At 41.1% G+C, this 144,179-nt stretch overlaps 5 protein-coding genes and 2 long non-coding RNA genes across 9 annotated transcripts; 5 read left to right on the forward strand and 2 right to left on the reverse strand.

Annotated features, from left to right (window-relative positions):
- Positions 1 to 5,724: 5,724 nt before the first annotated feature.
- fn1a (fibronectin 1a) lies at positions 5,725 to 43,502 on the forward strand. Its single transcript, XM_061791781.1, has 49 exons — positions 5,725 to 6,055; positions 6,826 to 6,951; positions 7,070 to 7,207; positions 8,672 to 8,803; positions 9,021 to 9,158; positions 11,134 to 11,292; positions 11,642 to 11,839; positions 12,733 to 12,915; positions 12,988 to 13,164; positions 16,404 to 16,559; positions 16,851 to 16,979; positions 18,466 to 18,609; positions 20,874 to 20,995; positions 21,087 to 21,255; positions 22,879 to 23,064; positions 23,720 to 23,848; positions 23,994 to 24,083; positions 24,152 to 24,346; positions 25,970 to 26,248; positions 26,705 to 26,968; positions 27,076 to 27,170; positions 29,228 to 29,396; positions 29,471 to 29,557; positions 29,666 to 29,857; positions 30,971 to 31,243; positions 31,334 to 31,448; positions 32,134 to 32,210; positions 32,304 to 32,393; positions 32,544 to 32,810; positions 32,902 to 33,018; positions 33,680 to 33,844; positions 33,973 to 34,128; positions 34,232 to 34,345; positions 34,443 to 34,712; positions 34,979 to 35,190; positions 35,451 to 35,538; positions 35,753 to 35,935; positions 36,083 to 36,172; positions 36,329 to 36,520; positions 36,616 to 36,705; positions 37,293 to 37,401; positions 37,529 to 37,748; positions 37,836 to 38,006; positions 38,516 to 38,654; positions 38,757 to 38,924; positions 39,739 to 39,864; positions 40,734 to 40,840; positions 40,936 to 41,055; positions 42,581 to 43,502. Exons 1-49 carry the CDS (start codon positions 5,923 to 5,925, stop codon positions 42,647 to 42,649), a joined length of 7,518 nt encoding a protein of 2,505 aa, XP_061647765.1. The 5' UTR covers positions 5,725 to 5,922; the 3' UTR covers positions 42,650 to 43,502.
- A 1,116-nt stretch (positions 43,503 to 44,618) lies between these two features.
- On the forward strand, positions 44,619 to 56,332 carry umps (uridine monophosphate synthetase). Its single transcript, XM_061792844.1, has 10 exons — positions 44,619 to 44,883; positions 48,097 to 48,250; positions 48,327 to 48,451; positions 51,662 to 51,849; positions 51,938 to 52,035; positions 52,824 to 52,984; positions 53,084 to 53,201; positions 53,982 to 54,157; positions 55,017 to 55,131; positions 55,615 to 56,332. Exons 1-10 carry the CDS (start codon positions 44,734 to 44,736, stop codon positions 55,791 to 55,793), a joined length of 1,464 nt encoding a protein of 487 aa, XP_061648828.1. The 5' UTR covers positions 44,619 to 44,733; the 3' UTR covers positions 55,794 to 56,332.
- On the reverse strand, positions 53,736 to 57,736 carry LOC133486962 (uncharacterized). The gene is made up of 4 exons (XR_009791171.1): positions 57,529 to 57,736; positions 55,575 to 55,700; positions 54,290 to 54,435; positions 53,736 to 54,212 (listed from the first exon to the last, which is right to left on the reverse strand). It is a non-coding gene; the product is annotated as an uncharacterized LOC133486962 (long non-coding RNA).
- Positions 57,507 to 58,208, forward strand: LOC133486961 (uncharacterized). Its single transcript, XR_009791170.1, has 2 exons — positions 57,507 to 57,641; positions 57,732 to 58,208. It is a non-coding gene; the product is annotated as an uncharacterized LOC133486961 (long non-coding RNA).
- A 10,629-nt stretch (positions 58,209 to 68,837) lies between these two features.
- Positions 68,838 to 75,310, forward strand: cryba2b (crystallin, beta A2b). Its single transcript, XM_061792824.1, has 5 exons — positions 68,838 to 68,993; positions 70,079 to 70,272; positions 72,551 to 72,692; positions 73,719 to 73,861; positions 74,970 to 75,310. The coding sequence occupies exons 2-5, from the start codon at positions 70,115 to 70,117 to the stop codon at positions 75,115 to 75,117; spliced, it is 591 nt and encodes a 196-aa protein (XP_061648808.1). The 5' UTR covers positions 68,838 to 68,993; positions 70,079 to 70,114; the 3' UTR covers positions 75,118 to 75,310.
- A 2,922-nt stretch (positions 75,311 to 78,232) lies between these two features.
- On the forward strand, positions 78,233 to 85,599 carry fev (FEV transcription factor, ETS family member). Of its 3 annotated transcripts, XM_061792822.1 has the most exons (4): positions 78,233 to 78,341; positions 80,286 to 80,400; positions 81,398 to 81,469; positions 82,703 to 85,599. In XM_061792822.1, the coding sequence occupies exons 2-4, from the start codon at positions 80,313 to 80,315 to the stop codon at positions 83,251 to 83,253; spliced, it is 711 nt and encodes a 236-aa protein (XP_061648806.1). In that variant the 5' UTR covers positions 78,233 to 78,341; positions 80,286 to 80,312; the 3' UTR covers positions 83,254 to 85,599. The 3 variants fall into 3 exon arrangements, with proteins under 3 accessions (XP_061648806.1, XP_061648805.1, XP_061648807.1); XM_061792821.1 differs by lacking the exon at positions 78,233 to 78,341 and having other exon boundaries at positions 79,416 to 80,400; XM_061792823.1 differs by lacking the exons at positions 78,233 to 78,341; positions 80,286 to 80,400 and adding an exon at positions 80,898 to 80,961.
- An 8,442-nt stretch (positions 85,600 to 94,041) lies between these two features.
- Positions 94,042 to 97,707, reverse strand: cdk5r2b (cyclin dependent kinase 5, regulatory subunit 2b (p39)). The gene has a single exon (XM_061793170.1). It carries the CDS (start codon positions 97,450 to 97,452, stop codon positions 96,619 to 96,621), a length of 834 nt encoding a protein of 277 aa, XP_061649154.1. The 5' UTR covers positions 97,453 to 97,707; the 3' UTR covers positions 94,042 to 96,618.
- Positions 97,708 to 144,179: the final 46,472 nt, after the last annotated feature.

Genomic DNA, 144,179 nt, shown 5'->3' on the forward strand with positions numbered 1-144,179 from the left:
TTGACACACTGAAATTCAACCCGTGTGGGTTTCGGAGAACAAAAGACATTAAAATAGGGCAGAGCTTGTGGCAATGTTGATATACTCAGAAGAGTCCAAGAGCCCTTTTCCATGGCTAAGATTTTCACTATTGTTCCAGACAACACCATCCTGTTTGATTCATTTCATTGGAAAATTACCTAGCTGGTTAAAAAAAATGGCGAACTTAAAACACAAAAATGTGTCTATTTCTCCATGTCAAGTCACACAATGTTCAGAAAATGGCATTAAACTGGGATTTCCAGCTTGATCGTTACTCAGAATTGCGAAAGTGCAGTGGTTTAATGGTTGTTACCACACACAAATGTTTGGGGCCCTCATGACATGAGCTAATGATGACAGAGTGACAAAGTGTTTTTGATTGACTAAGATGCAGCGGTGCTAGCTTAATGTTAATTCTTGTTACTATTTCTATAGTTCAAATTCTAAAACGGGACCAGGGTATATTAAAGTTGGGATTGACTGATATAGCGTATATAAAGTGTTTTCTTCTATTTCAACCTTTTCAACTCTCTGGCAAACATATCCTTGTATGGATGATTAAGTTCCAGATTTAAACAGCACGTAAATGACAGACGGTCAATCATTCTAATAGAGTATAACTCTATGCCAACGACATTGAGCATTTAATCGTTTCCCATACATAACGGACGGCTCAGCTCACTGAGGTATATGAAAATAAATGCATCGTAACACATCGTGGTCTACTGGTGAAGAACAAAGCACTGCTCGACCAACTGATCCCACACTCGTCTCAAAAATCCATCTGAAAGCTAACAGCGAAGAAAAGGCCCTCATGCCTACTTTTTCATGGCGAATCGTCAAACTTGCTTGCAATTTACATCAATACTCTGCCCACGTTAGATGTCGTAGGCAACGAAGATTTGCAATTTAGCGCAGCCAAGCTGTCTAGGATAACTACTTTCAATTAGAGCTCATTTGGGCGAATTCCCTGGTAGGAGTTCCTCAACGTCTGGTCCCTGAAATTTGCCCAAAATGGCTCCATCAACACAAAATGGCAATCTTTGTATTCAAATTTGGCCATGGGTCTTAGAGACATTTTCGTGAAACTGGTTATGATAGACATAGCCATCGTATTTTATGTTAGTCAGTGAAACTGGTGTTGGGGGCAAATTTGTTCTAACTTTCCAGGCGGCGCTACCATGAGTTTTGGGGCACTGTGTTGGGGACCCTTAACGTTCATACATTTTTTCCAGGATACACGGACGTGCAAAAATTTGCGAGTTTTCAGAATTGCTCAGGCCCCCAAAAAGGCAATTCATTGTTCGCAAGAATAATAATTAAAGAGCTTCCAAGAGGGTCTTTACACCGCCTGGTACTTATGTCCTAATAACTGGATAGTAGCTACTCTGTCTGTTGCATGGTTGTATCAGCTGAGTTTGACTTTGAGCCCTTCCTGAAAAAAAATGATATGCTCTGCATCTACTCCATCTGATTAAATCTTACGTCCTATTTTGTCTGGTGTTGGATGACGTGACAGCCCCTTACATAGCTGGCTCGTTTTTACAATTTTTGGACTATGTGACAACAAATGATAAGTTCAAAATCTCAATTTTTTTCTCAATTTCATCACAAAACCGGTCCCACATAACTATAAAATTACACTGAAATGGTAAGTATGATGCTTTCTTGTTCTTCTTTTCCTTTCAGCTTGTCCCGTTCGAGGTCGCCACAGTGCGTCATCTTTTTCCATGTAGCCTGTCCTCCCCTCTAACGCCAACTGCCCTCATGTCTTTTCTCACTGCATGCCTCACTCTATCTGTAAACCTTTTCTTTGGTGTTCCTCTCTCTTTGCTCTCTTGCCTGGCAGTTCCATACTCATCATCCTTCTACCAATATACTCACTATCTCTTCTCTGAACATGTCCACACCATTGAAGTCTGCTCTCTCTAACTTTGTCGCCTAGACATCTAACCTTGGCTCTTCAACTGATGAGCTCATTTCTAATCCTATCCAACATGGTCACTCCTATAGAGAGAACCTCAACATCTTCGTTTCCACCATCTCCAGCTCTGCTTCCTGTTGTCTCTTTAGTCCGATAACTACAGTCTCTTAAACTAACACTTAAATGAACCCTTAATCCTAACCCTTCAAAGGGAGAGACAAGTCTCATTGATTGCACACAGTTATTTTCTTTGTTGCTGCTATCCTCAAAATCCCCTCGAACCAATTGACTGCGACCAACATCGGCGAAGGTTTCCTCGTCGAATCTGTGGACCTGATCACTAACACCAATCTCAGCAACGAGTTTCACGACATAATCTCTTTTGGACTGTTTCACGCAATTAACTAGAGCAATACAGTTGAAAGTTAGCATATTTTACACTCACTTTCAAGCATGCTCAAAGCTATATTAGCAGCGAGTTAACAACAAATCATGGGCAATGACATGTTTGGGGACGTACGTGACAAGTGACGACTACGCGATGACTTAAATACTGTACGTAAGGGCTCGTTATAGGCTTTAAAGGTGATGACTCTAGCTGCAGTAAAATGTGTATGGCATTTGTCTGTTTCTGAAATAAAAACGTTATTTTCTATTAGTTTTACATATGATTTGTCTGGTTTTAGCAGGGTTAAGAAATGCAACATTGATGTGATAGGCAGTAGGCGTGGCTCTATTTTTTTTGTCTAAATGTCACTTGTCAGCTTTGGCCCTTGTCAAACAACTATTCAGAAGATGCCAGTCACTTCTTGTCACCTCGTGTACACTGCACCCCCAACAAGAGCCGACAAGACTTGAAATTGGCCCAAACTCAGTGCGTTTCTGATAGCTTGGAACTGGGCATGAAACTCGCTTACTTCGCACCGTGAAGGCCAAATTGCCCAGCTAAAGCCAGTTGGTACAGTGTCTGCCTTCCTTTTTACTTGCATCAGGATAAGCAAACGCTTTCCAGATATTCAAACTTTGCGCTACTACTGGAGTCTTTCCAGACACTGACGCCATGTGACCCAATTCCTGCAGACGACATAACCTAATTGCAAAACCTAAAAGCCAATGATCTGCACAACATAAGTGTCCTTCAGTGAGGTATGTATATCACATAGCTGGGTGTTGTGTCAATCATAAAATTCAAAATACAAACAGCATAGCAGTTGCTCCATTAAGTGCGGTACACACATACCGATTTTTAACATCTTAACTAGGCTTTACACGATCAGGATTTTTGGGGCCGATCACCGATCAGCGAGCTTAAAAATACAATAACCGATCACAAGATTGAGGAATGTGTCTATTTAAATGACCTGTTCATTTAGTGTGTATAGTTGTGTACTTAATTGCTCAAAAAATTATATTTACAATAAATAATGTATCTTTGTTCCTCTATTTATGGCAGTGAGGCATAGTGACAGAACAAATGAATGGTCTTCTATTAGATGGCAGGAAGTAAATACAGTAATTAATGTATCCACTTTTTGTGTCATTTTTGTTTGTTGGTGTGCCGTGATATTTTTCAATTGTAAAATATGTTCCTCGGCTCCATAAAGGTTGGAAATCACTGGTCTCGTCAGATCGTGTATGCTACCACTAGCTTGCTAGGCTACATAACGTTTTGTTGCCTGCTTGCGAGCCGTATCGTATTAAAAGTACGGGAACATACATCAAGCAAGCCTTAAACGAACGCCCTCTCCTCTACCGAGCACCGGTGACCACCGACACACCTTTTCCCCCCTTTGTTCTTATAATACAGTCGGCGCGATCCACACTTGTTGTCGTCGCCACGGTAACGAGTGTATCCGGTCGCATTTGAGTTGACAAGATTTTGGATTCAAATATACTCATACTGTGCACGATGGCGACGCGGAGTAAATGTCTTTTGCGGAGCTGATCAATGACGTCCTGGATCGGATCGGCGAATTATGACATTAAAGCCAATCAGCCGATCAGCATTAAATGCTAAATATCGGCCGATACCAATCAGGCCGATAAAATCGGTGTAAAGTGTAATCTTAACCAATTTGTAAAGTGTGAGAAACCCCAGAAAGAAAGAAAGAAATCAGCAAGTTTGCGCTAATTGCTCTTGGAGTGTGTGGTGTACTCGAAATTACCAACACAGCACACCATCTCTACGGACAATCCCTCACACCAAAAATGTGTCGTAGCACCAAAACTGACCTTTGAGGGACAGCGTGGTTTCACAGGGCAACCAGATTGACGCAATAGTAGTAGTAGAAGAAATAGAAGAAGCGAGACTAACTGTTAGCTTATCTAGGATCAACATTGCTCAACAAAACCTGTTGTCCCTCTATTTGTGTTTGGGTGAGCTTCAGGTTGCTCTCTAATTGGGTATTGTTCCATTTCACGCAGGGGCACAGCTAGGAATTTTTCAGTGGGGTGGCCCAAAATTCAGTGGGGTGGCCACGAAAACCAATTGTCAAAAAATGTTTACCCAATTATTGCTCATGCAAGAGGGGGGTGGCCATTGGGGTGGCCTGACTCCTTAGTAGCTGGCTCAGCCAAACTTTGTGTTGACCCCACACATATGCAATTGTAAATATTGAAGAGGTGCAACTTTTACTATTGTCAGGCCCGAACGTTCCCCAAGTAGATTGGGGAGGACAAAACAGGCTTCACACACTACACTACAGGATAAAATCTCAGGATCATCTTCAGAGATATCCAATAGTCAGGCCTTGGCTGAATTTGATCAGAAGAGAGGAAAAATGCTCAAATTAGGCCCGATTATTGAAGAACACAGGTTTTACACTTGCCAGATGATACGAACCCAAAAATGACACCGCTGTTCATGAAGTGCAGTGAATGTAACTGCGGGTATTTGAATATGAATATGCATCCATCCATTTTCCGTACCGCTTATCCTCACTAGGGTCGCGGCGCGTGCTGGAGCCTATCCCAGCTGACTCTGGGCGAGAGGCGGGGTACACCCTGAACTGGTCGCCAGCCAATCGCAGGACACACAGAGACAAACAACCATTTGCAATCATATTCGCACCTATGGGCAATCTAGATATTAAGTTACCCTACCATGCATGTTTTTGGGATGTGGGAGGAAACCGGAGTACCCGGAAAAAACCCACGCAGGGACGGGGAGAACATGCAAACTCCACACAGGCGAGACCGGATTTGAAACTGTGTCCTCAGAACTGTGAGGCAGATGTGATAACCAGTCGCCCAATGAGCCATTCTTATTTAAATATTTGCTTCATAAGTCATATGGCGTGTGCGTACCACCTCTACATCATCGCCTAGTTTGCCGCTCAAACAGTCTAACGCCCTTTTTTTTTTTTTTTTTTTAAACTTTTTGGGGAGCAATGAGTTTGCTCTACAATTTCTGCCTAACAACAAGGGGTCAACTTGTAGGGTCACGTGACCAGAAATAAACCCATTGGCCTACGTCCGCTGGCTAAGCGAGCTGACATTTCAGTGGTTACATTTTTATAATAAATATTTTTGTGTAGACTAAATTGTTGGGAGAGGAACTGGAGTTAAAAAAAAACTTTTCAGGCGTGTAACTATCCATGTGTTTTATTCAAACAAGAACGTGTCAGTTCTCTGTTCAATTATAAAGGACAGTAACATGTTTTTCGCCTGTGTCTTGACATTTTTTTTTTTTTTAAGGAGTATTTATTACGCATCATTTTGCGTCACCCACTATGGAAATGCTCGACCGAACACTGTGTGGGTTGTCGGTCACTTGGTCGAACCTCCTCCTTCCTCCTTCCTCCTTCCTTGGGTTGCGCCTCAGCCATGGCGAGTTAGATAAATCACACCCACTCTCTGCTAACCTGCACACTGGGGCCGCGCACAGGAGAGGGGCAGACCGACCGTTGAACGCCCAAAATTCTCTCGGCACCAGACCGGAGTCCACTTTCTTCATTTAAGAGTAACATTCGCAAAGTATGTCCGGTAGAAGCATAGCCGCCAGGGTGCTGGTCGCTCTGTGCATCGGGAGCGCAGTGCACTGCATGCCCAAGGGGAACCACAAGCACCGAAGACAGGCACAGCAGCATCGCGTCCCCTCGGTGTCTCAGGGTAAGTTGTGACTTCTTCCGATCTGCCCACATATGAATTTCAGGATTTTACTCCATGTGACATTTTACCAGAACAAACAACCTTATCCTAAAGTCATGTTAGCGCATTCCATCTTTTCACGAAGATCAAAAGTTGCAAATAAGAAATACATTTATTATGTGGAATTGTGGAGAGAGATGAGCGACTGTGGTGTTCATGGGAGATGGAGATGTGAACAAATATCCAACTGCTGGTGGCTGGTGAGGGGAACAAAAGTGGCAAAGTAGCAATTGTCCCTGCTCCAAATGATTTATGTCTGTCCTTTTGAAGTCAAGTTAACACATCAGGGGTCAACTTTGCAGACAAGGGGGAGTTTTATCTGACAAGAAAAATGTTTTTCATCTAAATTAATCAATATTATTGTCCCAGCTACAAATGAATTACTACTGTGGCTGGGGGTCCTTTTGAAGTCCCGTTAACACATCTTGAGTCAACCTCACAGACGTGAGTCTTATCTGGGTGGGGGGGGGGGAAAAGTATTTTTTAATCTAAATTAGTTTTCGCTCAAGTTTTTGTCCCAGAACTCAACACAGGAGTTTGTTTCCACTCCAAACATGAGCATCAGGTATAGTGTTAGTATGTACGGGTTGAGTATATAATCCCTCTCACATTGTCGACAGATGGAATTTTCCCTTTTTTTTTTTTTTTTTTTAAGATGACCTGCTTATTGCTTCCAGCTTTTAGCGGCCTCCGAGCATTGTTTTACCTGCTTTCTTCTCATGTCCTGCCAGATGGCTGCATAGAAAACGGCCATTACTACAACATTAACGACCAGTGGGAGCGGCAGTATTTGGGCAGCACTCTGGTGTGCACTTGCAACGGCGTCGCCGGCATTAAGTGTATAAGCAAACCTGAAGGTGAGTTTGCATGTGTGTGCCTGCTGTGTTATTTTATCAACAAGTCTGTCTTTATTTATCTCTGTCTGAGACAAAACAAACACACCTTCTCCTCTTGTGTCCCCCCCTACCCCTGCAGCTGAAGAAAGGTGCTATGATAAGATCAACCAGCAGTACTACACTGTGGGAGAAACATATGAGAGACCTAAGGATGCCATGATTTGGGATTGTACCTGTATCGGATCTGGCAGGGGAAAGATCAGCTGCACTATTGCCAGTAAGTTGAACCTTCCATGGGAAATGCTGTCATTAATTGTTCACACCCCTAGACCACACATAACAGCTCGCACAAGCAGTTGTTGACATCTTATCTGATGTTTAAAATGTGAGTAACCCCAGAGGATGAAGAAAAAAAATGGTGTTTATATCGTGTGGTATACCTGAAATTACACACACAATCACAGAATCCGTGGCTCAGTGTTGACCACACATAAGGATTTTTGATCGTAAATACTGAACAGGTTTAATGTTTACGATTTGTTGGCTCTGAACGTTTTGCGAGCAGATTGGGGGAGGGGAAAAAAAATCACTCTTTACTAGGAGTTGAATTAATCGACTAGTCAAGGAGTCGAGTTTACTGCTCCGCATCGACGTTTAAAGCTTGATGTTGACTAACACAGTCATACATCTAAACCAGTGGTTCTCTAACTTTTTAAACCTTGTACCACCTAAAAAGATACTTGGCTCTCTAAGTACCACTATCGTGACCAACATTAAAATACGGTGGCAGGCCTAAGTGTTAATACAAAAGTGTTTATTCTTAAAATGTATATTTAATATTTTTTTGAGCAACTTTAACATCATGCATGTTTGAACATTGACACTGCGCCCAAATATAGGGGAAAAAAACAAAATAAAAACCTACCTACATAAAGATTCAATAACAATGTCAACGTCACAACACATGCCAACCAACTGCATGTCACTGTGTAACACTGTGTAACACTTGTCGCAATACGTCATATGGTCGTACCATGCTACAAGCATGTGGAAATAGTTGACAAAAACTAATAACACGATCACTTGCGTAATATGCAAGTCCATCCTCAAATACAATAAAAGCACAAGTGAGATAGAGATGGCGAAACAGAGAAATGCAAAATTTTTCCGAGCCAGTCTATGTTTTCCGGTGGAGCACAAGCCTCGTTGAAGAAAAAAAAACATGAGCATGTGTTACAACAACTACAGTATATTCTGAATCATGGTGAGTTGTATTTTTAATCATTTGTTTTGTTTCTGTGCCAGTACGTTGTTTATGTCTTTATGTGAAACCGGACGTCATCGATTAATCGACTTGGACTTGACTTTCATCACATTGTAGTCGACTGCGACATATCTTTAGTCATTCAACCACTACTCCTACCACACTCAACACCACAGGATATTCGCTCGGGATAATCTTTCAGAGACATCCTATAATTGAGCCTTTGCTAACTTTCATTGCAAGGGAGGGAAAATGCTCAAAGTTGACATGATTTTCAGTATGCGCGCAGCCTGCTTTAGTATCTTCTGGTGTGCCAGTAAACTGCCAATCTCCATTTTCTCCCCGCAGTTGTCTCACAAATGTGCTGTTGTGCAGCTGCTTACACTTAACTGTGTGGTTAAATAATGAGAGAAATGTCGAGTCATTCTTTTTTGTGGAAGTGACACACATTCAGGCATCCGCCCTCTGTCCAACTAGATCGTTGTCATGAGGACGGGGCTTCGTATAAGATCGGAGACACCTGGAGGAGACCTCACGAGACAGGAGGCTACATGCTGGAGTGTGTCTGTCTGGGTAACGGCAAAGGAGAATGGACCTGCAAGCCTGTTGGTGAGTCATAAACACACACACACGCACGCATGCACCCACAAACACACTCGCACGCGTACACGTTGACTGGCAATGACTAACGATGGCAACTTGGAGGATGATGCACTATTGTCTGCCCACTCTGTACAGGTCAGAGTGTCTCCACATGAGCGTAAACACAGCATTTTGAATGTATATTTTACAATGTCCACTAACTGTGTACGTGCGTGTTCTGCAGCTGAGCGTTGCTATGACAACTCGGCGGGGACATCCTATGTTGTTGGGGAGACGTGGGAGAAGCCCTACCAGGGATGGATGGTTGTGGACTGCACCTGTCTGGGAGAAGGAAGTGGCCGCATAACCTGCACTTCCAGAAGTAAGAGGCCAATCTCTTTTGTCTTCAAATTGACTTTAACTCATTCACTGCCAGCTGAAACAAAAAACAACAGAAACAATGTTTGTTTCTAGCTTTTTCCATAGAACATGTGTTGGTATCACCCAAAAAAAAAAAAAAAAAAAGGTTTCTGATCAAAAAGTGGAGAAAATGTCAAGCAGAACAGTGGCTTTGAAGCTAACATTGTTGCTTTCGTAAAACCTCAAACTATAAGACCAGAATAACAAGAATGAGAAAGGGCTTTTGATGGGAAAATAAACATTTATTTACAGATATACAACTAAGAAACACGTGAGTGAACTTGAATTACTGCATGGCCTGAGTTGGCTTTTTTACATGGTGTTCTCCATTCACTCCATGAACTGCAGCATCTTTTCTCGCAATTGCGGCACACACTTTCTACTTCCTACTGCGACACATACTCTATTTATCTCTGTTTATACCATACAAATATACATTATGATTGAGTTTCAGGTGTCTAAACTTGACTCCCAACGTGTTAGCTTTTCTCTCCCAGAAGGGGGAGAAGGGAGGGATTATTATGAGAGATAGTGTGATTCATCCCCTAATCTTTATCTTCTACACAGAAGCTGTGCTGATCTCCAATCCAAACCAAGGCAACACCGCCATCTACAGGGATCTGTTAGTCATTAGAGTGGTTTACAAACCTAAATTTCACAGACAAAATGGGCAAGACCCTCTTCCACGCTAACCTGTTGAAAAAACGTACTGGACTTACAATATATACGACGGTTGCAGTAAACGGTTGGAATCCAGTTGACAAATATACACTGCATTCCAAATTGTTATGCAAATTATATTTTTCTCAGATTTTTCTAGATAGTTGATTCAAATGACAGTCATCATAATTTTCAGGCCATCAACTGTCAGAATAATATTATGAAAGCGTTTTTAAACAAACCAATGATAACAGTAATTGTTTTTTTAAATAAAAAACAAAATGCACAGTTATAATATTTTTTAAATCAGCTATTCAGGAAAAGCAGAGAACAATATTATTTGCATAATAATTTGAAATGTAGTGTAAATTTACACAGGAGTGAATGAGCTAATATAAATAATTAAATCCCATATTTTTTCAGTATTTATTTTTACTTTTATTCTTTCCTTTGCGACATTCTGAGAACTCCTTTCCTGTGAATTCATGAATGTTCCCAGTTTGACGGTGTGCTGTCAAACATGTATTTTGTCTTTTTTGTAAGTGTATTACGCACGCAAAATAATTTAATTACTTGTGGTTATTTTTGGGCGGCACGGTAGACGACTGGTTAGCACATCTGCCTCACAGTTCAAATCCGGCCTCGCCTCTGTGGAGTTTGCATGTTCTCCCCATGCCTGCTTGGGATTTCTCCGGGTACTCTGGTTTCCTCCCACATCCCAAAAGCATGCATGGTAGGTTGATTGAAGACTCTAAATTGTCCGTAGATATGAATGTGAGTGCGAATACATGTTTGTTTCTATGCGCCCTGCAATTGTCTGGCAACCAGTTCAGGGTGTACCCCGCAGTTAGCTGGGATAGGCTGGGATAGGCTCCAGCATACCTGCGAACCTAGTGAGGATAAGTGGTGTTGAAAATGGGTGGCTGGAGGGTTATTTTTGTTCCAGTCACATGTGCAGTATTTAAGCACTGCTGCCTTTCGCATATCAAACATCTCTATTTCTTCTGTGCGTACATACAGTACTGTATAATCACTGGATTGAAGATTTTGTTGAAAATTGCATACATTTACCTTCATAATACATTTCTGGAATATTTCCAGTATGAATAGTTACACTGCTCACGTGCATGGGTTCGATCCACAGCCTGTAGAAACACGTAAAACAATGAAAACAATATTTTGCCATAGTTTTAAAGTGAATTGACTGTTATGTTGAGTAATTAAAGGCATGTCTATGTCCTGTAGGATTATGATGAATTACTCACATCTTTTTTTAGATCGTTGTAACGACCAGGACACTCTGAGTTCCTACCGTATTGGAGACACATGGACTAAGACCGACGCCAGAGGCAACCTGCTTCAGTGCCTGTGCACGGGTAACGGCCGAGGGGAGTGGAAGTGTGAGAGACATGCCTCACTTCACACTACCGGCCTGGGTGAGAACTGATGATATCCTTGTGCTTTTTTTTTTGTTTTTGGGACCCCTCTCCTGGTCCTCATGCTGAGAGAATAATGTATAACAGAGACAGATGTGTTGGGGGGGGGGAGCCAAGTGTTGACGTGAGAAAGAAATGTAACTCGTGATCATGACCTCATGAGCAACACAGACATGGAACAGAAGGTGAAAAAAACTAAAGACAGGAGAGCATTAAGCGAGAAAAAAATGTGCTTCAAGCTGTTGAAAGAAATGCTCTGTGTTATCTCAACAAATCATTTAAGTCAATAGTAAGGACGTTTTTAACATTGTTTCTTGCCCCCTGACCGAATTCCCACGTTCTCTTTCAGGGACCGGCTCTCGCGTGATCACTAATATCCAGCCTGCTATCTACCAGCCTCCCTCTGTACCTGAACTCCCGCAAGAAGGACCCTGTCGCACGGACTCTGGACTGTCCTATTTTGTTGGCCAGCGCTGGCTTAAGAGCCAGGGAACCAATCAGATGATGTGTACTTGTTTGGGGAATGGCGTCAGCTGTGAACAATGGGGTATGTTTTTCTCTTTAGTCATTTTAATCAATCTAATCCTTACTAAATTGGAGCTTAAAGTCTGAAATTTCACACGTCACATTGAAGAGTGTTGTTAAAAACCCTGCCAAGTCTGAATGATAAAAAAATAAAATAAAAAAATGCCACACACAAAAGTAGGCTTCAAAATTGTGAAAAATTAAGCCCGTCTCTTCGTTCTCAATCGCTGTGGGCGTGTCTGCAGAATGTGCTGAAACAACATCCAGCTCAACTGTCAAACGAAAAACATTGCTACGACCTGGAAAAAGGTTTGACCCACTAAAATATATCATCTTAAAACCTCCTGTGGCTGGAATATAGTCCACCGGGTCGCCGTGGGGCTTTTCCATGCCGCGATAACGAGACATTCCAAAGCGGCCATGCCAGCGCAAAGCGCTGATCCAGATAATGGCTGTCACATCGTAATTTGTTTTTTCCACCTTTCTCGCCGGTGTGCGCACACTCACGGCTCATAACGGGGCGCTCTAAAGCGGCCACGCCAGAAGACTATCCAAAGGTAAGCTGCATTTTCGGGGTGTAGGGATAGCTAGCTAGCTAACTAGACATCACAATTGCGCCAGATAATCACTGATGCGGAAAAAAAAGCGCTGAAGTTTATATATAGTGGTGGACAGGCGACTCAACATCCGGACCCCAAAGTGCGTCATGCTGCGTTTTTTTTTAGCCATGCCCCAAAAATCAGGAAAATTAAAATTGTACAAAACAGTTTAATGCTCTATCTCCACAAGTACTACAGTGTTCTCAGTCTTTTCATGTTTGTAGCAATTATCTTCAAACATGTACAGTGTATTTAGAAACAAATGTCTCAATTTTCAAGGTTTTTAACATTGGCATATGGTTGTGCTTTCATCCAGATGGCCCAGCTCCAGTGTATGGGGGCAACTCAGGAGGTCAGCCTTGTGTGTTCCCCTTTGTCTACAAGGCCAAGACTTATCACGCTTGTACGTCTGATGGGCGCGCTGATGGACAGCTGTGGTGTTCCATTTCATCTGACTTTGAGACAGACCAAAAGTATTCCTTCTGTACAGAAAAAAATGGTGAGCCAGCGTGTGCAACTGCCAGAAAGCAACTGGGTAGCTGGATAATCATTTTGTTGTCTCCTCCCCTAGTAATTGTGGCAACAAGGGGCGGTAATTCCAACGGTGCACTGTGCCAGTTCCCCTACCTGTACAACGGCCGAAACTATACCGACTGCACTGCAGATGGACGGAGAGATGGCATGAAGTGGTGCGGTACAACAACGGACTACGACGGCGAACAGCGCTTTGGATTCTGCCCGATGGCTGGTAAGTGGGAGTGTAAACTGGAAGAGAAGCTAATCCAGCTGTTTGGCCTGGAATCGTTTCATCGTTGTGAAATAAAGGCAATGAAAGACATATTTGAATGTGTCTTGCAGACAACAGACAACCGTAAATCACCACCATTTTCCAAATGTCAGCAACCCACATATATTTCTTAAAACATACAGTATGCATTTAATGTAGTGGTTATTCTTCTTCAAGGGGAAATTTAATATCACAAACCAACAAAATGTCACAGCCAAGCTGGCCAAGTGTAGATCTTTTCAACACAATAGTTTGTTTACCAAAGAACCAGCGAATATAACTAGCGGTTCCAATTCCAATCACGCTCCCAGACGTTAAATATTTATCCTCCCTGTCTGAAAAGGGCGACTGGTAACTCAATTAGCATCTAAACTCGTAACAGGTTGGAGTTAAAAGGACTTGGGTGATCTTGTTTTGAGTTCTGACACCTTGCCCTAGGCAAATTGAAGTCATTTGGCTTGTGAGGGAAGTGTTGTTTTGTTGAATTGGTGTCAGTTAGACCTCTGCAGGCAACAAAAGGGGCTGAAGGCAGTGAAACACCAGGGGGTTATTGACACTAACGTCTGTGAAATACTAATGAAATGGTAACGATGATGCAAGCGAAGCATAAAATGAAAGTTCCCAACCAGGTGGGTTAGCTAGCTAAGCTATCAACAAGAGTCCCATGACTAAAACTGTGGACGCAGCACCTCAATGAAACTATATCCTCTGACAGCAAGGGGAGTTAAGTCCCAAACAAATCTTTTGAGCGCTATCATCAAACAAATCTTTGGAGAACGAGCCTACATCAAAAGCTCCTTGGACTTCAAAGTTGGCAGATGGGAGATAAAATAGTCTGGCAGCAGACTAGAAAATGTGGATGAGATACACTGGAAACATCTGCAACAGTGAGGTAACGTACTTTGTTTAACATAATTACTTTTTTCAGTTTTGTAATCATCTTATTTTGTCGTGACGCAGCCAATGAACGGAGCCTCATGTCATTTGCCTAATATGATAATTCCATTTAGTGTTTTATTTTTCCATGACTTTTTTTTTCCTGTAAATCTAGGGGGCCCACGTTTAGCCAACACCCCGTTGTTAAGAAAACAGCCTGTCAAGGTTTTAAGTGGGGGGAGTTGGTTGCCTTTGCGCACCAGGGGGCCTTTGATTCAGACTTTAATGACTTAACAAAGACTGTCAAAATAAACATTGTAGTTGAGATGTAAATGGCGATGCTAAAAAGAGTGGCAGCACTCCCACTTTTTTGCTGTGGCATTTGTTGAAAAGGTTAATGTTGTGTCAGGCCATGTGGTCTTTTGGAAACAGTTTGTAGCCATCAGGAACAATTTGCATCAAATTCTTATTCGCATTACAACTCAATACACTGAAAAAACGCACTATGACGAACAATCTGCATATTAGAATCCCCTCTCAAAATCTGGACATTGGCTAGGAGAGCATTGAACCCAATATATGAGTCCATCTGAAGCCTTACATATACAGTACTTAAACATAGCCTTCGAGTTACAGTCACAGCCGTTTCCACCTCATCGAAAGGTGTTTCTCGACATGCCTTGAGCAATGGATTTAAACTAAAGATGCTTTTTCATGTGGTGGTACAGTTAATGTACACTTTGCTGTAGAAGCATTTTAAACAAAAACAAACCCCCACCCCGCAAACATTTTAAGTTATAAACTGCCATGTCACCGCACCTTTAGAGGCTAGGTGGTCTGTACTTGGTGCAGTTCTATTTCATGACTGCATTCCTACAATGCAGATCTCCTCCCGCTGTCATTATACTACAGTGTTGGTTGTTTAGACTGAATCAAACAATTCTGGCGCAGTGCCTTCCACGGTATGATTTTTCAGATAGCACGCCACCATCCTGCACTTCAGGTCTGCCGCATAACTAGAGCGTGCCCGGCCCGAATGTGACGGAACTGTTGTGCGGCGTAACGTCACATATGTAACAGCAAATAAAAAAGTGCCATGTCGTATCATAAGCTTTTACAACAAAAAATACATTTCCAGGTATGAAGCAAGATCGAGCGGGTCGCCGCCAAGCTGTACAAATACAATATGTAATACTTGACCATATTTAGAATTTCATATTGTTGGTGTAGAGCGGAATCTTCGGATTTCTAAAACCGTCACATTTCAGAAAAAAAAAAATACGGCATGGCAGTTGAGCCATTAACATTGGAACAATTTTCAACACTGTACATTGGTCGATAATCTGTAAAAATAACAGACCAACGTGGGGACTGAGCAATAGATTTGTGAAAAGAATATGAACTCGACTAAATTTGGAGACGACTGGTTCGCGCATCTGCCTCATAGTTCTGGCGACCCGGGTTCAAATCTGGCCTTGCCTGTGTGGAGTTTGCATGTTCTCCTCTTGCCTACGTCGGTTTTCTCCGGGCACTACGGTTTCCTCCCACGTCCCAAAAACATGCATGGTAGGGTAATTGGAGACTCTAAATTGTCTGTAGGTGTGAATGTGAGTGTGAATGGTTGTTTGTCTATATGTGCCCTGCGATTGGCTGGCGACCAGTTCTTGGGTTACCCCGCTTCTCGCCCAGAGTCAGCTGGGATAGGCTCCAGCACGCCCGCGACCCTAGTGAGGATAAGCCGTACGCCAAATGGACTAAAGTCTGTAAGCGATTCATTGAAAATAAAATAAAAATTGTTATTAATCAATTTGATCAATTAGATGTTGATTAAGCGATGAATTATGACACATCTACATTGTAAAATGTGAGACACCCCACACATGACAACGAAAAAAAATCGTCAAGTGTGTTCTTTGACCAGATTGTCGGTGTGTGTATCCTGCTTAACCGTAAAACTACCTGTAACAACAGCACTTTGAAACTAAAGCAAACTGTTTTCATGATGCTGACTTTTCTGAAAAATAGTCCAATCCTGAACATAAATATAGTGACTTTTAAGACAGCTTGATCACATTCACACACTGGCATAAAAATGCTTGTCGTCAACGCAAATGTAGTCTTTAACTACAGTATCTCTCTTTAATGTAGAACACATGTTGAACACACACAGTGTTCGCAAACAGGCACACAGGACAGATGTTTCTGGCTTGTGATCTCTTTTTTTTTTCTGGTCATTAGAACACAGATGTCCATTAGTGGGGGAATCCGGGCGATGCGTACCTACTCGGCTCATCAGCATCTTGGTTTTCCTTTGTGTCTTCCAGCCCACGAAGAAGTGTGTACGACCAGTGAAGGGGTGATGTACCGTGTGGGGGACCAGTGGGACAAACGGCATGAAGTTTTGGGTCACATGATGCGGTGTACCTGTGTGGGCAATGGCCGAGGAGAATGGAGCTGTGTTGCCTACTCCCAGCTTAAAGGTATGCAGTGGGTGTGTAGGTGTGAATTTGGCCTCTCTGTGTGGTGTAATACTAGAGTGCAATATTGATATCACCTGAGTGACAACTTGAAAGGTCGTGGGTGATGTCTAATAAGCTACATGTCAAAAGGTTAAAGCTGAGTATGCACACCTGTGCATTACAGGTTTCCAGTTGCACCTGCACTACACACGCGTACACACAAGATGTTCACCAGCTGTAAAAGATGTTTCATTTGGCTTTTGCTCATGTCCTTCCATGTCTTTTTTGACCGCATTCATTTGTGTCTTTTAGACCAGTGTATTGTGGATACTCTGACCTACGAGGTGAACCAGACTTTCACCAAACAACATGAAGAAGGCTATACGATGAACTGCACCTGCTTTGGACAGGGGCGTGGTCGCTGGAAGTGCGACGCCATTGGTAGGTTGAAGTTCTCTTGCAAAAGTTCAAGAAATGCCAAATGGACAAGGGGAAAAAAATTATTTATCCATCCTATGGAAATTGTCCCAGCTGACTGGACGAGAAGCAGGTAAACCCTGTAAACGCTATCGCCATCCAGTCGCAGGGCACATATAGACACACAACAAAATTTAAAAACCACCTACGGTGGACCCCTACTTTCCTTTGGCGATAAGGATCGGGCCCGACCACAAATAGTGAAAATCCGTGAATAATTGATGCCCAATACAGTTGCATCGAAAAAAATCAATCAATCAATAAGCATTTTCTACAAAAAAAGGCGGGTTGTTCCCCCCACTAAAATAAAATATATATAAAAAAATGAAAAAACAAATTCCACTAAAAAGTTAATCCGCAGGTGCCGAACCTGCGTGCTGAATATGCGGGGGTCCACTGTACTGAAAGAATGATTTCATGAAAATGTTTTGCACATAAAAGCTATATAAACATTTTACCTAAATAAATGGTTAATAACTAACAGTTCTTAAAAATTACATGCGAATGTATGTAACCAAAAGTCAAATAATGAACGACACTTGGCGCATGTAACCAAAAATCAAATAATGAACGACACTTGGCGCAGTGATGCTTTTACGTACCGCTAGAGGGAGCCAGTGTACCACTATTGCCACTCATACCACACTTTCAGTACCAACATGACAAGATTTCCCAAAAAGGACAGTCTGTTAAAATTGCTTAGTCTGGGTGGAATGCCCATTTCAACACACAACTCACCGAGAATCTTGAAAATCGGATGGCGGTCGAGGAGAAATTGAGTTTTGTGTGTGTTGGGGGTGGGGTTGAGGAACGATTGCCTTTTTGAGAAACATTTTTATGTGATCAATCAAAAAGATCTGGTCAGAAAACACTTTGAAATTAGAGTAAAACTTGATTATTTTTCAACATACTGCATCTCCTCGACCTTTTGGTTTCATCTGCTACATAGGGAAACCCTTCTCTGATTGGCTGACAAGTTTCAGTTAAAAATATCCACCAATAAACTGGTATCGGGCCAAAATTCCAAGAGGTCGTCAAAGTCGATGTGTAACAAATTACCGTGATGTTTCAAACGGCATCACTTTTCCTAAAAACTTGACTTAAATAGTGCAAAGGGGAAATTAGTCGTAAGAAGAGCTGTGTGGGCTGTAGAATAGGTCATAAATGTTAGTAATCAATTGTTTTTTTCATCAATTTATTCATTATGGAGGATTTTAGAGACGTTTGAAGTACTTATTCAAACTTATTTAGAAAATTCCGCAAAGATGGTGACCACTTATCATGTTGCTACTTTGAGAATCACTGCACTAGACTCTCATGCCGCCTTAAATAACATTTAAAAATTAAATGAATAATAATAGTATTTCCCTTAAACTAATTACACAAATGTAATGCATATTCAAGTTTCCAGGCCACTGCTGGAACCCTCTTTTGCTTTGACTGCCCACAGACCAGTGCCAGGAGCCAGAGACACGAGCCTTCTACCAGATTGGAGAGTCTTGGGACAAAGTCATCCATGGACTCATGTACAAGTGCTATTGCTATGGTAACGGCATCGGAGAGCTCACCTGCGAGCCCCAGCAGTCCTATCCTGGTAAGACACATCATGAGCGGCGGATGTCGGCACGACAAAGTTGATCGTCAGTGCATAGTCTTGTTGTGGTCGTAGTCTGCCGTCGTATAGAACTGCACAAGGTGTTACTCTAGCTACATTCGGAGCTAAATGATGCTAGCCCCATTCTTCACCATGGCAAATCTCTAGGCAAGTCACTGTTTCTATTAAAATGCCTCTCTGACTGTCAATCAAAACTGAGCCTTATTATCTTTGTAAAGGATTTATTTATGTTACAGAATACCAACATTGCAATTGCAAAGTGTCATAAATCACTTCTTAAAAGGAGGCCCTTGACATTAATGTGTGACAGAATGAGATTGGTGGGGTGTGAGTTCCTCCCTTGCAAATAACCTCTCCCACATTTGAAGCCTTTTGTTCCAGCTAGCATGTGGCACTTCCCCTTGCTGTTACCACAGCTGTACAAAACACTGGAGTGCACACATACAACCAAATTTCCATGTGTAAAAGAACAACTTTCACATTTATAGATTTTTTTTTTTTTTACATTTTTTTTTTTTTATTATTACTTAAAATTTAACCAAACATGAAAGACTTAGATCTTGTTCAGCAGTGCTTCAGCACTCACTGTTTGCCACTAAGGTAAATTGCGACCCTATTTATAAATGTTAGAGTTAGCCAAAATCAGGCAAGAAAATTGTTGTACTTTAAGGAGATTTACTCTTTCCAGTTGGGTTAAGCACTTGACGAGCGATAAAAAAAAATGTAGGGCACATTTCATCTGTAACTAGCCATAATGGCAACCAGCTGTAGCGTGCGTGTGTGTGTGTATGCATGCATGCGTGTGTGTGTGTATGCATGCATGCGTATGCGAGTGTATAATACAACATGCTCAGATTTTAAAAGTGAGAGTGAAGTCCGGGCTCCAAGTCGGGGTACAACCATAAAAGGTAAAAAAGGAAAGCCCAAGGGCAATGCGCAGTATGCTCTGTTATGATAAGATCCTTTAAAAGGGTTATTTGCTTTAATTGCTCTTTAACTGTAATGGAACTCACTCTTTTGCAGCCTTTCATTTTTATTAGTGAAATAAACCCATTATAATGTATTACAAGTAAATGAAGCATACTTACTGTATTTGAAAAATGTAAAAACATACCTTAAGAGTTACATTGCACTTTACAGTGAGAAAGTACGTGTATGCGGGTGTGTACATAGATGACATTCAATGCAAATAGCATTGATTATGTGATGTGTGTAGCACATGGGATTCAGCAGAATCCGCCCTCCACTCGTCAGTGGCCTGTGGCTCTGCTACGGTCTTTAATTGGTCCCAGATTGTTTTTGAGGTCTGTGTATCAGCTAGGACGTCTGGTTAACCGAGCCACTTGCGCAGAAACCTTGATTATAGGTCTGCAGTTTGGAAAGGTGGTTAGCAGCTTCAGTTCTTTATAGAAGCTACCAGTTTCTATCAACAGCGCTTATGTCGGCTCTGCTCTCCATATGGCTGATGGTTTAAGACGACTAGATACCTTCTTTTCCTTTAGTTTCCCATACAGGAAGCATGTTAAACGTCCTCTATTTATACGCTTTTGTACTTACTACTTCTACTTCTCTAATGTAAATCACAGATGTGATTTGAATGATTTCCTCTGTGATGACATAATACTCTTTTAGATTGGAACTCCTGTCAGCTACCAAGAACTTCAAGGTATTCCAGGCAATCAGGGAACTTGTTTGCACATATGTGGGGCAGATGTTCAGTGGTTTTAGGCAGCATGTGGCAAACAGGGAGTTTGCCACATGCTGGGGAGTTGAGGGTGTTTCAGGGAGTTGAAAGTGTTTCGTATCAGTGCATTTTGACATTCTTATAATGGGTGTGCCCTTTCAACACCCAATAGATCAAATAATCACTTGCTAAATGGGATTTTTACTGGGCCACTATTATGTAGAGCCTTAGCAAATGCATACCGGCTCCATTTCCAACTGCTATTTTGATCATCTTCACAAATTCAGAGGAAAAGTCTATTCCCATATGGCTGCCGAGGTCCAAGCTGGAATTTGACAGTTGCATGCTATTTTTTTTTTTTCCTGGAAGAAATTCTTACTGCATACCTTTTTGCAGAGGAGATTAGTGCGCTCTTCTTGAGACAAGCTGTCGAGTATTTTTGCAGGGTAATATTGAAAATGGATGAACCTGCCCATTAAATTTGTGTCATGTTATCAAATTTTGACGGACTGAAAGTTCTGGCCTGTTTTATGTACTCTGTTCCTGCCATCTCTTGTAGGTGGTCAGCGTCCTGTCCAGGTGATCATAACAGAATCTGGCAACCAACCCAACTCCCACCCTATTCAATGGAACGCCCCACCATCTGCTCACATTACCCAGTACATCCTCAAATGGAGAGTGGTGAGTTGGAACATTGGCATAGATATGATCTCGCTCCTCACTGTGGTTGTTTCAAATATTAATAGCCCTTTATTTTCTGTCCTTTTGAAAGAAAAATAGTGACAATGCATGGAGGGAGGTGATGATCCCTGGTCATCTTAACTCCTACACCATCTCCGGACTGAAACCGGGCATCACCTACGAAGGTCAGCTGGTCAGTGTTTTGCGGTTTGGACGGCAGGAGATCACACGCTTTGACTTCACCACACATTATGGATCATGTGAGTTGCGAGAGTCCAGGTCTGCTGTGTGTGAATTCGGTGAACACGTTTCGTCACTGTCGAGCACAATCACATTTCCAAAATCACTACTTTTGATAGAATTACCAAACACCGTAGTATCGTTCAGGTTGGTGTTATACCTTTTAGTGATATCATATACTGTTGCGTACCTACCAACATCAACACAATACCACCTCAAAATCATGTTCCATCACAAAAAAAAAAAAAAAAAAAAAAAAAAAGCTAATTTATTCTGCTCTACATCGTCAGCGCCAGCCGTCCACCTCAAAGTCTGCGGTCATGCCAGCCCCCCAACCAGACAAACAGACATAAAGCCTTTAATACTTGACAAAAGCAAACGACTGTGGTTACATCATTTGTGGTTACGTCAACTCTTTCTCAAATGTCTTAGAGCATGCGTGAGGCAATAAATTAAACGATGAGTTGACAGTTTTATAGGCAGAAATGAATCCAGACGCACTTACCTTTGTGGCTGAACCCTTCCTTCTGCACCGAAGCATGACAGCGATCCATTTTTGACAAAACAGGTTTACTCAGCTGTATGCAACCTAACTATTTTCACTCATTATTGGCAAAAAAAACAAGCGGACATTCAATCTTGAGGCAACATATTGCCGCACGGCTTCCGCAGAGTGAGAGAAGAGGCGGAGTTTACAATACTTCTCAGACAGTTGAGCGTGAGAGTAGTTCTCAAGCAATTTTCAATACTTTAAATTGGTTAATAATGTGGAACATTAATAGACGATGTGGCTACAGATCAATAGTATGATTTGGGAAAAAATATTAAATTGAGCATATTTGGACATACGAGGTTTCTGCCTGACAGTGATATGTTATTCTGAAACATTTTTCAAAAATTATTATGATGTCACTTTTGATGTTCTACTCCTTCCAAATTTCTCCACCTATTAAAACAGTTTCAACTTCATCATCATTCAGGACATCTTGGGAACTATAGCCACATCCCCCCCCAATACCTATTTTTCCCACAATTCCATATTTTTCATGAAAAAAAATCCTATTTAAATGCCTGGAGACATTCCATATTTAACTCAATCCTTCCATATTTTAGCTTATTCAACCCATTCAAACCATTCCAACTTCAAACTGTTTCGCTCATTCAGGACATCTTGGAAGCTATTTTTGACATTTTCCTAATGCCACCTTTTTTTTATTATTCCACATTTTCCATGAGAACATTTCCAACTTAATTCAGACATTTTAAATATTTACCTCTATCTTCCACATTAATCAACTGATCCAAACCACTCCATCTTCAAACTGTTCAGCTCATTCAGGATGTACACGGAGCTATTTATAACATTCCCCAAATTGCCGTACTGTACTCTCATAATGAATTTCCCACATTAAGAGCTATTTTCCATATTTACATCCTCCTTCCACATTTCTTGACCAATTCAAACCATGCCACCTTCAGGTGTAACATTCTACATTTCAATATTTCAATTATCGGTAATTCCAGAGCATCTCACTGCACTTCTTCGGCATTCACATTTTCTAGTTTTCTATTGTTTTGTGTTCTGTCAGCATTCTCGGCTCTCATCTGACGACTCTGTACTTTTTCTCCTGTCCCTCTCCTAGTGGCTACATCACAAGGCGAGACCACCCAACCTCCACCTATGGTCGACACCTCCGAGTCGGTGACAGAAATTACCTCCAGCAGCTTCGTTATCTCTTGGGTCTCTGCCTCCGACACGGTCTCTGGTTTTAGAGTAGAGTATGAACTCAATGAGCAGGGACAGAACACTGGGGACCCTGTGGTTCTAGGTAAGTACAGCAACACTCATATCAATGGATATTCATATGTGCCACAAAATAATGAAACTCTTTAATGAAGGATTGACCGTGATAACATTTTAAGTTAATGGAATGAAAACGCTAGCAAACAGTTGTCAAATGGGGGCGGAGCTAGGGGCAGGGTTACAAAAAGTGTAGAATCCAGTATTTGCGGAATGTCACGTGACCAAACCCAGAAAACGGTTAGTGGATTTCTTGTGTATGCTGCGCTAACGACCATGACTGCGGGTTGATGACATGAGAGTTTGAAACCGAACTTACTACATTTTTTTTCTTTATGGCTGGTTTCTTCAGACAAAAGTTAAATACATGTACAGTATATCCTTTATTTATACAAATATGATGTGCATAAGCACGGATTAAGCTTAAACACTTTAAAGTTCCTGCACCCGCACGCTTTGTTTAGGTCCCCTTCACCATTCACTCAAGCAGCTAGGAAGTGCTTCGACCTATTTTTCCCAATGCGGAAGTTTTGTTTTAGTTATTTATACAGATCTTTTTTTTTCTGTCCTTAGAAAAATGTGCAACTCTTACCTGCATATACGAGAACCTTGAATATTGAATTATTTTGGTTTACCAAGTGTATAACTTGGGGGTAACATGTTTGTGCATATATCCTGGTCAGACCTGCCCCGTACAGTTACATCAGTGAACATTAATGACCTTCTACCTGGGAGGAAGTACATAGTTAGTGTCTACGAGGTGACGGATGCTGGAGAGGACAACCTCATTCTTTCTACTTCACAAACCACCGGTGAGTGCATACTTTTGTCTTTGTTAGGCACAATGCATCTTTTTTTTAAGTACCTGCAGTATTGGCTTGAATACAGTTCCACCTAAAAGCAAAGAAAATATCTTGAATATGTTTGTCTTCAACTTACATTCGTGCCATGTTTCAGCTCCCGATGCCCCTGCTGAACATGAAGTGGAGGATATCGGAGAAACCTCTATTGTGATTAGCTGGGATAAACCCCTGGCTCCCATCACTGGTATGTCCATGCCCATGAGCAACACCTCCACACTACACCCACACCTTATACTTTATTCTTTTGCACAGGTTATCGCGTCGTCTACACCCCATCCGTAGAAGGTGAGAGCACTGAGCTGACTCTCCCCGATACAGCAACGTCTGTGACTCTGAGTGACCTACGGCCCGGAAAATTGTACAATATTAGCATCTACGCAGTGGAGGACAGCTTGGAGAGCGAGCCCATATTCGTACAGGTCAACACTGCTGGAGATCCAGTGCCAGGTAACTGCGTGTGTACAATTACTAAGAATCAGCATTGGCCTTGTAATTTTAGTAAGAATACGGCTTCAACTAGGACTCTCGGCTGGTGCAACAGTATTACAGAGCACTTAAGTAGGTGTTCCGCATTGGCCATGATAATATGACAGTGATCATTTTCCTCAGTGTATTATGAAAATGATTTTGAAGCTGTTATTTTATAAACTCTGCAATTCAGGGATGTGTTTCTAAATACATTATTACTGAAAACGTGCAAAGACTGAGAACTACCTGTGTGGAGATATCGCGTTAAACTGTTTTTCGCCAGTAGAGTTTTGCTGATTTCTTTGGCCGTGGCTAAAACGGCACCCGTGGCGCCTCTCCCCACTATATAAGAATATGACCGGCTTCATTGGTATCAGCAGTTATCCACCACAACTCCGATGTGGAGTTAGCTATGCCTACACCCCGAAAGTACATCATCCCTTCTGATAGTCTGCTGGCATGGCTGCTTCAGAGTGCCCCGTTGTCAGCCAGGAGTGCGCACACGTCACGCAGAGAAGGTGGAAGAAAAAGTCAGATTTTGACGGCCAGCGTGTGGACTGGGGCTTCGCGCTGGCATGGCTTTTTTTAGACCTCCTTGTTGACACGGTGTGGAAAGTCCCTGGAACGACCCAGTGGGATAGTCTGTATTCCAGCCACCAAAGGGTCAAACATGAAGTTCAGAGTAGTCATAAGAAAGATGTTAGAAGATGTGTCATCCATTTTTCCAGGACTATTAATGATATTTGATTGATTGTCAGTTGATATATTGAGCGGCCGTGGTTTCAGTGCGTTCAACAGACAGGCCCAGTGTCGGAGAGCAGACAGAACGGCTTATTTATTTCACGACTTGGAATCCTACTTTTTTTGACATGATTTATTTTTTTTAAATCATTAAAATTTGGCAGGGTTGTTAACAACACTCTTCTCTGTGGTGTGTCAAATTTCGAAAACATTTATTTTCACTTTACAGGCACCTTAAAGTAACATGACTTCAACTCATCTATCACACCATTGAACCTTATGGCCTATGTATGTCTCAGTTAGGGCACCTTCCAGCCACCTTCATTATTTATGTTTCCTTTACTTAGTACTGTAAATTCAAATCGCTTTCCAAAGGAAAGTGATGTCACAGAGTTCATAGTTCTGATTGATTAGAACTATGTAAAACTTTCCACTCTGCCAGGCCCAACATGTGGTTGGCCCAGTCGAGCAGATGCTAAAAATGCGTATGTGTGAATGTGTTTGCATAACCTGTGTGATGGAAAAAAGATGTGGGACCTGATTGAGAGTGCACCACCTTGTTTGGAACGAGGTGCTGATCTCAATCTGTTATGACAGATGCACAAATGGCAACTGGACAAATTGTGACAAAACTGTCCTGTTTTTTGTTTAATGTGCTAATTGTTTAGAGCCAGTCTTAAAACCATTACCTTATTTGATTTAAACTGTTAAGTTTGTATTTGCTTCACAAGGTCTTAGTAAGGTTTTTATTAAGGATTGGAAGGGTATTGGTTTCATTTTACAAGCCCAAAAAGTTTCCTTTTTATTCTGTGTTGTTAAACAATGAAAACCTAATACCAGGTGTCTTTTCCCTGTCACCAGAGGAAGTAGCCTCCCCAACAGACCTGCAGTTTTACGAGGTGTCAGATAAGAAAATAGTTCTGACCTGGTCCGGGCCAGCCGGCGATGTCTCAGGTTACCGGGTCACTGTGGTCCCAGTGGACGAGTCTGGCTCCCCTCAGAGAGAGATGACTCTACCTGTCAGCCAAAACTCGTACATTGAAGTGACCCACCTCCAACCTGGAACGCTGTATCGCTTCAATGTCTACACGATTCACAGTGGAGAGGAGAGCATACCACTTATTGGGGAGCACACCACTAGTGAGTATGACAAATTTAGGAGCGCACATTTGAAACACTACATGGACAAAAGTATTGGGACTAGTGTGCATTCCACCGAAAGGAACTGAAAATGGGGGAAAATGTGACATTCAAGTATTTTCACATCACTCAAATCCCATCTACAGGGATCTGTTAGTCATTACAAGCGTGTTCAAGGAATTTCACAGACAAGCCGGCGAAGATCCTTTCTCACGCCGACAAATTGAAAACCGTACTTTGCGAATATACTGTATACGTTGGTCGCAGCAAACCGTACATTGTACATGTGTATAGTGACAATAAAAAACATTCTAGATTCCAGTTGATGAATATGAATGTTCACGACAGTGAATGAGTTAAGTGACTTGTCCCTATAGTGTCTGTGTTGTCGCTCCAATTTGTGGTTGATCATACTTTCACTAGTAAGTCTCCAAACCTTAACATTTCTCTTTCCAGAGCCTGATGCTCCAACAGATATCCATTTCACTAACGTGACAGAGGACAGTGCTGTGATTTTGTGGTTCGCCCCACGAGCCAAAATTAGCGGATACCGGCTCTTCCTCACCGTTGAGGGCTCAAACCCGAAGCAGCTACGCCTGCCAGCCCGGCTCTCCCAGTACACCCTCCTCAACCTGAAGCCAGATACAATGTATACTGCTACACTACACTCAGAGCAAGACAACACACTGAGTGAAGGAGAAACAGCTGTCTTTACCACTAGTAAGTACTGTGGTCACTATTGGCAGGTGCATTTCTAGGTCAAAATGGTAGTTTTAGTAAAAGGAGCAATGATATGAAAATGACCCAAACTTCCTTTGTGTTTGTAGACCCACCAATGGGTAATGCTCCCCATTTCAGCACTGATGTTACTGACACCTCTATTATAATCTCTTGGACTCCAGTGCCACGTGTCGGATACAAGGTATGCTTACTAGCCTCATCTCTAGAACAAAAATCCACATATATTATAGCAGATCCCACAGAAATATGCCACCTCGTGGCTGTGACTGCAGTATAGGGAATGATCGCACACAATTCAGATTTCTTTTCTGCTCAAAAAGCACAATTGGGAAATGCATCATGGCAGCACAAAGACAAAATGACACGTTAAACCAGATACTTTATTTTCTGATTGGAATTGGGCCCTATTCTAAAGGAGGATACAAATCTAATAACCCATCAACACAAGCTTGACGTCATCAAAATATACAGATTGGTGCTGTATACATGCCCACGTCTGCTCAAAAACTTCAGCGAAAACATTAACTACTACATATGATATAAATATATATGCTACATTAGAGTTGTGTGCATCATTAAATAAGCAAACACATTTTCAACAGTGGTAAGGAGAGTAATGTGGAGGTTAGCCTCATTTAAAATTAATGGGGGAAAATTTAGCCCAGGCCACCTAAATGCCATGTAATATTTGTATTATTTCTAGGTTATTGTTCACTTTTGTGTTGTCACTGCCCAGTGTTGACGCTTGTGGAGTTATTTACGTACAATTTGGGCATTCAGGCTGTTTCATGTGTTCTGTGAATGTAAACAGCAGTATTGAATATGTGTCACATGAAATGCACATAGTAATACAGTGGTACTTTAACTTAGGAGTGAGACAACTTTTGAGTTTTTCAAGATACGAGCCATCCCTTGGCTTCTTCTTCTTTTCCTTTTGGCTTGTCGCCACAGCGCGTCATCCTTTTCCATGTAAGCCCATCTCCTGCATCCTCCTCTCGAACACCAACTGCCCTCATGTCTTCCCTCACGACATCCATCAACCTTCTCTTTGGTCATCCTCTAGCTCTCTTGCCTGGCAGCTCCATCCCTTGGCTATTTTTTTTTTGTTTTGACAGGTGAGCAAAAAGAATGTTGGCCGTAAACTCGACTCACATTTCAAATGGAAAAAAAAAGAAAAAAAAATCATCCTACAATATCACTAAGCGGAGGAAAAGAGACTAAGGATTCTTATGCCTTTAAGAGAGCTCCTGCGTTCATGACTTGACTTGAATTTTTGGACTCAAGCAAAGACATCACTGTTAGGAGGCAGTATCCAATTTATAGTAGTATAAATAAGAAAATATGACAATACAGTAAATACTCTTAAATTATTGAACTGACAATTTCTCAATGGACAGTTTTGTTATTGTGAGCATTTAATATTGCTGCAGCAATAATACTGTTTTGGAGGTATCGTGTATGAATGAAAACATTAGATGGATGGGCATAGAAGTCCAGAGAAATATGTGATCTGATGCTGTCTTTTTCACAAAAACCTGTGGGAAAACGGACAAACTACTCAAACCTATTGAGAAGGTCTTGGCAAGAGTTAAGAGCAGCAAGAAAAAGAGAGGTTTTTCGCTTCTCCTGCTTTCGCCTCTTGCCCCACCTATCCTGTACCGTGAACCTTCTTGCAATACTGTGGGCTTTCCCACGATATTGCGATAATTGTCGTACCGTGAGATTAATACCGTGATAAAACCGAACCGTGAGATATAGATATCCTTACATCCCTTGTAGTCACACATGGAAACAGACAATATAATACTCACAGGCATACAGTATATGTTGTATTATACTTCCCACTGCCAAGGTATGCACACCGGAATGAGCACAATATGGGGCTGGGCCAAATTAATGTCATGTTCAATTTATTACAATGGGAAAAGATGTTTTGAAATACGAGTGTTTTGAGTTACAAGCGGTCACAGAACAAATTCAACTTGTAAGTTAAGGCACCATAGTTAAAATGCTTCTATTACGGATGGTTAAATAGAACAGCAGTCCCTTAGTAACACGGGAACTCCAGACCTCTGGGAATGATCGGATTGGTCCAAATATGTCACACGAGTGATGAGAATGCTCTGTACTTTGTCCTTATTCTTGGGAAAACATTGGCCTCTGACCTTTGCCTGCTGTATACGAATGCATGTCGGTTGCTCTTCTGTGCCGTGCTGACCGTGCCTTCATCTATCTCAGTTGACAGTGCGCCCCAGTCAGGGCGGAGAAGCCCCTCGAGACGTGACCTCAGACTCAGGAAGCATTTACATATCCGGTCTGACTCCCGGAGTGGAATATACCTACAGTGTGCAACCAGTCATTAACGGCCAAGAACAAGGAGCCCAAATTACGCGGCGTGTCGTCACACGTAAGTAGAAACGACCAAATATTCTATTCTATCTTCTTTCTTTACTGTATAATTTATTTTACTTTTCTTGCCAGCTCTGTCACCTCCCACTGAACTCCACCTGGACTCCAACTCAGGCACTGGAGATATTACTGTCCAGTGGAATGGAGCGAGTACACCAGGTACACAGAAGACCCATATGTGCATGAAGAGAAATTATAGTTACAGCGATAAACCTACAAAAAAATGTTAATCCACCGCCTCTTTCTTCCAAATATCTCCAAACCAAGACATCACTGGCTATAGAGTAACATGTGCTCCCACAAATGGGCAGCAAGGAAACAGTGTAGAGGAGTTTGTGAAAGCTGGAGAGAACTCTTGTACCCTTGAGAATCTCAGTCCAGGAGTGGAGTACAACATCAGCGTTTTTACGGTTAAGGATGACATGGAAAGCGTTCCAGTCTCAACAACCATCACTCCAGGTGAGTTGTAGTCACGATGGGGGCTAGCACTTAAAAATGGGAATTAGGTGACCCACAATTTACATATTTGCATTGTGAGTTCGGAGTCGTTTCTGTGATTTTACCCCTTCTGCTGATCAACTTCTACAGTATCAAGTTGAAAGTTAGTATGTTTGGCATTGACTTTCAATAATTAAGAGATACTAGCTATACTGCTACTATAAACTAACTACAGTTCCCATAATAACAATACCAAACAGTACCAAAACTGTTTTGTTACACTAATGCTTATTATAGACCTTCACTGATAAAGGTTTATTTGTAGATGTATTATACGGTGCTTTACAATTTTATTAGACCACCACCTAATGCAAGGTCAAAATATTTGTTTTATGTTTTTCCTCAGTGAAATTGAAAGCGTCTGCATTAAAGCACTTGTGTGAATATCACTGTAAGGTGCCTTTCCCCATTTCACCCCCCAAAAGATTTTCCATTGAACGTCATATTTCTTATATTAAGTAGATCCACTTTTTTGTATGTACTATCCACTGTTTCAGCCTCCGTTGAAGAAAGACAAAATGCTTGCGGTAATGTCACACAAAACATCAGAGGGTTTTCTTAAAGGGACAGTTACCCCATAATGACGGGGTGGGCAGCAATTTCAGGGACACATGCAAAATGTTCAGTATGATTATGGAAATAAAATATACATGATAAAGATGACAAATGTTATCAAATAACTTGTGGACAGCAAAACCATGTTAAAAAAATAATTTAGTATCCACTTACCAAAGTCAGTCTTGTGATATTGACCCACTTGACTTCATGATGCTGGATTGTCTTTATATAAGGTGGTCTAATAAATGAAAGCACTATATATATATATATATATATATATATATATATATATCTTCCATTGGTGCGATATGTTGAATACATATCTCACTATACTGGAAGTGGACTAGTTTTGGCTCCTATCTTGACCATTGCCTCTTTTTGCCTTTTTGTCTTTGGACTCATCCACTTCCTTTCCCTCATGATCAACCACTTCTCTTTTCCCCGACTCCATCTTCTGTTTGTCTGCGGTTCTTTTCGTGGTGTCTTGTTTCCCCCCCCCCTCCCCTCAAACCACAGACGTGCCTCAGTTGACCGACCTCAGCTTCGATGATGTTAGTGACACCACGATAAGTCTTCGCTGGTCTCCACTCAACACCACAGCCGTCACTGGTTACAGGATCACAGTGATGGCGGCGGGTGAGAGTGTGCCCATCTTCCAAGACATGGTTATGCCAACGACCGGACACTATACAGTCTACGGGTTGGAACCTGGTATCGACTACGACATTACCGTGATCACCGTGACAGAGAATGGAGAGAGTGAACCCACCATGGTCACACAACAGACTTGTAAGTAAAAGCACGCAGAGTACTTTTGTTCGCTTGAACTTAATATCATGAGAGCCAACACAAGATCTGTTTCTCCTCTGTTTTCCATAGCTGTGCCGGCCCCCACTGATCTTGGCTTTGGCCAGGTAGGGCCAGACCATATAGAAGTCACATGGGTCTCACCACGTGTCCCCAACATGGCTAACATCAACAACTTCCTCATTAGGTTTGAACACTAAATGCTCTTAACGCTCAGTGTGGCTTATTTTTTACTTACGGTATCGGCCCTGTAAAGTGAATTCAGAGGTTTGTTTCTGAATGCATTATACATTTTTTAAATATTTGCTGAAAATGTGCAAAGACTGAAAACTCTGTAGTACTAATTTGTGGAGATATAGCATTGAACTGCTTTTTAATTTTAAATATATATATTTTTTTTTTTTACCCTTTTCAGCTTTCCTGTTTTTTTTTGTTTTTTTTTTGCCGTGGCTAAAACGGAGCCCAGCAATGCACTTCGGCATGGGCATGTGTCCTCCATCCCTCTCTATATGAGAACTTGAGCGCCTTTGTTGCCTCGTTGTCATGGGGTGGAAAGGCCCCGTGACGACACAGTGGCTTTAAGCAGATATATTTTCAAAGCTCAAACATGCAGTTTAGGCATAAGAAAGATGCTATATGAAGCATCCATTTTTCTAGGTCGTAGCTATTTGACTTGCAGTTGACAGTTAAGTAGGGCATGGATTCAGCACATTTAGCTGACACGCCCACGGCGTTCGGGACCAGAGAGAATGGTTTGATTTTTCACAGTTTTTGGAATACATTTTTTTTTTCATTTTACAGGGACTTTAAGTGTTGTACTGTACAGTATGTCCTTCCTGAACATGTCAGTGTCGGTCATGTTTTTTCTTTAGGTACCATCCCATTGACGACGATGATGACCTTACAGAAACCAGTGTAGATGGCACAATGAACAATGTTGTGCTGAGGAGTAAGTTGGAACAAAAGCGATCAATATGCTGGAATGTACAACCACACAATGGAAAGTATTTTTTTTTCAACATTGGTTTTCCCATCTGGGCAGATTTGCTGCCAAACACAGAGTATCTGGTGAGCGTGGTGTGCGTTTATGAACAGCAAGAGAGCTCACCCCTTGTCGGGACCCACAAAACAAGTGAGTCTTACTTGGCCTGATTGACTTTTATTTGATCCTTTAGCATTTCACTCACTCACGGCATTTCTCAGTATTGACACAATGTATTTTAATTGAATTAACGATACAATTCTAATTTGACCCTTTTGTGTCCATCCCAACCTTCCTCAGCTCTCGATTCCCCAGTAGCTCTGCGTTTCTCTGAGATCTTCACCACCTCATTCACCATTCACTGGCTGGCTCCCCAGAGCAAAATCACAGGCTATCGCATCCGTTACCAGATGGCCAGCGGTGGAAGAACCAAGGACGAGAGACTCCCCCCTTCCAGGAACCACTTCACCCTGACAGGACTGGCTCCAGATACTGCTTACCTGGTTAACATCTATGCAGTTAGCGGGACACAGGAGAGCCTGCCACTCAGTGGGAATCAGAAGACAAGTATGAAATCAAGTTGTTCTCATCATATTAATGTATGACACTAATACTGCATTGGCTAATGATTTGATCTGTTTGGGGGATTTCTCTCTAGTTTCTGATGCTCCTACAGACCTGGAGGTTCTCGACTCCACCCCCACCAGCATCACTATCCGATGGGATTCCCCTCCTGTCACTGTGCGCTACTACAGAATCACTCATGGCGAGACAGGTAACTCAATACCGGCTTTAAAAGAATTTTCATGAAATTTCATAGAAAACACCATAAAATAGGGTCTTTCTTTCTTTCTTTCTTTCTTTCTTTCTTTCTTTCTTTCATCTACATACATACTGTATCTTCGCTGCTGGGCAGAAAATCCATGTCCAAATGTGGTCAATTTAATATTTTTCACAAATCAATATTATTGTTCTGTCCCCACATCATCTGTTATTTTTACACATTTATTAACCCATTTTAAAGTGTTGAACATAGCTTGAGAACGAATCTATTAATTCTCTTGAAAATGAAGTTTCTGAAGTATTGGAGGAGCCGTGTAGCATTATGTCGCCTCAAGATTAAAAGTGTGGATGTTTTTTAAACAATAACGAGTGAAAATCGTTAGGTTAGATACACTCAAGTAATCTTGTTTTGTTAAAATGGATCACTGTAATGCTTCGCTGCAGAAGGGAGCTTGTCAGTCATGAAGGTACGTTGCGTGCTTAAAGATGATCTTTGACTTACTGTATGTACTGTATGTTCACCATACTACCAGTCCTAGTCTCTAAATGAGAACACCTAACTGAACTGCAATTTAAGTCTGCAAATGCTGTCAAAACATCAATATGTGTGTGACTTCCCAGTTAACCTTCTCATCGATTTTCTCTTAATTCAGGAGGCCACAGTAATCCTAAGGAGTTCACCGTTCCTGGTTCTCAGTCAACTGCCACAATCTCTAACCTGCAGCCTGGTACCGACTACACGATCACTGTCTATGCTGTAACTGGCAGAGGGGACAGCCCTGCATCCAGCACTCCCATCTATGTCACACACAAGACAGGTACACCAGCACAGAGACGCTCGTAGAGTACATGTGTTGTTGGAACCAAAAACAGTCACGTACTTCTTCCATTCCTCTGACATTGTTCCCTTCCTCATCTTTCTTTCCTCCTTCATTTGTCGTTTCAGGAGTCGACTCTCCTTCTGACATGGAGGTGATGGATGTTAATGACAACAGTGTCACCGTGAGGTGGAGCCCGGCTCAGGGCCCAGTCAAGGGATACAGGGTGACCGGGGTCCCCAGAAATGGACAGGGCTCATCTTTCACTGAAGTGGTGGCTCCAGGTAACATCGCGTTGTTGTTGTTGTGTTTTTATTTGTGAGTTTGACTAGTTAATTTGTCTAATTTCCTGATTGTCATTTTCTTCACCTGCTTTTGCTCATCCAGACCAAACAGAGATGACTTTCTCCGGCCTGATGCCCACAGTCGAGTACACCTTTAGTGTTTATGCTCTGGGACAAGACGGCGAGAGTTCTCCACTGGTGGTGAATGCTATAACAAGTAAGGGATTTCCTTATCTACCAAAAAAAACAATTTCTACTACAATTTTATTGCTACCTTTCATCATGTCTGTTTGAACATTTTCACAAATTTGTAGATGTCGACCGTCCCAAGGACCTGACCTTCTCGGACATTGACTCCACCTCTCTACGGATCAACTGGGACAGTCCCGATGGAATTGTTACAGCTTACCGGGTCTTTTATTCCAGCTCTGAGGAGGGTGAAAGAGAACTGCGACCTTCTCCTCGAGGAGATGCCGAGTCCGCCCTTATCTATGGCCTGCAGCCAGGCACTGAATACACTGTGAAGGTCATCGCCTTGCATGACGACACAGCCAGCACAGCACTGGTTGGAACTCAAGCTACAGGTTTGTGATTTTAATGATTTGCATTTGGAAGCCACAGCATGTGTTTTGAGATTAAATATACTGATATGCTTCTTCTTCTTCTTTTAATTCTGTGCAAAGCCTTTGTTCTACCCTGACCATTTATTGTGTTATCAAACAGCTGTTGGTTTCCAATTTTTGATTGGCCCATATAAAATTTCACACTCTCATCTCATCTCTCGTAATTCATGTAGAAACTTTATTCTGTTGCACCGACCTGACACTGTTTTCCCACTCTTTCAACACAGGGATCTCACCCCCAACCAACCTGCAGTTCTTCCAGGTTGGGCCCACATCCTTCATCATGCATTGGGCAATGCCGGGTCAAGAAAACAGAGTAACTGGCCAGGCGGGTCTCACAGGCTACCGTGTTGTCGTGAACCCTAAAAGCAAAAGCGGACCCACCAAGGAGATGAATCTGGCCCCAGACACAACAAAGGCGCACATCACTGGACTCATGGTGATTGTCTAATATATGAAAGTAGAAAACATGGAGAATCATTAAAGCATAAAAAATAGCTTCAGACTGCTAATACCTCCAATGATTTGTTATTGTCCCAATGTTGTCTGCTATTTCAAATATGTAAAAGTAGCGTTTGTGTTAGAACTAAATTAATGGTAAAGTAATTTTGCATGCATGTACACTACATTCAAAGCAAAGTTATATCCATTACAGTGTCAAATTTGACCTTATCGTTCCTACCTTCTCTCTTCTTCCAGGTTGCAACTACTTATGATGTACATGTATATGCCTTGAAAAACTCCCTGACGAGTCGGCCAGTCCAAGGAGAGGTTACCACACTGGAGAGTGAGTTTTGTTCAAACATTGTTTCAAGCAGACAAATAAACACATTTATGAAGCTTGAAAAACAACATCCATTTGTAGGAGAAACTTTGCCTTATGCAGTTCCTACGTTACGTTAAAAAAAACATTGTTGTGTTTATCCAAAGGCGAAAAAACATCCTCTTTCCCTCTCTGTCGCTCATCATTTCTCTGACCTTATTTTTCCATCGTATTCAAGATATCAGCCCCCCTCGTCGCGTGCGCATCTCTGACGTCAACGACTCGTCCATTACTCTGACCTGGCGCTCCAAGACGGATCTCATCTCGGGCTTCCTGGTTGAAGCCACTCCCACTTCCTCTACTAGCTTCACACCCATTCAGAGGACCATTGGTGCCGACTCACGCTCGTATACTATCACAGGTACGCTGATATTAGAAGTTAGATATGCAAAGACAGTGCTCCCTTACGTCCAATAAGTGGAGAGTAATCCTCACCTCTGAGCCACAGCAGCACCATTAAAAATACACAAATTGGTTCTTCATGTCTTTGCCTATCTGTACACTACAGGGCTGGAGCCAGGTACTACTTATAAGATCAACATCTATACACTGAAAGGAAATGGCCGTAGTGCACCTCTTACTCTCACCGCCTCCACAGGTAAGCATCACTCGTGATTCTGTAGCTACACTTATGAATGGTGTTTTAACTTGAGACCAAATAATTTTAGTACTGACTGGAGCACATATTAGTCATTCCAGCGGTGGGTGATGAGCTTCTATTTATTACATGTACTTACATGTCTGTCTTCTTCAGCCAAACCGGTGGTCAGCCCTCCCACCAATATCCAGTTTACTACCCTGAACCCCACCAGCATCTCCTTTTCATGGGAGCGTTCCCGCAGTCCGGGAGTTACTGGCTATTATGTAACCTTCGAACAAGCCGGGGGTTTGCCTCAAGAAGTCATCCCCAGACCCCACTCAAGCCAGACCTACGCCATGATCAACGGTCAGTGTGGGAAGTGATTGTGATTGAACTCACACCACAGAGAAACAAAACCATAAAAATGGGACACTAATATTATATTTGACATCTGCTCACAGGTCTGAAACCAGGAAAAGAATATGTCATCAAAATTGTTGCCCTGCAAAATACTTTAAGAAGCATTCCTCTCATGGGCAAAGCCAGAACCCGTAAGTGTCACCACTCATCCACCCGCAGTTGTTTATGCCCCGATGCATGCAAGCTTCCCAAGTAGTGCTGAAACGATTAATCAAATAACCCAAAATGTCGCTTAGGAAGAAAGTCAAAGTAAAATCTCTGCCTCGAAGCTTCGCAGTGATCATTTTTTTCACATAGGTAAATGCACCACTTTGTATAGAAATAAGTTGGCACGATGGCGGCCAGCCAGGAGCAAAGACTGTAAAAGACAGAGAATGTCCTAATTTTGGGATCATTTCACACTTACAAACGATCACCAACACGTTAGCTCATTTAAAATATCCTCCTACTGCTAGTTACAACGTATTGTTATGCCCCCACAAGTGGACAAGGATAGACATGGCCGCCGGTGCACTTTCAATCGCTTTATTGAACCAAACGGTAACAAAATAAATATAAAATAATAAACATTCATAACTGCCGTCCAGACTGGTCTACGTTTAGCCAGTTAACAGCCCGCCACTAGCCTGAGCTCACAACAGTCAACTCTACAGTCTTATTTGATGACTCCCATGTTGTATTTTCTTTTTTGACTTTACTTTATACTGTGTTCAACCAGAGCCAGCTCCTACTGTTTCTCTACTGGTCCCCGAGCTGCCTCAGCTTCCTGTTTCTCACCGACCCACCACTGACATCTTGGACGTTCCAGAGTCCTTCAATGACAAGATGTATGAATTTGTAGAATCACCTAAAAACATCCCGAATGTCCATGAAGTCAGAAGGATAAAGGAAGACATTTGTGGACATGTTCTCCTGCCTGGGTCTCTCACCCCTATTTTTTTGTTTTGCATTTAGCTTCGACTCCAACCATGTCCACTTGGCTGGTACGAGTGGCCAGAGCCGGCCAGGACAGCAGGGGCAGCACATCTACACGGAGTATCAGAACCTGCGTCCTAATAACGGACTTCACGGCCCCCATGGTGGACCCGAAGAAGGCCAGAGGCCAATTCTGAGAGAACATCTTGTCTACATTCCCGTGGCAGGCCCTGATGGAAACAGAGTACCCTTAGTCAAGGTGTGTTGACTTATACTGTACATTTCAGTCTTCTACCCATTAGCTGCGACCTCAATCAGTGTGTTCAACGTGTCTTTCATTGGGCAGGTCAGCGAAACACCTCTGGCAGGGCTTGCGTTTGGTTTCCCTGACAACGGGACAGAGCTGCCCCAAGAAGCGCAGACCATCACAACCATCTCTTGGCAACCAATCCCGCACACCTCAGAGTACGAGGTGTCATGTAATCCCATTACACACATGGAAGAACAAGGCTTTCAGGTAACAGAATATACTAATAGAACTTTTCACCATGACGTCACACATACTTCATGGTGGCAGGAGACTTGAAAACAAACACTTCTATGTCATTTGAGTAAGACCGAGCGCTAAAGAAATAGGGTAAATGGCATAAATGATGAGTTTAGCCTTCTTATCTACCACCTTCGTTTGAATGTGTGAAGTGTCAGTGGAAAAGAACATGAGGTAAATTGCTTTGAAGCGAGACAAGCGCCGGCTGTAATTTACATTTCAACAGGTGAAAAATAGACGTGGTGGACTGGAAATTCAGACATACTTAACATAATGGTTGCAGGACTGCCTGATTGATTGACTTGTTTATTGCTCAAATTAATGGCACAGACAGGCTCATTTGATGCTGAAAGTGATAGGTGGTTCCAGTTCATCTTTTCTGGTCCTCAGAAGTACCCTGGCACCTATTGTTTACCAACATAATTAAAAGGTCTATAGGGCAGCAACGCCAATGGTGAATGAGCTCTTCTTCCCCACAGATGCGTCTTCCTGGCACCTCTAACAGTGCCACTCTGATTGGACTGACATCTGGAGCCTCCTATAATGTGGTTGTGGAGGCCATGAGGGGTGGTGCTAAAGAGAAGGTGCTCGAGGAAGTTGTAACCGTTGGCAATGCAGGTACTAAAATCCAAAACGTTTCCTTCCGAATGATTGTGCAGAAGTATGTGATGGGATCAACTTATGTAAATCACATCCTTTGCTTATTTTGTTTCCTCTTAGTTCCAGGCGACATTCCCATTACCACCAACCGCGACGTGTGCTATGACACATTCACGCACACGTACCACGAGGTGGGCTCAGAATGGGAGCGCATGTCCGAGACCGGCTTCAAGCTGTGGTGCCGCTGCCTGGGTCTGGGCAGCGGCCATTTTAGGTGTGATTCATCTAGTGAGTGGCTTATTAACATCCATCCCAGCATGCTTTGCTAACAGGCGGCAACACTCCATGGAATTAAAAATTCCATGTGATTTAACCAATAAGGAATTTATAAAAAGGACTTCAGTTGTTGAAAACATGATAGAAAAGCATTTTTATTTATTTATTGATTTGCATTCTGATACATCCATTTCACTGAAGCGCCATGTTAAAGTTTAGTCTTGTCAGACTCCTTGAAAATCTTCAAGGAGACGTTTTTCCTCACACATATAAATTCCTAAAAAGCTACGACGAAATGAAGCCATAAAATGTTACAATTCTATGTGCTGCAGTTATGAGCTCCGAGCATAACATAACAAGCATAATAATAACAATTCGTACATTGGACACGTTTGGGAACAATCTGTACAGCAGGTTGCTCATACAGTTCAAGCAGAGGCGCATTCTGGCAAGTGCGACATGTAGACGCCGTTCAAGCTAGGATCGCCACTGATTTCAAGTATTCTCACAGTTGTGTCTGTCTGTCCATGTTGTCGTGTTTCTGCTCTGTGTGTAAAAATGACATTTTCATATGCGAGAGCAGAAGGCAATGGGTTCACTTCAGTTGTTTGTATTGTCCAAACAGCTAACATGACAATATCAAAAACTGAGCTTGTCATCCATCTCTAGTTTAGCTGGAACCCGATCAACACGTCACTGTATTCCCAAAAATGCAAATTCATGCCCCGTGTTTTTAAACATGTGACTCCTTCTCAGTCCCTCACGTTGTATTTGTTTGTTTTTTTAATCCTCTCGCTCCATCTTTCCCATAACTTTTCTCCTTCAGAGTGGTGCCATGATAACGGCAACAACTATCGCATTGGGGAGAAGTGGGATCGCCATGCCGAGAACGGTCACATGATGAGCTGCACCTGCCTGGGCAACGGCAAAGGAGAATTTAAATGTGAACCCCGTAAGTGTGGACACAGCAGACGCACACGGCCGTATATTCACACAGGCGTTAGTTTGTAATATTAGATCTATGTTTGATTTTTTCAAAATGAGTAAAAATACTGTATATCAACCTACATTTTCTCAAAGAGTTTTCTCCTGCTCTATCGCGGTTAATTATTTGTGCCACCGCTACATAGCATTTTTTTTAAGCGTTCCTTTATTTATGGGGTTCAGCATTATATAGTTGTGTCTTGACTTACGAGTTTATTTCATTCCATGACCATGTTTGCCAATTGTGTGTGAAATCAACAGTCCCCACTTAAATGAATAGAAGTGCTTTTAATCCTTTCTAGCTACTCCCAAAAAACAGCAACAATAATTATTGTAACATCCATCCATTCATTTTCAACACCGCTTATCCTGGATAGGGCCGCGGGGCACTGGAGCCTCTCCCAGCTGACTTCGGGCGAAAGGCAGACTACACCCTGAAGTGGTCGCCAGTCAGTCCCAGAGCACATACAGACACGGACAACCATTCGTTTGGTTAAATACACTATGTGTAATTCTATTGTTTTTTTTTAGTTTTCCAGTAAATGGAAATTGGGAGTAGCATTAAACAGTTTGAAGTCTCTTTTTTCTCTTTTGAAAAATTGTTCACCGTTTGTAAAACTGCTGCTGGCTTTGAAGTTTCTGCCATCATCTAACGCTTATAACTCTATGAATTTTGCCCGCAACTCAAGACACAAAAAAGAAATCACTCTACAATGGCTCGTATCCCCCTGTAATACTCCCCACCCCAATGTGAGAAAAGGAAAGCCCAAGTACTTTAATGACTCATTAATGTTCCTCATGATGGCAAATGAAATGTAAACAACTCTTTACAAACAGACGACTCCACGTGCTACGACAACGGCAAAATGTACCATGTTGGAAACCAGTGGCAGAAAGAATACCTGGGAGCCATTTGCACCTGCACCTGCTACGGCGGACAACAGGTGGGCTTCCGAGTGCCTCGCTCTAATTAAATTGTGCATATGGAGACTAAAGCTCTAGCTTGTGATTGTCGGCTGATTAATTTGAACAATCCCAGGGCTGGCGTTGTGAGAACTGCAGAAGGCCGGGAGGGCAGACCCACATGGAGGCTGATCTGCTTCAGCCTGTCCACTCCGATGTCTTTGACCGCTACAGAGATAATGCCCTACGCAAACTGGTCAGTATCAAAACACAATTGTCAATACAAACAGTTCTTGTGATATATTTTTTTCACAAGATTTATTTCGATGATCCTTGTAGCTATCATTATATTGCAGGCATCCAATCAGAAAAGTTTCAAGTTTCAGTAGGTCCCAGACTTCTGCCAAAGGTTGATCGGTTTAAAAAAAAAAAAAGTGGAGTGTCGTAATAGCCAAGTATGTCAAAAACATACAAGGAATGTGTCTCCGGTAGTTGGAGCAGCTCTAGTACAACAACAGGCGGTCAATTGACAGAGAATACTTTTGAGACATAAAGACATTAAAAAAATATACATAAATAAATAAAAGGTTGCCAGTAATGTGGTAATGCAATTGTATTTTATTTTTTTGACAATTGTGCAAAAAGATGTAGAGTCCTCTCGCAATTAGAGCAGTTAGAAATTACTAATAGAACAGTAGTCCGGTGCAATGACCTTTGTGCAAAGGGCGCTGAGACTTCAAGAAATGTATGCAGTTTAAAGTGACTAATAATGCGATAATCTGGGACAGTGTCAATTGTGCAAATGTTGCAGATGCTACTCAGGCACATGAGTGGCCAGTATTGGTCAACAACAGATATGCAAAAAGTGCAGCATGGCGAGACTGCCACAGTGAGTGCACGAGTAATGTATCACTGGCCCCACAGAAATGTGACAACAAACTCAGGACAAAAAATTGGCAGCATGTCGCAATGGAATTGTAAGTTAACTATTTAAGAAGTTAATGGGAAGAGGGAAGAAGGTGTTACAATGTTTGCTAGTTTTAGTTTGCAATTGATCGGTAGCGCCTACCTGAGGGAAGGAGCTGGTAGAGCTGGTGACCGGGATGTGGAGGGTCCGAGAGGATTTTGCACGCTCTTGTCTTAGTTCTGGCAACGTGCAAGTCCTCAAGGGTGGGTAGGGGGGTACCGACAATCGTCTGGCTGGGGGTTGGCGTTGTGTTTCATCTGAACTACATAATTGTTCTTTGTCTTATACCTCCTCTTCCTCCTCGACCAGCTCTTACTCTGCCTCTTTGATTGTCTGTAGTAAAAATTCAACAATAAAGGCTCCCTGAACTGCCTGATATTGGCTTCTTCTTCAGTTTTCAGTTGCTGTTTTTATGTTGACACCTGTGCTTTATTTGAGTTTCACTTTTGCTACCTGTGCTTACCATTTACACAACAGAAGTGCCCCAGAGTTCAAAATGAGTTTTAGTGGGTGAAAATGTGTTTGCAAGTTGTGTCTCACTAGGTGAAAAGTGCTTAGCGTTCTACCAAAAGAGTGACCAATTGATTCTGAGGATTTGGTTCAGACAATACGGTTTTGTGTTTTAGCAATTGAGAAATACTGTAATAGATTTGTTTTGAACTAAAAAGGCCCAGATTTCACACTAAGTCCATTTGTAACTAAATTGAGATCATCATTTTTTCACTAATGTTACTTTTTGTGACATGTTTATAACGCATCACGGTATCTTTGTAAAATAAACATATTTTTTCCCCCTTTTCTTCTCATGTTCCAGAACATTCAGTGTCCGATTGAATGTTTGAGTCCCGAACTGCTTGCGGATGCTCAAAGCCCCTCAAAGTAGAGACGAAAAGAAGAAGATGAAGCCAGCCGCCTTACAGCATCACTCCCACTTCAAGGACGACACCTCTTGACATTTCTACCACATCGGTGCCTTAAAGGTGTTCCCCTCAACATGTTAGTGCCTTAAGACTATTTCCCAGCAAACCTCTGTGCGTTTTTCCAGAGATCAAGATCCAGACTGCATTTTTGTGCCGGTTCTTCAGTCAAAGGAGATATTGTTGCGTTGGAATCCTTTTTGACACAAAGCTTTGATGCATACAAACATAATGTACAAAGACACAAACATAACATACAGTATTGTACTGTTGCACCAGGTCTTTTTCTTCTATATTTTTTAAAATATCTTAACGTCACAAAAATGTTCCAATAAGTCGCAAAGGGTATGTCACGATTTTTCTTAGTGTCTTGAGTGTATTCCAAAATTTGACATTCGTTCTGCAATGAAAGGGATAGTGTCATATACTGCCCTGCAGTTCCATTATTGGTGCCGGGAGGGCATTTCACATGACAGATGGAAAGGTCTTACTGTGGTAAATATTCAAGAATGCCAAGAACAAACTTTGTTTCAAAATAGATAAGCACTGCTAATTGTGAGACGCTATTAAAAGCCAAAGTTGACTGACCAAAAAGGAAAATGTTTAACCTGTCATTTGAAAATGCAGGTGATATGTATTTTCATTTCTGAATTGTTTGTGTTTCTTTTTTGTTTGTTTCTTTGTTTCTTTTATTTATCCCTTTTTATTCAGGCATTTTGTTCAATGCTATTTCAGGGTTGTACACTTTTTTTTTTTTTTTTAAATGGTTGGTGCCGAACTGAACTACTGTGGATCTTTTTAATAAACTGACAAATTCAACTTTGCTTGTTTTTTTTCTTATTTTTCTGGGAGATGAAAAAAGTCCAGTGGATATTTTGGGATAGAAGTTTGATGCAAAGTCCAAAACGTACAGCAATATAAGAACAATATATCAACATAACATTCACTTATACGATAGATAATATCTTTGAAATGTAATAATCTGGCCTCGCTATGAACTGCAATGTTTTTTTTTTGTTGTTGTTTTTTTTTGTGTGCTATAAAGGACCCTAAAATGTTTCAAACCTAAATGGCAGATTTTCTGGGCTCTATAGACATTTTTTGTGTGTGTGGATCTAGTGGGGTACACACATATAGATTATCAGGTTATTACTCTAGACATAATTATTTGTATAACATGTAGTAAAATGTCATTCAGAACTCCGTAAGCAGGGTAAACCACACATACAGACACACACTTGGCCTAATTTGAGCATTCTTCACCTCCTGATCAAAGTCAGCGAAGACCCGACAGTCAGATGTCTCTTAAAAGGTTATTCCACTGTTACTACAACTACAAACTACTACTACAACAACTGCAAACTACCAGTTCTACTTCAAACTACTACTACTACAGGTGCATCTCAATAAATTGGAATATTGTAGGGGAGTTCATTGGATTTCAGCATTGCAGTTCCAAAAGTGAAAATTGGAAAGAAATGAAAAAATAATAATACAAATTGTACAGTTTCATTCAGCCCAAGAAAAAAACTTTTCAGGCCAGTTCCATCCATCCATCCATTTTGTGAATGGCTTATCCTCAGTAGGGTCGCGGGCCAGAGGCGGGGGACACCTATATATGAGTTTTGAATTGAACTACAGCATTGCATGACGTTTTCTAATGATAATTTATTGAGACGCACCTATACAAACGACTATTAATTACCACAACTACAAACTCCGACGACACTGTGGCACCACGCTGCCACCCATAGGTCAGTCTTGGTACTGCAACTGATTTGTGTGCCGGTGTGTTGTTCAGAATCATCTCTGAGTACTACTCAGACTACACGCTATAGGAGCAGTAAGAACAAACTATAACTTTTCATCCAACGTTTTAAAAAAAAATCTGTTAGGTTGTTAAAACGTCTCATTTATGTGAGCACGAGACTTTTACGTTGAGGTTCCTGGAAGCGGAAGCAGCCGTCTCCTGGTCTGCGCTAGCTTGGCGGAAGTAGAGTTGACCTGCGCTAGCTTGGCTGCAGCGGCACAACTCAGCCAGGACGACGACATGGCCAATATTTGCATGCACACGCTCATCTTGAAGCTGCAAGACGTGAACGCGGTGAAGTTCGGGGAGTATAAGCTCAAGAGCGGCTTGATGACACCCATTTACATCGACCTGAGGGTGCTCGTGTCCCACCCTGCGCTCTTGAACCAGGTAAACACGTGCGTGCCACCCCACGCGGGTTCCAAAGTTTTACTCTTCATTCAACGCCTGTTTTATATTAAATCCCAGTTTATATGGAAGTCTAATTTGCATTTATTTGTATTTTAATCACGATGTTCTGGGTTCACTTTCAGTTTTCACTAACGAAGTTGTCTCCGAGCAACGAACGTGATCCAAATTCATTTCGATATGAACTGATTTTTACACTTTTTTTTTTTTTTTTTTTTTTTTTTTAACAGAGATCATATTAAATGTGTCAAAATTAATCGATTCATCAACAACTATTTTGATAATCTAGTAATCGCTTTGTGGCGTTTTACTTAAAATTGTCCCAGTCCCTCATTCAACCTCTCAACATTAATTACAGTGGAACCTCGGGTTACGAACTTAATTTGTTCCGTCACCTTCTTTCTAACCCAAAAAGTTCTTAAACCAAGGTAATCGTCTCAATTGACTTGAATGAAATGTAATTAATCCATTGTAGCCTCCACATTAAGACTTACTTTTTAAAACTAATATTAATGCATTACACTTATATAGCCCTTTTCTAGGCACTCAAAGATGCTTTCCAATTTCATGCATTATTCATTCAATCCACAGTGGTGGTAAGCTACTTGTGTAGCCACAGCTGTCCTGGGGCAATCTGACGGAAGCGTGGCTGCCATTCTGTGCCTACAGCCCCTCGGACTACCAAACATCCAGCGACTTTCATTTAGGCTTTACACGATCAGGATTTTTGGGGCCGATCACAGAGTTTAAAAAAACGATAACCGATCACCGATCCGATTACAAGATGGACAACTGTGTCTATTTAAATGACCTGTTCATTTACTGTATATACTTGCCTACTTAATTGCTCAAAATATAATATTTACAATAAACAAAGTTCCTCTATTTATGCCAGTGAGGCATAGTGACAGAACAAATGAATGGTCTTCTATGAGATGGCAGGAAGTAAATACAGTAATTAATGTATCCACTTTTTGTGACATTTTTGTTTGTTGGTGTGCCGTGATATTTTTCAATTGTAAAATATGTTCCTTGGCTCCATAAAGGTTGGAAATCACTGCTCTCGTCAGATCGTGTATTGTAATCAGTCAGGTCAAACCAACATTACAACATGACAGAAATAATGGGTGCTAACTTACTGTAATTAAATTAGTTTATTTTTAATTAAATTACTTAACCCACACCGAAACTTTAGAGCATGATTCGACAGAACGGCGGCATGTTTACGTCCAACCGCCAGTGTTAGCAGTAGCTTGCTAGGCTACATAACGTTTTGTTGCCTGCTTGCGAGCCGTATCGTATTAAAAGTAAGTGAACATACCTCAAGCAAACCTGAAATCAACGTCCTCTGCTGAGCAACGGTGATCACCAACACGTTTTTCCCCATTTTGTCCTTATAATAATACATCGTGCTGGCCTATCTAGTGTTGATGCGGACAGCTGTTTTGACGTGATTTCGCAGACGAACACTCATCGTTTTCATTAAAGAGACACTGCAATTCATTTAATAACATACATACGATAAGTAGTATTTTTTGATGAAAATAAAATTATTTCCGGTCTTCTTTTACCACATCTGCTTTGCCTTTGGAAACAACGATTAACATTTGGCCCTATTTTCTGACCGGTAACAAACACACCAGTGACTGAATCATCACTTTATGGGGAAAAAATCATCAGTTTAATCTATTACCAAAAAAAAGATATTTGCAGCAGTAGTATGAATAACCCTTAATCGACATGGAGTTGATACTGAAGCAGCCTCACAAGTGTATATCAAAGTAGTAGCCCTTCGCATTAATTAGTACCCAACGAGTAGCTCTCAGTTTCAAAACGGTTGGCGAGTACAACATCACTCCCTCTCTCGTGTGATATCGTTTAATTGTTGTCTTGGAGTTTTGTTTAATCATTAAAAACTGCCAACGAAAGAATAATAATTGTTTAATAAACTAATCATAAAAAAATTGCAATCACTTTAATCCAAAATTATTTTTTTTTAACCTTACTCGGTTTCGATTAATCAATAGACTAATCAAGTCTAAAAATATACGATAGTGACAGTCCTACATACTATTAGTCAAAACACAAGGTCACTAATATTCTTGGGTCGAAATACACGAATAATAAAGAATTACAGATCACTAAATATTTGAAATCAGCCAGTTTTGAAGGGCGTTCTGTTTAGTTCGTCTGTCATTACCATGACAACCAGGGAAGTGCTGAACGATCCCATATTTGGCTAATTAGACCTCCATAGAATGACTCTCTGACATGGACTTAGGATAAAAGCGTTAATTTCATTTTAAAAAACAAAAGATTGGCTGGCGACCAGTTCAGGGTGTACCCCGCCCCTCGGCCGAAGATAGCTGGGATAGGCTCCAGCATGGCCGTGACGCTAGTGAGGATAAGTGGTAGAGAAGATGGATGGATGGAAAACCTTGGTTTTGTCATACGAGTGTTCAGAAAAGGCCCCTCTGACAGCTACTTCTGTTTGACCCAGTTTTGCATCCTCTTTGTCCATATTTGGCTAACACTGCCCCCTTTTCTCTGATTGGTTGCCTCTGTGTAGAAGACCCACTTGTGAGAGCACACGTGTTTATGTTGACAGTGCTGGCTCGGAAGCGGAAAGGGAAGTCAGCGATCATTGCTAGTGATGTACATAAGCTCAAGAAATTTTAATGACCTGATTTCAGGCCTCTTGACAGAAAAACGTCTGGTACTTAGGAATGTGTGGACAATTCATATTTCACGTTTACTGAGGCACCATAGAGCCAATACTACTCGGTGGTGCCCACTTTTAAAAATTGTTGCTATATTTAATGATTTTTAAATTATTTTTTTTTGTAGCAATACGTCTGGTAACATTTTATGGTGTTATGGAGACTTCTGGAACCCCACCTTTCCCAGACTGAAAATGGATGGCGACCACTGGCTAATTGATGTCACAGCTTGGCAAAATTTTTAAGTCGCCCACAGGCACATTTTCAGAGATTTATATGGTTGTTTAATTTCACACTTGATGGGTGGAGTGGCACTCCAGAGACTTGCCCAACATTTTTCCATTATATGTTCCCTTTAAATGTTTGTTTCCGAAAGCCACCATACTTACATTATTGCCACTGTTGTTGCGCCAACTGCTCTTATTTGTTTAAGCCAAGTAAATTTTATTCATATAACAGCCATTCACATTTACAGGTGTCAAAGCTCATTTACCAGAGAGCTCAGGATGAGGGTCTTCAGTTTGACTTGGTGTGTGGTGTTCCGTACACGGCCTTGCCCATAGCCACCATTATCTGCTCCACACACGAGCTGCCCATGCTCATCAGGCGGAAGGAGGCCAAAGACTATGGTAGGAGTCATGTTTTTCATACTTGGTCTCATTAGAATGTGCAAAATAAAAAGGCCAAATGTTCTCTCTTGGTTAGGAACCAAGCGTCTGGTGGAGGGCTCTTTTAAAGAGGGAGATACGTGCCTCATCATTGAAGACACTGTGACCAGCGGGTCTAGCATTTTGGAAACTGCTGAAGTGATGTACAAAGAAGGACTGAAGGTGCAGTAGGACTTAGTCTTCGACAAACCGGTCTTGTTTGACAGCATACCGTAATTTATTGTGTATAATGCACACCCATGTACAATCCCAATTCCAATGAAGTTGGGACGTTGTGTTAAACATAAATGAAAACAGAATACAATGATTTGCAAATCATGTTCGACATATATTTAATTGAATACACTACAAAGAGAAGATTTAATGTTCAAACTGATCAACTTTATTGTTTTCAGCAAATAATCATTAAACTAGAATTTTATGGCTGCAACACGTTCCAAAAAAGCTGGGACAGGTGGCAAAAGAGACTGAGAAAGTTGAGGAATGCTCATCAAACACCTGTTTGGAACATCCCACAGGTGAACAGGCTAATTGGGAACAGGTGGGTGCCATGATTGGGTATAAAAGGAGCTTCCCTGAAATACTCAGTCATTCACAAACAAAGATGGGGCGAGGTTCACCTCTTTGTGTACAAGTGCGTGAGAAAATAGTCGAACAGTTTAAGGAGAAAGTTTCTCAACGTACAATTGCATGGAATTTAGGGATTTCATCATCTACGGGCCATAATATCATCAAAAGGTTCAGAGAATCTGGAGCAATCACTGCATGTAAGCGGCAAGGCCGAAAAGCAACATTGAATCCCTCAGGCGGCACTTCATCAAAAACCGACATCAATGTGTAAAGGATATCACCACATGGGCTCAGGAACATCCGTAAGTGCAATTTGAAACTCTACTATGCAAAGCAAAAGCCATTTATCAACAACACCCAGAAACGCCGCCGGCTTCTCTGGGCCGAGCTCATCTAAGATGGACTGATGCAAAGTGGAAAAGTGTTCTGTGGTCCGACGAGTCCACATTTCAAATTGTTTTTGGAAATTGTGGAATTCGTGTCCTCCGGGCCAAAGGGGAAAAGAACCACCCGGACTGTTATGGACGCAAAGTTCAAAAGCCAGCATCTGTGATGGTATGGAGCTGTGTTAATGCCAATGGCATGGGTAACTTACACATCTGTCTCTTATTTTGAAATTCACAGCCCTACTTTTATATACATTACCTGTGCACTCACTGTAGTAGTCAAGCGAAGCTGCACTATTTGCATATATGTTGATGACCAATACTGGCCACTCGTGCCGGAGTAGTATCTGCACCACTTGCACACTGATTGAGGAGTATCTGCAACATTTGCACAATCGACATTGTCCCAGATTATCGCACAACTAGTTACTTTAAACTGCATACATTCCTTGAAGTCCCGGTGCCCTTTGCACAATGGTTATTGCACCGGACTATTGCTATATTAATCATTCAAACTGCTCTAATTCCTAGAGGACTCTTTTTGCACAAAAAAATATATATATATTTACCGGGCATTACCAGATTACGAGCAACCTTTTTTTGCTCAGTGACTGTTTTTCTCAATGTCTTTATGTCTCCAAAGTATTCTCTGTCAGTTGACTGTTGTCGTACTGGAGTGGCTCCAACTACCGAAGACAAATTCCTTGTTTTTTGGACATACTTGGCAAAATAAAGATGATTCTGATTACCCAGGTAGAATTTGTAAGATGTGTACAGTTCTTTAAAGAAAACATGAAGGAGCAGGCGAAACACATTTTAATGGGAGTCAAGCATTTCAGAAAAGCATTGTCATTTAACATAATTAATGATGGTTGTTGTTCAGTCATCAGTCATATTTAAAAATACAATACTTAATAAATTCTGCCTGGGTATGTAAACTCATATTGGAATGAAAGTGTAGCCACACTTTTTTCATAACCTATAGGTGGCGTGGCATACTAGAATAAAAGTGTACAACTTTTTTTATAACCTCTTGGTGGCAGTGGCATATTAGAATGAAAGTGTACGCCTTTCTCATAACCTCTAGGTGACGGTGGCATATTGGAATGAAAGTGTGCATGTTTTTCATTTTACTCTATACCTATGTATAATGCGCAGTATTGACTTGACAATTTGGGGGGGTGGGGGGTAATTACAGTCGTTTTGAAGTATGAGTGAATTTGTAAAAATAAACTGGTGTTCTCCTCTGTTGTTGTCTGTGTTGAAATCCAGTGATGGGCAAAGAGAGAGAAAAAGGAATTATTAAAAGACAACAGGAACAAATCATTTGGCAAAAGTATAGCAATTTAAAACCAATAACAATGCATTACTATGTACAGTGAACCCCGCTATTCTTTGGGGATAGGGACTGACTCTTGCCGCAAATAGCAAAACTAAAGGACAATGCCCCGTAAAAGGGGTTTGTAATTTGTTTAGATGCCACACGATAGCAGGAAAGCTTTTGAAACCGAGTCATAAAGCATCAACACCGTGCATCTAGCATGTACACAATAATTTACCCATTTTAAATAAATGATTCTATTTAGTAGTTGTTGGAAATAAATAAATCTTCACATAAGGCTCATCATTTTTGTTAAATTGTTGACTCGCATACTGTCACCAAGATCCCGGTCCGACGGCACAGGTCTTTGGGATTCCGAGACAAGAAGAAAGAGGCCAGGCAACAGGGAAACAGTTTGTCGGCATGCAGGACCGTGGGACACGGGTGTGGAAACCACAGCGTTAGCCTGAGATTGGCCCACAGAAGCAACGAGCGCATGGCGTACGCTCCCGACATCCACACTCTGTGGAAAAGAGAGAGCGTGCGCGGGTCAGGGAGTCACGGGCGTTTGGACGCTCCGTCACATTACTGTATTGGTCAATGTTTAGGAACAATCGCAGGACCACAAAGGACATGTCACACTATGCACACTAAACAAGAAAAAGTCTGACATGTCAGGCTTTCTGTGTCGTGGTCGTGAGGTGTCCCAGACACCAGATCGGCAGTGGTAGATTGTCACGGTCGTTGGGGTAACGGCGCTTGATCGGGGGCTCTTCGCTCAAATGACGTGCCACGACAGTGAATGTCTATGGTTGTTCAAACAAAAACAAAAAGTGCAGGGAGTTCCCAGGCTCAGCACCAACTCTCAAAGTTAACGGACCATTTAAATGAACGAATGAATGAATAAAAAAAAATAGTTCCCTGAAGTTTACCCAGTTTGAAATTGATCTCTCATTGACCGGCAGATTTTATAAAAAAAAAAAAAAAAAAAAAAAGACTGATGCCAAGGTGCATCAAAATGCCGAATCTCGGACAGTCTGTTCCTAATACAAATGAATGGGTATAATTCCGTAATCAGATGTTTGTGTGTGAAAGGTGACAGATGCCATTGTGCTGATGGATAGAGAGCAAGGCGCAGTGGACATGCTGGCTTCCAAGGGCATCAGGCTGCATCCGATCATCTCCATGTTCAAGCTGCTTGATGTGCTCAAGGCTTCCGAACGCATCGACGCGTGCACGGCCCAGAGAGTACACAAGTTCATTGTGGATAATAACACGTTCAGGTACAGTAAGATTGCAATTGCTTCACTTTTCTCCATCCATTGGCGAACAGTATTTGTAGCAATTCACTGTAAATGTGCTGTTTGCCAGACCCAAGGAGAAGAATGGCGATGACGTCCCGGCATGTAAGAAGCAATGTGTGGAACGCAACCTGGAGCTGAGCTATGAAGCAAGAGCCAAACTACCAGGTATGACACACAGTGCAGTGCAAAATGCTAGCTTTCTTGTTTTAATGGCCTTCTTCACCGCAGTCACTTTGTCCTAGTAAAACAGGAAAGGATAGGAGAAATAGAGATTACACTAACAAGGGGTTCCATTCCAGTTAGATTTTGGGGGGCATGTTCCTATAACTTCACATTGGGGAAGAATGTTTCTGCTCCTCTTGCAATGCAGCTCCTTATTGCCCGTGTAGTCTACTTTGCTGTTACAATTTGCATGTACAGTGGATAGACACAGGGACAGGCACGGGGGATAGAATAAATATCCATTTTAGCTCACTACACACCGGTGGGGGAAATTGAGGTGAAAGTAAGCCCGATAATTGGTATGTGTGTTCTCACTTAAGCCACACGGTAGCCGTGTATTGTTTAGGGATTGACCGATTATTGGCTGGGCCAATTATTGCCGCCAATAATGGGCTTTAAAAAAAAAAAAAAATTATTCCAATGATCAATTTAAACATTAGGGTAAACTTTAGGGAAGCACCCTGCACTTTTTGTCAATTTTAAAACAAAGATGTCTATTGTCAAAGATTTAAAAAAAATAGTAATTGTGAATCGGGAAAAAAAAATCCGAAAATGTGTTTAAATATGCTTGAAGGCATTTCAACAACGTTAAGTGTTGGAGTTTGTATCATCATATTATCTTGACAACAAAACATCTGCATTGGTATTGGCGCTGGAAAAAAATATCAGTCTATCCCAAATATTGTTTGTTTCATTTTGGTATTTTACTTTGATGATTGTCTTTTCCGCAGATGTTCATCCTCTGGTGTCAAAGCTGCTGACAGTCATGGCGGAAAAGCAGTGCAACCTTTGTGTGTCTGCGGACGTCACGAGCAGTGAGGAGCTGCTCCAGCTGGCAGACACTCTCGGTCCCAAGATTTGCTTACTAAAGACCCACGTGGATATATTAAAGGTCGTCACCAAAATCTCTCCAGGAAGAATTTGCCCCCCCCCCTTACCCAAAAAAAAAACCCAAAGAAAATAATGAGCTATTTGTGGTGTGTCGGGACAGGACTACACTAAGGCCTTCAGCAAGAAGCTGCAGGATGTCGCTGAGAAGCACAACTTCCTCATCTTTGAGGATCGCAAGTTTGCTGACATTGGGAATACGGTCAAGCATCAATATGAAGGTGAGAAGTTCAAATTCCAGGGTTTTATGGCATAAAAAATGAGACCAAGATCATTCATTTAAGACCTTGCTACACCTTTTATGTGACCTACAGTATAACCTTCCATCCATTATCTGAGCCGCTTATCCCCACAAGGGTCGCGGGAGCGCTGGAACCTATCCCAGCTGTCATCGGGCAGGAGGCGGGGCATACCCTGAACTGGTTGCCAGCCAATCGCAGGGCACATATTAACAAAAGACCATTCGCACTCACATTCACACCTACGGGCAATTTAGAGTCTTCAATCAACCTACCATGCATGTTTTTGGGATGTGGGAGGAAACCGGAGTGCCCAGAGAAAACCCATGCAGGTATGGGGAGAACATGCAAACTCCACACAGGCCTGTTAAACTTAATTTGAATATATTTTTTTCAGTTTTTTTGACAGGGAAAAATGGATGGGCAAATAACTGAGATAATATCGTACAAACACGTTAAGTGAGTCACCATTTAAAGTGCCTCTGATTAACCCCAAATAAACTTCAGATGTTCTAGTAGACTTCATTGTTTCTTTATTTGCTTTCCAGCAGACGTCTGAAGGTTCAGGTTTCATTGTAGCATTTGTCCCAAACTGTGTTTGTTTCAAACGTTGAAATAATTTAGTCATGCTCCTCCCTTTGGTTGCAAACAGCCTTTGGACCTAATTCGCAGTGGGCCCCAACCACTCACTCGTCTGTAGACTTTTTAAAGTGTTTTATTTTTTACAGTATATCCTCTTTATTATTATTTTATGTCCCGCAGGTGGTTTGTACCAGATCTCGTCGTGGGCTCACATAGTGAACGCTCATGCGGTGCCGGGACCCGGCGTCGTGAGCGGCCTGGCTTCTGTCGGAAGACCTCTGGGCCGAGGCTGTCTGCTCATTGCGCAGATGAGCTCGCAGGGCTCACTGGCGACTGGGGAGTACACCAAGGCTGTGGTAAGCATCGTTCGCTCAGGAGTTGTCCAAACACTGACGGCAAAGTGTGTGGCATCTGTGGAGAAGCAAGAATGGACACATAGTTACGAAAAAATTTCAATACTTCTTATTTTTAAATGTTCAACTGATTACCCTCGAGTACAGTGGTGCCTTGAGATGAGAGGGACCTGAGAGCTGTATGGTGGCAGTGAACGCAACTCAAACAAACGACAAACATTTGGTCAAAAAAGAGGCTTCACGCTGTTTATTGCCGCTCCCAGTTAAAGTTTCCTGTCAAACTGAACATAAAAAAAGAGAATTACACATTGTGTATTTAAAACAACCACATAGCTGTGCCTTGATCGTCTATTTAGCTTAATGCTAACAAACAATGCAAAATGCCATAGAAGAGCTGATGAATCGCATTTGTATTGTGGTATTATAAGTTATAACCCTTTAATCAACTGATATTTGGTGGTGCAACACTTGTAGTCAAATAATATAACAATACACAGGCATGTGTTCTTTATCCTCTACGAAGAACAACTAATATTACTGAAGATGTATAACAGTCCCCCATAGCGTCATGACTGTACTATACTGCCCCCCAGGTGGCCAAGGCGGACACACCAGAAGGAGCAGCCCAATGGCCATTGAATTGAAGCAAAAAAAAAAAAAGTATGACAAAACCTGTTTAATTAAGTCATTACTCTTGATGGGTGGACAGGCAACACACAGACCCAACTATTTGTGTAAAAAAATATCTAAAAAATAATTAAAAAGTCACATTTCCATAGTATGTCCCATTTTAAAGTGTTCCATGTTTTTGTAGGAGCGCGCCATTGTCACGTGAGTGCAGCTCTCACGTGTGTCTTTACAGGTGAAAATGGCTGAGGAGCATTCCCCCTTTGTCATTGGCTTTATCTGCGGTTCGAAGATCACTAAGCGGCCCGAGTTCATCCACATGACCCCTGGGGTACAAATGCAGGCTGGAGGTTCGTTTTCACTTAAGGGTGTACTCACTTCTGTTTTCAGTGGTTTAGAAATGTTTGTGGTAAATAATTTTACATTGTTCAATTTCGGGCATGAATCCTTGAGACTTTTTCATGCATTTTCACTTAAGGGTGTACTCACTTTTGTTGTCAGTGGTTTATTGAACAATTTGTGTGTTGTTATTTTCAATCACACAGTTGAACTTCGAGCGTTCGTCCTTCCGACGTTTTTGTGTTTTCACTTTGGGATGTACTGCCAGTGGTTTACATACTAATATGTGTGTTGAGTTACTTTGAGCGGAATTTACACAGTTGTACGAGTGAGCCGCACACTGCCGACTTTACATTGTCGCTCTTGCCTTATCTGAGCTGATGTAGTGATTGCTGTTAAACATAAGGTGGTGCTGTGGTCCAAAAAATGAATTGTGATTCTGTGCCCAGCTCACCCATCTCTTCTTGATCTCTCTCTCCCCCCACCTCCCACAGGTGACGTGTTGGGCCAGCAGTACACCACTCCGGAGGAAGTCATCTACAACAAGGGCTCTGATGTCATCATTGTTGGACGCGGGATCCTGGAAGCGACAGATAGGTTGGACGCTGCCGAGGCTTACAGGAAGTCGGGCTGGGAGGCGTACACGCGGCGGATGGGGCAGAGTGGCCAATAGGAGCTCAACAGAAACATTTGGACCTGGATTTAATATTATTTTTTGGAAGTTTGTTTGTATCAGCAAATCACAGATTCAAATACACATCAACTTCCTACAATCAACATTGGTGGTAATTGCACAGAACTAGTTATTTGCTAAAAGCTGCAATTCTAAATCTCCTCGTTTTTGCTACATTTAAGTTTCACTACTTTTTCAGTATTTCTTTGAACTGATATTTTTTCTTTTTCCTTACATATAGCATTAGTTTTATTAATTGTGCTGTTTATTTTTATTTTTTTTTGACATACTGTATGTACTGAGGGAACACTTTACATGCACAATTGTCTTTGCTTAATCAAAAATAATGAGGTTTGCATATTTGTTGTAACATATATATTTGAGCCAGCTCCAATCATTTACCAGTCAAAGAGATCCAAATATAGTCACCGATTACTCTGAATTAGATGAGGGAAATGTACTCCTATAAATGTTATCGTTTTGTCTGATCTGTCAGCTTTTCACATTGTCAGTATTAAATTAAAAACAGTTGATTAAAACGCGCAGGTATCCTCCCTGACGATAGCATTTAAGTTTTTATAGACTTATCTTGAGGGTCACTGAAAGCGTAGCAGCACACGGCTGACTTTGTGCGCAACGAGCGCGGAATACAGTAGATCCCGATGTGACGTCACAACGGGAAGCACATCATCCATCCATTTTCTGTAGCGCTTGTTCTTATTCGGGTGGTGGGTGAGCTGGAGTCTATCGCAGCTGACTGGGCGCAAAGCGAGGTACGCCCTGAACTGGTCACCACACAGACAATTTTCGATGACGCTAACGTACGTTTTTGGAACGTGGAAGCGAGAGAAAACCTACGGAGCATGACGAGGTCTGAGCTGAGATTCAAACTCTCAACCTTGGAAATGTGAAGCAGCTGTGTTAACCACTAGGGCGCCACACAAAGCACAATGAATTAAACATTTTCCGGAAAGCATTAAATGTATATATTTTTTTCACAATCTAAGGTCAAACTAGGTAGGTAGTAAGAAGTCAGTAGATTAGCAAGAGAATGAAGGTGTGTTGGTGTATCTATGTGCTTAAAATAACTTTTATTTTGCATCAAATTTTCATTAAAATATATTATGCTTTAATTCGTGTTTTATTTTAAACTTTAGACTTCTGACACTTCAAGTTTCTCATCGTAATTTGTCTTATGCAGCTGGCTTTTAAAAATATTTGATGTAACCTTTATTTAAAGAGGTGGTACTCCTTGAGATTGGAGATACGCAAGAGAGGCGCGGCCAAGATAGTAGCATGAAATTTCAGACCCCCAAAAATAATAATAATAACACTACGTCACATAGCAAGGGACTCAATCAGGCATAGGGGAAACAATTTATTCAACTTATACACAAATCATACAAAATAATCACAATATAAATTTAAATCAAGTGGGGGGGAAGGTATTTCTCCATTAGTGTTTTACTCCAATGAAACGTTTGGATGGGGACAAAGGTCACACACACACACACACGTTGCCTGGCACAGTGGAGAGCGATGACTCTATTAGTGTGTGTGTTACTTCAAAAAACCCTCCCTTCCCACCCCCTCCCCCTTCGTGTCAATATTGGATCAGAGCAACGCACCGTGCGACAGGTGTCTGCCCGAGGAGCTTGTCTGCTTTTCATCCCTCGTGAGGGGAGGAGAGAAAGAGAGAGAGAGGGAGAGAGAGTAGAAGTATAAAAGCTCGTACCTGTTCCTGGCATGTGTTCAGTGCGCGGAAAAAGGTGAAACCAAACTAGGCCGAGTGCAACAGCGTCATCATCCTCCTGGTCACGGCCTTGCGTCCTCTTCATCTACCAAAAGGTAAGTCGTATTGCTGATGTTGCCTTATTCCTCGCACTTTTTTTCCCCCTCTCCTTGCTTCTTACTTGGCCAAATGTGTCCCGGCTCCAGAGGGTCCAGCGCGGTGCGCAGAGAGACGCCAGCCAGCTGTCGGGAGGGCGTCCCTGCAGCGCACTTGCAGTGACGCCACGTCCCACTGGGGACTGCCCCCACCCCCACAAGCGTCCGTATTTGCTTCACGCTGAGCCCCACGTACAATACCTGAAGGTGAAGTTTTGTTCGTTCGGCTCGCGTTATGCAGGTACGGCTTGACGACTGGAGACGCAACGTTTGCCTTTTTTTTTTTTTTTTTTTTGTCAAGAAAGGACTTTGTTGCGTCACTGAATAAACACTGTTAATCCACGAGCTGCAAAACGAGTTGCTGCTGGCATCCCCGGGGACAATTGTTTTGCATGATGTCACGAGAACAGCAGCGAAATGTCTTTCAAATGCCTTGGAGAATGTCACCTAATTTGCATGCTCTAACGTGTACCCATCCAAATGTGTACGATGACAAGGTGCTAATAAACAAAAGAAAATAGAAATGCATTTTTCTGACTGGCAAAATGAAATGTTTTGTGTGTGTGTGTGTTTCAAACAGTGCACTCATCATGCTGGCAAGAAACAGGTGTTTACTGGGTCTTTATTTGTTAGGAAGGAAGTTCATAAAGGCAGCACGATTCTACCCAGGCATGTGTGGGCGTACTATGACTTTGTCCCGCTATCAAAAAAAATAATAATAATTTAAAAAGACTAAACTGTCCATAGACAAATGTAAATGTGAGTATGACCACAACCAGTCCAGGGTGTACACCGCCTCTCGCCAGATGTCAGCAATGTAGGATCCAGCTCACCTGTGACCCCAAAAGGGATGGATGGAAGAAAGTTCATCAAGATTTTTACAGTTAAAAAATCCACCAAATCGTTAGCCTCATAGCATACTCGCCTATTGCGCAGTTTTGAACTTACTGTCAAAATATTAATAATAATAAAAAATACAACTCTGCTTGAAATTTTGTTTGTTGTTTCTTGATGTCTGTGTAGATTCTCAGTCATCCAGGTCATGTTAAACCGATTGAGGTGACTAGTTTGTTGGAGTTGTTGTGTCCACCCCCGCCCCCCCACCCAAAAATAAAGATAAAAACATAGACTTAGGCATTCATACTATTAGGCCAAGACAGGACAGTAAATATTTACATTAATCAATATGTTCATCGAACATCCATTTAATCAGAAATTGCTACCTTTGAGTGCACTTGCTCCCGATATAATATTTGCTCTATCGTCTATCTTGGCAAATGATATGCAAAAGTTGACATTTCCAACCTCTGTAACCCCCCTCAGCCTTCACGCCTTTTGGATAATCATTTTCCAAGCGCTGCAGTGTTTTTTCCACCCACCGGTGGCCTTTTCATTGCCGTCCACTTCCTACGTCATCACCTGAGGCTGCAGGCGAGCGCCGTGGAACCGAGAGATGGACTTAATGGCCGCATATGTTAATGGTTAACTAAACATTACGCACGCGCATGCACACACCTGCTAAGGCCATCTATCGTTTGGACTGATGCAGTATGCAGCCATCACTAGTGTCAATTTTTACTCTGTACTGATTTTGAGGTGTTATCCCTCACTCCCGCTCGTCTTTATTACTTCATGTAGTTGTAATTGGACAAAGTAAAGACATAACGGGAATGTAAAGTGACAGCATCCCATTTAGTTATCATTTTTGGGGGGGGAAACAGTGAGCCTATTCCAGCTGAGTTCAGGTGAAAGGCGGGTTGAAGGAAGTTGGAATACCCGTAATCATGCTAACATGCAGCTCAGGTTAAAAGTCATGGCTTTGAAATAACAAAAAAAAAAAGTTTAATACTAACGATAGTTTTAAAAATTGGCGGCAAGGCAATTATATATCAGACAAAATGAACATTTGTTCACACTTGCTGCTTTATTGCTTGCATTTTGACTAAAATTACAACGACAGGAGTGCAGGAATGGAGCCACTCAGAGAGGCACCAAAGCATTTCGAGATGTGAAAACAAAAAAGCAGACTCTGAAAATGAACTTTAAAGTGCACACAAGCAGCCCGTGGAGGCAGGCCAGAATTGGAGTTACGTACATGCTCACTCTTACGTGTTCCGGTTAAGATGCGAGCGGCAGCATTTTGAACCGACTGGGGATGTTTGAGGGAGGACTGGCTGACTCCAAAGTAAAGCGCATTCCAGTCATCAAGCCGAGATGTGAGGAAGGCACGGATTACTGTTTCAAAGTGCTTCTGTGTAAGAACAGGCTTCACCTTTGCCAGCGGCCTGGGCTGAAAAAAGATGGACTCCACTACCGCTGGTCAGTACAGAATAGGAACGAACGTTTAAGCTTCGTTCGCTCAGCCACGGACTACTGCTCAGTTCACTTGTGACTTGTGTAAACCAGTTGAACAGTCATGCTTGCACTGGCCTTGCTCCAGTCAGCTGTGAAGAGCAGCAGCAATGACTTCCATTGGCTGGACAACCCCCAACCTGCAAGTCCCAACCCGTTTGTTAAGATAATTTCTTCATGAAAGTTAATCACCATAAGCGGGGCGTCATTAGAAAGCCCATCTTCCCTGTCATTCTTTACCTGAAAGCTTATTTGCCTCGGCAAGTCAATATTTGTTTAAACAGAACACATAAACGGAAGGGAAAGAGCACACTCGTCAGTATCCTGGTTACCTTTCATGGTTACCTTGCCGACTAGCAACCGACCGACAGTCCTAACTGGTCCTGCTGCTGCTGCGACACCCTCTCCAACAGCTTCGGGAGCCGGAGTAGCTTGCAGCTATTTTGTTTCCACGTGGATGCTTGGCCACTCCCAATGCTGAACAGAACACTGTAATCATATTCTGGAACACTGCGGCCTTATAAGGTTGTAACAAAATCATCATAATCATCCAGCAACCCATTTTGTACAGCTTTGTCCTCATTAGGGCCGCAGGTGAGCTGGAGCCTATCCCAGGTGATTTTGGTACACCCAATCGCAGGGCACATAGAGACAAACAATCATTTACACGCATATTTACACCTACGGACAACTTGGAGCAGGGATGTCAAACTGGTTTTGTTGACGGGACACATTCACCCATAGTGGACTAATATCCGTGGATGACTAATAAGCTATAAATAACAACTATTGCGAATATGTCTCATTGTTTTGGTTCAAATAATCACAAGTACATTCAGAAAACATTCCAATTTATCACACACAACCCACAGTCAGGGTTTCATGAAAACAAAGTGCAACATAAACAAATATTTGACCGTATGGTATGTTGTAAATAACTGTAAAATTCACAGGAATGTCTAACAGTGTACTGTATAATTCTTCATTGAAACACAAACAACATGCAAGATTGTCAGGAAGAGGGAGCGTGTGGATATTTGAGAGGCTCTTGGCAACGATCAACCAATTCATTGACTGCGCTTTTACATTTGGGTGACGGAGACAATGCACACTTCGCTTTTCAGCCACAGTTACTGTACGTATGAACTTTTTTTTCTATTAGGCAAGCCTTTGGCCTGACTAAATGATGCTCCTCCCCTCATATCAACATACATTAGACAATATGATGACATTCACTGAATTATATATGCTCCCATTCAGCCAAATGCTACAAAATAGCCATTTCCATCCAATTCTATTATTATTACTATTATTCGAACGCCCTGATCGATTCATTTCTCATTGTGTCTTTTCTAGTCACTCCAGACATCCATCTAAACATCCTTAATTTCCTAACATCAAGTAGACTGAGTATCCTAACTATACTGAAACAAAAAACAACTCAAGCCATTTTGAAGGAAAGGAAATGGAATGTTCTTCAAAGGCTGAGTCAATGCCCTGATCTCAACCCGATAGAACATGTTTTTTTTCAGACTGCTTACTTGACACAAAAGTGTAAAAAAAAGTAACTGTAAAACAAAAAACAATCTGGTCAAAGGTCCATATGGTCTTAAGGCAGTGGTCTGAAAGAAAGAGATTTTATTCATAAAAAGTATTTTTAATATTATATTATCGGCAGCCACTGCAGTATTATGCACAGTTTGAGCATCCGAGCGCACTTAAATAAAGGGACATTTACCAAAAAAAAAGTCCTGCACTGCACATAATTGTTAAATAAAAATTGTAACTTAATAAAAGTTTAAAAACAAACAGTTGCTAAAGATTACATACAAATGTATTGTGACAAATAAAAGTGAAATATAACCGTACTATGGTGAGGCAGTTGATTCTTTTCCATATCAAGTGCTACTAGTCCCACATTTTGAGGATCACTGGTCTAAGGAGTCTTACAATTTTGAATGTGCTAAAACACTGACGGAAAATGACTCCTTTCCTTAACTAGAATCTCAAGCGGTTTGAACGCTTTCATTTAGAGGTGTATTATTTTCCCTTTAGGATTTTGCCCCCAATCCCAAAGTAGTATGAGCTATTCTACTTTCGAGTTTCAACTGTATTCATTTCTGTGGGTGTGATGTGTACGTGATGGCCCTGGGTCTATTTTCTATGAGAATATTTTGAGACTCATTTTGGGTGGAGATATTACCCGTTTGGCTAAAATACATGTGTAATCCTTCAATTTTCACCAAAAGCCTGTTCAAACCTTTTGCCCTCATCTTTGGTCCATTCAAACGGAGTGCAATCATTCACATGATGAATACACTGAATTGCCTCGACCTCCATAAAGGCCCCCAGTAGACCGACAGCAGTCACCTTGTGAACTCTGCTCGATGTTGAGCTCCCTTTTGTCTCAGCAGCATTAAGTCTCGACTTTCTGTATCTGGACACCAGTGACATGATTGCATTTGTGGAGCCTGCCAAACTGCCGCGTTCTACTATCTCCAAATGGTTTGCTGAGTAGTTCCCACAGGCTATGCGTGTGTGTGTGTGTGTGTGTGTGCGTGTACGTGCGTGTGTGTGTGTGTGTGTTATTTCCTCTGACAGTTACTGATAATAAAGAGTCATGCAAATGCCCGAGGCTTGTTCCCTCTCCGAGTGGGCCAGTTCGTCGCTTTTTTGCAGCTGCTGAAATGAACGCAACGCTGCTTTAATTCAGCTAATGATGACTGGTGGAGTACTCGAGTAGGGCGCCGCGCTGGCCGTGTATTTTGGATTGGTCATTTTCAATTTATTTAGCATTTATGAATACATCCAGTATCGTCGGACCTCAAATATCAGTTTGCAATGTTATTTGGGCAAACATTGATGGAATAGAAAATACACATTGCACTATTTATGATCGTTTATATCGTCAGATATATTGTTTTACTGTCATTGCAGTACATTTGGTAATACAATATGTCCTTGTAAACTAAAAAAAAGTACATAGAATGTATTTAATTCGAACATATAATAACATATAGTATTTGAATATTTTCAATGAAAAAAGAGGAACATTATGTCAGTTTACCACATTTTAATCATGTGCAACCAAAAATGACGTTTTTTTTTTTTAGCTCCAGTGTACGTATGTCTTTTTCATTCAAAACGTCAACCACAATTGAAATACATTAGTGGTAGTAATAGTCTTAGTATTACTAGTAGTATTCGTATTAGTAGTAGTACTGTACTGTATTAGCATTATTAGTGCTGTTTTGTTATTTTGAGTAGTATTGTATTGGTAATATCAGCAGTAGTCGTATAGTAAAATTAGTGTTGAATTAGCATTAGTTTTATAAAATTAGCAGTTTTTGCACAACTAATCTTAGTTGTATTATTAGAATTACTATTAGTAATATTCTTATTCTTTGTATTATTACTTACTAGTAATATTAACATTTGTAGTAGTGGTAGCATTTGTATTGTGAATATTATAATTAGCAGTATTATGATCTACACTACTAGTAGTACAATATTACAGTACAACAGTATTATTGGACGTATTATATGTATTAGTATTTTCTTTATGTTTATTAATAATAGTAATATATAACAGTAATAATAGTAATAGCTTTGAATGAATTATTGGAATCACTATTAGTAGCATTAGTATCATAGTATAATTAGTAGTATTGTTAGCATTATTTTTCGTTTTAGTATTATTTGTGTTCTTAGTTGTGCTGCATCAGTATTATGAGTACTGCATTATTAGTAGCCGTAGCAGTAGTATGAGAAGAATTAGTATTGAATTAGCATTAGCGTAGTAATAGCATTAGTGGCATTAGTTGAATTAGTATTAATAGTACAGTATTGGTTTTAGTATCAGTAGTATTAGAATTATTAGTATTAGGGATGATGAGTGTATCATTGTATTTTATTATCAAGGGCTTATATTATTGGGTTTCAGCATATTTAATGAAAAAACAGTGTTTTTGTCTTTGCGGGGCGACTGTAAAAAAAACCCACATTTGCACTACTTGATGTCACTAAAGTCACCAACGACGATTCGTGACTCGATAAATACTAAAAAGACAAACGCAACACACTGTTTGAATGGTTACTATTGTGAATGTTTGCAAATACAGTATTAATGCCACTGGGTCACTGGGTGTGCTCCTTTCTCATGTGTGTGTGTTTGCACACTGCACTGACATTTTACATTTTGTGTGTGTGTGTGTGTGTGTGTGTGTGTACGAATGCGCCTGTCAACACAATTCAATACTACATTATATTCTGTTTATAATAATAAATGATGCACCCTCGCACAAAAAAAGGGTCGTTTTCCAGCTGCTTTGGGGGACGTCCACGCTCGGATGTCAGTGCGGGTCGTAGGGAGCAGATGTCCTGCTCACATCATCCTTACCTGGATTAGTTGCCATGGCAACCTTCCACCTGAAGAAGGGCATTCAGTGCTGGGACACAAAGTCACGTGTGTGTGTGTGTGTGTGTGTGTATGCAAACACTCTCGAATGTGTGTGCAGGTGCATTCACTGACTATTCAAATAGTTGCGTTCATGTTGATTTGGAAACAAGAGCTCACTCACACAATACAGCTTCAAGCACAAGTCACATAATAGTTGTCGAAGTTGAGTTCTTGAATGACATCATAACAGACGAATGTTAGCGTGTTGTAGGGAAAGATAATGTTTCAAAACACAGTAGAACAGCAACAGCAGAGACGGACGGGAAGTAGAGTGCTCACTGCATGCAAATCCACTGCGGCGGATTTAACAGGAAAATGAGTGTGTTGACGTGAGCGGTAGGCTCGGTCGCCATTGTTGGAAATAGCACTTTGTTGGTTACAATTACAAGTTACCCTGGTGAAAATGCAATAGCAGTGGAACTATTTCAATTAATTTCCCAATGTAAATTAACTAATTCAATTTGATTACATTTGGATTACTTTTCTTAATTTTGAATGAATGCAAAAGCAAGACCCCTCGGATGTTTCCTCAAAAGAGTGAATTCAAACCATCAATCATTGTTTTGTTATTAACCACATATTTGTTCTTTACACAAATAATAAAGTGACAATAAAACATGATGAAATGTAAATACATAATAAAAAATGTGTTCGTTACATTAAATGTGTACAACGTGGAAAACCACCATATCATATCATGTTGACCTAATGACAAATGTGCACAATTTAGACAATATCGCTTCGTATGACCACCAAGATGAATCCCAAATTATAAACTGTTTAAAAGTCAATGTTCTTTGATGTGTTCAAATGTGTAGCTATGAGTCAACCGTTTCAAAAGCTCAGGCAAAATAATAGATTGCACCACAAGGTGGCGCTTCAACGTCATATTCAGAAATATGTCTCATCTGACATGACCACAGAGAGCTAATCACAAGCATCGGCTTTGGAAGGATATGGGGGAGCTTTTGCAGCTATTTTTCAAATGTGACAAAAAATGTAATCATGGACATTTCCCAAAAGCAAGTGTAATTTCATTACACATGTTCTCCCAGTAATGAAAGTGAAATAGCACCTTGGGAAATATATTTAGTGGGAAAGATGGTGACGTGTTAAATACTTATTTAATACTGCCGCTGTGTACAGACACACACACACGCACACACGCATATAGTAACTCCCTATTTTAAAATTCCATGATTAAAGGGGAAAGTCTAGTCTACCAAACCAACGACTTTGGAAGAACTTGAAGGGCGAATACGAGAAGTTCTGTGTTCCTTCCCAAGAGAGTTCCTTGTGAAATCAGTCAATGCGTTTCCCAGGCGGCTTGAGAAACTGGTAACTCGTGCTGGCGCCCATATCGAATAATAAAAAAAAACTCCATGCAATATGCTTTCTTCTCATGTTCAATGACAATACAATGAATGCCTGTCTGCCAGTAGCACAATTGTGGATGAAAAGCAGAACTGTGCGAATGTGAATACTGAATCCTATGACAGTGTGGAAGTGGTCATTGTGTAGCAATTAGTGATTAATCATGTCGCATGAGGTGTTGTGAGACCCTTCAGTGCTTCAGGCTTTGGAAGCCAACAAGCGTGTGACATCTGCGTCCTCATAAGCTTCACCTGCCTCACCCTCACCTGCTCCACACACACAAACACGCCCAACAACAATGGATGGCTTACAAAGGTGCTGCTCTCTGACACACACACACACACACACACACACACACACACACGCGCGCGCGCACACGCAAACACACACGCACACGCACACACACACACATTCCCAAGCCCTCGTGTCCACTTTGACTGCAATATAAATCTGACCACTAGGTGTCACACTAGTAAAAGAAAAAGCGTTTCGGAGAGCCAACCATTCACTCCGATTAACTCCCAAATTCACACCTCTGGACAATTTAGTCTTCATTGAACCTAACATGAATGTTTTTTTGTTTGTTTGGAATGTGGAAGGAAAGCCCAGTATGGAGATGTTTGGCGATTCAAACCCAGATCTCTTGTCTGTGAGGCAGATGTGCTAACCAAATGCATCACTGTGCTGCAGCCAGTGTCATAGTTTCATTGCATGTCTTTCTCTTAGGATTTTCATCTTTGTTGATATAAATCAATATTTTTCTGACTGGTATTAACTCAACTTTTTTTTTTTTTTTTTTTTGGTGATGATATGACTGCGATTGGCTGGCGACCAGTTCAGAGTGTACCTCGCCACTCGCCCGAAGATAGCTGGGATAGGCTCCAGCACGGCCGCGACCCTGGTGAGGATAAACAGTACATTATATCCAGTTTGAACATTGAATTCAGTGATTCTGTCACATACCACTGGAGGGAGCCGCAAACCACTGCTGGTACTCGTACTATCCAGCCATCCATTTTTCGTAACGCTTATCCTCACTAGGGTCGCGGCCGTGCTGGAACCTATCCCAGCTGACTCTGGACGAGACACGGGGTACACCCTAAATTGGTCGACAGCCAATCGCAGGGCTGCTCTAGGACAGTGATTCTCAAAGTCTCTGTGGTGCTCTTGAGCAAGACACTGAAACCCTGAACTGCTCCCCAGGCAGCTTCAGCGGCCCCCTGCTCCAAAGTGTTCCCCTAACAAGTGTGTGTATTCACTGTGATGGGTAAAATGCAGAGAACAAATTTCATGTGCATGCATGTTCATGACGACAAAGTTGTTTCTTCGTTTGCTAGCTTAATGCTAATGCTAACATAGGCAATGATGAGCAGCTATGTGCATTTTTTATAACACTTTAATCCAGAGACGGCAGAAGAATGCGTGGAGTCTGTGTGTGCGTGTGTGCGTGCGTGCGTGTGTGTGTGTGTTTAGGGTGGGCACAGTGCGAAAGGGGCACTTCCAACATAGAGTATGCTCAAATGCATACTGTTCCACGTTAGTCTTTGATGGGTTGCTACATGTAATTATGCTACTGATAAGCAACATTTTCTCAGACAGGGACCACCCAGTGCAATAAATAAGGGCCGGGAAAACATGTGATAAAAGGAGAAAAAGGGGCACATCAAAGGTAAGCCAAAGAGTGGTACCCCTTGTTCCGCCGCAATGGGTATTTGTCTACAAACGGTGTACCAACACATGTACACAGACAATATAACTGTATTCTTTGTCATCGTCGAAGAACGACCATAATTGACTCATTGGGATCTAGGCGGGAAACGCCCAGCAAGAATTTGATTGGCTGGTGCATGCAGGCAGGAACATAAGTGTAAAGTAAGTATGACTTGGCCCTTATACTGTTCCCAGGTGGCAAAGGAAGAATGAGCAGCACAATTTGGACTGAATTGAAACTAAAAGTGTGATAAAAACGAGTTTGTTCTTTCTAATTATGCCATTACTGTGTTTTTAGAAAGTACATTATAAAGGGCTATTTTTCTCAATAAAAACAACACATTGCAAAATGTTTTCTTTTTTGGGGGAGATTGGAGTAGATTTGTGACATTTCTCTCATTTCAATGGGGAACGACGATTTGAGATACGGGTGTTTTGAGTTACGAATATGGTCAAAGAACAAATTCAACTCGTATCTCAAGGCACCACTCTATGGGAACAAGAGGAACAATAAACATTTTCCCCCCCACTAGATAGCAGAAGGTACATAATTAACATGTGCACCCCTTTATGTGACATTTTTGTTTGGTGGTGTCCTGTGAGTTTTTTTTTTTTTTTTGTGTGTAAAATATGTCTTTGCTCTACAAAGTTTGAGAACTAGTGCTCTTCTTAGTACCTTCAGACTTTGGAAATATAGTTGTTACAATTACAAGTTACCCTGTTGGAAACGATTTCAATTACATTCTCAGAGTAATAGCACTAATTACATAAGATTACATTTGAAATCCAAAATTAGATGAAACTGTTCAAAAGCCAATGTTAATTTAATGTCTAACCTTTTTAAAATCTCAGCCAAACTAATAGATTTTACCACAAGGTGGCGCTTCAAGGTCATATTTGGAAAAGTATGTCATGTTTGAGACTACAGCTGAATGGCTTACAATTTTGTACGCTTTGTAATTAAATTACCTAATCTCATTACAAGTAATTACCGACTCTCCAACACTGTTACCGCCAGAGTCCTCCGTATTCGTGTGTGTGTGCGTGTGTGCGTGTGTGTGTGTGTGTGACAGAGAAAAATCCAGAGAGGATCATCTCCCAGAATGTATCTATTATCCTTGCCCAGCAATCAAAGTGTCACGTCAGTGCGTTACTGTTGTCAGGCTGATACCGGCCACGGCTGCCATAGTGATGACTAAGTCCGTTGTGGCCTCTGAGGACAATGGCGCCGTGAAGCCTCCACAAAGCTCGGGGCTAATGCTGCCCTTTCACTCGCAAGGCCCGCTCGGGCTGCTGAGTGTGCAAGGATGCCCGGCTCACAGTCCGGGGGGTGGGGGGGCCCAACCCCATAAAAGCTCAAGCGAGGGTCCCTACGTCGTCACTGATTGTACTGGATCTGTCCCACGTCAGTTCTGTCTGTAAGTATGTCAATATATTAGGCGAAGCTAGAGAAGTGAGGTCAGGGGTCAAGCTATGTGAACGCTTTTGGGAATAATGCTGGAGTTCATAGTCAAAAATGCGAATGTAATTTTGCAATATTGTTTATTGTAGCATTTGCATGTCATACAGATATACAGCTAGACAGTGCAATTATGTGGAAGAGAAAAAATATTTGGGGCTATAGTCACCTGATTTTTGGGCAAAAATATGATTTCTTTTTCTAATGATAGTTATGATTTTCTAATATAACAAAAATATTCCATCTGACGAATCATGTCATCCACACACAGCTAAATTTCCTAATCCTGAGCATCTTTCCCTATGAGCAAGTTCCATCCATTCAGGACAAGGAGTTCATCCCTTTTCGCAGGTCAAATTGACCTGTTTAAAAGTGTAAAAAAAAAAAAGGGGGAAAAAATCTTAGGATAAAACGTCTTTGTTGTTATACATATTTTAAAATATATTTTTAAAATTACATTTGAATGATTAAGCAGGCGGCACGGTTAAGGCGACTGGTTAGAGCGTCAGCCTCACAGTTCTGAGGTGCGGGGTTCAATCCCCGTCCCCGCCTGTGTGGAGTTTGCATGTTCTCCCCGTGCCTGCGTGGGTTTTCTCCGGGCACTCCGGTTTCCTCCCACATAATTGGAGACTCTAAATTGCCCGTAGGCATGACTGTGAGTGCGAATGGTTGTTTGTTCCTATGTGCCCTGCGATTGGCTGGCAACCAGTCCAGGGTGTACCCCGCCTCCTGCCCGATGACAGCTGGGATAGGCTCCAGCACGCCCGCGACCCTAGTGAGGAGAAGCGGCTCAGAAAATGGATGGATGGATGGATGATTAAGCATGCAGAGGATCAAATAGATCCTTTTAAAAGTGTAAAAAAAAAGTGAGGCAAAAAATGATACAAATCTAGATAAATAGATTTCATTATTTATATTTCAAACATATATTTTTTGAATTTCCTTAATTTTTAATGCAAAAGACATTTTTAGTGTACCAAATGTAACAGGGGGTTAATCAATTCAATGCATCCATTTAATTCTCATCCGTGGTCGTTTGCTCAGAGAGTCAACGCGAAGGCAGCAGCAGCAGCAGCAGCCATGAACACTCAACAGTTGGAGCAGATGGGCCAGTTCAAGATCACCATGTGGGAGGAGGAGAACTTCCAGGGAAAGCGCTGCGAGTTCCTGCTCGAGTGCCAGAACATCATGGAGAGAGGCTTCAACAAAATCCGCTCCATCAAGGTCGAGAACGGACCGTAAGTACAGTAGTGGACCTCCTTGGGAGTTATCTGTAAGATCGTAACATTATACAGTGGATATGAAACATCCACACATCCCTGTTCAAATGTCAGGTTTTTGAGGACAGTTCAAACTTATTTTCTTTGAATCGCAATACATTTTACGTGTGTTTGTGAAATTTTGTTGTGGTCTGATGAAACCAGGTTTGAACATTTTGGCCAGAACTACAAATGTTTGACTGCTTATCACCAAAAGAACACCATACCATACCATCTACAGCAAAGCAGGGTGGCGGTAGCGTCACGGTTCGGCTCTGTTTTTCTTCAGATGGAATTTGGTCCTTAGTCAAGAAGGAAGGAATTACGAACAGTTCCAAATAGCAGTCAGTGTTCGCCCAAAAACTTCCGGCTTCTGCCAGAAAGCAAAAATAATGTCAGCAAAAGCCGACTAGAACATCTAAACTTCATTGGGGGCTGTTTTTCTTTAGTTGGAACTGGCCCCTCAGACAAAAGGGAATTATGAACAGTCCAAAATAGCCATCAGTGTTAGCACACAACCTACAGCTAGAAACAAAAAAAGGAAGAAAGAAAACTGTCATGAAAAGCTTACTAGAACAGCTGAAATTTATGTGGGGTTAATCAGAGGCACTTGTGTGCTGCAGATGTGTGATGATTCCCATTGAACATGCGTTTGAATGTGATTGATTAATTCTGAACATCTCCACATCTCAGTAATAAGACTTTGATTTCGATTGATTTTTAAAACAAGTTAAAAGTCACATAAATGGTGGGAAATGTCTAATTTTTTTACATAAAAAGCCTGGCATTTGAACAGGGGTGTGTTGACTTTTTATATTCACTGTTTGTAAAAATGCTTGCAAGATTGCAATATTTTTAAAAGTGAAGACAATTTGCCATTTGGGAGAAGATTTGAGTAAGAAATGTCAAGTAGATGCACATGATTTTGCTTTAGTGGGCCACCTTAAATGAAGTGGTGGGCCGGAAATGGCCCACATGTCAGAGAGACGATACTATTTACCTCACTCACCATTACATGGGTCATTTTCATTTAATTTGATCAATAATGATAAGACAATGGTAAAAAAATAAATACATCAAAATTTAGCTTTTTTTTTTTTTTTTTTTAATGCCCCCTTGTTTGTATTTGGGTAAATGTCTCCCATGCTGAAACAGCCACGCTTAAAGTTTAACATTTTAAAAAGTTATTGATAATTTTAGGCATTCATAGTAAAGGCACTCCTTATTGACAGATCTTAATGGTGGTGGCCCATTGAAATACACTTCTTTTTATAATGGTAAAGACAAAAGTGCATGACGGTAAAGACATAAACAGCTTCATAAAAATCGCATGGGTTGCACAATTTACGTGTTGCCCGTTAAACTCTGCAGATACAAGTGCCTGAATGATTCTAATGACTCATTACACCCATTACACTGTTGTCTTTTTACACTCGTAACAACGGTAAAGACATGCAATAGTTCCGACACGTTCACAAATTCATACACATTCATTCATTTCTCAGAAATAACACCCTTTATTTTGCTGTCTACTATTCTGTGAATTCAAAATGGCTGCCTCATTCTGGCACTTCGGCTCACAGATCCTGTAGCGTTAACGCTAAAGACAGCTGGAGTGACAAAGATGGATGGTTTGTATAAAAGAACCAAAGAAAAGAACTCTGAAGACACTAAAAAGCATTTGTTTTAGTTTCTTCAGATAACATGTTGCAAATCATGAAACTACACTTCGGATGCCTAATGGCATTAAAACATTTGACAATGTTTAATTACTCTCGAATAATGTTAGAAACAATTTTGACCTTTGATGGATAGCAACTACCAATAATTGAGTAAAACGCATTTATTTTCAAAAGAAAAATCAGTGGGCCGTTATTGGCCAAATTATATGAAAATGACCTATGTATTCAATTCTCGCAGCAATACGTCTTATTAAAAAAAAGCACATCAGTGACGGTGTGTTATTGCACTGCCGGTTAGCATGCATCAAGCGTGACCCGATTGCGATATGAGTCGGCCGGCCGTGTGCATCTGCCGGCTCCGAGCCATCGTGGCAGACTGACTGCTGATCAGATAACACGGCTTCAGCTGCAGCCGTATTAACTGTTTGCTTTGTGCTTTCTTTCACAAGAAGCAGCTGCATTGCCATGTTCATTAGAGGCTATTGTGTGCGCTGCCGGGCACGCGGCCGTATTGTTGAACGAAATGTAAAGTTGCATTCTAACAGCCATCCGTCATTTCTCGCTCCTCTCCGAAGCTGGGTGGGTTACGAGTACCCCGAGTTCCAGGGGCAGCAGTTTATCCTGGAGAAGGGCGACTACCCTCGCTACGAGGCCTGGAGCGGAAACAGCAGCTACAGAACCGAGCACATTCTTTCCTTCAGACCCATCAAGTGTGCTGTAAGTTCCGGTATTCTTCTGACACGTTTCTTGACCAGTTTGAGGTCCAATACGCTGGCTGAATTTGTACATTTGACTGACCCATACAAACAGCTACCTTGAAGTTTCATTTGATTGTAAGACCACTGTAAGATGATGCTCAGTTTGAACATTAACACTGCACTTAAATATGGGCACATTAAAACAAACAAACAAACAAACAAACACAAAAAACGTCTTGAGTAATAACAATCAATAAGTTAAATAAATTTGAATTTTTTTTTTTTTTTTTGCTTGAACTCAATGGACATTGTGGTGCTTCTTCTGGTGTGCGCGCCTTGGCCACATGGGGGGAGTATAATACTTACGTAGCGACACATATGAAAAAGAGTTTCACAACTGACTCAGTAAGTTGCAGTAATATTAGTCGTTTTATGCAGAGGATAAATAATATATGCCTGTGAGTGCTGTTATATCATGTGTCTACATGTTTTGCTCCACGGTTTGTGTTCAAATTTCCATTGCTTTAGTTAAGGGTTACATTCGATTAGTCCGTCTACAGTGTTTTGCACGTTTATTAGCATTAAGCTAAATGGATGTTATTAAGCCTATCTTGTGGTTTTTAAATACGCAAAGTGTAATTCCATTTGTTTTAGGTTTCGTTGGACAGTAGACTTCAACTGGAAGTGGCAATAAACAGCTTGAAGTCTCTTTATTTGGCAAGAATTGTTTACCATCTGCCAAAATGCTGCTTGATGTTCATTTAGTGCTTGTATCTCAAAATTTTGCTTCGAAGTCAAAGCAAAAATAACAAAACAGAACCAAAAATAAAAAAACACCCTAACGAAGGTTCGTATCTTGAAAAAACTCATAAGTTGGGTCACTTATATCTCACAGCACCACTGTACAAGTGAACTGTAGTTAGAAGGCGACTCTTTGGCATAACAGCTGAAGGAGCCCACGTACCAGTAGTGCTACTGCTGTAGATGAATTCATGTTACGTCGGTGATCATGACTGGCCTGTGCTCCAAATGTCGTCTCTCGCAGAACCACAGTGACAGCAAGGTGACTCTGTACGAGAGCGAGGACTTCCAGGGCCGTAAGTTTGAGATGTGCGACGACTACCCGTCTCTACAGGCCATGGGCTGGTTAACCAAAGAGGTGCCTTCTATCAAAGTGAACTCCGGAGCGTAAGTTATCTTCAACTCTTTTGCAGCCTTAAACCTTGTTAGTATTTTGCTTTTCCTTTCCCTATTTCGTGACATTTTGTTCAAATATCCAGAGCTGTACTGAGGTACTAATCTCTTGATCTCTGTTGGGCTCCCTATTTTGTCTCAAACCTCTTTAGGCAGGTCACACTTGGAATTAGTCTTGTACAAGAAAAAAAAAATCAGTCACTAGTATCAGTAGAGTAATCCCTCGTTTATCGCGGGGGTTACGTTCGAGACCACCCCGGTTTGGCCAAAGACCCCCGAAAATGTCACCTACGAAGAGACACGCTTACGAAGCACAGTTTAAACTGCAAGCTATCAGTTACGCGGAGGAACATGGGAATCGAGCAGCCGCGAGAGAATTCAAGATCAACGAATCCATGGTTCGCAAGTGGAGGAAGCAGGAAAACGAGCTTCGCCAAGTCAAGAAGACCAAGCTGAGTTTCCTCGGAAACAAGGCGAGGGAGGCCCGAGTTGGAAGACCAACTCGAGCAATGGATTAATGAGGAAAGAACAGTCGCCATTCGACGGAGGGCAATAACGCTTGCAGAAGAAATGAAAATCGAACATTTTCAAGGAGGCCCGTCTTGGTGCTTTCGTTTTATGAAACGGCGCCATCTATCCATCAATGACTACCGTGGCGCAGTAACAAGGAAAGGTTGGCCATCTTCCGCTCTTACTGCAGTAAAAAGATTGCCGACAAACACATCCAGCCCAACCACATCACCAACATGGACGAGGTGCACCACACTGTAGAGAAGAAGGGGACCACCACGGTAGCGATACGCTCAACGGGGCCTATGCTTTAGCGTGCATGCATGCTACCGCACGTTTTAAGCTAGCGTATGTTTTACCATGCCTGCGCCCAATAATACGGTGCGCCTTATGGTCGCGAAAATACGGTCATTGAATTAGTACTCTAACAGGTTTTTTATCTGTTGGATCTAGAAGGGCACAGCCCAAACCCTAATCCAAGTGCCAGGGATTAATTTATTTTAGCTTTACATTTTCTTGTACATCAACTATTCTAGCATTCATAGTACATAATGAAAACTTGTGACTTGTGTGTGGCTCTCTCCCCACACAGCTGGGTGGCGTACCAGTTCCCCGGTTACCGAGGCTACCAGTACATCCTGGAGCGAGACAGACACCAAGGTGAATACAGAAACTACAACGAGTACAGCACCCAGGCTCACACCAACCAGGTGCAGTCCATCCGGAGGATCCAGCACTAGGCTTGACCCAGCCCCGAAAAACTGACTACTTTCTTCATCTCCGACCTGGACTGACCACCGACACGGAACAGTAGACGGACTCAGTCTTTCTATCTCACTGTGGCTCGACACGTATGGATATCTGAGTGCCTAACTCCTTTTGCTATGCTCCAGCATGTTTATGGAAATAGGAAATAAAGGCTTTTCTTCACAATTAGGGTGGTCTAAAATGTTCCTTTGACATTTAAAGTGATCACATACACAGTATGTATAACACCTATGGTACATGCATGCCTAGCTAGCTAGCTTTGTTATAGTTGTATATTGTACATCACAGTATGCACAGTTAAACATTAACACTGCGCTCAAGTCTGGACATGTTTTGAACTTAATGATTGAATGGCATATGAAAGTTAATTAAAAACTGACCAAAATAAATGTTTAAAAACAATTCTTAGAAATTAAAAAAAGTTAAATACAACCGAAGGAGCCCACACACATCACAACACAGATGGATTGTTCAATATTTATTTAGAGACGTCCACCAGCTGACACTGATGCGATAAATTATAATTATGCAACAGCAACGATGTATTTAGTGGAATTACACGTTGTGTCGCCAAAACAATCACATAGCTTTGCCTTAGGAAAGTCCGTTTAGCTTAATGCTAAACAAAAAAAAAAGTAAAATGCCATAGAAGGACTAACGAAACGTGTTATCATCCATTAAGCAATTGATATTTTAACACAAACCTTGGAGCAACACATGTATACAGACAATATAACAATCGTCACAGGCCTATATTCTTTATTCTCTGCATAAAATGACTGCTATTACTGCAGTTTACTGAGGAGTAGTGACCATCTCCTCGATTTAACGGACTAATAGGGGGTAGCGGTCGTCCGTTGTATCAGTGATTCTCAGTGTGGTAGTAGTACCACCAGTGATAAGCTTGTTTCCTCTAGTGGTAAGTGAACGAATCACTAAATTAAATGTTCAAACTGTGCATAATGTTAGTGGCTTGATTTTTATTTATTTTTTTAATCCAGTATTGTAAATTTGCTTAGCACAGTTCAGTTGTATTTAACTTTGAAGTTCAATACATTTGCATTTAATCTTTAAGAACAGCATGTTTTTAAACATTTACTCAGGTAAAAAAATTATTCAATTTATCTGCAATGCATTTTAATTGAATCATTATTTAAATACAGTTTTTTCCCCCTATATTAAAGCAGAATGTTAATGTTCAAACTGTGCATCATGTTACAGTGGCTTGCAGCAATATTAAATATATATTTTTAGTGCTAAAACAGCTGTCTCTTTTTTTTTATGAAGACTTGTTCCTACTGGCACTGATGATAATTTGCCCCATGATTAATAATAACGAGTTCACCAACTTCTTCATGTGTATTATCCACTTCTTTGGTCACTAAACAAACCATTGTGGTTAGATTGTATATTTGACTTGCTTTGCGTTACAGTAGTTGTGTTTGGGTATGTAGTGTAAGAGGAGGATCAACTATGGGTTATGATACGATTAGGTAAAATGAAATAACAAAAGAGGAATAAATATTCAATCATTCATATTTATGACGTTAACTCTCGTGGTAGCTCTTGTGAAAGAGTTGCTATTGAAGCGAGAAGCCAAATGGATTCTTTTGTCTCCTTTGTTTTGCAGCCTGTTGTTTGTGCTGCGGTCATTTTAATTTACATGCTAATGACTCCTCATTAGTTGACGTGGATTGGCTTCTGAAGGATGCATCCATAATCTTTGCCCACAGTGTAATACTGGAGTGTGAAGTTAGCAGGTTGTCCGTATCAGAATATTAGATACTCTTGGATAATCTTAAACTTACACGGGGGCATGTTTCGTCATTTTGGGGCCCGAAGCGACCCCACTCAAGGGGCCCTCCACATCCGTGTACTGCAAAGATTTGGAATATTAATGCTTGTCATCAACTAGAAAGTGTGCATTTGAGAAAATTCTCCTATTTCCTGAGCTTGATGAAGACTTTAAAATCCGTTTTGAGCCTTAATATCTAACAAGTGAATCATCTCAACACTTAATTGGTAAGAACATTCATCAACATTTAATATTGTTGTACCATTTGAACCCCTCCCATCTTGGTGATGAAACTCATGTCACCCACGCGCCAACAGGTCGGTTTTGCGACCCTCTTCCTGAATCAAGTCTGCACTTGCGCAGTAAGAAGATGGACTGGTCCATTGCATGAGAAGAGAAGGGGATGCACTAGAAACAATCATGATAGATTACGCATATTAAAGTCTTTTTAAGCATTTGAATTAACACTTAAAACAATAAAAATTGTTTTCAATTGCAGAAGAAGAGCTTTATTAATCCATTTGATGAGATGTTCGGGGGCCCCTGGAAATCTCAGGCCCAATGCATTTGCCTGTGTTTGCCTGATGGTAAGTCAGCCACTATATATATATATATAATTGGTCATATAATTTGGGCATATATTTAATTGGGCCAAATTTTGAGCATTTTTCCTCCTTCCTGATCAGGTCTGTGATGTGCAATGGCAAATTAGTTTCAGGGACATGTGCAAAATGTTCAATATGACTACGACAATAGAATATGCATGATCAAAATGACATGACTTGTGAACAGTAAAACTATGTCAAACCTTTTTTGATGTAGTTTGATCATTTAACCACTTATTACACACACGTGCCACGAGCCATGTGTGGGACATGCCAAAATCACATCAATCCTATGCATAAAAACACACATTTCACAACTTATCATTATATTGGTATAAGACCTCAGAGTTTCATTATCCTGCTACAGTTGCATGACGACTGAATGATTCCAACGAGGACACCAAAGGAACTTTTTGTAGTTATATGAACCAATCGTTCAACATTAGTTGAGAATGGAAACTGGAATGGAAAATTTAGGCTTTATTTGACTATTCTAATGTACAATTACAGTCATACGCTTGGATCCTGGAGTGTGTTTGTCTCCCACATACACACCCCTCCCGCTGTCCAGGACACGCAAGTCCTTACACACCCACAAGCCTGCATCAACTCACAGTCCCACACCCAAAAAAAACAGGATATTTTAATAAATGTGTAACTGTGTGCACAGTGCACACCTTTCTCAAATATACATTCCTCTGCAGTCGGATTAAAGCAGCTCCAGCGTAGCACGGCGAGGACTGACGCTGCTCACTCGTTGTCGTACAGTTGCCACTTGGACCACAAAGCGCTGAAGGTAAGTTCACTTGGACGGACACGGCACTAACGGGAGCTGCAGTGTTTGTCCAAGGACTCAGGAGCTACTCTCATGTTAACTCTGGCTTCTCTCTCGTGGAGCAGAATTGTGTGAGTGGATTTCTTGGTGGAGTGGAACGTCATCACATCACAAGTGGATGCGGTCCAGCCTCCGAGGCTTGTTTTAAGTTGCCTGCGACGTGTACTTGGACACAGGCAGCTAAAGCAAGTCTGGGATGCCAGAGACACCCTTCAGCCCCACCGAGAACACACCATCCCGGACTGGGGGTCGGGGGTCAAATCCATCCTCCCCTCTGGGCAGGCTTGCGTGGCCTTTATAGTACGAGGAGAAAAACACAATGGCTGTTTGTACAATAACATTAATGTTGAATGAATGTTTGCTCTGTCATTACTTGATAAATGAGTTGCAGAACACTTTTTAAATGACATTTGCGTGTGTGTGTGTGTTCTTCTAGAGTTGTGGTGTCAAACTCAAGGCCTGGGGGCCAGATCCGGCCCGCCGCATCAATTTATGTGGCCCGCGAAAGCAAATCATGTGTGTCAACCTCCATGATTCTTGCTAAAATCTGTTCAAAATGTTTGTATAATATTCATATGGAATAAATAGTAATGAACTATTGTAAGCATGTTTTGCCTCCAAACCCCTTTTACAGTTACTTGAACAAACCATTATCCTTGACTTCTGATTTCAAAACGAGTTATCCATCTATCTTAAGTATTTTCAAGTCAGATGTTTTCTTTTTCCATGAGAACTATAAAGTGTGTTAGATATGTAACGTTTTACCTTTTGTATTTTTAAATTGTTATTGCAAATATAATGTATCCATCCATTTTCTGTACTGCTTCTCCTCAGTAGGGCCGCGGGCGTGCTGGAGCCTATCCCAGCTATCTTTGGGCGGGAGGCGGGGTACACCCTGAAATGGTCGCCAGCCTATCGCAGGGCACATACTGTATAAACCAACCAAAAACTAAAAAAAAATAGCTTTTCACTGCCTCAATACAATTCATCTGTATTTAACTTTTCTTTTTTTTTTTTTTAACCTTCAGCTTGTTTATATACATCATATACTGCATGTCATTCTACTGAACTGCATTTGATTTTTTGTTTTGTTTTGAAATCACATCTGATGTTGGAATGTCTAATGTAAATTACATCTCATACAGTGATTCTGTGGTTAAGTTAAATACAGCTGAATGGTATTGAGGCAGTGATTCTTCGTAAATGGGCTCCCACTAGTGGTATGTGAAAGAAATCACTCATTTAAACGTTCAAACTGTCCTTATTGCAGTGTTAATGTTCAAACTGTGCATAATGTTATGTAATGTAGCTTACTACAATAGTAAACACACTTTATAGGGATGTTTAATACAACTTTTCTTTTTTTTTTTTTTTTTACCCAGACCAATGCTTGAGTACTCACCGATTCTTAGTACCAATACCACTAGTAGTTTTGATACATACAATTTTAATTAACACAATGACAGATAATTGTAAACAACGACTTGTTTTTCTTTCTGGCGCGTGATGATTCGCCGATGTATCAAATCGCCGCAGTGTAGCGCCAACTAGTGGCGAGGATGACTTACTCAACATCAGATTTGTTTTGCCTTTAATATCGGTGGCTGGTATCGGCAGCCTTCACGAGTACCCAGTACATTGAAGTAAGGCCCGCACTGATGCTTGGAATGGGTACTTGCTCCTACCTACTTTTTAAGACTAAAACCTGTCGGCCTACTACCTACTGTATTTCAATGTTGGTCATGATGGTGGCACTCGGAGAGCTCAGTGTGTTTTTTTTTTGTAAGGTGGAACCACTGATCTCATAAATAATATCAAGTTAGTTAGGAGTATCCTGTCCCCCTTTTTGACTGTCTTTGTCAATCCAAGCGGAGCATGTGTAAACCTTCCTACTGTGACATTTAGGGTCTACGTATATTGTCGAAGGCAAAAATGAGGCAGCGTGCAGGAGCAGGAGTTTTGCATGTGGCCTATAACGTCCATGTTGTCTCACGTCCAGCAGAGCGTGCCCTTTTTCAAGGTAAATATACTCTCCGCCACTGACGCCAGCTATAAAGTCGTCGCTCTTCGGTGTTTGCAGAGAGCTAAAGAGGCGTAAAATCAAGCAAGACATAAACTGGTTTCCATGTCAAACACTTCAATTCACCATAGAAACTCAGATCTTAACGCGGCGACTTTATTAAACTGCGATGGCGGATTGATAAGGGCCCCAATTTCTATCGCCCTGTTTTTTGTATTTTTTTATTGTGCAGGGCGCCTTGCAAGGCGGGCTGACAGAGGTAAATTGCTCTTTTAATTAAAGCAATGCAGCAGAGGAAATTGCTGTCTGAATATTGTCTCCGAGATGGGGGGCCAGTGACAGTTGCCTGGAAACTTCAATCTGGCCACTCGCGTTTATTCCAGATCACAGTTATGAGATAAAGTTTAATAAAAAAAAAAAAAAAAAAAAAAAAAAAAATATATATCCCCTTTTTCCTCCTCCTGCTGCACCAGCCAAATGAAATCCAAGCCTTTTGTGCACAAGTGAGCACAATGAGAAGGGACTGCGAAGGAAAGCTCATGTTCAACATGTATCTCTCAGGTGCGTCATGTTGGCCCCCAAAAGGACTTTGAACAAATTGAAGCGTTTGCTCGGGCGAGTGTGCGGCGAGGGCGGCGGAAGAAATCTTTTTTTTTTTTTTTTTCCCCACTCGTCTGCTCTTTTGTCGGAAATCGGAAATCCTTTTTCCTGGACGCGTTTCCTGCAGGCTCCTCAGCGCCGAACCCGCCCGGACCAAAAAAAAAAAAAAGTCTTCCTCACTCGCGCAGGCTGCTGCCTTCGCCATCGTTCGGACATTGACCAAATCAGCAGTTTCACATTTGATCATCAATAACACCGTTCTCGTAGTTACGACACACTTTGGATTTTACTCCCGTTTTGCGGGCCTCGTCGACACGTTTATGCTCATGCATTGAATGTGACCGTGCAAAGTTCTTCATGTCATATATTTCATTTTTCGTTTCTTTTCAAATTTCAGATCCGACAGAAAATCTCTTGAAAGACAACAAAGGAGCATCCTGGGGTCCATTAAATACGGGAGCCCAAAAAGGTAAGGAAAAATAAATCAAATCAATTTAAAAATCAATCAATCAATCAAATCAAATCAATTGTGTGATCTAAAAACAAATACGATACCGTACTGCATAAAATCAAAATATATAACGTATTTGTAAATATGCTCCAAAATATCAACCAATTCGCTTTATTCCTAAACAGCCATTCGTCATTTTTTTGGTACCACACTTGCTATTGTGGACACGGATAACGTCGCAGTAAATGCGGATAATACTCGCTGTCTTCGTCTTATAATACAGATTATGAATTATTATGTGGTTTGAGTTCACCGTCATTATTAACATTACTAAAAAGGGGCAAAAAGGTATGCGAAAAATGTGTCAGAAAACGATTAACAATGATAATAATGACAAAAGCGGGTTGGGGGCAGTAATGGACTTAATATTAAAATTAATAGGACTCAATTACAATTATTACAATTTTCTATGGGGTGAAAAACAAGTTTATGCTTGAGTTTACTCACATTTTGCTATTGGAAAAGGTGTCAGAAATTACTATTACTTATACTAATAGTAGTAACAATACAAAAAAATAACATAAAATAAAACAATCCGATAAATAATGGTTTCCGATATTGAAAACGATAAAATATAATATGACATATAAGTAAAAAGTGAAGATCAAATAAAATATTCTATCTGATATTTCATTGTAATCCTATTTTGCTTTTTAAAAAAAGGTGTCAGAAATTAAGAAAACAAGAGAATGAAAAAGAATAAGAGTACGAAAACTATAATTGCATTTCGTTTCATTGTAGGAAGTCAAAAGAAGTTTCCGACATTTTAAAGAAGAAAATACAATGGAATATATATGTAAAAGGTTAAGTAAGGCTTTAAGAACGTAGTTGATATTTTCTTTCGGTCATATTTTGCTTTTGGAAAAGGCGTCAGAGAATAAGAAAACAAATGAATGGAAAAGAAAAAAGATAAAACAATAAATGAAAGCGTATAAGAATATGGAGAGGAATAAAATGTGTTGAATTGATTTTCATTGAGGATTTGAAAACAAATTTGCGTTTTGCGTTTCAGGCATATAGATGCAATCAAATACAAGTACACGCGAATAAATGAAGCTCAAAGTAATAACACCGCCCATTTCTATCGTCATCATGCAATTACGCCTATTCCCATGATTCTCTCGATTATTCTGCATGTATTTGCGTTGGTCACGATGGCCCCGGTGCTCGTTTTCCCGTTTGTTCGCGCAGGCAGCGGTCAGATCCAATTGTGGCAGTTCCTGCTGGAGCTGCTGTCGGACGGCAGCAACGTGTCGTGCATCGCGTGGGAGGGCACCAACGGCGAGTTCAAGCTCACCGACCCGGACGAGGTGGCCCGGCGCTGGGGCGAGCGCAAGAGCAAGCCCAACATGAACTACGACAAGCTCAGCCGGGCGCTGCGCTACTACTACGACAAGAACATCATGACCAAAGTGCACGGCAAGCGCTACGCCTACAAGTTCGACTTCCACGGCCTGGCCCAAGTGTGCCAGCCGTCGTCGTGCACGGAGCAGGCCATCTACAAGTTCCAGGGCAACTTCTCGCCCTGCATCCCCTTCTCGGGCATTTCCAAACTCAACCTGCACGTGGCGCCCGCCGTGCACGGGCCCACGGGCTTCTCCTACTGGGCCGGCTCGCCGTCGGCGGCCGCCCTCTACCACCACCACCACCACCACCACCACCGCCACAACCTGCAGCCCCCCGCCGGACCCTTCGCCACGGTGTCCCCCAGCCACATCGACATCAATAATCAGTACAACTGACGTCCTTCAACGAGCGAGAAGGCCGAGCGCCGATGTGACGTCACGCAGGTCAAGGGCGCACCCTTGGAATCGAGAACGCGTCATGTGCATTACATCACCCTGTCAAATTTGGGATAATCCCAATCAAATATTCGTAGTTTATCTCACCCGACATTAAAACGCAGCGACTTTATATTCTTGAAAAACGACGTTCGACTATATTTCACCTGGAAGCCGCTGTAACATATATGCATTGTTTGAACAATGAACAAGAAGAGAGAGGGAAAAAAAACCACACAATAACTTAAATGTAGTGCACCTCAGTTAAATGCATAAATCAAAACACGTGTAGAAGGTTAAATGCAAACGTATTGACTGTCCATATCGTCACTGCAACATGATGCACACTTTGAACATTAAAACTCATTTACATAGGAAAATAAATAAATACTTAATAGATAGATAGATCGATAGATCGATAGATACGGTTGAAAGATTCAATGCGAAATTATTGTGCTTAAAAGTCCAATACAACTGAACTGGGCGAAACAAATGTACTGCACTGGATTTAAAAAAAAAAAAAACAAAAAAAAACATTTAAGACACTATGACATTATGCACATTTGGAATGTTAACGCCAGAGGGAAATGAAAACCTGTAATGACGTCATGATTCAGTTCAAATGCATTGCGCATATTGACATCAATGTTGAAAAACAAACAGCTGTGGAAGATTGGATTCAAATGTATCGCACTTCAAAGTGCAATAGAACTGAACTGTGACCACCATGTCAAATTAAACTCAAAATTCACACCACTTCTCATTATTAAAATCATTTATTTCCTATTATAAAATGTAGAACCTCAAAATAATTAAATCATTAGCATTATTATTATCATTGACTTTTTAATTGTACACTTTTACAAAAAAAGAGGTCAAGCAACGTATTTCTCAAGGTGACAAATTATACTGCAGTTATTTGCTTTCTTGTGATTTTTTATTTTTTTTTAAACAGAAAGAAGAATTTGATTTCCTGATTGGTCATTTCTGGTTTTCGTGTGAGCAATTCTCAAATTGGGGTTTCAAATGTAGGCCCATTCAAAATTCTCAATTTTGCAGATCAAAGGTCAATTCCGTTTGCCCTTTGAAATTCCTCTTTCAAGAGTCTGCGTTGAAGTACTTCATGATGCCCCGATGGTCTCAGAGTTCGAACCAATTCGTTAAGCACTAAGAAACGCCCTAGTTTACAACTTCAGTCGAGAAAAGTTGCGAATGCATGACTTAGACATACCTTATTAATCCTTATTGGGAGATTCCAGAAGGGTTAATGTCAGAACTGATCACGTCCACAAAAAGGGATTGTTTGTTGAACAGATACTAAGGTGGTCTGAAAGGACAATATTTTTGTTGTTTGTTTCATACCTGTATCTGTATGTTTATCAGTGCAAATTCAATTCAGATGATTTACTGGGCTGCATTATTAGACTACTGGCGCCATCGTGCGGCCAATCATTGACAGTAAACGCCTGATGTATGTAATCGTGCAGCGGTCCTCGGTTTACGACGGAGTTGCGTTCCTACTGGGGCGACGTAACCCGAATTTGGACGTAGGCCCCAAATATGAGATGATCAAATGAGAAACAGTAAGTACGGCGTGACCTCAGCTGGCGTTCTTACACTGCGTGGCCGTTCGTAAGTCGAAAGACGTTCGTACGTCGATACACTTGAACGCCACTTGTATGTTTATTACTGCACGTGGTTGTAGTTTGCTGTAGTTTAGAACTACACTGCTGACATTAATTGATAGTCATTTAATATGTGTTTGAATCTTACTAATACAGAATGTAATAATTACTAGAAGTCATGCAGGTACGCGTCATGATGATGAGTACAACTAGCGCTACTAATTACAGTACAATACACCACTGCAAAATACAAATAACTGTCCATACAAGCATTGTGAACTGTTGGCAGACTTCATGCAGGTATGCCTAATGTTGTGGCTGGTAAAAAAACAACAACAACAACAACAGTAACAACAAAACAAATGATTATTATTAATTAAATACGAATTGTAATAATTTTCTTCCTTTTCTTGTTCCCCCCCACCCCCATTATTGTCATTGCAAAGCGAGGCATGTCAGAAAAAATGTTTTATTGTAGTTTTTTATTTCAATGTTACTTTTTAATTAGATTCTTTATTTGTTTTGATTTTATTCATGTATTTACTTATTTTTTCACTTGTACATTTGAATTCATATTTTTAAATTATTTTTATCTTTATTACTTTATTACTCATATAATAATACGACTTTTCCTCTTTTCTTATTTTCCTATTGTTACTGAAAAAGAAAGCAATGTGTCACGTCAGGAAAATTGTTTTTTGTTTTGAAAAAAATGTAATTTAATTTTATCCTTTATTTGTTTTAAAATCATTTATTTTTATAATTATTTAGTTTTTTCATTTTATTTTAATTGTTATAAATTTCATCTTTATTATCAATCAAACATTACAATAATAATTTCCTTCTTTTTCGTCTTTGTTTCCTCTCATTGTCATTGTAAAGCTATTCGATATGTGTCAGAAAAAGCTGTGATGATTTTTTTTTTCAAATGTTCTTGTATTTTTATTAAAATTGTTTATTTGGTTAAATTGTGTTTCTACTTTTATTTCATGCTATTTTTTAAAATCTTTTTACGACTGACTGACAAAGCATTGAATAGTTTTGCAATGACAATCTTGCAACCAGGTGGTGGCGCTGTAACTTCATCACCAGAAGAGCTCTTACATAACCAGGTGTTCAAAGGACAGCTATAGAGCCTGGATGCATTTCCAAATAACAGATTAACCCCAAAATGTGCAGTGGTAGCCCACAGACACTTACAGTAAGCTGAACCAACTACTGCTTGATTAATAAACACGCACACACACACACACACACACACACACAGTCTCCCCATCTTAAGTGCGAAAAGTAATGCCTCCAGCCAAACAAAGAGAAAATTGCGGAGGATTTAAGAAGGTTGACTATAGGTTCAGTTAATAATAACGAGCTCGTCCGTATTGCAACGCTCTACCGCTAATGTCCCGTATGCTGTTGCTGCTAAGCAACTCTCCTCATCATCAGCTCCTTTGCATATAACACATGGTGGGTGTTTTCCTCACGATCCACAGGAAGAAGAAGAGTGTGAACTCCCAAGACGGGGAGAAATATGAAAACACCACAAAGAGGCAGAACAGAAGAAATATTATGACAGACAATGGAATACTTGACTCGTGATTCCTGAGAAAAAATGCTTTTTGTTTTTGTTTCTTCTTGTGGCCGTGAAAAAGCCTGTTAATGTGGTAATTGACACATTATTATTATTATTTCTTTTATTCTTTCCAATATACCGATCGACAAGAACCTGAACCAGAAGCACTTTAAATGGTGGCAGGTGTGTGCCAAGTCCTAATTAACATGACACAGCGACATCCCCAGTTATAAGAGGGTGTGTGCACTTATACAACCACATTTTACTTCGCTTCACTAATCTTTTTTTTTTAAGCTGAGTTTTAAAATTATTTATCTTGGTCTTATTTTTGTAAAAAAAACAAAAAAAATAAAACAAAACCCTGCTGTTTGAACAGGGGTGTGTAGACTTTTACTATCCACTGTCTATCTATACCTCACCTCCTTTGTTAATAGTTGTTTTATTGACCGTGTTGATTGTGTGAACAGAAATAAATACATAAGTAAAATGTATACTGTAGTACTGTTTTTTTTATAATTGTGTGAATCATTTTGGCAATGGGTGCCCTTTAGTTTTTAGCTTGCGCACCTGCCTGTGGCAATTCGCTGCAATTGCGAGTTACTTCGTAATAATAGCTTACCACGACAGCATGCAGTTGTGTCGAAGCCTCCAATCTGAAAAAAGCATCTTCGCTGATGAGTTTTGTGTTATTGGGGCTACAGTGTCTCTGTTGTGGTGATCCAGGTGTGGCTCATGCAGCGAGCCGACGTCGCTCCAATGCGAAGTGGCCTGCTACTCGCGCCTAAGCTAGTTCTTTTTAGCCACATGTGGGCTCACGGAACGGCATTGGGTCCGTCCGGTACTCCACAGCCTTGTTCCATACGCTTTGTGTAGATCCACGCAACAGAGACACCTAAGGGAAAGTAAACTGTTTATTAGGCTCGCTAGCTCACGAGCTAGCGAGCGTAATAATGGTGCATTAATAATGGTGCATGAGTGCCCCCAACTGATATTTTCCTTCCACTGCAAGGATACCAATGTGAATTGAGGGTGGCCGGATGTTGCAAAGTTTGCTGGCGCCATCAAGCTGTGGGGGTCTGAAGCGCACCCATTCCTCAGATTTTTCCTTGTACTTCAAGACATAAAACTTGACCAGGCAACGGCTCTTAACTTGAAAAACTCATAAATCAAGTGAGTCGTATCTCAGAGGACCATTGTACAATAGAAATCAGAATCGGAATCAGAATCGTCTTTATTTGGCAAGTATGTCAAAAACACACAAGGAATTTGTCTCCGGTAGTAGGAGGCACTCTAGTACAACAACAAACAGCCATCTGACAGAAAATACCTTTGAAGCATAAAAACATAAAAACACAGTACAGCGAGTCACTGAGCAATGAAAGGTTACCGGATAATACTTTTTTTTTTTTTTTTTTTTTTACAAATGTGCAAATATTGCAGAGTACTTTTATTGAGTAAATGAGAAAACGAACAGTCGTGCTCATATGTTTGATTACCCAGGCAGAATTTGTAAGATGGGTACAATTTTTTAAACAAAAACATGAAGGGCTAGGCGAAACACATTTCATTTTATTTTCATGGGAGCATAAGCGTTACAGAAAATGGATGGGATTCAAATTAAACTGTCAAGCATTTCAGAAAAGCATTATCATTAAACAAAACATAACCATGAAGAAATTAATGATGGATGTTGTTCAGTCATCAATTGTATTTAAAACAACAACAACAATATTTCACAAACTCTGGGTCGTACGTAGCCCTGTCATATTGGAATGAAAGTGTAGGCTATACCTTTTTCATAACATCTAGCTGGCGGCATATTAGAATGAAAGTGTACACCTTTATCATAAACTGACATTGCGCACTATTGACTTTTGACATTTTATGGGCGGAAAAAAAGGTGTATTATACATAAGAAATTACGGTAAAAAAAGTTGTTTTGCTTTGCTTTGTTAGTAGTTGTATAATTGACTGTGTTAAGTGTATTAACAGAAATAAATACACAACTTAAATATGTACTACTGTTTTTTTCCCCGTAATTGTACGAATACTTTTGGCAATGGGTGCCGTATTTTTGGGCTTGAGCACCTGCCCACCGACATTGTCTGTGCACACGCCTGTTATTGCTTACACAGTGGACGGACGATGACCAGTGTTTGACCTTGAACTTAAGATAATCATGTTGTCATTTCCATTCACTTTGGGATTCACATATTACGTGTTAGGAAACGTAGGTTTCTGTTTGTGAGCCCCATAATTGTCGGAAACGGGCTCGGACGGTCCGTGGGCTTCGTTTTCGTGGCTTTGTCTCAACACTGCAGTCAATGAGTCACTCTCCCATCTGGAGAGTACACTAACTAATTAGAACAGCACACCAAGACGCTGCTGAAATAGACTCGTGAACACGAGGGAGCGAGACAGAGAGTTGAAAACAGAAAGAAAATACGTGAGAAAGCAAAGAGTGTGTTTGCACATCTGGGGCAGGCTCCAGGCGATGAAAGGCACACTTTGGTGCAGCGTGAGCGCCAATGTAGCAAGTGTCCCAATAAATGTGATGAATATGGAAGCTCTGGGAGACCGCACCCCTCTTGCTTAACAAAAACACACGACTGGATTTAGGCTGTTATATAAGGCAAAAGTGAATGAATAGGGATGCAGATTCATGCGGTGTGAAATGATTCATCGGCAAATTGAAAGAAAGAGACACCAAAGAACACTTTGTAGGCGTGGGGTGAATGAAACAAAGGAGTGCATGTTGCATAACATATGTGTCTCAATTCAAATGAGACGGAATGTATTTAATGTATGCATAGTGTGGCTAACAGAACTTTCAGGTGAAATAAAATTAGATTGGGCGGCTAAGGCTTAGTTCACCTCAGTGCTTTGAAACAAACAGGTCAACACTGCAGTAATCTCGTTGAAGAGATTAGCGGGTAGGTTATGTCGTGAGAGGACAGCAAAATAGAAATAATCCCAAAGAGGTATCCTCTTACTTCGTTTACGTTTGCTCTCTTTTCCACTCTTCTTACGACGAGGGACATTTAGCCTCGCAGGAAATAGATATAAATACCATGCCTGCCGGGAAGTTACTTACTTTAATAAAAAAAACCTTTCAATGAATCTCGCAATGAGTTATTTGTTATTCAGAAGATTGTACTGACCTCCCAGTGTGTTAGCTGTGTTCATTGTGAATACACACTCTAAACACCAGAGGTGGGAGCAAGTCACATAATGTGCACGTCACAAGACAGCCTCAAGTCAATGTGGGAAACAAATCAAGTCAATTCGAGTCGCCACTAAATTTCAAGCAAGTCGAGTCAAGTCATGCTCCATATATTCGAGTGGTATTAAAAGTTTTTTTTTTCCACAAATCATAACACTAAAAAACATATTCACACCTTGTAAAAGTGAAATGAACTCCAAGTGCGATTATGATTGATTGGATTTAATGCAGTGAATTGTTTTAAACTTGTATTTCAAACTCAATGTAAGTGCACTTTATTTCTGAACAAACTATGCTGTGTACTTGTTGGTGACAGCCTCTTAACCCGTACGGTTCTTAAGGGAACACCATTAAACACAGGCCAAGACTTTCTTTCGGTGGGTCACATATAATTAGATGTGTACCTAATGGGCTAACGGAGAATGAAAGAGATTCATAATTAAGGGAGCAATACATGACATAAAAATGTTTTTGTCCTTCAAAAAAAAAATTAAAAAAAATAAAAATAATAATAATGTGAACAAAATCTATTCCTCCTGTGTCCTCTACTTTAATTAAATCACTCATTCAAGTTTATTTACTTCGAAGCACTGAGTCTAGACAATTGTCTTTATATTAAAGGTTATGTTTCATGTGCTGTGGTCCCAATTTTAAAAAACATACAACACAACATATGACATTTGGTGACAATTCAATAAACATGTTCTGTTTCGCTCAGCCGGCACGGTGGACGACCGTAGGTGTGAATGTGAGTGCGAATGGTTGTTTGTTTCTATGTGCCCTGCGATTGGCTGGCGACCGCTTCAGGGTGCACCCCGCCTCCTGCCCGGAGATAGCTGGGAGAGGCTCCAGCAGCCCGCGACCGTAGCGAGGATAAGCGGTACAGAAAATGGATGGATGGATGTTCTGTAGTATGAAAATGATATTCACACGTAGCTAGTCAAGCAAGTCAAGCAAGTCACGTAGTTCAAGTCGAAGTCTAAAGTCAAGTCAAGTCTTTCTGAAATGTTTTGCAAGCAAGTCATAAAACTGGCAACTTGAGTTGACTTGAGTCATTTGACTCGAGTCGCCCCATCTCTGCTAAACACAAATATGAACATTAAATCAGAGATGATTGGATTAGCTCATTGAAACTGTTTTCTATACCGCTTTTAACGAGCCAGTTTGCCTTTTTACTGGCAGGTACGTGGAAGGTACATTGCCTTCATTTGATTTGTGTTTTCTTAAGTAGTACTAGCAGTGGTGGTGGTGGTAGTGGTAGGAGTAGTAAAGGAGATGTTTGTACTAGTGGAAGTACATGTAGTGGTAGTCGTTGTAGTGGGAGTGGTAGGAGTAGTGGTATATGTAGCAGCGGTTTTGCTACTAGTACTGTTCTAGTAGGGGTGGTGGTTGTAATAGTATTGCTGATTGTGGTGATAATGTAGTGGTGTTAGAAGTAGTAGCAGTAGTCATAGTGGTTATGGTGCGAGCAGTGGTGGTAGTAGTCGTATTACAAGAATGACCACTAGTGGTATTTATAGTAGTAGTAGTGGTCCTAGTAGTGGTGGTAGTAGTAGTAGGAATGTTAGTAGTGGTGGTGGCGGTAGTAGTATTACTAGTTGTGGTGGTAATGGAAGTGGTGCAGGTGGTATTAGTGGTAGTAGAAGTATTAATGATAATGGTGCGAGTATAGTGGTGGTGGTAAAAGTAGTAGTGCTAGTGGTAGTACATGTGATAGTGGTAAGATGAGTGGTAGAAGTGGTAGTAGCGCTGGTGGTGGTTGCAATAGCAGTAGTATTAATAGTAGTAGTAGTTGTTTAGGAATTTTGAATGATACAAACTCCAACACTTAAGATAGTTGTAATTCATTTTATTAAAAAATACGAGATTTGCAACATATTCAAGTTTTTTTTTAAATGTGATTTATCTTGGAAAATAGACATCTTTGTTTTAAAATTCAAACAAAAAGTGCAGGGAGATCCAAAGCTCAGCAGCATAGCTTACAAAGTTCAATGAAAACTACAAATAAATAGCTCCCTCAGGTTTTCTACAGTTTTTAAAGTTTTCCAAGATTTCAATATAACTGCCATGCTAATCTTTTCACTTATCTTTGTTTTAAGTTCATACAAAAACAAAAAGTGCAGCGAGCGTCTCGGGGCAGCAGCATCGCTTCTAAAGTTAACTGATAATAAAGTAAATAAATCAATAAATAGTTCTCTGAAGTTTACCCAGTTTTAAATTGACCTCTTATTGGCCATTGGATTAAAAAAAATATGCAGCAAAATGCCGAATAATTGCATTTATTCGATAATCAGCCCGGCCAATAATCGGTCCATCCCTAGTTGTGTTGTTGTTTATCTGGGGGACGGGTGCGCACAGGTTGCGCAGTGGTGCAACTCGCTCTCGGCTCCATCAGCTCTCATTCACTTCTCGCCGTTACTATGGAGACGCAGCAGAAGGAGAATGCAGCAAGCGAGCGACAGATAGACAGACGGCAGACGGAGACCCGGGCTGAATGCTAATAGTGGAGCGAGCCTCTTACGTAAGACTCTGCTGCAGGATCGGCAATGAAATCACAGCACATTCGACAAACAAGGGGAGATATAATATTATATTGCTATATAAATATTATATTGTACAATGTGGCCGCAGCAGTAAATGCATCAATTGCACATTTACACCTCAAATGCATGCAATGCAAGATTGCATCATTGCATCAAATTTCTCCGACAAGACACTGGAGAATTGTTTTGTGTGTATGTGTGTGCGTGTTTTTAATGTGTTCTAGCGGTTCTCTGTTCTACTTTCTCTTGCTATTTTTTCTCAGTCATTGCCGCTTCCATTTTGCTCCGCAAATAGATGCCACAAGTCCCTGTGAACACAGAGAGAGAGAGAGAGAGAAAGAGAGCGAGAGACAGAGAGAGAAACTGTGACCGAGAGTTTGGAGACTGCAGCAGAATCCAGCCAATGAAACGAAGGAATTGTCCAGCCCACCTGGCTGCGTCCTCCTCATTCACACAAACTCGGATGAGAGGAGGAAACCTGAATCAATTCATATGCGAGGTCGTCGGGTCATTCCGGATTACCTCTCATGCGCAACTGAAATGCTCTCACACGGGGCGATTTTCTCTCTCTCGATTGCATGACTGAAATATTTTTCTCTCAAATACCGTACGCAACTGAAACACTCACACACAACCGATTTTTGTTTTGCTCATACACTACTGAAAAGCCCCTCTCTCACAATGCTCTCACCCACTACTGAAATGCCCTCACAGCAACTACAGAAATGCTCTCACACATAGCTTGTTGCTCATACACGGCTGAAAAGTGCTCTCTCACACACTAATGAAATGCTCTCATACGGACTACTGAAATGCGTTCACACCCATTACTGACATGCTCTCACACTGGCAATGGAAATTAGATCACACTGCCACTGAAAGGCTCCCACATCAACTATTGAAATGCTCTCACGCTCCCTACGGAAATGCTCTCACACCACTAGTGACATTCTCTCACACACAAAACTGAAATTCTCTTACGCACACTACTGAAATGACCTTATTACACTACTCTACTGAAACATTCACGCACAGCCAAAAAAATTTCACGCTACTTAAATGCTCTCACACACACACCTGAACCTCTCTCACAAGTTAGAGAATTTTTGTTTCATTCAAAAACTACTGAAAACTTCTCACACGCAACTGAAATGCTTTCACATTTGCTAGATTTTTTTCCTCACGCACACTACTGAAATGCTCTCATACACACACTACTGAAATCCTCTCACACACTACTGATTTCCTTCTCATATACACTAGTGAAACACTCTCACACATGACTGAAACACTCTCACACATGACTGAAACACTCATAGACTACTGAAAAGTTCTCATACACACTACTGAAACACTCATACACTCAAGTGTGTACACACTACTGAATGTATTATGTCATTGTGTTGATTCAGAACCTTTACAGTGCTGTTATTTTTTTCTTGAAGAATTCACATTGTTCTACTGCCTAACAGTGAAGCACATAGCATCCCTTTTCTTTTACCTGACCAAACTCACTTAGTGTTAAGGGCTGTTAGTGTTGCAGTTCACAGTTCAAATCTTTACTTCGGCCTCCTCTGTGTGGAGTTTGCATGTTCTCGAGGAACTTGTGTGGGTTCTCTCTGGGTACTCCCACATTCCAAAAACATGTATGCTAATTTATTCGAAGACTCTAACTTACCTGTAGGTGTGAATCTGAGTGTCAGGGGTTGTCATTCTCTATGTGCCCTCCGATTGGACTGGCGACCAGTCCAGGGTGTACACCACCACAACAGAAATGTGCAACAGAAGCTGTTTTAAAGGATTTATTTCACCCTGGTAACCATAAACAATAAACTGCACTGACCATTTACTGTTTAAACATGTAGCTAGAATGAATTGTGGTGCAATAACAGTGTTTATCACACCGGTCAAACTACACATTAAATAACACTTTCCAGTCAGATTGGAAAATGAGCTGTACAAAATACGGAGTTCACAGGTGATCGTCCTTAATTCATAGCTGCAAATTTCATAAATGCATGGCAAATAATCCAGTGTCTGGGAGGAATTGTTTGTCAATGATCATGAATCACATGTGCAAAACATTCACGGTTTGTTCACGGGTGTGCAAAAAAATGGCAGCATGACATTCCACTCCGAGCAATGGCTTCACAACACAACATCGTACAAACGATGATGACCGTGCAACATAACTAATGACACCAAGCTTTGTTGTCCATGTACAGTATAAAGTTGCTTTCAGAGGCATGTGATACTTTAGTTCATATAAACCCAAACAAATGTGCAAATGATACAATACTCACATTCACTATTTACATACAGTCAGTCTAAAAAAAGGGCATTCTTGTGTGTTTTTGTTAAGCTTGGCCCACAAATAAAATATTAAAATGGAAAATATGATGTAAACCATATTGTAGCAGGCAAAGATAATGAAACAGTTGGCACATATGAGATTGTCCAAGTATTTTCTTGGCAAACGGAAAAATACATTCCTTTCAGTACAGCGGTGCCTTGAGATACGAGCGCCTTAACTTGAACAATTTACCCAATTTTGTTGTCTTGAGATTCAAGTGCGCTTCAGACCCCCACTGCTAGATGGTAGAAGCAAGCTTCATAACACCCAGCCACCATCAATTCACACTGGTTTACTTTCAGTGGAAGGACAATATAAGTTGGTGGCGCTAATGCCCCGTTAAGATGGTGTGCCAATTGCCGATAAGCCCCACCAAAGAAGAACAAGGGAGGACAAAACATTAGGTACAGTCGTGTTTTGTGCTCACATTTTCCGCTTTTGCGGGTTACTGTATGTGTAGAGTAAATGATATTGAAGCGTTTTTATACAGAACAATACTTGAAAGTGCAATTTTTTTCTTATATAAAAAAAAAGGAACAAATTAAACTCTTATCTCAAGGCACCACAGTATACACACACACACACAAACTCAGCTACAATATATCATAGACCACTAAGACGCAGACCTTGGTCACCTTGTATGGATTAAATCATCCCCTTATGTGGATTCCCCTCAAATGACATTCAAATGTCTACCATGCATGAAAATTGCCACGCAGCAGTGTGGCTTTTTCACATTTTAACATTGTAATATCCAAGGGGAAATATCAATATGTGTCGTGTCCTCCAGACAGGGGGTTGAGAATAATTTAAAAAGCATACTGTGCTAAGTGGTTTGTAACTCAATTTACAAGGCTTAGTCTTATGCACTGGGAGTGAGCGCATTGGGTTGGATTTCTCCATCACTATGTTGTGGCTCCAAATACAGTGGTGCCTTGAGATACGTCTTATGAGTTTTCTGAGATTTAAAAAAAAAAATAATGTTTTTTTTTTTTTTTGCTTTGACCTGCAAGTTGCAAACTTGCAATACGAGCGGTGAAGGTTATTGCCAAACTAAACACAAAACAAAGAAAATTAAACGTGTATTTAAAACAACCAAACAACTTTGCATGATGAAGACCCCCTGCGAGCTTAACGCTAACACATATTGAAAAAAAAACGCCATTGATGAGCTAACATTTAGCATTGACGGTCGCACTGGCGTAAACCCTTTAATCATTGGATATTCGAACACAAATGGTGGAGCGACACGTGTAGACAGACAATATCACAATACTTAAGCGTGTATATTCTTTATCCTCTGTGAAAAAAAACAACTAATATTACTGCATATTACTGAGTCACTTTTTCGTTTGTGTCTGCACACTAGAAGGAGCTCCTATCCTGTTTAATTCTTTCCATTCTATTTAATTGTTATTACTCTTATTTTTTATTATTGCAGATTAATATATAGAGGGCTATTTTCCTTATTAAAAACCACATTACAAAAATCTTTGCTGTATTTTTTGGGGGGAAGCTGGGGCGTTTCCATTCATTTCAATGGGGAAAGCTGATTTGAGAGTCAAATGTATTAAGGAATGAATTAAACTCGAATCTCAAGGTGCCACTGAAGCAGAGGGTGAAAAAAAAAAAAAAAAAAAAAAGCAGCACAGGTCAGCACCTTGGACAGCTCAGCCTGAACGCGCACTTGAACCACAATCTCTTGGTCTCTACTGGTCCTCGAGCACCGCTTGCGCCAGAAAGCGTGCGAATCATGAACGCAATTAGCATTTCAATGTACGTACGTAACTAAAAAAAAGAAAAAGAAAGGGAGAACGATACAACATTGATGGCATGCACGAGTAGTCAATTCTCCTGCTGTCTAAAGACCCTAACGTCGCATTGATATCTTAGCAATATCCAGCCTTTAGGATTGGCCTTTACATTCAAAGCCGTTCTCCAGTGATCTTGACTTCTTCTGATGATTATTTTTTGTCGTATTTGTGTTCGGCAAGCGCGGGCCACGCTGCACGTCAGCGGTCCAGGTTGGGCTCGCTGCAGTCCCGCTGGCTCTTGAGCTCCTGGAAGACCTCGGTGAAGAAGTGCGGGTCCGCGTTGAGCTGCAGCATTTTGCCGCTGAGCCGCTCGATGATGCCCAGCGAGGTGTCCCAGAACGCGTCCTTGTTGGCCTCCATCATGAAGGGCTTGAGCGGGTACGAGATCTCGTTGCCCATGTACGAGTAGGCCAGGTACAAGCAGGTCTGGAAGGCGCCCTGCAGCTCGGCCGGGCTGGCCAGGCTCTCGTCGAGCGTGGCCTCGCACAGCAGGTACACGAAGACCACGTTGGCCGGCGTGATGAAGCCCTGGTCCTGCCAGCCTTGCAGCAACAGAGTCCGGTCGATGTTGCGGAACCACAGGATCACCTCGCCGCTGTTCAGCTCCTTCAGCTTGTAGCAACGGCGGCACACGAAGTCCCCCAAGCAGCGCAGCAGCTCCCCGGTGGAAGCCTGGATCACTATCCGCCTCGGGGACACCGCAGACGGGCTGCCGCCTCGCTTGGGCACCGCCGCTTGCTTGTTGCTCTGCGTGGGCACCGTGGGTACCGGCACGGGGATGGGGGCTCGCGGCTTGCGCTCGTCACCTTGCAGCGTTTTCCGCAGGTTCTCGCTATTGCGCTGGGCCACCTGCGGAGCGCACGGCGGGTTCGGGTTGGGGGTCACCTTCTTCTTCGCCGAGCTGGCCACCAGCTTCTTCCACGACAGCGACACGAACATGGAGGGCCGCTTGAGGCTCTTGTCGCCCTTGGCGCCGTCGTCGGCGTCCATGGCCTTCTTGGTGGCAGGGGAGATGGAGAGGACGGTGCCCATGGCCGCGCGGGACGAGAAGAGAGCCGCGGAGGTGGGAAGTGACGCTTCGGCTGGGGCGAGGGGGACGAAAAAATATCACGGAGAGTCACCACGACGCGATGGAATCCATGAACACGCTCGACGTGGCTCCCGAAGCGATGGTGGCTGACAACGTTCGACAAAGACTGCGTCCGACGGTTTGCGCACACCGCGATTGGTCCTCGGCTCGTGCGAGCCTCGTGAGTGACGTGGCGGGCAGCCAATCACAGAGCGGCTCACTGATCCAATCACCCGGAGGACCGAAGGGCCATCGATCGCCTATTTATACACCACCTGCACTCTTTTAGCCCCGGTTCTAGCTCGGCCCTCAGATTAATTGCCTGACTATTTGTGCCCCGTTTTCCATAATGGGATGACGATAGAAGGTTAAGTGTACCTTGAAAAAAAGAAAAAAAAAAACAACAACATTCTGGTTAAGTGCCTGCAGTTAAAAAAATAAATGCAAAAATAAAAAACGGCAGTTAAGATACACTGAAAAATAAAAATGCTTCTGAGCTTTTACAAACAGTATGAAGTGAAGCGTGCACACTAGCGCTTCCACCTTTTTTTTGTACTCATGGCATTGCCAGGATGTATTCTGACTGACGGAGAAGTAATGACGTATTTGATTCAAGCACCGATTAATAAACATCATTGTTTTCTACATCATTGTTTGCAATCTTTTCTAAAGCACTGTTGGGAAGAAGTATGTTTCTCATTCATTTGATAGAATTCTGTCAGGGCATACTTTTCAGTCAAACTCTTGAATGGTTTCCGCCAACGGGGATTCCGTGTGGTAGGCCGTCTTTAATCCGACATGCAGATTACAGCAGGAGTGAATGCGTTTCTGAGGGAACTTTGGGGCCAATCCACTTACCTTGGGCAGAACTGGCACCTCTCTGCCAAGTTACGTAGCCACTGCTTGACACTTTCCATTCAGACAAACTAGAAATAGACATAACATTTCAAGTGCAGTTCAGTTGAAAATAATACTGAACATTTTGCGCATGCCCCTGAAATTGCTGTACACCCTCTCATGATGAGGTAACTGCTTTAAGAACACATGATATTTTCGGTGACATCACTGCCATCATTTTGTCTTTCTGCAGTGGAGGCTGAAACAGTAGATAGTTGCAGAATACCTATTTACACTTAAGTTGTGTAATTTTCCTCATATCATGTGTGTAGTTGGATATTGTCAAGTTTAACATGTCCACCATGTCATAGATATAAAAACATTTCAGAATTATTTTGCTTGCTGACTGAATCATGTTGCTAAGTGAAGCTCCACCATGTGCTCATCCTGTATATTACTCATATTAGCCAAAAATGTCCACCCTGTCAGCAAGCTCCCAAATATTGCTGTTTGCATGTAAAAAAAAAAAGAAGAAAAAGTGGGAGCTTGACCAATATGCATTTCTAACATCAGAACATTCATTTAGTACAACCAATATGAAGTTGAATGGAAAACTTTTTTTGTGAAATGAGTAAGTCTCAAAGGTGATGTTGACTCTTGTGGCACAGGAGGAAGCTGAAGTCTCAAGTCACATGTATAAATTTTATTCCATTGTGACATAATTTAATCCCAAACAGTCCGACAACGTCAAAAGTCAGATCAGTACGTTTGAAGATGAACAATAAAGGATGCAACGTCCGAAATTCAGGTCAAGTTGTTTTTGGGTGGCAATCTATTTGTTTGTATTGAACTGTAGCTCCCGCCTACATTTTGCCTCCACTTTGAAAGCAAGCATCCTTCTAGTTCGCTGAGACATTGAAGCCAACTCAAAAGCAATCTCCCCGACGTCGGCTATTGCTGCACGCGCCTCTATCTTAGACGTGAAGGTCAGATTCTTCGGTGTAGATGTTGAAGCCATCCCCACAGTTGAGTCCTACAAGTGGATGCAATCGCCCTCCATTTGTATATCGATAGGTTTTCATTCAGGTGGGAAAACACAGCTACTTTCTTCACCTTTGCCTTCACATTTGAAGTAAAACGCTTGGGGTCGGATATAAACGCGATCTGCTTCACTTTCGACATGCCTGGAAGCTTGTTGACTTTTTGTTTGACATTCCAGGTGAACTGCCTCGGTTCGTATAGTAGATCCCACAGGCTGGACATTCTTTGGATCGCACGCTCAAGGGACCTCCCGCTGTTTGTATGTTAATGCAGAGTCCTTCAGTTTGGATTGTGGTCATGAATCGTTAAGTCAAATACTTTCAAATGTTTTTGTAGCCTTTCAGTCAGAGCTCAGCATGTTTAGGTCTGTCGGTGACATCACGGCCACATCGCTGGTGACGTCATCTGATTTGTCTGACTAGCAGGTGACATCATTTCTAGCTTGAATACTGGACTCTCATTGGAAAATGGACCGGGTTAAATTGAGCCATTGTAATCATTATTATCCCCCCCCCCCTGTAAGTGTAGTGGCTTAATGAGCAGAGGTGGGTAGAGCAGCCAAATATTGTATTCAAATAAGTACTGTTACTGATACTTTAGAGTATTATGACTAGGATGTTCGATACTACTTTTTTTTTCAGACCGATACCAGTCTGAGTATTCACTATTAAGTATTCACCAATACCGACTAATCAAACCACTCGTAGTTTTTATACATACAATTTCAATTAACACAATGACAGATAATAGTGAAAAAAAGACCTCTTTCTTTCCTTCGAACCGCCACGTTGTAGCGCCAACTACCGGCAAGGAGGACTTACTTGATGTCAGATTTTTGCTGTAAGTATGGGTGCCTGGTATCAGTAGCTTCACGAGTAGGCCTACCCGATACAATTACATAAGTAGTCAGTGCATTTTATCAGAGCATGAACATCAAATAGACAAATATGAAATAGCAATGTGCATCTTCATATCCATCCATCCATCCATCCATTGTCTTCCGCTTATCTGAGGTCGGGTCGCAGGGGCAGCAGCCTCAGCAAGGAAGCCCAGAATTCCCTCTCCCCAACCACTTCCTCTAGTTCCTCCGAGGGGATCCCGAGGCGTTCCTAGGCCAGCCGAGAGACGTAGTCTCTCCAGCGTGTCCTGGGTCGTCCCCGGGGACTCCTCCCGGTGGGACGTGTCCGGAACACCTCACCAGGGAGGCGTCCGGGAGGCATCCTAAACAGATGCCCGAGCCACCTCATCTGGCTCCTCTCAATGCAGAGGAGCAGCAGCTCTACTCTGATCCCCTCCCGGAGGACCGAGCTTCTCACCCTATCTCTAAGGGAGAGCCCGGACACCCTGCGGAGGAAACTCATTTCGGCCGCTTGTATCCGGGATCTTGTTCTTTCGGTCACGACCCACAGCTCGTGACCATAGGTGAGGGGAGGAACGTAGTTCGACCAGTAAATTGAGAGCTTCGCCTTTCGGCTTTGCTCCTTCTTTACCACAACGTCATTGCAGACGCCGCACCGATCCGCCTGTCGATCTCCCGTTACATTCTTCCCTCACTCGTGAACAGGACCCCAAAATACTTGAACTCCTCCACTTGGGGCAGGATCTCATCCCCGACCCGGAGAGGGCACTCTACCCTTATCCGACTGAGGACGATGGTCTCAGATTTGGAGGTGCTGATTTTAATCCCAGCCGCTTCACACTCGGCTGCGAACTGCTCCAGTGAGAGTTGGAGGTCACGGCTTGATGAAGCCAACAGAACCACATCATCTGCAAACAAGAGAGATGCAATTCTGAGGCCAACAGATTTAGATTGCAGATTTATTAAAAAACCAAAACTGAATATCACACAGCCATAAGTATTCAGACCCTTTGCTCTGTATTTAGTAGAAGCACCGTTTTGAGCTAGTACAGCCATGAGTCTTTTTGGGAATGATGCAACAAGGTTTTCACACCTGGATTTGGGGATGCTCTCCCATTCCTCCTTGCAGAGCCTCTCCAGTTCTGTAAGGTTGGATGGTGAACGTTGGTGGACAGCCGTTTTCAGATCTTTCCAGAGATGCTCGATTGGGTTTAAGTCAAGGCTCTGTCTGGACCATTCAAAAACAGTCGCGGAGTTGTTCTGAAGCCACTCCTTTGTTATTTTAGCTGTGTGCTTAGGGTCATTGTCATGTTGGAAGGTAAACCTTCGGCCCAGTCTGAGGTCCTGAGCACTCTGGAGAAGATTTTCGTCCAGGATATCCCTGTACTTGGCTGCATTCATCTTTCCTTTGCTTGCAACCAGTCGTCCTGTCCCTGCAGCTGAAAAACACCCCCACAGCATGAGGATGCCACCAGCATGCTGCACTGTTGGGACTGTATTGGACAGGTGATGAGCGGTGCCTGGTTTTCTCCACACATACCGCTTAGAATTAAGGCCAAAAGGTTCTGTCTCGGTCTCATCAGACCAGAGGATCTTATTTCTCACCATCTCGTAGTTCTTCAGGTTTTTATTTTTTTTAGCAAACTCCATGCGGGCTTTCATGTCTTGCACTGAGGAGAGGCTTCCGTCGGGCCACTCTGCCATAAAGCCCGACTGGTGGAGGGCGGCAGTGATGGTTGACTTGAGAACTTTCTCCCATCTCCCGACTGCATCTCTGGAGCTCAGCCACAGTGATCTTTGGGTTCTTCTTTACCTCTCTCACCAAGGCTCTTCTCCCCCAATTGCTCAGTTTGGCCGGACAGCCAGCTCTAGGAAAGTTCTGATTGTCCCAAAAGTCTTCCATATAAGGATTATGGAGCCCACTGTGCTCTTAGGAACCTTAAGTGCAGCAGAAATGTTTTTGTAACCTTGGCCAGATCTGTGCCTTGCCACAATTCTGTCTCTGAGCTCTTCAGGCAGTTCCTTTGACCTCATGATTCTCATTTGCTCTGACATGCACTGTGAGCTGTAAGGTCTTATATGGAAATGTGTGGCTTTCCTAATCAAGTCCAATCAGTATAATCAAACACAGCTGGACTCCAATGAAGGTGTAGAACCATCTCAAGGATGATCAGAAGAAATTCACAGCACCCGAGTTAAATGAGTGTCACAGCAAAGGGTCTGAATACTTATGGCTGTGTGATGTTTCAGTTTTTCATTTTTAATAAATCTGCAAACAGTTCAACAATTCTGTTTTTTTCTGTCAATATGGGGTGCTGTGTGTTCATTAAGGAGGGAAAAAATGAACTTAAATGATTTTAGCAAATGGCTGCAATATAACAAAGAGTGAAAGATTTAAGGGGTCTGAAAACATTCCGTACCCACTGTATCTTTAAGGTAAATTTTAGATACCTGCAATGTTAAAAAGACATGGTTTAGTGACTGTTAAATAGTTAGCCCAAATGGTCCCTTTTTTAACCCCCCCCTACTGCCCTAATGAATTAGCAGCACGCCCATGTACCCACCTTTTATGGATAGAATGAAAAGTAGGAAAATTAGCTTATCATCTCCGTCCACCCTTCGAAACAATAACTGCATTCAAACTGTTTGACGTTATGATGCACTGCAGACACCGTAAGGATTATAGTTGGTGAAAGCAAATGGTGTCCCATAGCTCTCCAGTACTACCCAGTTCAACACAACACCGTTTGATTGGGCCGCATGCGTTCACACATCAAACACACACACCACACTTGGAAGAGAGGACAGACAACTCTTTCATCGCAGTCGGACAAAAGACGACAGAGGGATGTGACCGAGCATAATGCATATTCTCAATGTGGTACTGAGATCAAGCATCAAGGTGGTCTATTGAAACACCACGAGTAAAAAAAAAGGTTGAGAGGAAGTATAATGTAAATCACACTTGTTTACCAGGAAACTGTAAGAAACATTTTGGGAAACTTGGGGCAGAATCCGAGCTTGAAGGGAGTGTGAGACCAACTCTTTGGCTTATTCATCTTTGGAGCACATGAGAGCCAATCAAGAATTTTGAGTTGTGCTTTGCCCCCACTTTATCACACGTGTCAGTGGCATTGAAACACTTTGGATTTGCTCAACACAACTAAATGATGCTCTACAAATAAGTAAAACATGCATACAACTATTATAGTACGAGGAAACACCAAAAACTAAGAATAGAGATGAAATGTGTTTTTGGCTACAACGCCACCCAGTGTGGCCACACATGTCGCACATGCCAGGAACTACCACTGAACACAAAATTTAGGTCATATTTTGTTGGACTATGTATAATTAATCAGTGCTTGGTTTACATTAATTGAAAATCTCCAAATGCATTTAAAATCTGAAGACTTTGTAAAGGTTACCTTTTATTTGAATGTGAACCTTGGCGAGATAAATGGATAAATACAGGAGAGCAAATCACCAGAAATAAGCAGCAAAGTAAAATTGATACATTTTAGACATACTGTAAATGGTGCACTGCATTAGTATGTACAGTACATGTCATACGCACACAATTCCAATAATGTATGCATTAGGAATAATGAAAATAAATATATAAATCCAACATGAATTTAATAATGCAGTCATTTCAGCACATGCTGACAAGCCAGTCTTATCATCTACATGATAATGTCTGCATTACCCACATGCATTGCTGACTGAGCTAAATGTAAATTGAAAAGATCATATATATATATATATATATATATATATATATTTAAATATTTTTTTTTTTGCTGTAGTGTGCATAGACATCCTGGAGGCGATGATGCAGCTTTCACAGTTTCCTGCAACAACTCTGCCCCTCGGTGGTGTTTCATTGCCACTGACTAATGGTTCGAGGTTTCTCTTGATTCGTCTCCCGGAGGAGAAATCGGTCTTGTTGCAAGGGACTGCTGCATACAGCAATGATACATCAACATTACATAAAAACACCACATTAACAGAATTTGTCCTCACCATTCATCCACACCTCATCCATCCTATTGGTTCTTCATGTTGATGACTGAGGAATGAATTCGTTTTTATCCAGTATCTTATATTTGCATAGTGGTTGTGGTACCTTGCATCTCCAGACAGACTTTAATCCTTCATATTCACCGTTCAGTACGTGCAAGGGGTCTGATAAGAATTTCTGTTCTTCAAATATCACCTGTGAGCTGTTTAGAGGACAATTTATAGTCTTATATGAGCTTTAGATGCATGTTAGAGGAGGAGGCGTAGAAGTCCCACACGCACAGAGTGCACATGCAAAATTCACACAGGATGACCAGAGCTGAGATTCGAACCCTCAACCTCTGATTTGTAAGGGAGACGTTCAAACCACAAGACCAGTGATTCTCAAAGTGTGGTACGTGGGCTCGCTCTACTGGTATGCAATGGAATCACTGAATTCAATACAAATCAAATAGATCATAATAAATGCAACACAATCAAACAGAATGAAGCTTGTTGCTATGGATACTGGGTATGAGGGGGGTGTCTTCAGGTGTAACAATTACAGGACCCTTCTGAAGATTATTGTGGATGAGAGATGGTGTCAGTTCACTTGGATGTGTTACCTCAGGGACTTATTCGCTTGGTGTGGGTCCACTCACTGATTGCGATGAAGAACTCATTACTATGCCAAATTTCTGGGTATCCCCTCACTTGCATTCTGGTCCTATAGATGTTTTGAAGTTACATAGCCACTCCCACCACACTTCTGTTGTACAGCCAAGTCCACTGCCCGTGTCCTGCAAAAGTCCCCTTTTCCTGTCCTTCAGTGTCCTAAATAAAAAAAAAAAACCCGCTAGGAGGAGAAAAGGGTATTTAAAAAAAGTCTATGTACACTTACACCCAAAAATAAATAAAACACTTCCAAGGGAGGGAAACAAAAGGCTGGGAATAAAGGCAAACAGTAAGACACAAACTAAGCTTAAAAAAACCAAAAACACATCTCAAGGTTCAAAGGTATACTTGCAAAAGGGGTCGTGACAAAGGACATAGACTGAGGACAGGTTCAGGTGAACCGACCAAATGGACAGACACTCTGACAGCAGACAAGTGAGTCACAGACTAAGTACACGGAGGGTAATGGGGCACAGGTGGAAACAATCAGGAAGCAGGACCAAATCACAGGTGACACATTAGGAAGGGCAAGTTCTATGAAACGAGAGGACAGTTAGTATTTCAAACTAAAACAGGAAATGACCAGAGCAACAAAAAAAAAAAGACAAGACAAACTTATCCACGGTGTGACTCTTAGATGTTTCTGCTGTTACATTCATTTGCAGTGACCAGGTGTAAGAAGTGCAGGGCAGTCAAATCCAATCAGCTGCAACAGTGGAATCATAAAAGGCTCATTGACATTTCCTTTCCCCACCTCTAACTCAACTGCTTGATTAGTTGTGCTGAAAGCGCAGCGACACATCAGACAGGGAGCTCGAGGGAAAGATGAGAAAAAAATCTTTTCAAGATATCTTATATTAGCTTTAGTGACAGAATTGTCCTGTGAGTCAACTTGGGCCATGTGGTACGAAGATAGATTGAAAACAATGAAACTAAAATGCAGGTGCATCTGGCATGCCACTGAAAATGGAGGCAGTGCTGCAGCTGCTTGCTGGAGGGTAATTGAAAGATTAGTTAACATAATTAGTGTTAGGGTTACTTGTATAGAACCTTACTTAGCCCATAAATGGGGTTAACGTGGCAGGTGGAGACAAAATACAATAATCAACACGGGAGTCAAAACAGACACAGGTGTCCTCATTCAAACACACACACGCATACTACAGTATACAGTACAGTATATGCACAAACTGACTAAAGTTGCTTACTTTCCACTTAGACTAGAGAACATTTGTCAACAACTGACCAGGAGATTACTAAAAGAAATACAAAGCTTGCAATCACTTGCTATTTGCAAAATTATTTCCCCCCCCCAAACTCTAATTCTGGCAATGCGTGTATTAATCTACTAAAAATGTGTATTGGCCCGTGTCAGGCATTTTTTTTTTTATATTGTACTGGAACTCCTCATTTGAGCAACAGGACTGACACTAACAGGAATGCGTTTTCAACATAGAATTCGTATATCCATCATACATGCCCCGGGGCCATGTATACTAATAGAATGTTGACACTAAGCACATTACAATGATTCAACCAAAAATCTATGAAAATATATATGAAAATGAACAAAAAAAACATTTAAAAGAAAAGTTAACAGGACTGCCATGATTTTACATAATAGTTGAAACATCAAATATAGAGAAAAATGAAAGAGTGAATGAGTTTACTTTTGACCTTACATGGCCAGCAAATGATCTGAATGCTGCAACTTCATGTGTGGACTGTGTGACTTGTGGAATATTCCATATTAATGTAAAGTTGCCGCTCACGTTTTTTGGGAGCGGCTTTGATAGGCAGATTTTTTGCAATGTTGCTGATCAGCAAAAAATTACCATCAGGGGCCAGGTGTCACACATCAGCGCTTGTGATGGACATTTTGAGTGACAAAAAAAACCAAAACTTTTTTAAAACCTTGAATCTTGCAAGAGCACCGTATTATTCAAATTTTGAACTACTACTAGGAAAAAACGAAAGAGCTAATTTGACAAATTCAATACTCATGACTTATTTCCCAAAGTCACAGAGAGGCACAGCAGAGGATGAAAGAGCCGTGAGCTGCAGACCCCTCGGGCTCGATTCAGGTCCTTCTCATGTTGCAGCCGCCTGCAGTCGTGTCCTGTCCCATCTCACCGCTATAATTAGAACAAGGGGCGATAAGCATTGAAAAGCTTTGATGCTCTTATCTGCAGCGGCCCAAAGACACATGGAGGCACTCGAGCAGACCTAATCTCACTTGCTCACTCGTACACACATGTGCACGTGCATACTGTTGTTGTTGTTGTTGTTGGGAGGGCAGTGAAACCTTTGACCTTTATAGTAACTTAAACCAATAATGTTTCGTCTTTTTCTTAAATGACGCCATCAATTTTCTACACTGCTTGTCCTCATTACGGCGTGAGCAGAGTGAGCATGACCAATTCTGTGTTTAGATTATTAACATTCATACGCAATTAGATTAAACGTGGTATTTGAAGTCACTTTTTTTGTTACATAATGTGGGATTTTTGGCCTTTTGCTTTTATGACCACAAGAGAGCGCTCTTGTCTTGATTTTGAAAGTAAATCAATATTGTACTGCGTTCTCAAGTTACATGCCATCTGCAACAATTTCGATTTCATGAACATTTCAAGGATGCTGACCAGCACAACATGTTAAAGCTAGGTCTTTTTAAAAATATTATACTATTATACTACTAATATTATACTGTAACTCTAAGCTGTAATCATTGAGTCTTTTTTTCACTCTATGTAGTAAATCTGAGTTTCACTTTTTGAGTCAAATTGAAATGTACTGTACATTTTCCAAAGTACACTGATCCCTTAAGATATGAGTTTAATTTGTACCGTGACCATGCTTGTAACTCAAAACACTTGGGCTGCTGCAGATAAGTATACCCCCGAAGATGCATGTTTCACACTTACTTGTGACCATAAAATAGGGCTAATGTTGCCATATGCACAGCCAAAACAACTGCGACAACTTCTGCAACTTACCGCAAGGTGTTTTCTCAAGTTAGAAGTGAGCTGAAATATCCAAGTTTGGCCAGTGACAAAACTACATTGCATGTTAAAGCTGTTGTTTTTTTTGTAATCTGTAATGTCAACACGAGTCGCACGCGGCTGTCACCACTCACTTTGATTGGCCCACAAAGCCCAAAAGCAGACTTTGTATGTAGACGTGAATTTCTTGTGTCGTTTGATTGAACTTGAGTCAAACATCACTGTGGTAATCACGGGGGATAGGAGCAACGGCGAAAGTCGAAATCGAAAGTCTAAAAGTGGATCGCATACACAATTGTTGATTAATGAAAGTAGCGAGCGGCATGTAGATTATTGTAATAGAGTAAAAGTACACTTTCTTCTCAACATGAATACTCGAGTAAAATTATTTTAAACATTTATTCAGGTACATTTAAAACTACTCTAACAAGTACAATTTATCCAAAATGTTACTTGAGTAAATGTAGCGCGTTCCCAGCCACCTCTGGTTAGCAACAAAGTAGGAATCGTTTTAAATACACAACGCATAATTCTCTTTGTTTTATGTTTAGTTTGACAGTAAACTTCAAGTGGGAGTGGCATTAAATATCTTGACACTTCTTTTGGGAACAATTGTTGTCAAGGGAGTTGAGTTCACTGCCACCAAACAGCAGTCGCAAGTCAAAGCAAAATATTGGTCAAGCAACGGCTTGTGTCTTGAAAACACGCAAGCCACTCGTATCTCAAGGGACCATTGTATTGCAATTTATTGAGATACACCTGAATATTAATTTTATAGACAAATGAGTAACGAAATATCATCTTACAAAAGTGCATTCTCACTGTTGAATAATACTTTCTTTAGCATGTTATTGTCAACATGCGAATTTCCCGAATGTAAAGCGTGCAGTCGATAATCCCAAGCTTCACACGCAGGCTGAGCTGCGATGTGTGTACATTGTCGGGAGTTTCCTGCTCCACAGGAAGTGAACGCGGAGGCTTTGATGCGCCGAGAAGAGACTGAAGTGATGATGACCGTTTAACAGTAACCTCTTGCTCCTCTCGGTAGGATCACACAATATGCACAACAGATGTTTCATGTTTCCCACTCGACTTATGCCAGGATCTTTGTTTGGGGAGACATTTCAAATAAAGACGGAAGTTTGAATTTTTCTCAAAGATAATCCTATATACAAACACGAATACTCATTAAAGCTCAGCAACCAAATGTGGCCAACCATTTTCTCTCCACTATTTGCGACAGACAGCGAAATGAAATAGTTTTAATATCCATTGTAACTGCAATAAAATGAAAAGTAATCCTTTGCACGTAGACCCTTTCGATCCCATCTAGCTCCCGGCTGTTTTATTTTTCCTGAGCCGTGAGATTAAGGGGAGCATCGCAGTCCTGCGCCTGGCGGCCAGCTGGCCCTTGCCATACTGGAGTTCCCCTCCCTCTTCAACCTCTTCTTCCTCAGAATCCTCATTCCAAAATGTACAGTAGACATCCATTTATTTTCTATAGTGTTTATCCTATGAGGGACGCCTATCCCAGCTGACTTTTAGGTGAGAGGCGGGTACACTCTGGACTGGTTGCCAGTCAGTTTGACAATGCGCATATTAAACTACTCAAACCCAAAGTCACCTTACAAAGTACGGGTTGAAATGCAAGTAAAACATCGATAAAAGCATCAATAAGACAACAATAACGCAACAGAAACTGTAAAACAGCAAAAAAAAAAAAAAAAAAAGTGATTCTAAAAATATGGTACAGTGGCTCCCTCTAGTAGTCCATGAAAGAATCACTGCGGTGAAATACAGTTCAGTTGTATTCAACTTTTAAATTCAGTACATTTGCATTCAGTCTTTAAGAACTGTTTGTTTTTAAACATTTATTCAGGTACATATTCTCCTTAACTTTTATGTGCGATACATTTTGATTGAATGATTATTTAAGTACAATGTGTTTATTTTGCTATATTTAAGTGTGGTGTTAATGTTCCAACTACATAATGTAACAGTGGCTTACAAAAATATGAGATACCCTTTTTTTCTTTTTTTTTAATCCTCTCTCTCAAACTGGGTTGGTATGCCGGCTCCCTCTAGTGGTACGTGAAAGAATTACTGCCAGTGTACAGTTCAGTTATATTTAACCTTCAAGTTCAATAAAATGGCACTGGCTCTTAATTAACTGCTTTTAAACATTTATTTAGGTTTATTTTTTTTCAACTTTTTTGCGCAATACATTTTACTTGAATAATTATTGAAGTACAGTGTTTTATTTTTTGAATCTTTAATCTTGTTTTCATTTAAGCGCAGTGCTGACGTTCAAAACACGCACGCTCCCATGCGTCCCACCAGAGTGCTCACCCAGCGGGCGAGGAGTCAGCCAAGGAAAACAAATCAAAGCAACCAAAGGGCTCTATTACTGGAATGTGGCTTTGCTACACCCACAGTGGGCTCCCATCTCTTCAATAGGTGCTCAGAATATGTACTGTATGTGCTGGACACCGTTCATTAGGGAGATTTAGCACCTGCAAGAGAAGTTATTTCACAGGTCCCATCACAAATCGAAACATCAACACTCCTCCATACACTACTATTTTTTGTAGTATTAAAATTAAAGCCAAATATATGTTTTGAATTCTAATGAAATTAAAATCTGTAGTATAGTCTTTCGTTTCTGCATTTTACTGTACTGTACTAAAAAAAAATGAAAGTTAGTTCACCTTTGCACTCAGTACCTCATGAGCAATACACCAGTACAAATACATATAATCAAATTGAAATAGGCGGCACGGTGGCCGACTGGTTAGAGCGTCAGCCTCACAGTTCTGAGGACCCGGGTTCAATCCCCGGCCCCACCTGTGTGGAGTTTGCATGTTCTCCCCGTGCCTGCGTGGGTTTTCTCCGGGTACTCCGGTTTCCTCCCACATCCCAAAAACATGCATGAATTGGAGACTCTAAATTGCCCGTAGGCATGACTGTGAGTGCGAATGATTGTTTGTTCCTATGTGCCCTGCGATTGGCTGGCAACCAGTTCAGGGTGTACCCCGCCTCCTGCCCGATGACAGCTGGGATAGGCTCCAGCACGCCCGCGACCCTAGTGAGGAGAAGCGGCTCAGAAAATGGATGGATGGATCAAATTGAAATACATTAAAAATGTACAATATAAAAATTTTCACAGCTGTACTCAATACTCCAAACTGATCAAAACAGTACTACTCCTTGTTGTGAAGAATAAATCAATTGATTAAAAAAAGATACCAATAAAATAAATGAAAATAAAAATGGAACTAAATATTAAAAAAAAAATCTAAATTGAAAATACACTATACATTATTATATTATATTAAAACCAAATTAAAGTGAATATCATTTCACATGTACACTCAGTATCTCATAATGTTAAATACAATACTACTATTTGTTCAAAAAAATAATCAATCAATTAAAATTAAAATCTAAATTTAAATCATGAAAATGTAAATTTAAAAAATACTTAAATTGTATTAACCCAAATTCAAATAAATAAAAAAAATATTGTATTAAATATTTCTCATCTCCACTCAAAATGATTAGTACAATGCTATAATTTGTTGTTTGAAAATAGATACATAATTGAATGAAAATAAACATAACAAATAACATTATACTATTACCTTCAATCAAATTCAAATAAAATGAAAATGTATAGTATACTGTAAGCTGCACTCCGTATCCCATAATACCCAAACTACTATATTGCAATAAAAATTCAATGTACTGTATGAAAGGCAGTGACGTGTGATTATGTTAGTATCACAATTGTCTATTTAAAGTTATTTCTTCTTCTTTTTTTTAATTCCACAACAAGCAGCAAAATCAGCAGACATCCCACAGCAGCTGCTTGTGTGGGTGTTGCGTTTGCTGTGGCACCCCGAGGTGTATTTGAACCCCCGCGGCGCCGCACTCTTGCCGGGCCGCTATCGTTCCCCGTCAGGCCTCTCCCGCTTGATGTGGTTTGGGAGGACTTGACGGGACCCAGTGGGGCCCTGAGTGATCCGTCGCGCAGTAACATCTGAAAACCATCAGCCCACAATTAAAGAGCGAGAGAAACTATCAAGACCAAACATCGGCCCGTTTCCACAAGATCGAGTCAAACATTTGCATGTGTGTAAATGTGCGTGCGTCTCTGTGCCATGTGTGTGAGTTGTGGTTCGGCGCCACAATCACTCGAAGTCACTGTTGCGCCGCTTTCCCATCTTGAACAGTGACCAAGCACTCCCACGTGTTTACTCGTCACTTCAATGAGAGCTATCAAGACCCAGAGACAAATAAGATGTCAAGGAAGCAGCGGTGGCCAGTAACAAAGTCATTTTTGAATAGGTTCTTCAGGTACTGTATCTGTACTTGGCTGGGGTTTGGCGGCGCCTTCGCTTACGAGTTGGATTCGTTCAGTGATCACACTCGTAACTCAAAACACTCCGATCTGAAATCATCTTTCACCATTAAAATGAGCTTTTCGCTCCCCAAAACACACTAACTAATTTTTTTGTAACATGTTTTTAGTAGGCAGCACGGTGGACAACTGGTTATCACCTCTGCTTCACAGTTCTGAGGACTGGGGTTCAAATCCCGACCCTGCCTGTGTGGAGTTTGCATGTTCTCCCCGTACCTGGGTGGGTTTTTTCCAGGCACTCCCTTTTCCTCCCACATCTCAAAAACATGCGTGGTAGGTTGATTGAACACTCTAAATTGCCCGTAGGTGTGACTGTGAGTGCGAATGGTTGTTTGTTTCTATGTGCCCTGCGATTGGCTGGCAACCAGTTCAGGGTGTAACCCGCCTCCTGCCCAGTTAGCTGGGATAGGCTCCAGCACGCCCGCGACCCCCGTGAGGAGAAGCGGTACAGAAAAGGGATGTTTTTCGTAATAGAAATAGTAAAAATCATAAAAAGAGCACTCCATAGTATTGTCTTTAATAATTTAATTTGTCACGCTGGGCAGAAGCCGATAGAATATGTCCAAATTTGGTGAATTTTTCACAAATTGACACTAATGGTCAGTCCACGTGGGTCTTTTATTTTAGTCATTTATTATTATTATTATTTTTTTTTTACAAATTGTTGACCCATAAAATGGCTTACTCTCTTTGACAATGCAACTTTAATGCCTCAACAAATATGTTCGGTTTTGTGAAAAGTGATGGTTTTGAAGATACGAGGTTTCAGCCCAACTTAAGCGATATAATACAGGAAGAAGACGGTCACAACGGCTCAGTAAGCAGCAGCAATATTAGTTGTTTTTGCAGGGGATAAAGAATATATGCCTGTAAGTATTTTTGTATCTTCTCTTTGCATGTGTTGCTTCAACTGGTGCTCACATATGTTGTTTAAACATTTATAATTAAAACTACTATGATGCTAGTTTCATCATACCATTTTCCATTGTGTGTTAGAATTAAGCTAGCAGATGTTCGCAGAACAAAATTGATGTGATTTGGTCAAATACTCAACATGTTAATCTCTTTGTTTCATGTTTTATTTTGCAGTAAACTTGAACTGGGAGTGGCAATAAACAGAAAAATCTGCCAATTTGCTGCTTGTTATGTTTGCTGAAACCATAGCTAGCGTTAGTAACTAAAATTTATGCTCGCAGTGCAAGACAAGAAATTGGCCAAATGACGGTTGTTATCGAAAACCCCATAAGTACGTTTTGTAATATAAAATTAATTAGGTAGAGGTGATAAACTCGCCTGTTGAGCAGGAACGTTGCTAATGCCGCGTCGCTTCTGAATCCTGTGAACTGCTTCAAGTTTTTTCGCTCTGCTTCTGTCTGCTCGTCTTCTACGCAGTTGTTGGCAAATGAGAAATGGGCATTTTTTTTTTGCCCGTAGGTAGATATTCTGCCATAGTTTCATCAAAGCTCTTGAAGCCAAAGGTAGCAGGTGAGGGCGAGGATGTGGGTGTGTCCCTGCTATGAGTCTGCGCGCATGTGCACGGCAAACGATCGACACCTGGTCAGTCACACCTTCTGGCTCTGATTGATTGTTTTTCCTCAGGCGTGGTGGTTTCTTAAAGGTCAAATTAGAGGTTCAAGATGAACATTTCCAATTTCCCCTTTCATTACAGTTTGCGAGTACTTTTACCACCTCTTAAAGAAAGTGACTGGAGTAGATGGTGTCATACTTGTTTCTTGCTCACGTATTTTGATAAAAATCCAGACGATTGTGTGTGGGTGAGTAGACACATCAAACATCAAACGCATAAAGCACAGAGTGGAGAAGAGTTGATTGCCATCTTCAAATGTAATCAAAACAAATCAACCCACCAACATGAGGGCACGTTCTTTTCCGTCTCTCTTTTGCCCTATAAGTGCGCGTGCACACTCACACACGTCATGATGTGCTTGCTATGGCCTTGGCCCAGCAGGATGTACGGCGCGATGACTGAGTGCCGCTCTTTGCTGTGGTGTCAGCGGTAGAGGCTATTTTACAAACATCCTCCACAGAGGACCTGTTAGTAGCGTTCCTATTCGGTCAAGCCAAGAGCTGCAACTTCCCATGACCCTCAGCTTTCATGGGTCACATTTGTCCTCCAGTGAACCCAAACATTACCTTCTGGTGCAGCGCGGTGTTTTTTGATCACTTCGTCTTCTGAACGAATGAATGAGGCACAAATATGATAATATCAGGTCACGTCAAGGCTAATTATCATGCTTCGTGTGGTTTTCGGGTTAGGTTGCACTGTGTTGTCAAGTCATATTTGGTAAAGCGGCTCAATCATGACCCTTCATCTCTTTGAATGAGTGGGTGTTCATGAGTGTGTGTAAGGGGGACGGGAGAAGAATTTGTGTGAGAGGTGCATGACGAAGCATGCATGAGATGTCGCTTTGAAAACACGCTGAAGGTCGATACATTTGAATCATTTGACATGACTTGTACCAATGTTGACAGAACTAAAACTACCCATCTGATTTTTAAAAAAAAACATTCCATGCAAGGCCATTCCAGCCCATCCTTATAAGTGCGGCTCCCTCTGCTGGAGCTTGTTGGTTACAGCACCTCTTGAGACCCCGATGCAAATGGACTGTAACAGCATTATTAATCGTTTCGTCATCAAAATTTAACAGGTTCTTTCTGGGTACCCGCCCACAGTTGTGTAATTTTTGCATAATCCTGTTGACAGACAACTCAACAAACTGGCAGTTTGAAACTGCAATCAAAACATCACCTTTCAATTTGCAATTGATGGCGGTAATAACGCCTTGGTAACACTAGGGGTTGAACGATTAGTCGCAGAGTCTACTTTACTACTCTGCATCGACGTTTAAACGCTTGAAGTTGACTAACAGCTAATCACAAATTTTTGGCATCTAGACATTGTCCAGGCCGCTGGTTCGTGTGGTGGAGTTGGTGGCAAAAAGTTGTCAAGGTTTTGCTTCAGCTGTGAAAATCTGACTCAAAACACCAAAAATAAAAAAGGATGTTCATTTACTAAAAGGTTCCAGATAAACGCAAGTACAAAAAGATGCATGCACAATACCAAGATAACAAAGGATGTAACTAAAGGTGACGCGACAAAAAGTTGGTGCAAAAATAGAAAAAACGATCAACAGAACCTAGATAGCTTGACGGTGCCATGGGGAGAAACGGCGCAATATACAAAAATGCCTAAACTCTTGATGTATTTACTGTAGCAGGATAAAAAACAGGAGACAACAACCGCAAGCACATATCACAAAAAAAACCCAAAAAAACAAGTTGATAAGCAAAAACACAGAATGTACATGCCAAACAATTCAGAGCACATGGATGTGTCGTCGAGGCACCGACCGACATAGCTCAGCTGGAACACTGGAACAGAAAAAACACAACTCAAAGAGAGAGACCTGACAAAAGGTGGAGGACCCAAGGATTGCAGGATGTACTCAAAGGATTGATTACAAAAAAAGGCAAAACAAAAAGAACTACAGTTAAGTGAAAAAAAGTAAAAAAAAAAGGAATAAAAGTCCCAAAATCATTAAACAAATTAGCAAAGAAAAACGGGAAAAACAAAATACCAACACTGAAGACAATGGGGAAAACATGACAACGAAGGCTACCTGACATGACAGCAAAAATGATCTGACACTGACTGAAGGAATCAAGGGAACTAAATACAAGTAATCTAAGGTGGTTGAATCTAGAGTACATCGCAAACTATAAGAGCAGTAAGTGCATATTTGCCATCTCTCACATGCTACAATATTTCACAAATTCTACCAGGGTATGTAAACTTATGAGCACAACTGTATATATATGCAGTCATACGTACCCTCCTGTCATACTGGAATGGAAGTGTAGGCTACACCTTTTTTATAACCACTAGGTGGCAGTGACATTTGGGAATGAAAGTGTACAGCTTTTTCATAACCACTAGATGGCGGCATACAGTTATAAAAATGTGAACATTTTTTTCTATTTGCCCCTATACCTATGTATAATGCGCACAATTGACATTTTTTGGGGGGAACAATGCGCATTATACATGAGAAATTACGGTAACCATAACAAGCGCTGCATTGCTGTAAATTGTTTAAATTGGCTCAATGATTCTTTGTCATTTGTAACACAACACCAATAATCTCCCGAAAGCTTCGATGGCCCACAAAATATTTATTTGAGACATTTTGAAGCTTTGAAAGTTGTTGAAGGTTCCTTCTACAATTTTTATTTGAATTTTTTTCATTAGGAGTCTTTGTCAAGCTTATTCTTTGTGAAGTTTTTGGGAAAGGTAAAAAATGTCTTGAAACATGTTTGGTATTATGTGACTGCAGTGACGTATCCAATCTTTGCACTCTATGTTTTACTCTTTGTGGCAGACAATAGTTTCCCCAGTCCTCAGGCTCCACTGACAAAAACAACAAGGCGAGGCAGACCGAGGCTTGGCTTGTAACACACTGGACTTAGTATTATAAAATCATCATCATCATATCTAAAAAAAAAAAAAAAAAAAAACATCATCATTCGGGTCACTCGTATTTCAAGGCACCACTGACGACAGTGTTTCCCACAGGACGGGAATGTAATTGTGGTGTCTGGTGGCTGGCCGGAGCTTTGGAGGCGGGGGGACACTTACCGAATATCTTGTAATAAATTAATATATATATAAACTATCTCTTAAATAAATAAATAAATACAAAAAAATTAATCATGTAAAGTCAATCATTTGCAGGGCTCTACACTAACTTCCAGTGGTAGCACTGGACCATGCATGATGCGTATTGTTTCATGGTAATTGACATACAGTAGCTTTGTATATAATGAAGATTGACAGTGACTCGAGGTATATCTGCAAAATATTTTACTGGGAATATAAAGTTTGTCTGCAACAAGCAGTGGCTAACAGGTCATTTCTTTTACAGTATATACATTTAAAAGACATAATGTCCTGGTTGACACGCCTCTGCAACATCGCGTGGACATCGGGAACAGTTCTTCTGGATTGGCAGACTGGGGTGGTGATCCGGGAAGAAAGGGGACCGGAGGGTGTGTTCCAACTACAGGGGGATCACACTCCTCAGCCTCCCTGGTAAGGTCTATTCAGGGGTGCTAGAGAGGAGGGTCCGTCAGGAAGTCGAATCTCAGATTCAGGAGGAGCAGTGTGGTTTTCGTCCTGGCCGTGAAACAGTGAACCAGCTCTTCACCCTCGGTAGGGTCCTCGATGGGAGTTCGCCCAACCAGTCTACATGTGTTTTGTGGACTTGGAGAAGGCGTTCGACCGTGTCCTTGTGGGGGGTGCTTTGTGAGTATGGGGTACTGATCCCCCTGATACGGGCTGTTCAGTCCCTGAACGACCGGTGTCAGAGCTTGGTCCGCATTGCCGGCAGTATGTCGGACTCGTTTCCGGTGAGGGTTGGACTCCGCCAAGGCTGCCCTTTGTCACCGATTCTGTTCATAACTTTTATGGACAGAATTTCTAGGCGCAGCCCAGGCGTAGAGGGGGTCCTGTTTGGTGGTCTCAGAATTGCATCTCTGCTTTTTGCAGATGATGTGGTTCTGTTTGCTTTATCAACTCTCACTGCAGCGGTTCGCAGCCGAGTGTGAATCGGCTGGAATGAGAATCAGCACCTCCAAATCTGAGACCATGGTCCTCAGTTGGAAAAGGGTGGTGTGCCCTCTCCAGGTCGGGATGAGATCCTGCCCCAAGTGGAGGAGTTCAAGCATCTTGGGGTCTTGTTCACGAGTGAGGGAAGAATGGAACGAGAGCTCGACTGGCCGATCCGTGCAGCGTTTGCAGTGATGCGCACTTTGTATCGGTCCATTATGGTAAAGAAGGAGCTAAGCTGAAAGGCGAAGCTCTCAATTTACCGGTCGACCTACGTTCCTACCCTCACCTGTGGTCACGAGCTGTGGGTCGTGACCGAAAGAACAAGATCCCGGATACAAGCGGCCGAAATGAGTTTCCTCCGCAGGGTGTCCGGGTTCTCCCTCAGGGTGAGATAGGGTGAGAAGCTCGGTCATCCTGGAGGAGCTCAGAGAAGAGCCGCTGCTCCTCCACATTGAGAGGAGCCAGATGAGGTGGCTGGGGCATCTGATTCGGATGCCTCCCGGAGGCCTCCCTGGTGAGGTGTTCCGGGCACGTACCACCGGGAGGAGACAACCCAGGACACGCTGGAGAGACTATGTCTCTCGGCTGGCCTGTGAACGGTTCGGGATCCCCCTGGAAGAGCTGGATGAAGTGGCTGGGGAGAGGGAAGTCTGGGCGTCCCTGCTAAAGCTACTGCCCCTGCGACCTGACCTCGGGTAAGCGGTAGAAAATGAATGGATGATTAATGGAAACACGCATGTTCAGATAAAAGAAAAAAGCATAACAAAAGGCATGCGTGTTCACATGTACTCTATTCTATGTATTCTGGGTTATTTTTACATTAGATAAATGCTGTACTTAAATTAATTTAATGGAAGCATAATTACATTTAATATCGGGGGCTTTGATTATGGGAAAAATCAATAAGCGTGATTTCAATATAAAATCTTTATTTGTTAACAAACGAGCAGAACTTGGTTTTTGGCAACAAGGTTGTTTTCAAAACATTCAGTACTGTAACAACTAAGTACTTTTTTGGAACCTTTTAAAAATTATTGTAATGAAGAACTTGTGTGGCGGCACGGTGGCCGACTGGTTAGAGCGTCAGCCTCACAGTTCTGAGGAGCGGGGTTCAATCCCCGTCCCCGCCTGTGTGGAGTTTGCATGTTCTCCCCGTGCCTGCGTGGGTTTTCTCCGGGCACTCCGGTTTCCTCCCACATCCCAAAAACATGCATTAATTGGAGACTCTAAATTGCCCGTAGGCATGACTGTGAGTGCGAATGGTTGTTTGTTTGTATGTGCCCTGCGATTGGCTGGCAACCAGTTCAGGGTGTACCCCGCCTCCTGCCCGATGACAGCTGGGATAGGCTCCAGCACGCCCGCGACCCGAGTGAGGAGAAGTGGCTCAGAAAATGGATGGATGGAAGAACTTGTGTGTTTATAGTATGAGTCCCGTGGCAATATGAAGCGAAGTGGGACGCTAACACTGTCTTATATTAACAGTGAACATGAGACTTAACAGTTGCATGTATATCCTTATTTGTTTCACCAAGATCATTAAACATAACTTTAAAACTGTATAATTGTGGACAAAGGAGTCAACGAAGTTGAGTTACGCGTGGGGGGGATGACTCGCCGTGCTCGGTGCTGCAACTTTGATTCGCTTCCGTAATTATCTTTTCGCGGTGTAATCTTACTCAAAAGAGCCTGACGACTGTATGTAGGCGCTTCCGAGTGAAAATAGATACAAATACAAAAACAGCACCGAGTGCGCTGTGACGAGACGCCATTATACGCCATGTGCAGCGGTGTCACTGGCGTGGGGAAGGATCAATACTGTCTCAAATATCGATTACTCTGACACCAGAAGATGGTAGCAAAATTCCAATTATTGCTCCTTTTGATACTTCAGTCATTGGAGGGATTGTATTTTCAGTATTGTATCAGAAAAGAAATCGGTGGTATGGATCATTAGGAGATACACAAAAGGAGCGCATTGCGGCACAATTCCTCCACAGCAGAAGCCAAAATCTATTGCTGTCAGCCTGCCACAAATAAATCTGTATGTGGAAACTTGCCATCAGCATTATGACAACATACAAAATCTAACGAAATTCAATACAAAATACCTGGTTCAAAACAACTGAACTGTTTTTAATAACATGTTTCAATGATGACTGTGTTTTAGTTTTTGTAGTTTGCAGTGGTGGCGTACTGCACTGTGTCATGCTGACAGCTGTGTCGAAATTGTTGGCTATCTTTGTCATGGTTATCTTATTATTATCTACTGCGATAATTATATGCTGGTTCTACTATGTATGCATATATTTGATTTTGTGGAAAGTCTAGTTTTAGATATTTGTAGATGAGGTACAAATTAATGTGAGAAGCGACAGGTTCACTTTTCTTACTGAACGCTGACCTCAAAAAGGTTGCACAGGGCCTTGTTTCCACCAAAGTTTTACCTGGCGAGAGCAGACAGTGTGAGAGAACATGAGCAAGAACAAGAAGAAACCGAAGGCAACGGAGCCAGGATGAGCGAGAGCGGACAGACAGTCAGTTCTGCTATCAGCTGTCAAAATGTCAAACTATGCAGTTCACGATCAGTGTTGGGAAGATTACTGCTTACAATTACTGGTACAGGTTACTCTGTTCAAAATGTAATAGTAGTGTAACTACTACTACTACTATTTCCTTTATATTTCAATTACTTTCTCAAAGTACTTACATTTGATTACATTTTGACTACTTTTCCCAATTTTGAGTAAAAGCATCAACAGGATTCTCGAATGTTTCCCCTAAGAAAATTTGATTAAAACCATAGATCATTATTTTGGAATTAACTACATATTTATTCACACGAATCGGTATTATAAATACTATATAATACCTATTATAAAGCTTGTTGCACACAATTTTCTATTGCACGTAATGCGTAAACACACACTAGCAATCATCTTGGCTCTTAGTATCAATTTAGCAATAAAAACGTTTGATTTGAGCACGAAGGCCGAGAGTAGATTCAAGTAATTGGCACTAAAATGGAGGATTATCCCTGTGATGATGTGCAATGAAAACAGTCAGGTTTAAGGCCTTTTTAGGACATACAACAGCGGCCAGAAAAAAACACACACACACGCACATGCACGCACACACACACGCACACACACACACACACACACACACACATGCTCATATACTAGTGGTGAGGTCTTGAGGTTAACATGCTGATGTGCATTCATTCTTTCCTTTTAAACTGAACTTTGTCATCAGCCATTAGCCATGACTATTAGACTTTACTTCATTTCCCACTGGAATTATAATCCGAACGGGCAGAAAAGATTGCGTTGCAAGATTGAATCGTTACACGTGGCTGTAAGCGATTTAGATATTGCATCAAATGACATAATTTTATATTAACGGTGAATCAGCCACAATTTACAGTGGCTATAAAATGACTACCCAAACATTTTCTAATGCCAGGCTTTTGGGATACACAAATGAGACTGAGATAAATAATTTCAAAAACTTTTCCAACATGAATTTGACCTAAAACATGTACAACACAATTGAATTTTTTTGTTTTTGTTTTGTTTTCAAATGGGGAAGTCAAAATAAACAATTGAGATAATTTGGTGGCACAAGTGTGGACACTGTCTAACAACTGGGATGAGGCTGTGTTCAGAATTAACCTGTCACATTCAAATTCATGTTAAATGGGAGTCAGCCCGGCACGGTGCACGACTGGTTAGAGCGTCTGCCTCACAGTTCTGAGGACAGGGGATCAATCCCCGGTCCCGCATGTGTTTCTGTGTGGAGTTTGCATGTTCTCCCCGTGCCTGGGTGGGTTTTCTCCGGGCACTCCGTTTTCCTCCCACATCCCAAAAGCATGCGTGGTAGGTTGCTTGAAGACTCTAAATTGCCCGTAGGTGTGTATTTGAGTGCGAATGGTCGTTTGTTTATGTGTGCCCTGCGATTGGCTGGCGACCAGTTCAGGGTGTACCCCGCCTCCTGCCCGAAGATAGGTGGGATGGGCTCCAGCACGCCCGCGATCCTAGTGAGTATAAGTGGCTCAGAAAATGGATGGATGGATGGGAGTCAGCACACACCTGCCACCATTTCAAGTGCCTCTGATTAACCCCAAATTCAGTTCAGTTGCTCTCGTAGGGCTTACTGGCATATTTTTTTTGTTATATCTTTTTGCTTTCTAGTAGAACCCTGAAGTTTTTTTGCTCACATTGACTATTTCCAACTGTTCATAATTCCCTCCACCTTGCCTAAGGCTCCAGTTCCAACTGAAGAAAAACAACCCCAATGCAGGTAGGTATGGCATTATATGTGTGATGAGCTGTGTTGTATTTGTGCCAAACACACCTTTTGCAATTATGACTAGAAAGTTCAACGTTGGTTTCATTGGACCATGACAAAATCTCCCAAACACATGCGGGAAAATGTGGGAATAGTTCCAAGTACAAGTCAGTGTTAGCAACAACAACAAAAAAAACCTTCAGGCTGCTGCTAGAAAGCAAAAACAAAATTTCGGGAAAAGCCAACTCGAACATCTTAACTTTATTCTAAGTTATAAGAGGTTGTGCACAGTTATGCAACCACATTATTTTACTTACTTACTCCAAAAGATTGAAATGTATTTTTCAATTGAGTTGTACAGGTTCTAAGTCACATTAGTGGTGTAAAAGGTTTTGAAACAACAAAAACATGGCATTTACATTATTGTATAGACTTTTTACAGGCTCTCTTTCTTCTAAAATGCAACTTTGAAGCAGATAAATGTGTGTATTTGTTTTATTTAAAACTCATTCACTGCCAGGCCTCCATGTTAACGTGGCAGTGCCATGGACGGCTTTAGAAGTCAAATATCCATGTTAACTCGGAAGCCCGTTAGTGAATGAGTTAATAAGAAACAAGACATAGTTGCCATCTTGCACCATTCCTCACACTTTTTATTCCCAAGATTGAGGCGCATTGCTCGCCAAAGACCTACGGAGGGCGCAATTTCCTATTCTCTCTTTTTTGCTGAAGCACGACTGGCTTCAACACCTGCTCTCCAGATGTGTTCTCCCGCAAGCGGAGAACATGAGCTCAATTTTCAAACTTTGCGGTGTCACCTCTCTCTCTCTCTCTCTCTCCCTCTCTCTCTCTCTCTCTCTCTCTCTCTCTCTCCCCGTTGATTTCACCAGCCATTTCTAGTAAAAGTAAATACTACAGTATCAGTTTTTATAGTTCTGTGGCTGGGTAATGTGGCAGAACCCCCTGCGAAATCCACAAAGTTGAGTGATTGATTTTGCATAATACCTATACAAAATATGCATGTGATGTGTGGGTATTATTTTTATCCACGTGGAGTTGACACGCTCACGTTCTACACTGTAGAATCTGTGACATAGATGTGTGTGACTTTAAAAAGCAAGCCCCCTCCTGATGAGTGACATGGGAGTCATTGAATGAGAGTGTAGAGTTGGCTGGCTGTTAGCTGTTTGCATGTTGTGTGACTCGGCATCAGTTTTGGCCGAGTAGCTAGTGAATGTATGTTACAAGCTTGTTTTGTTACTGTCAATAAAGCGATTGAAAGTGAACCGGGAGCTGTTTCCATCTGTTTATCTGTCCCTCAAGGGTCAGTTCTTGGACCCCTCCTGTTCAGCTTGTATATGCTACCATTGGGTCAAATTCTTCACAACTTTATTTTGACTATCATAGCTATGCAGATGACACACAGTTATATCTAGCGTTGTTTCCAGATGACTACAGTTCAATTGAGGTGTTTTGTCACCGTCTAAAGCAGATAAATAACTGGATGAGCCAAAATCTTCTTCAATTAAACCACAAGAAAACTGATATAATTGTTTTTGGCAATTAAAAAAAGAGGATTGCTGTTAGTAAATATCTGGAGTCACTCTCTTTAAAAACAAAAAGACCAAGTCGGAAACCTTGGTGTACTGATAGATTCCGACGCGACTTTCAACAGTCATATCAAATCAATTACTAAAACTGCCTTCTACCATCTGAAGAACATATCCAGAGCAAAGGCTTGCCTGTGCCAAGCAGACCAGGAGAAGCTCATCCATGCTTTTATCTCAAGTCGACTTGACTATTGTAATGGTCCTCTGACTGGACTCCCAAAAAAGAGCATTAAACAGCTGCAGCTCATTCAGAATGCTGCAGCTCGGGTTCTATCCAGAACAAAGAGGTCAGAACATATTACTCCAATTCTAGTCTTTACACTGGCATTTTGATTCTAAAGTTCTGCTACTGGTCTATAAATTACTAAATGGTTTAGGTGCTGAATACATGAAATAAATGCTAATGGAATATAAACCCAGTAGGGCTCTGAGATCGACAGACTCAGGTCAAGTGTGGAGCACAGAGTCCAAAGCAAACATGGTGAAGCAGCATTTAGCTATTATGCTGCACACAAATGGAAGTTTGCCAACAGAAGTGACGTCAGCCCCAAGTGTGAATGTTTTAAAGACCAGGGTTTTTCTTTCATGCTTTTTAGAGCATTTCCACTTTTAAATGATATTTCTCGCTCTGTACGCTCTTTCCATTGTACCTTTGTTTTGAATGTTAATAAGCTGTTTTTTTCTATTTTTAAAAATGCTTTTAATCATGTAAAGCAAATTGAGTTATCTTGTGTACGAAATGCGCTATACCAATAAATGTGCTTTGCTTTGCTATATGATTTTAAATTTGCTATATGATTTTAAATTCTGATACAGTGAAACCACAAAAAGTGAACCGAGATATGGCGAGGGACGAATGTACTCAACTTTTACGTCTGCCCCCTAACAGGACAAGCCGAAAGGAAAAGAAGAAGAAGATCAAAGTCCTTTCAAACTATTCTGGTGGTTCGGTGTGCTGCACCTGGGTCCTACACCACACTCGCCCTGTGTCACTGCAGTTGACTGGCGACCAGTCCTGGATGTACTTAGACAAAAGTCAGCTAGGATAGGCTCCAGCTCACCTTTGACCCTAATAAGGACAAACGCCATAGAAAATGGATGAGGGCATGTTCAGTTGAGTGCGTAATTCTGGGAAATTCTAGCCTTACAGCGCCCCAGTGCACAAACCAAGGTCCATACTGTAATGAATGGTTTGGATGAATTTGGTGTTGATGAACTCGGGAGCCCAGACTTCAACCCCATCAAAGACCTTTGGGATGAACAGTGATATCTAACACCGGTGACCACTAACTTAACAAATGCCGTTGCGTACAAAAACTCCCACCAAACGGCACAGTCCCCAAATCAAATTGAAACGTTCTCCTTGAGTGACACACTCAAGTGTATAAAAGGGAAATTTCTCAGGTCGTCTTTCAGCAGAAGTCAGAATTTAAAATGAGCATTGCTCCTGGGAGATCAGATTCTCTCCAAAATGACTGGAGAACACTTTAATAACATAGTTGTGCAATCTTATTCTTTTTGGTTGTGCAATATTACTCAATCTTTTGCAACTGCAATGAGTAGTCTGCTCAACAAACTAACTGCAGCTTGGTTACAACCCCAATTCCAATGAAGTTGGGACGTTAAACATAAATAAAAAGAGAATACAATGATTTGCAAATCATGTTCAACCTATATTTAATTGAATACGCTACAAAGACAAGATATGTAATGTTCAAACTGATAAACATTATTGTTTCCAGTAAATAATCATGAACTTAGAATTTTATGGCTGCAACACGTTCCAAAAATGCTGGGACAGGTGGCAAAAAAGACTGAGAAAGTTGAGGAATGCTCATCAAACACCTGTTTGGAACATCCCACAGGTGAACAGGCTAATTGGGAACAGGTGGGTGCCATGATTGGGTATAAAATGAGTGTCCCTGAATTGCTCAGTCATTCACAAGCAAAGATGGGGGGAGTTTCACCCCTTTGTGAACAAGTGCGTGAGAAAATAGTCGAACAGTTTAAGGACAATGTTCCTCAACGTACAATTGCAAGGAATTTAGGGATTTCATCATCTACAGTCCATAATATCATCAAAAGGTTCAGAGAATCTGGAGAAATCACTGCATGTAAGCGGCAAGGCCGAAAGCCAACATTGAATGCCCGTGACCTTCGATCCCTCAGGTGGCACTGCATCAAAAACCGACATCAATGTGTAATGGATATCACCGCATGGGCTCAGGAACACTTCAGAAAACCAATGTCAGTAAATATAGCTCGGCGCTACAGCCGTAAGTGCAACTTGAAACTCTACCATGCAAAGCAAAAGCCATTTATCAACAACACCTAAAGTTCAGTCTATAAATCACTAAATGGTTTATGTCCTGAATACATGTAATAAATGCTAATGGAATATAAACCCAGTAGGGCTCTGAGATCGACAGACTCAAGTCAAATAGTGGAGCACAGAGTCCAAAGCAAACATGGTGAAGCAGCATTGAGCTATTATGCTGCACACAAATGGAATAAGTTGCCAAAAGAAGTGACATCAGCCCCAAGTGTGAATGTTCTTCAGTCCAGGTTAAAAACTCTTTTTTCTCATGCATTTTAGAGCATTTCCACTTTTAAATGATATTTCTTGCACTGTTTTAATTGTACTTTCTTCTTTCTTTGTTTTAAATGTTTATAAGCTGTTTTTATTTCTTTGTTTTTAAATTATTTTACATTGCGTTAACTTGCGTACGAAATGTGCTATATAAATAAATTTGCTTTGCTTCATTGGACCTACGCAAAAGAAGCGGCATAGCTCATACTACGCCTCTCCTTTATGTTCAATATAGACTATTGACCAAAAGGCACATTTAAAAAAAGCGTTTACACACTTCTTCAGCAAAGTGTCCTGTAACTGAGCTATGTAATTTGTATGTTTTTGCTGCAGAGAGAAGAAAAGGTGGGAGTGCCTGCACGCAAGTGTTTTATGGACCGTGTAATGGCACGGAGAAAACTAGAGGCTTCTGTTAAAGGTAACAATGAAGTGATCCGTCAGTCGGCGGAGTGTCCTGTGATTTTAGGTTGTTAGGTCTTAGTCCTTTGCCCTTGGTGCAATTATCCCCGTGTTTGTAATAAGCATGTGGCCTTGCCTTTGAAGACACATCCACTAATCCTGTAAGCCTCCCAGGGAGACACACAGGCAAGGCTAACGGGGATGCAAAGACAAGTAGGCCGGAGACAAGTAATTGTGTTTACTCTGGGTATTTTCGATGAATGATTGGCGTAAGGGGTGTTTACTTTTTATTAACATCAGTACAAAGTAGTATGCAAATAGTGGGGGAGAAACAGCTAAAGGGGAAAAGCCAGGTCTTTAATATTTGGTCAGGAGAGGGAAGCCACAGGGAGGGTGTTTCCTTTGGCCTCGGGGCCAGAGCTGTGGCGACCGCTGCCTGCCTGCCTGCCTGCCGGCTGGGGCTGGGGCTGCCTGCCTGCTGGTGAGGATGTTTGATCCCTGGAAAAGCTGCACACTATTTGCCGAGGTTGGTTGAATTTTGGAAGCTGAACAATCGAGTCGCCAGAAGTTTGGCGGAAACTCCACGCAGCTGCTCCAGAGCAAACCACCACGAGACCCACTCTGGGGAGCGCTGAGGGAACTGCCACGGAACTGCGTGGAGAACCGCGACATGTGCTCTAGCCACAATTTACAGAGCTGCGCGTTGTGAAATAGATATCAGATAGTAAGTTATTTTGGAAACTGTACATGCAGGGTGTGAACTCTAGCTGAGCCAAGATGAGTTAAGTCATGAACTGCCTGTAAAACTGTTTCACATGCAGTTTTATATAATCTTGTAAAGCATTTAACTTACATGGAAAGTTAGTTCAAACACAAAAGAAGACACGCACACACACACACACACAGACACACACACACACCTATATCTATCCATCTATCTCTCTCTCTCTCTCTCTCTCTCTCTCTCTCTCTCTCTCTCTCTCTCTCTCTCTCTATCTATCTATATATATATATATATAATTTCTGGTTTTCAGGTTAAAGCTAATAGTTTTTATTCAAGTTATTCTTCATCAAGAGAAATTTATAATTTTTTTTTTTTTTTAAAAAAGGTCTTGCTTGGCATTTCATCACAAAATAACTCCCAGAAAACAATTCCCTTCAAAAACAAGTCCAAAATTTTCACATAACAATGAAATTACACTCAAATGGTCAGTATTAAATTAAATAAAAAAAATAAAATAAAATAAAAAATGCTAACAGGTGAATGTAATAGAACTAGTCATTTGAACTAACCCTTAAATTAACCCTTAATAATCCTAACCTTTCAAAGGGAGAGACGAGTCTCTATGATTGGAGTTATCTTCTTTGTTGCTGCTATCGTCAAGATCCTTTTGACCCGTTTGATTGCGACCAACATCGGCAAAGACTTCTTGTACAATCTGCGGACTTGATCACTAGAACTAATCTCACAGATGAGTTTCCTGACATAATCTCTCTTGGACTGTTTCCCACAATTAACCAGAGGCAATACAGTTGAAGTTTACCTTATTTTAGACTCACTTTCAAGCACAGTAGATACTATTTTAACAGAGAGAAATTATGGGACACGTTTAAGGATGTCCGTGACAAAACAATCACGTATGTGATGATATAAATACGTACGGGCTTGTTTTATGGGCTGGCTTTAAAGGAGGTGACGCTACCCGCAGTAAAATGTGTATGGTACTTGCCAGTTTCTGAAATAAAACCTTTGTTTTCGCCGGGTTTTACATAGGAGTTGCTTGGTTTTGCAGGATCAGCAAATGCAACATTGAACGATGCCACGATGGGCAGTCTGGAAATAGGCGTGGACCTATTTATTGTCGAAATGGCACTTGTCAGCTTTTGCGTTTGAACTCCTCAAATTGTCTTTTAGCTCATTAGATTTGGACTGACTGTTATTGTAAACCTTGTAGAGGAAAGTAAGACCATCCTGGAACCATTTACATGCTGGTGATGAGAATCATTTACTGTATATACTGTGAAGTCCTATAGCTTGCCAAGTTTGCATTAGGGCCAAAAATTGGATCGACAATACGGTAAACCACGTTCCAGACCCACACACAATCAGTGAACATCTGCAATATAGACAAACAAAGCTATCTTTAGTTTTACCTCTCTCACACACCTTAGATACATCTAAACTTGTGAAGACATTTTTTAAGTATTCCGTAGCACCTGTTCTCAGTTTCTCATTCAAATAAGAGACGACGTATGCTTGCTTTAAGCTGTTCTATCCCATTTAAAGTTAACTGTAAAACTGACACATACATAAAATAGAATTATACATTGTATATTTAAACACAAAAATGGTTAACCAAAAAAAAACTAAAAAAAAAAAAAAAAAAATATTTTGTTTCATGAACATTTGCTAGCTTAATGCTAACATAATGCAAAATGACATAGACAGTCTAATAGGAATACGCATAGATGTTACAGTAATTATAAACATTCAAACGGTAAGGTAATTACAAACTTTCAAAGCAGCAACACACAAACGGAATAGAATACCCAACTATACTGAATAGCACATATTCTCTCTGCCCTGTGGAAATAACGAGTATTACTGGAGTTTATTTGGGACTTTCTCTGCCTCTTCTTCTTCCTGTTATGCTGCATCTCTTCCTTCCAGTAGACCATGCCGGGTAGCACAACGTATTACTTCAGTCAAGGTGCACAACTCTAAATTGGGACTTGCCTGTATACTGTAAAAACCCATTAAAATCTACACTCGACGTGGACCATAGACATTGAAGCGCAATAAAGTTGCTCTTCAATGTCTATGTGTGATCTGATGTGTGAGTTATGCAGAAGTTTTGCTACAGTATTACCAATGTCTGTCAGTCCAACGGTGACTGGACATCGCTTTTCCCCAGACATGTCCACTATTTGGGACATAAAAAAGGATCTGGCCATGCTTTTACGATTGTGCGGGAATGCCTTACCTCAGTTGGCATGTATCTGCTTCCATTTTGCTATGACTCACATTTCTCTTCAGGTCTCTTACATGATCTCTAAAAGTAGAAACTCTGAAGTCAGTATACAGCTTTTCAGTCACTGTTCATGCAATCACCACTGACTTTTGAATGTACCTTTCATGTATATTTTTATATACTGCATTCAAATTTTCCATCATTTGATGAGTCAACATTGTTCTCTTAAGTCATAAAAGTTTTAGACATTCTGCCAATTACAATAAACCGAGCTCTCACTGTGATGCAGTTCCGTTCTAAATCAGTGCAAAGTTCACAAACAGCAATAATGATATGGGTAAATGAATACCTTCCTGACTGCCAATCAATTCTGAATCGTTCCGAAGAGGGAATCGTACTTTTTAGACCATACGTGTGTGCTTACTGTGTAGCTGTTGTATTATTTGTATGCCAGACTTGAGTGAAAAGAGTACTGTACTAGCTCAGTACTTACTCTGGTGTTTTCCGACTACACTTCACAATAGCTTAGCGGTTAACATAGTTTCTTTCTCCTGTTAATTACTCCTCCTCGTCCTCCTTTAGTGCTAACGATACTTGTCAGAAGTGAGGCTTATTCGCTTCACAAACGACTCCGTGTTTACGGGAAACTTCAAAAACGAGTAAAAAAAAGTTTCCGTTTGGGGCGGCTCTGTGCTGTGGAAGGACACTGTTTATGCAGCCGCCGCTTGTGGCAAGCTAGTTCGGTGCAGGATAGCGCGGAGGATTCCCACTGGGTGACTGTTCGACGAGGACACACAATTTGCTGCAGGCAGCTCCTCCGGTTCTGTAGTCAGACATTCTTGAAGCCAGTTTTCACACTGAGGCAGATATTACGTCATCATTATCGCGATTGTTCGTCTTCCACCGTATATAGCCTACCACACACATGTGGAACAAACCCCTTTAGCAAGAAAAAGAAAGTAAACACACTTCATTTTAGGGCTCTCACTATCTAATATTTCTAGAATTGATTGTTCTATCGATTATTCCATCGATTAATCGCATAATTGGATAAAAAATATTTTGCATTGAAGTTTATTGCAAAATATTGTTCCAATTACTGTTTATAAACCGATTATTGTTCTTAATGTTATTTTTTTTAATGATTAAACAAAACTAAACAAACAACAATGAAGCAATATCACACGAGAGGGAGTGATGTATTCACCAAATTTGTTGAGACTGAGAGCTACGAATTAATGTGAAGGGCTACTAGTTTGATATACACTTATGAGGCTGCCTCAGTTTCAGCTCCATATTTTAATTACAGGTTATTTATTCTATGGCTGTAAATAACCATTATTTTCATAATAGAATGAACTGACTATTATTTTTTTCCCATAAATTGATTATGATTCAGTTACTGGTTTGGAACAGGGAACATGTCAGAAAATGGGCAAGCATGTTAATCATTGTTTTCCAAAGTACAGGGTTGGTGTCTATGCGCATGCATACGTGCCCTGAGTTGTCCCCACAAAATATAATCACACATGGATAAATTAGGGAACCTGATCAGGGAACCAAACCTGGAAATGAGGTCGTCACCGAAAAGAGGACGAAGAACGGCTATTGATGCTCTGGCTGTGCGTTGCCCCATCCTACTGAAACCACATACTGTACGTCAGATAGGCATGTGTCTTTTTCGCAATTCAGGCACAAAGAAACTATTTATAATCTCAATGCAACGCTCAGAGGTCACAGTAACACAGCTCGAACGAGACCAAAGACCACAGCCCAAATCAACAGAGCAATGTTTGAGAGAACGGAAGTCAACTTCCATCAACGCCTTGAGGAAATGCATCAATGAAAACAGACACCAAATGATGGATGTTGTTTTCCACACTTGATTGTGTCAAATGATATTTCAATACAAACACATTGACATCAGGACAAATTTGTTCGCAGCTACCATTTCTTATTTCGAGTTTTTCCCAAAACATCTGTCCTTTCTGCCCCACTCTTTACAAGCACATGTTTGCATCTATCTGCTTTGATCAAGGACGACAGAAAGCAGAGCGTATTTACTGTTAAGAGGCTGAAATCAGAGGATTTGTACAATTTTAGGTTAAGCAAGGTCTCAAAAGGATGAATCAAAATAGTTGTCTATTAATCTATTACTATTGATAGCTTTACTTTATTTGCTTTAACTGGACATATTACTGGTAAATTACACTGGTCAACAACAAATTTGCCTTTGGATTTTTTTTTTAGCTGATTTAGGACAATTTTGATGTGCTGAATCCAAATATCACATTGGTTTCGCTGAATCAGGTCAACTTTTTGAACTATGGCCACATGTTTTTATTTACATGTACAGGTATTTTCGCTTTAGAGGTTCAAATAAATGAATTCTGTGGAATGTTGACGTAACAGTCAATTTACAGGTACTTACTTAGATCTATGTCTACCATTCAATTTATAGTAAACAAAGTTTGTAACGTTTGATTAATTAACTGGTAACAACTGGGCATTAAAACCTGACCTGAGCAAGAGAAACGGATGTCATTTTCGGATTAAGCGATGCAAAACAAACACCAAAAAAAAAATCTGTTGAAAAAACAGACAGTTTACAAAAACAAAAAAAAAAATGTGGCGGGGCTAAGCTGTAGATTGTAGAAAGTAAAATCCTCGTAATTGAAAGACATCCGAGAATTACAGTCGATGGGAAATACACATACAGTACACAATGAAATAAATAGTCGACGAGTACCATTTTGGGTGAAGCCAGCAGCTGTTTCTCGTATCTGAAGCAAATGTTCCCAGGCTATGACCATGACACCCAAATCCATAATTATCAGTATGACCGCTCACAGCCACATCGATGCGCACTCATATGCATGCGCGTTGAGGATTCCCAGACATTGTTGATGATGCATGGAGCCTCGCGCTTCCGTCACCATGTGTTGAAGTAGCACACTGGCGACCACATCAGGCTCTTTAACCCCACCCTGCTCACCCACAACAGTCAACACTCAAACACACGTTCGCCTGCGCTAGTAAGAAACACAGATGAGCTAACTTGGCTCTATATGCAAATACACTTAGTCAACCACACAGACATACATACACACACAAACACACACACACACACACACACACACACACACACACACAGTTGCATACTTAGACTGACCATACGCATATGGAATCAAACCAGTAATGCATTTTTAACTATGACATTTTGTAGGTTGATCCTGGTTGATGTTACTGTGGTTGTGGTTCATCTCTGAAACACATTAAATGTTCAAGTATGTGCAGAAAGAATGTCGCTTGCATTTGAACCAAAATACCATTTGTGAGCCATACGAACTTTCTTTGGAGTTCACATAGCTGGTTTTGGTGTTCATCTACCTGGATACAATTGATGGAGGTCTCTGTTTTGGGCAAAGAACACAAATTATTTTGAATGACAGTACTGAAATGTAGGTCTGACATCAAGTCAGCATTCATTGGTTGCCTACTTTCTACCTATTATTGCACAGGTGTGAAACTCTAGGCTCACTCGATTTCTTGTCTTCATTTTGGCAGAAAATCTGTATCAAAACTTTATTATTTTCTTCCCTTTTAACAGATATTAAAAGCTTTTTCCCCACCAAATCCCTTTTAATAGTTTTAATATTTGCATTCCACAATTTTCCATGACTTTTGGTTTCAAATCAATTTGTTGTATTACATTATAGCATATAAGACTCAGTAGGAAGGACAATTGTGCATATGTAATATGATGAGGTGACTCTTCATTTGTTTTTCACAGTCATAAATGAGCCTCTCCGGGAAACAATAATCAAGGGTTTATTTACAGTGGGTACGGAAAGTATTCAGACCCCCTTAAATTTTTCACTCTTTTTTATATTGCAGCCATTTGCTAACATCATTTAAGTTAATTTTTTCCACATTAACGTACACCCAGCACCCCATATCGACAGAAAAAAAATTCATTCTTGAAATTTTTGCGGATTTATTAAAAAAGAAAAACTGAAATATCACAATAGCCATAAGTATTCAGACCCTTTGCTCAGTATTTAGTAGAAGCACCCTTTTGAGCTAATACAACCTTGAGTCTTTTTGGGAATGATGCAACATTCCTCCTTGCAGATCCTCTCCAGTTCTGTCAGGTTGGATGGTGAACGTTGGCAGCCATTTTCAGATCTTTTCAGAGATGCTCAATTGGGTTTAAGTCAGGGCTGTGGCTGGGCCATTCAAGAACAGTCATGGAGTTGTTCTGAAGCCACTCCTTCGGTATTTTACCTGTGTGCTTAGGGTCATTGTCTTTTTTGAAGGTGAACCTTCGGCCCAGTTTGAAGTCCTGAGCACTCTGGAGAAGGTTTTTGTCCAGGATATCCCTGTACTTGGCCGGATTCATTTTTCCTTTGCTTGCAACCAGTCGTCCTGTCACTGCAGCTGAAAAACACCCCCACAGCATGATGCTGCCACCACCATGCTTCACTGTTGGGACTGTATTGGACACGTGATGAGCGGTGCCTGGTTTTCTCCACACATGCCACTTAGAATTAAGGCCAACAATTTCTATCTTGGTCTCATCAGACCAGAGAATCTTATTTCTCACCATCTTGGAGTTCTTCAGGTGTTTTTTTTTTTTTTTACCAAAGTGTCTTGCACTAAGGAGAGGCTTCCGTCAGGCCACTCTGCCATAAAGCCTCGACTGGTGCAAGGCTGCAGTGATGGTTGACTTTCTAGAACTTTCTCCCATCTCCCGACTGCAACTCTGGAGCTCAGCCACAGTGATCTTTGGGTTCTTCTTGACCTCTCTCATCAAGGCTCTTCTCCCCCGATTGCTCAGTTTGGCCGGACGGCGAGCTCTAGGAAGGTTCTGATCGTCCCAAACGTCTTCTTTTTCAGGATTATGAAGGCCACTGTGCTCTTAGGAACTTTAAGTGCAGCAGAAATTTTTTTGTAACCTTGACCAGATCTGTGCCTTGCCACAATTCTGTTTCTGAGCTCTTCAGGCAGTTCCTTTGACCTCATGATTCTCATTTGCTATGACATGCACTGTGAGCTGTAAGGTCTTATATAGATATATATCTTTACTGCATCGTCCTCGGCTGACACTGACAGCAGTGCTATTGCTACTGTTATGGGTTACGCACATTTGTTGTCACCAGGAAAAAGGTTGAAACCTTTGGTAGTTTCGATTTAAAAAAAAAAATACTGTTTACCTCTCACCTTCTCTTCTCCACTCCACTAGAATAATGCTCCTTCATTTCCCTCATAATGTGCCAACAAGTTTGTTTTGCTACTGTCTTCTGAATCAGGTCTGCATATGGCAGTAAGAAGGTGAAATAGTCCATTACTTGAGAAGGGAGGGAAGAGCACTCAAAACGATCATGTTGGATTTAGCATTTTGACGTGTTTTTATTGTGTGAATCAAGACTAAAACAATAAGAATTTAAATCAAAGAAAACTTGAAGCCCAGAATCCAAACGGCATTCAAGCCACTTCAGATTTTCAAATCCTGAACTCCTTTTCTAAAGGGTGATGTGACACTGTTTGACCCTGCAGGGGTCAAACCTATTTAAGAGGTTAGAAACATTGTAACTGGTATTCTTTTCCCTCTGTAATTAAAGCCATAAATTAGATGATGATTGTGACGGGGCGTTAATTCGGACTTTATGTGGCCAATAACATCCAGCTGGGTAACCATGCTACCACTGAATGAGGAGCACGACAAAAAGCAATACATAAATAAATACGGAGATTAAACAAAAAAATTTAAGTGATAATATACTATGAAGACACAATTATTCCAATTTAAAAATAAATTTTTAGAAGAACAAGTGTTTTTTTTTTTTTTCCAAATTCCTAATTTATTCTTGAGCTACTTAGTTTATTTCCTCGAGCAGTATTGTGAATCCTTCCTCATACTGTATATTCTTTTATTTGTATACGTTTGACTTTGACACATTTGACTTTTGAGTTTTGTCTCGGTTCTTTATCTTGAGTGCATGTAAGATAGAACAATGCAGTAAGATTCTCATCATGATCCATCATTTTTCAATATGAACAATTCAGCTTGCGATTTGTGATTGAATATTTCATAAAGATTTAATTTCAGTCGCAGCAAGAAGAAAACATTAGCATGAATTTACTATGCAATTTTACATCCCCATATTTGAAAATGATTTCTTGGAAAGGTTAAAAAAAACAACTTTACTATACTGCCCTCCTTATAGTTGGCGGTAGAGCCAAATGCCACTGAAAAATATGATGTATTAGTCATTCTGCTGAGAACCTGTTGGACACCCAGATAACGTTGCAAAGGTTTGTTGCATTAACAAAAGGGCAATATTGAGTCAAGATCTCAAAAAACATCTTTAGGGCAGTTTGTCATGTCTGTGACTGAGTGTATAAACTTTCCTGTGAGAAATGATCCACCCTTCCATCTGCATCATCTGGATACAATTGTGTCATTATGTCTCCGTCCCGCTTGTTAAACAGTACAAATGAACTTATATTTTCTCCATCCCTGAAGGTTGAATCCCCGTCTTCCCTTTGCACCACACATGAAGCTTACAACTACAGGGAGTAATGTCACTCCTGTCAGGGCAAGTGGGACCTCATTTGACCTTTGACCTCACTTTGTGACTGCTATAGCCTAACAACGGTGACTCAACACAAACACCCACAGACCCTTACCGTAAGTCGAGGCTCTTGTTCCAGTAACATTTAATATCAAGTGAAAAGGTTTGTGAACGTCAACAGCCGCAGGGTTTTTTGCAAGACTTATCAAAAAAAAAAAAAAAAAAAGGTTTGGCCTGAACAAAACAACCTGGGATGAATTATAAATAACTCTTTATGATAGCACATTATGATGTCGAACAGAGTGCAGCATCTTGATGCCTTGAGCGCATCATAGGAATACTCTGGTTTACCTTTACATAAGGTAAAAATTGTTTGTGGACTAGTCCCGGAGGATTAACCCAGATAAACTCAATTCAGACAACTAAAGCGAGGTACAAACACTGATAATCTGGCCTGATTTGAGCATTTGAAGTCAGCAAAGGCCAGATTCTTGGAAGTTTCTAAAAGATTATCCTGAGCAATTATCCCGCGACTTTCAAATAGATACATGGACTCGCAGACAGTTTGAACTTGTAAAGCTCCAACATCAATTCACATAAACACAGCTGTAGGGTCGCTACTCACTACTGTATGTAATAATAGCAAAATGTACACAATGAGGGAAAGCTTTGCAATAACATATTTTAGCTCATCTGCAGCTAGGTGTCTAACGGGAGTTTTATTAGTTCCGACTCTCTTTGAGACCATGAAAGTGTCTTTGATTTGTGATTGGATGAGCGATTTGTGATTGGATGACGTGGTTTTGGCTTCTCGTCGTCCATTCAGCCAATTTACAGAGGACTTTCAACTCGTCTGTCTGGTGCCATCGCCTGACTATAACACTCCGTGTAGTAGCGAAATGTCCGTCAACCAGGCGTCATACGTCTGCACTGGTCTAACAGTATGCAAATAAAATGGTTACTGATGATAATAGCGGTTAGCCTTGGTCTGTTTGGCTAGTTCCATTGCCCCTAGTCTTAACATATTGATAACAGTGGGACCACAGGACTGGCTGTGAGGAATGAGGGCAGCGGCCCAAAGTGAAGCTTCTGTCATGATCTGTGCCCTGTAGTTCCTCTGCGGAGTGTGGGTGGCGCTTTGTTCCTTTTTTTCGCCCTCTCTCTCCAGCACTAATCACCTCCTCGCCTGTGCACCTGGTTTCAATTAGCACTCATCACAGCCTGCACTTAAGCCTGCCAGTTCCAGTGTTCCAGCGCCTGAGTATTCTCACACCTCCGTGGTACACCGTCCGACTCGTTGCTCCTGCTTGTGAGAAAGATTCCCAGATTACTTGTACTTACTTGTTTCCTCCTCCTCCTCCAGTGACCTCCTGTGCCTCCTGCCATGACACTCGCCCCAAACATACTACCTCGCTCACTCCCTTGCTCACGCTCCAGCCTCCTGCACGCTCCCCGCTCCTACGGACCGAGCTCAAGCCTTGGAATTCTCGACCCTACCCTCAATAGATCCCCTTCCAACTGCTTCCTCCGTCTCAGTCTGCTTTTGGGTCCAGTCTAATACCATTTGGATAAAAACCGTCACAGATTTGTCACCAAAATGTTATGTACTATAATACACGGGCAACAGAGAAATTTATTAATATCACAATACGCCAAACAACATTAAGACACTTGTTCCTCCACAATTTGTGTCGTAACATTAGTCGCAGTATACCATACTGCTGTACAATGCTACAGGCGTGTGTATATATTTTACCAAAAAATGACACAGAACAGTCACTTGCAAAATATGCAAGTCCATCCTCAAATACAACAAAAGTAAAATCAAAATCAGAATCAGAATCATCTTTATTTGCCAAGTATGTTAAAAACACACAAGGAATTTGTCTCCAGTTGTTGGAGCTGCTCAAATACGACAACAGACAGTCACTTGACAGAGAATACTTTTGAGACATAAAGACATTGAGAAAAACAGTCACTGAGCAATAAAAGGTTGCTAGTAATCTGGTAATGCCGGTACAATTTTCTTTCTTTTTTTGTTTTTTTGACAATTGTGCAAAAGGATGCAGAGTCCTCTAGCAATTAGAGTAGTTTGATTGACTAATATAGCAATAGTCCGGTGAAAGAAAGAAATGTATGAAGTTTAAAGTGACTAGTAGTACGATAATCTGGGATAATTACTCAATCGATTGTGCAAATGGTGCAGATGCTACTCAGGCACATGAGTGGCCAATATTGGTCAACAACAGATATGCAAATAGTGCAGTATGGCGAGACTACTACAGTGAGTGCACAAGTAATGTATAATATAATAATATTGCATTGTTCGGTAGCGCCTACCTGAGGGAAGGAGCTGGAAGAGCTGATGTCCAGGATGTGGAGCGTCCAAGAGGATTTTGCATGCTCTTGTCTTAGTTAGCAGCGTGCAAGTCCTCAAGGGTGGGTAGGGGGTTACCGACAATCTTTTCAGCAGTTTTGATTGTCCGTTCCAGGCAGAATTTGTCCGTTTTTTCAAAATAGAAACAGTGAAAACGGGAAATGCTTAATTTTTTGGAGCCTACTTAGTTAGTTACTTAGTTTTTATTTGTTTCCATGCCTGCATTTTTACGTGAAAGCGGTCCGTGATGCAAAAAAAGGTTGGGGACCACTTTACAGTGCTGAAAATATATCAATGATGTCATTGATTAATCAACTTCAACTTCACTTGCATCACAGAGTTAACTACAAAAAAATCTTCAGTCCATCATGATTTTTTTCTCTCTCTCTGATCTGCTTGGAAAACGGTCAACAATTGTACTGTAAATGTTAAACCTGTTCAATATTTACAATTGCAAATCCTCTCACAGTTCAGTCTGTGGTGTTACGATAGACATCTGGTTTGGGGGAGGAGACTCGACATTGTTGGCGACATCGTTGCGTGTTTGGTGTGCTACGTTGCTCGTCTTAAGTAAGTAAACGCGCGCGTGCCGATTTTCTCCTTGTCACGTCGCTTAAGATGTTACAAATCGGTTTGTGTCTACCCCTAAAGGACATCTTTCTCCTTTACTTCTTCTTTTTTTTTAATAACTGAGTAGATAGATAGGCTGAGAAGATAGCCTTGGCCATTGAACTAATAATTTGATCTCAGTCTTCAAACGCGACAACTGTCCATTCATTTGATGGGAGTAGGCCTCACCCTTTCATTTTGCGTGAGCCCTCATCACAGGTTACTTAATCTCCCCCTCAATCACAGATGATGCGTAGAGCACATTATGACATCTTGAACAGCCATAAAATATAGTGTACTGGCACAGTTTGCACACAGTTAATTTTGGGGGAGAAATGACAGAATTATCTAGTCAAGCCTGTCAAATTGAGTAGGATGGTAGTCTTACTTGTTTTTCAGTCTAACACTACTATTTGAAATTTTGATTGCATTTATTATATACTACACCCTATGGATGCACTGATACCACTTTTGGGGATTTTGAATGACATGTAGCAACATAATATATATAGTAATACAAATCTTAGAGTGAGTGGATTTCGGTAAATGCACAAAAAAATATGTTCTTGCATTTAATGTTGATTTGCTGTTCAGCATTCTTGTGCCGTCTTTCAATGGAAAGTTTTTGCGCGAGAGCAGTTTGCGCTAGAAAACAAAAATCACATTACAGAATGTGATTATTTTGTTGTTTGCTTCAAACCCTTTTGCTGTTGAATATTTTAAGGTACTGTGATGTATATTAGCTCAATAAAAATAAACAAACATATGCACTTACCTGTATTTTGTCCATATTTTAAATGGCGCTTTTATCATACATCTAGTTAGGAAATGCGCGGTCCTATGTGAGGCCCTAGTAGCGCTGATGAAAAATTGTTGCCCCTTCCATTATTTCAATTGCTCATTCCCTGCTTTAAAGTATCTTTACGCGGCTTGCGTGGACGGACGGTATATGGCAGCCTGTTGAAATGGGATCGGTGTGGTGTATCAGTGCATTTTTACGTGTACGAGTACTGTACAGATGTACAGTGTTAGCACTGTTACTGACGTTAGGTTTTTTTTGTGGCAGAATAAAAAAAGAATTTGAGTTGTAATCAATTATGAATTAATGGGGCTCCTTGTCAAATTTCTAAAATCTTTTTAGCAGTTTTGTCAATCAATTTGAATTTTGACTGGATTTTTTTTTTATTTTTTTTATTTGTGATTGACACGGTTGCGTCCTATAAGGACGCATACAACAACCATGAGAACATCACAGGATTCCCCTTTCTTTGTATTAGTAAGGTGTGTGTGTGTGCGTGCGTGTGCCCAGTTGGCTGGTGCAAGATTACAGGTTAATGGCTTTGATCTCACCGCCACCTCCTATGACCTTGCACAGCTTACCAGAGGCCGTCCTGTTCATCCCTTTGTGACAACAGTGTCTCATCTTTAAACCTCTTAAATGCAAAAAAAAATAGGTCAAGTAACAACTTTCCCATCACTACATTCATCGATCCCTCCATATCTTCCAAGCAACCCCAAAACAAGTGTTAACAGTTGTACGAGTTTAATTTGTTCAGTGACCGAGTTCGTAACTCAATTTACTCGTATCTCAAAGTGTGCGTTTTTGCTCGCAACACAAAGCAAAAAATTGACTGAGCGACAGCTTGAAAACTTGGTAAATCGGAGGACTCGTAAGCAGTGTTGGGAAGATGACTTTGGAAATGTAGTTAGTTACAATTACAAGTTATCCTGTTCAAAATGTAATAGTAGTGTATTGCAATTACTTTTACAAAAATAATATAACTGATTACATTTGATTACTTTTCTTAATTTTGAATGAATGCATCAACAGAATGTTTCTTCTAAAAATGTGGATTAGAATCATAGATTATTATGTTGGAATTAACCACATTTTGCCATGAACGGAACAGAGGATAGGACCCAAAAATGCACGACTCCAAAACAAATGGACAGTTTCAAAAAGAGAGGTTTAATATACGGCCAGAGGTCGGTAACACAGGCAGTCAATCCGAAAAAGGCAACAGTATCCAAAAACGTGAGGCAAAAACGCGAGGTCGGTAATCGGAACAGGGTCTTGTCTTACTGTGAGTCTGTGACGTGGAAAGAAGGAATGCTGGAACGGGACGACAAGGTACAACGAACTGGCGACTAGAAAGAATGAGACACGAGGTTAAATGCAAGGGGTAATTAGGGTGAACGAGGCACAGGTGGTGAAGATGCTCTCAGGAGCAGGTGTGTACGAGACGGGGAGAACAACAACCGGAACACACACCCATGACACATTTGTTCTTTACACAAATCATAAACTGATAACAAAACATGATGACATGTAAATACATAATGAAAAATGTGTTTGTTGCATTAAATGTGTACAGCAACATTATACCATGTTGACCTAATGACAAATGTGCACAATTTAGACAATATCACTTCATATGACAAACCAGGTAAGCGAATGTTCCATAAAAATGTTCCAAAATTATGAAGATGAAATGCTGCAAAAGTCACTTTTTTAAATGTGTTTAACCTTTTCAAAATCTCAAACAAATCATTAGGTTGCACTACAAGGTGGCGCTTCGAGGTCATAATTGTCAAAAAATGTCATGTTTGAGAATACTTACTCACCAACACTGCTCGTAAGTCATGGTACCACTGTAAAGTTGTCAGTAGCATAAAAAACAACATTTATGTTGAGGAGCACAGTTTTGATTTTCACCAACTGTACACCATGGGTTCTTTCTATACTTCACAAGAGAGGTTTTTGGTTCTCTTCCTACCCACACAATATTAATTGAAGCTTTTTGATACAATTTTTAGACCATGTACCACTAGCAAATCCCGGCAATCACAAATATTGCTCTGCTACTGACCTAGTCCTGCCAAAGAGAGCAAAGGAGACATCAGAGAGAGATGGACTTAGTCTGGATTTTAGTTCTAGAAGCAGAAACCACAGCGAAAACCTCTGCGGGTGCCGCATCCATCATCCTCACGTTACTCCGATGGGAAGAGACTTCTGACCTCACCGGCAGATGTGCTTGCTGGTCTGGCGTCGCCACACATTTGGAATCCTGACTTCACTTTCTGATCCATCCATCTGTCCGTCCCTCCACCAACCCTTCCTAGCATAGTTGACAAGTGCAATAAAAACAACATTTACTTACGTACTATTTCTGAGTGTGTACTGTAGTTAATGTTGACATGATTATGAAACAATAACTACAGTTGACAGACTACCTCAATTAAGTGTTTTAGTAGCCTTAGCCACGTGGACCCACACTGTCCACTATCATTTTCTTAGCTTTACCATTTATTTTCCAGAGATGGTTGGAGTTACCCAAAATTTGACTCAAGTAAGAGTATGGTTACTTTAAAATAATATGACAAGTAAAAGTAAAAGCAGTTCTTTAAATAATAATTTGAGTAAAATAGCCTAAGTAAGTACTCGGTAAAAAAAAAAAAAAAAAACTACTCAAGTTGAATAATTTCTGATATATTCTTTTTTAATCAGCATGAACGTCGAAATAGACTATAATATACAGGGATAGGAATATGAATGTATGTACTGTATATGTGCAACTTTAGATTTTGCCCAACAATATCACTTCACCGAAGGCAATGATAAATTAAATCATTAAATTAAAAACCACAAGAAGCCACAAGAAAACGTTTTAGATTAACTTTCTTTGTCTACATCACACCAGGCAGAGATTACATAGAAAACCGCCATGTATTTTTCCTGTTTCAGCCATGTTTCATGTAAATTAATCTCTTTGAAAACGTTGTTTCTGTGTGGGGCCGCAAAGACATTGTGTTCAATCGTGTGACTGCGTGGCTCCGTTTGAATGGTGCAATGGAGTCAAACGTCATTTGTGGTTACATTGGATTGGTGAAACAGTCACGTGGATGAAGTCTTGCTGACGAACTAAAACAAATCGATGGTGCAAGCAATAATCGATAGACACAAATAAAAGCAATGTAGCTCAGTGTAACAGAGTAAAAGTAGCATTTAGTCTGATGAAAAAAACTCACGTAAAAGTAAAAAAGTATGTTGCATTTAAACTACTCTGGTGAGTACAATTAATCCCAAAAGTTACTGGATCAGACTACAAGTGAAACTTGGTCTCTCACGATGGCACTCTGTCAGACTACTGCCATAAAATCTTGCTGTGTCTCGGACAGACACTGGCAACATTACGCAACATGTATTACGATACCACCATAACCTGGATTTTATGGGCTACTTTTTTTGTCGGGGGAGGCGGGACCAGAAAAATTGGTCAACGCTACCGGATACAACTGTTACCATGGTGACAACAATGAGTGGGACAATGTATTGCGTTGAAAAAAGAACAAAAAGAGAAAAAAAATGTGCGATGTTGTCCTTGCGTGCTCCGGAGAGGATGTTCTCTGCGCTCTGCCATTTTCTATGTAATAATGCATCAAGTAGGGTTGCAACCTCCCAAATGACTAATTAATGCTTCTATATTTTTGCGTGTCGAACGGCCCCATTTTTAAGTTAAAGGGAAAAAAGGAAATGTAGTAATTCAGTATGATTAAACATGCTCTGGGTCAAATTGACCCATGCAGGAACAATATTGCTGACAATGACAAATCAACGTAAGATTAGGGTTACCATGTGATAGTTCTAATGCTATTATAAGGCGGGTTTATAAAAGATGCCCAGTGTTTTGGGTCTATACAAAGTGGGTTTAAACAACATGGCTAAGAACTCGCACTGTGAATATTGTCACCTGTTTTGAGGTGAAGTTAATTTTATTGAAAATATTTGGCTATTCATGCACG

The sequence above is a fragment of the Phyllopteryx taeniolatus genome, chromosome 12, assembly GCF_024500385.1.
Source record: "Phyllopteryx taeniolatus isolate TA_2022b chromosome 12, UOR_Ptae_1.2, whole genome shotgun sequence".
NCBI classification, from domain to species: Eukaryota; Metazoa; Chordata; class Actinopteri; order Syngnathiformes; family Syngnathidae; genus Phyllopteryx; species Phyllopteryx taeniolatus.

Bases quoted from the DNA above. Each gene is read 5' to 3' on its own strand.
- fn1a (XM_061791781.1), top strand. From the start codon at position 5,923: ATGTCCGGTAGAAGCATAGCCGCCAGGGTGCTGGTCGCTCTGTGCATC. The intron at 9,159-11,133 runs GTAAGAGGCCAA...ATCTTTTTTTAG, and splicing joins CATAACCTGCACTTCCAGAA to ATCGTTGTAACGACCAGGAC. The intron at 16,980-18,465 runs GTAGGTTGAAGT...GACTGCCCACAG, and splicing joins CTGGAAGTGCGACGCCATTG to ACCAGTGCCAGGAGCCAGAG.
- umps (XM_061792844.1), top strand. From the start codon at position 44,734: ATGGCCAATATTTGCATGCACACGCTCATCTTGAAGCTGCAAGACGTG. The intron at 51,850-51,937 runs GTACAGTAAGAT...GCTGTTTGCCAG, and splicing joins GTGGATAATAACACGTTCAG to ACCCAAGGAGAAGAATGGCG. The intron at 52,036-52,823 runs GTATGACACACA...TCTTTTCCGCAG, and splicing joins AGCAAGAGCCAAACTACCAG to ATGTTCATCCTCTGGTGTCA.
- cdk5r2b (XM_061793170.1), bottom strand. From the start codon at position 97,452: ATGGGCACCGTCCTCTCCATCTCCCCTGCCACCAAGAAGGCCATGGAC.
- cryba2b (XM_061792824.1), top strand. From the start codon at position 70,115: ATGAACACTCAACAGTTGGAGCAGATGGGCCAGTTCAAGATCACCATG. The intron at 70,273-72,550 runs GTAAGTACAGTA...TCCTCTCCGAAG, and splicing joins ATCAAGGTCGAGAACGGACC to CTGGGTGGGTTACGAGTACC. The intron at 73,862-74,969 runs GTAAGTTATCTT...CTCCCCACACAG, and splicing joins ATCAAAGTGAACTCCGGAGC to CTGGGTGGCGTACCAGTTCC.
- fev (XM_061792822.1), top strand. From the start codon at position 80,313: ATGAGGCAGCGTGCAGGAGCAGGAGTTTTGCATGTGGCCTATAACGTC. The intron at 80,401-81,397 runs GTAAATATACTC...TTCAAATTTCAG, and splicing joins AGAGCGTGCCCTTTTTCAAG to ATCCGACAGAAAATCTCTTG. The intron at 81,470-82,702 runs GTAAGGAAAAAT...TTGTTCGCGCAG, and splicing joins AAATACGGGAGCCCAAAAAG to GCAGCGGTCAGATCCAATTG.